Raw genomic sequence first — 144,179 nt, 5'->3', positions numbered from 1 at the left:
ATGGGGAGGGGGGATATGGGGGAGGGGGGATATGGGGGAGGCGCACCATGCCTGCTCTGACGAGGTCGTTCACCTTCTTGTGGCACTGGGTGCCTGTCCGTGGTGTCAGTGCCGCAGTGGTGACGGCCTCTGCCACTTCCCTCCACGGACGCCGGCTGTGGCGTGGGGCAACTCTGCGGCCGTGCCCGGGATACAGGGCGTCCCTCCTCTGCTCCACCGCGTCCAGGAGCGCCTCCACATCCCGTGACTCGAACCTCGGGGCTGAGCGGCCAGCCATCCAGTCGGGTGTTCCGGTCGGGTGGCGTGGAGCAGCGCCTCCTTATGAGCCGTCACGCCGTGCGGCGCGTATGACGCTGCACGGCGTGAACCACTGCGCAAGCGCGGATCCCGTTACGTCGCTGCTAGCCCATTTCGGGCCGGAGACTTTCGACCCATTTTTCCGACGTGACGCAAGTCGGATTTGCGCCGTGTTTTGCGCCGATCGGCGGACTTTCCGCCGATAACGGAGAATTTCGCCCAGTCTCTTTTCCCTTTTCCCTTCTCCAGCAAGTCAAGGCCCTATCTCTTTACAGTTTAAAAATCCAGCACAGAGATGGCAAGTTTCCATCGAGAGGGAACCATCGACTTCTGGGAAAGGCCGGAAATGTCCCAGCTCAGGTTTTTTTTTTGTGTGTATTTGTATGGTTGAAGATATTTGCTTAATGTCTGTGATTATGTTTGCCCCAATGTTTCATTCTTTTTTTGAGAAAAGAAAAATTGTCTCCGGCAATTTAGTTGTACAGGGCTTCAAATCTCAAGACTACCATATAGATATATCTGCTGCAGCCAAGGACTCGCAAACAACAAACTCTCAACTTTTTGTGACTGGAAGCTTGTGTCCAGTGATGTACCACAGGGATTGATGCTGTGTCCCTTGCTATTTGTAGTGTGCATTAATTATCTAGATGTGAAACAGTAGGTATGCTCATAGTAAATTTGTAGATGACACAAAAATTGGCGGTGTGGTAAGTAGTGAGGAGGAAAGCCTTAAATTACATGATGATAAAGGTGGGCTGGTTTTATGGGCAGAAGAGTGGGAAATGGAATTTAACCCTAAGAAGTATGAGGTGGTGCATTTTTGGAGGACTAACAAGGCAAGGGAATACACGATGGAAGGTAGGACACGAGGAAGTAGAGGACCAGAGGGACCTTGGTGTGCATGTCCATAAAATCCCTGAAGGCAGCAGGACAGTTAGATAAGGTGGTTAAGACGGCATATGGGATACTTTATTAGCCAAGACATAGAATATAAGAGCACGAAGGTTATGATGGGGCTGTATAAAATGCTTGTCAGGCCACAGCTAGAGTACCGTGCGCAGCTCTGGTCGCCACACTATAGGAAGGAAGTGACGCACTAGAGAGGGTGCAGAAGAGATTCACCAGAATGTTGCCTGGTCTGGAGCGTTTCGGCTATGAAGAGAGGCTGGATAAGTTGGGGTGGTTCTCCTTAGAGAGAAGAAGGCTGAGGAAGGGACCTCGTCGAGGTGTACAGAATTATGAGGGACATAATAGGGTGGATAGGAAGAAACCTTCCTCCTTAGTAGAGGGGTCAATAACCAGGGGACATAGATTGAATATAAGGGGAAGAATATTTAGAAAGGATTTAAGGAAAATCTTCTTCACCCAGAGGGTAGTGGGAATCTGGAACTCACTGCCTGAAAGGGTGATAGAGGTAGGAAGTCTCACAACATTGAAGAAGCATTTAGATGAGGAGTTGAAATGCCACAGCATACAAGGGAATGGACCAAGTGCTAGAAAATGGGAATAGAATAGATAGGTGCTTGATGGTCGGTGCAGGCACGATGGGCTGTAAAACTATGACTATGACTGTCAAATTGTTTGCACTGAGCAATACTGATAAAGAGAACATTGGTGACCGACCACTAAATCATCTGATCTGATCAAGAAGTGCTGTAGCATAATAATTGAGGGCCACAGCCAGTTCTCTGATGCGCCAGAGGAGCACGCTTACATACCAAACAGTAGCAACACCAAAATGGCATGCTTGAAACATAGGCTGCCGAGACTGATACTGGAAAGTATCACTGAAAGTACATTTGGGTCTATAAATTCCTGCTGGATAGGTTGTACTTGGATCATCTGGAGCATATCAGCTGCTCCCCCTTTCTAGACTCGCTGTGCTCTTTCTTTCTCCAGCAGATAGATTACCTAAAGTGGATTTCTATTGGGAACCCCATCCTGTAAATCTTCTGAGGTACTGCCTCGGCCATTCTCTTGATGTGCAATATTTTCTCAGGGTCATTCGGAAGCTCGGAGAAGGTTTTCTGAATATCTTGGTGAAAACTTAAATGTCCCAATATCTGCCGCGTTTGGTCAGATTTTCCCACAAGTAATTTGAGTTGAACATTGTCCCTGGAAGTATTACATCCCCATTGATGAATGGACCCTGCCAATCAGTTCAACAGTGGTTCAAATTTCCAATGACAGAAGCTACGGAATTCAACACCAGTGGCGTCCTTTCTTTGAGCCATTTATTTTCATGCGACTGCCACCGACGATGGTGGACACTTCAACACACTCTGAAGCAGAACTGCACTTATACAGGGATATATCTGATGTAGAATCCCAAAGTACATTGACCCCCATGAGATGTCTCTGGCTGTATGGAGGCATAATTGCTCCTCTGTGTCCTTCACCCAACCCAGGGATCTCAGGCTCCGGATGGGGACAGTTTCAATCCAGCCCTTCTGACGAGGAATTGTCAGGATGTGGCGACACATCCGTTTAAACCCTGCCCGATTTTAACTCTCCATTGACTTCAATGGGGATAAATCTGGTGCTGGACTGGATGACACCATATCAATTTGCCCCGATGCTCCCAAATCGCACCCCCACCCCCCAACTTTTAAAATTGGTCTCAGGAGTGCAAGGTTGAATTGTGGAATTATCCCCAGACTCCTTAATCACCCAGATCAATAAAACTGAAAATAGGCATTACAACAAAAGCATGAATTTATATTGCGCCCCTCGGCCATACGAACATCTCAGGGCACATCATCAATGATGTTCTGGAATGGAGGCGTTCTGGAATACAAACTTAATCGATACATTTTTAAAATCTAATTCTAAATGGCAGCTGGATCCAAACGAAATGAAGTTGGCCAGGGCACTGGTAACAGAGTTCGAGGGTAATTATTTCTGAAGGCAGGAGGAAAATCTCAAATGGAAGCATTATTCTCTTTAGAAAAGCGTCTCATGCCTGCTTTCCCAGCTAATGAGCCATTCTCTTGACATTATTCTACAACTACTATTATGTAGGGCAGCTGGAGCATATTCCTGCAAACTGGCTAAGTATATTTTTACCAATGACGTTCTTTCCTCTTGTGTTTAAAGTCAATTCTTTGAAATTTGTTCACGGGATGTGGGTGTTGCTGACCAGACCAGCATTTATTGGCCATCCCAAGTTGCCCTTGAGAAGGTGTTGGTGAGCTGCCTTCTTGAAGCACGGTAGTCATTGAGGTGAAGGTGCACCCACTGTGCTGTTAGGGAGGTGTTATGTGTCAGATAACACCACTGGCTGGTGCAATGTCATGGGCGGAATTCTCCACTCCCGCGCCGAAGTGCCCACGCTGTCGTGAACGCCGTCGAGGTTCACAACGGCGCGAAACGGCCCCGATCCCGACCGATTCAGGGCCCGATAATGGGCTAGGAGCGGGGCCGTGTCATCTACACGCGCCAGGCCTTGTCGCCGCGTAAAGGTGGCGCCGCATACATGACGCGGCCGGCGCCGCATAACTGGCAACACCCGCGCATGTGCGGGATTGGCCGGCGCCAACCCGCGCATGTGTGGTTGCCGTCCTCTCCGGGTCTGCCCCGCAAGAAGATGGCAGACGGATCTTGCGGGGCCGCGAAAGGAAGGAGGTCCTCCTTCAGAGAGGACGGCCCGACGATTGGTGGGCACCGATCGTGGGCCACCCCTCATTTGAGGTACCCCCGGGTGCAGGATCCCCCCTCCCCCCCCGGCAGGCCGCCCTCCCCAGCATTCTCACATTGTTCCCGACGGCAGCGACCAGGTGTGGACGGCGCCGGGGGGAACCTGCCATTTTGGCCTGGCCGCTCGGCTCATCCGGGCCTGAGAATAACAGGGGTGCCAGAGAATCACCATTTTGGGTGTCTCCGGCGATTCTCCGGCCCGCGGAACCCGACGGGGCCGTTCCCGCCGCTTGGGAGAATCGCGGGAGGGGGTCGGACCGGCGTCGCGGGAAATTTTGGCGGCCCAGGCGATTCTCCCAACCGGCGCGGGAGTGGAGAATCTCGCCCCATGTGTTTCGCAATTACGTCATCGGAACGTTTCACAGGCTTTTGAAGAGTTCATCATTGTACCCTTTTTGAGCAGCATTTTGTAAATGGACCTCTTGCACCATGTTATACGGACTCGACGTGTGCCAACTCTGATTCTTTCTCTTTGCGGCTATAACAAAGAATATAATAGGAGGGAATTCTGGTATTTTGACCCAGTGACAGTGAAGGAACGAGGATATATTTCCAAGTCGGGGTGGTGAGTGACTTGGAGGGGAACCTCCAGGTGGTGGGGTTCCCAGGTATCTGCAGCTGCTGTCCTTCTGGATGGTATTGGTCGTGGGTTTGGAAGGTGCTGTCTAAGGAACCTTGGTGAGTTACTGCAGTGCATCTTGTAGATAATACACACGGCTGTCACTGTGCATTGGTGGTGGAGGAAGTGAATGCTTGTGGAAGGGGGAGAAATCAAGTGGCTGCTGTGTTCTGGATGGCGTCGAGCTTCTTGATTGTTGTTGGAGCTGCGCTCATCCAGTCAGTCCTTCCTTCTGGAGGATTCAAGCAAATGCGCCATTTTATCCTTTGTAGCGGTTTTGCTTCAGCCTTCGCCAGTTGTTCTGCTCAGTACTTTTCTTCTTGATCGCCTTGGGTCGGGGCAAATTTTAGGTGGCGCTTGGATCTCATTGAAGATTCTGTCCTTGTGCAATTTCTTACGCAGAACCTATCCTGCACTCCTGTGCTGATTGTTTGAAAAGCTGAGGTGAAATGATGGAGTTGGTGGTTGTGATGGGCATTGGGGAAGAGTTTCTGATCATATTCATGACTGCAAGCAGTGATTTGTGGAGTCAACGGTATGTTATTACTTAGACCAGTTGAGAATGCAAAGACCAGAAGCATTCTCACTGCCTCTGGGACATTTATTGCACAACTGTGGCACACTGACAGCAAATAATGTTCCATGGAACAAATGGAGAAATTTGTGGCATCTTCCCTGTTCCCTGTTCGTGACCTGAAAACAACTCAACATTTATGAAGCCATAGACACAACCACTCCGTGAAAACAGGTCATTCTTGGCCACATGGGAATCAATTACGAGCTGGTCATTTCTAATATTCCAGAACAGAAGTAGTCTGTAAGTTGTGATGCCACAAATGCGCATGAGAATTGTTTCAGTATAATAAAGTCTTAACAGAGAAAGATTAAAAGTTGCATTTGAGGTAAAAAAGCAATAACTGAAGGAACCTGGAATTATTTTTGGGGGGTGGAGTATTGGTGTAAAAATACGATTATGTAGCTTGATTTTTAATAATCATCTTTATTATTGTCACAGGTAGGCTTACATTAACACTGCAATGAAGTTACTGTGAAAAGCCCTCAGTCGCTACATTCCGGCGCCTGTTCAGGTACACAGAGGGGGAATTAAGACCTGGACTAGTGAATAATAATAATCTTAATTAGTTTCATAAGCAGGCACACTGCAATGAAGTTACTGTGAAAAGCCCCTTCCGCCACCATTACACGCCTGTTCGGGTACACTGAGGGAGAATTCAGAATGTCCAATACACCTAACAGCACGTCTTTCGGGACTTGTGGGTGGAAACCGGAGCACCCGGAGGAAACCCATGCTGACACAGGAAGAATGTGCAGACTCCGCACAGACAGCGACCCAAGCTGGGAATCGAACCTGGGACCCTGGCGCTGTGAAGCAACAATGCTAACCACTGTGCTACTGTATCACCCATTTGTTGCATGAATTGAAGGATATTACGGTTTTAACTGCTGTGTTATTATATTTAAAGATAGGTTGCGATGAAACTTGTGCAAAGCTCCAACCCTCCCCCCACCCTCCAACACATTGGCATAAACAGACAGAATATTAGTCATGAAAGGCGCACAGATCACATTACAGCAGGTGGCTATGAAGCAAGCATTACAGGAATGTTACTCGGAAACAGTGAACGAAGTAAAATCATTAATCAGATCAGTAATGCTCGTTCAACCAATGCCCTTCCCTATCCTCCGCTTGTTCAGCAGAGGCACTAGCTTCAGCACACACTGTACCTTCTCAGGAGGAACTGCATAAGATAGGATGAATTACTGAAGCATCTTTTTAATTTTCTGGTAATCTTATGGGTAAGATTGACTAATTCTGAGTCCTTTACCACCAAAAATAACATTGTGAGTGCCGATTGAAATGAAGAAAAGTTTCTAAAATGTCTGTCTAAAAATGCCTTTTTCCCCCACTTTTTACATTTCTCCTCTTGGCATCGGTGCACTGGTCTGGCACGTTGCCTTGCCAATGCCAAACTTGAGTGGCACGGCTTTGGTCTATCTTTTCTCCCCTCGCCACCAGATGGATAATAAATCTACGAGTTAATCTGCTGAGCATGCCACCGGGGCATGAGTGATGACAGCCTCGCCACCTGACCAAGCATTACAACTGGAAATGCCCTGACTACCCAGAAGGAACAAAAACTGTAAAGGTGGGGAAATAAGAACATTGGTCCACACTGGTCGTGTGTACCTTAAAATGGCACACCAGCATAAAACTGGGAAAGAAGACTGCTGGGCCGATCTGTTTGTTTCTTATTGGGTAGTTGGGTGTCACATGTCCAGTACCATGTGTCTCTTTCAGCTCTGCAGTCTGCAGTTGGCTTTTTGGACAGCCCTTGCACTAAAATTGAAAAATCGTCATCCTAACTCAACATTACGTGGCTGTCTCACCAGACTTTATGTGCTGCGAGTCAGGTTGTAAAATAAAACTGGTGTTACAACAGGAATCTAAGTATCCTTGGGTCTCCCTTGCACAGTGTTCATGTGTTATAGCTACATGGCTGCCGACAGGATTCCTCGAACTGTAGATCATAGAATCCCTACAGTGCAGAAGGAGGCCAATTTAGCGTGGGCAATCCACCTAACCTGTACTCTTTGGACTGTGGGAGGAAACCGGAGCACCCGGAGGAAACGCAGGCACGGGGAGAGCGTGCAAACTCCACACAGTCACCCAAGGCCAGTATTGGACCCAGGTCCCTGGTGCCTTGAGGCAGCAGTGTTAATCACTCTGACACCGTTTCCGTGTCGACGGAAAGATTATTCAATAACATTGTCAGAATGCTGTACCGGAATATTAATTTCTGCCTTGACTCGGCCGGCACTCAGTTGCTAAACACGTGGCCATCTCTTTTATGAAAATCTTGTTACACAGTAGCTAAAAGGGAGATGACAGGGATTTGTACTGAGACAATTCATGAGATGGGAAACTTGATGCATGATCGTTTCTGAGAGGATCAACACAGCATCTGCCTAAAGACAAAAAGGCACCCTTGGATGTCGAAGACACACCAATCACGCAAGAATCGCCGATTGCATTTTGCCTCTCGCTAAATTCTCTCTCCTCCTGTCACCTCCCTGGGGTCAGGGATGGTAGCGCCCTTTCCTCCCGCTTTACACTTTGCACAAATGCCATACATGGGTGTGATTTCTTGCCCAAGGATTGCCATGTTTGTTTAAAGAGCAACAGAGGTCGCACTTGTTCAAATTTCCAAATCTTTCAGCATATCGGAATATTCCAGCGTGAGTAATAAATCAGCTGCTCTAGTTACAGCAGAAATCTGTCAGAGAAAAGCTGCAATTTCGTTATTTCAGAGCAGTCAATCAAAAAGTTGGAACAGATCTAGGAGTATTAAACAGATGAGGCTGTTCACCATCTCAGGCCTCCGCTTCCATTCATTTAAGTCATGGCTGACCTTCGCGTCAAGTCCACCTTCCAGCCTTTGCTCCATCGTCCCACGGAACACTTTCGCAAGTCAGCCGTGCCTCAGATGGTAGCAGTCTTGCCCCTGTGTCTCAAGTTACTGAGTTCAAGTCCCGCTCCAGTGTTTTCATGGGAAAATCAAGGCTAATACTCCAGTGCAACACTGAGGGAGTGCTGCACTGTCAGAGGGACTGTCATTTTAATAAGATGCTAAACTGAGGCCCCACCTGCCTCTTCGTGTGAACTGTTTTGAAGGAGAGCAGGAGAATTATCCCACGGACAATATCTACTCCTCAATCAACATGACTTGGACAAATAAAGTGGTCACTATCACATTGCTGTTTGTGGGAGCTTGCCGTGCAAGAATCAACTGCTGCATTTCTGAACTGAAACAAAAAATATGTTTCTTACCTTGTTTTCTATAAAAATACTTCAGTGAGGGGGAAACAGATATTCGACTAGGTGAAGCAGTTAGAGATGTGAAGCCATGGGAAGGAATCCCCAGGAATGCATCTAACCAGAGCTGGCAACTCAAGCAGGTAAGTCCCCGCTGTCATTAATGTAGGAAATTGTTATATATTATTTATTATATTTGTTGCTGTAATCTTATTTAAAATCATGTGGATATGGCCGGCGTTGGACTGGGGTGGGCACAGTAAGAAGTCTGACAACACCAGGTTAAAGTCCAACAGGTTTATTTGGAATCACTAGCTTTCGGAGCGCAGCTCCTTCATCAGGTGAGTGCTCATCTGATGAAGGAGCTACGCTCCAAAAGCTAGTGATTCCAAATAAATCTGTTGGACTTTAATGTGGTGTTGTCAGACTTCTTATTAAAAAGCCTGGGTTCAAATACATACAGACAGTATGTCTGCTAAAGCTGTGATTAAGGAGTTATATAGGTGAGCTAATCATTGCTTTTAACCATTTATTTGTTTACAGAGAGATGGTTAATGGAATATTGTTTATGTTTTTGGTGATTCTCTGGGGTTTAGATAATTAATAAAGAGTGGTGTTTAATCCGAGCTAAGCAGATCATGGGACATCTTAGTGGTATACAGATGATATAATTAATGGGAGGAGTCAGCTCTGTGTGTAGTTTTGTTAGTTTTGCCATAGGATTTTAGTCTGACAAGACAGTGTCTGCACCAAGAACAGCAGGTAACTTTATTTATGAGTGGATTTTGAACTTTATTGAGTTGCGAGGCTGGAATATATGTAGTAAAGGTGTAGAGCGTAAGTTAAAGTTTTTCCTTTAATTTAAGAACTGTTTAACTGTTAATTCTAAAGATATTTCTTTGTTGCTAATGTGGTCAATCTTGTGCTTAAATTAAAGTTTGCTTTAATGTAAAAGATACCGATTGGTCAGAGTCATCACTCCCGGGGTGAAGTATCCTTTCCTCACTGTTCTGCAAATTGCAAATTGTTTGGGGTTTCTTGTCCGGGATCTGAACAAACATTGTGGTCTGGTCCAGAATCCTAACACTGCGCCCATTTCAATTACTTGGATTCCACCATGTTGTAATTTCATCAGCAGCTTCCATTTACTGAGGATTTTACCCCGTAATGAACAGATTTTCAAAGTTCACCATGAGAAATATGTGATTTGTGTGCAAGTTATGAACTCTTGGTGAATTTTGCAGGTGCCTTTGTCACTGCGGAGAAAGCTTCTCTTTCATTATTCAACACATTGTATGCCATGTGCTCCGATGTACTCCAGTGACAATTCCAATGAGCCACCTTGCAATCTTAGCAAGGTAACTATTCCTAGCCCAGTGTCTGCATTAGAAGTGACAGCAATCACCTTCACTGCCCTTCAGCTTGTGGTTAACATTTAGGCCCGGTCCGTGGCTGTGTATGCGCATGGCGATGACCTGAAGCGGTTGCACCGTACAACATAGCGCCGGCCGTGTGTGGACACGATCCGCCATCCACAGGTCACCCCCTGGCCACCCCCACCTGTCCCCCCAGCCCTCGCAGAAGCTCCCTCCCCCCCCCCCAACCCACCCGGTATGGCTCCCGGCTGAGTGTGGCCGCGTTGGACACAGTCCGCAGTCGCCACACCGGATTACCGACCGCTCAGACCACACGTCAACCACGCAGTCGGGAACTTGGTCATCAGGGATGGAGCAGTGCGGGAAGGCCTTCCGGTGATGCGCCCACGCCATTCCAACAGCGTGCACCACGCAACGCGATAACGCCACTTCCGTGGGGGGGGCGGAGCATGGCTGACAGGCGTCAAACCGGCGCCGGTCCCGATTTCGGCATCGGAATGGATTCTCCGCCCGATCGCTGATTACGATATCGGCGTCGGACAACGGAGAATCCTGCACTTAATCTTTTAGCACACTCTTTTACTTGTTAGACAGTTTGTTTCCTTTTTCAATACTGCTTCCACTAATTCTCTACAGGGATAAAATGATTTTCATCCACAGGTGTTTTAAAGAAACCGTGACAGCGTTGTTAACATATTTGTGGTGGGCCACTCTGTGTGAACCATCCCTTGGGGCGACTTGGGAACCTCATTCCAGCAGCTTGTGCCACATTTGCTGCAGAGGGCGATGGGGGACTGAGCAGGCCCATGATTCATTGGCCTCTGTTTTCTCTGGACACCCGCCTCAGTCAGCTGAATGTTTCATTTCCGCTTGCCCCTTCCAAGCAGTCAGCCTCCAGAGGTCGCGGCCGCCAGCAACTGTCTACCAGTTCTCAGTGTCAATGTCCACAGTGTCAATGCCCTTCAGGTCTCACCTGCAGGTGTCCTTGTAGCAGAGGAACGGAAGGCCAGGCGGTCATTACCCACTGGTCAATTAACCAGACAAAAGATCTTTGAGTGTTTGGTCGCCATCCACCCAATGAACATGGCTGAGCCAGCATAGGTAAGGCTGGCTTCGGAACGAGTGTATGCTGTTCAAATATCGTCCAAAGTTAAAATCGCCCCTTCATAGAATCATAGAATTTACAGTGCAGAAGGAGGCCATTCGGTCCATCGTGTCTGCACAGGCCCTTGGAAAGAGCACCCTACTTGGGCAGCATGGTAGCACAAGTGGTTAGCACTGTGGATTCACAACGCCAGGGTCCCAGGTTCGATTCCCCGCTGGGTCACTGTCTGTGTGAAGTCTGCACGTTCTCCCCGTGTCTGCGTGGGTTTCCTCCGGGTGCTCCAGTTTCCTTCCACAGTCCAAAAACGTGCAGGTTAGGTAGATTGGCCATGATAAATTGCCCTTAGTGACCAAAAAGGTTAGGAGGGGTTACGGGGATAGGGTAGAAGTGAGGGCTTCAGTGGGCCGGTGCAGACTCAATGGGTCGGATGGCCTCCTTCTGCATTGTATGTTCTAGGTTCTATGTTCTATGTACTTAAGCCCACACCTCCACCGTAACCCCACCTACCCTTTTTGGACACTAAGGGGCAATTTAGCAAGGCCAACCCACCTAACCTGCACATCTTTAGACTAAGGGAGGCAACCGGAGAACCTGGAGGAAACCCACGCAGGCACGGGAAGAACGTGCAGACTCCGCACAGACAGTGCCCCAAACCAGGAATCAAACCTGGGACTCTGGAGCTGTGAAGCAACAGTGCTAACCACTGTGCTGCCGTGCCGCCTGTCGGTGTCTTATCAAGTCCTGAGGGGCCTCATAACCAATGGTTTGCGCTTTTGGGCTACAGATGAATAAAGCATCCAGTTAGCACACCAAGGTGCCATTAACAGTACGTGACCAAACAATCTGTTTTCATTGGTGAGAGTTTAGGGAGAAATATTGGCCAAGCTACCCGGATAACTCGCCATCGCAAATCCCACAGAGATGTAAAGTGAAGCACTGATCCTCGTTTAAAAATTCCCCAAAATGGGTAGAACCTGCAGACGAGTGCGTTGAGGGCGGGGGAACAATTATAGGGCCATTGGCTGAGGTGACTGTTGCAGGGTGTGTCGCCCACATTACGCAGAAGTTGCAAGTTCTGCCCGGGATGCTGTTCGTCTCTCCATCACTATAATTACTAAAGTCTGAATCAGTCGAAACGCGAGACCACACCAATTATTTCCACATGGCGAGAGAGAACAAAAACAGGTAGCCAGCTGGACCCCTAACGGCTTGTAATTACTGGCTCAATTAATATTTTGACATCCTGCTAATCCTGATCAATGGAAGGGAATCTGTGGAATCCAGAGGGCGTTTGTGGCATGGCAAAAGTTACTGCAGATTATCGAAAAGAGGTCAAGTTCTTCAAAGCTTTCTTCTCCGAACCAGCTCTTTTGCTAATCAGTGACGGGCTCTGGAGGAGGACAACCCTGATGCTCCATTCACCAAAAAGAGCTGCGTCATGAGACGTTCACTCCCGCTGACTGACCCTCATTCGCTGCATTGTGTGTAACTTTTAAGTGTAAGTTGGATGCCACAGCTGGATCACCACTGTGTAACAAGCTGTTTCACCGATGTCTGCTCTGGTAGGGAAAACAAAATAACCACAAGTAGGCTTCAATGAAGTTACTGTGAAAAGCCCCTCGTCGCCACATTCCGGCGCCTGTCCGGGGAGGCCGGTACGGGAATTGAACCCGCGCTGCTGGCATTGTTCTTCATTCCAAGCCAGCTGTTTAGCCCACTGTGCTAAACCAGCCCCTACCATACCTGCCTCTCTTGCACCGTGCTCTCAGGTGTTTTCTGCTGCAGTCACTTGAATGTGATCAGCTCTGTCAGAGTAGCGCTAGTACCCGAGGAATAGGCCATTCGGCCCCTCAAGCCTGCACTCCCATTCAATAAAAAGGTGACTTAATCCGATTGCGGCCTCAACTCCAACATTCCTGCCTGCCGCCCTCACCCCCGGCAGTCGCCCCGCCCCACAAAATCCCTTGAACTCCCTTGTCAATTAAAACAATCGATCAGACCCCGCCTTGAATAGATACCATGAACCAACCTCCACTCTCCTCTGGAGAACAGAATTCCACAGACTGGCAACGCACTGAGAAAAAAGGAAAATGTCTCCTCACCTCAGTCTTAAATGGAGGGTCTCTAACTTTTAATCTATGTCAGCTGGTTCTAGATGCACCCACCCCCCCCACCCCCCACCCCACCCCCCACCTCCCCGGCAAGGGGAAAACATCCAAGGGTAGCATTCCCCAGATTTAGCATTTTTCAGAATCCAGGGACGAAAAGCATCCTTACCAGTAGATTCGTAAGCCATCGCAAGTCCCCCATTTGGGGGGAAAATAAAGAAACAATTGAAAGGGAAGGAGGGGAGGAGGAGGGCGGGGTGGTTTGTTTAGAGTGCATGTACGTTTTACTTTCTCCCTGGCACCCGGAGGAAACCCACGCAGACACGGGGAGAACGTGCAGACTCCGCACAGGGAGTGACCCAGCGTGGAATCGAACCTGGGACCCTGGCGCTGTGAAGCCACAGTGCTAGCCACTTGTGCTGCCGTGCTGCCCATAGCACAAGTGGATAGCACTGTGGCTTCACAGCGCCAGGGTCCCAGGTTCGATTCCACGCTGGGTCACTGTCTGTGCGGAGTCTGCACGTTCTCCCCATGTCTGCGTGGGTTTCCTCCGGGTGCTCCGGTTTCCTCCCACAATCCAAAGACGTGCAGGTTAGGTGGATTGCCCATGATAAATTGCACTTAGTGTCCAAAAAAAAAGGTCAGATAGGGTTATTGGGTTACGGGGATAGGGTGGAAGTGAGGGCTTAAGTGGGTCGGTGCAGACTCGATGGGCCGAATTGCCTCCTTCTGCACTGTATGTTCTATGTTCTCTGTTCTTGAGTTTGAATCCAGTGTGGCTAAGCATATGTCGCCATCCCTCGCACAGCCTCTGCTGTTCAAATGCCATTAGTGCCATATGTGGCAATATAATGTCGGCTCAGGCCTACAGGAACTTGCTTGGGAAGGCTGCAGTGCAGGACTTGCTGTGATCAGTCACACGGGAGGCCAGAAGCCTGCATCAGGCAGCCATAAACCTGCGGGAGGTTTCCAGAGTGCTGAACACACTGGGATGGAAGTGATTAGGATGCAGACATCGGCGAGATAGAGGACATTCAGGAATAATAGGAATAGGAAGAACAAATGGCCTATCAAACACACCCCCGTCTGACCTCCTTGTCGTTTATCTGGGAACGATGAAAGGCCTGTGCAATTTTTTTTCCCCCACTAATGATTTCCTCAGTAATCAGGGAGCGGAAGTTGTTGAGTGCGGTGTGATTAGTTGTGAGGGATTTGTTGATCCTTTGGCTCTCATGCCCCGGACTGACAAATGCATCTGTAATTCTGAAAGCAGCTGGTACCCTAGCTCACTGTAGCCGCTGCAGCGGGGCGCTGTGTCACATAGAATCGAGGGCTTAGGCAGGTATTGGTTTCAATCTGCTCAGAACCTGTCCTGAAATGAGTCAAGCCTCAGGCTGGAGGGTGATAGGCCGGGCCTCAAACGCAAAGGGCTGGATTCTCCGCTGCCGGGATTCCCTGTTTGCGCCGGCAGCGCCACCCACGCCCGGGGGTGTCCCGACGGAATGGGAAACCCCATTGGCCGGCTGGCGGGATGGAGAATCCCGCCCAAAGTGTTTTGCTTTTCTTCAAAGCAAGCGTGTGGCAGGAAGGGCAGTTGCTACAATTTCTGCCCCTTTATTTTCTCGCCTCGCTCCGAAGGACAAATTATTTTATTCATCCAGAGGGTGTGGGCATCGCTGGGCTGGGCCAGCATTGCCCTTCAACTGAGGCTAAGATTCGATCATATTGCTGTGAGTCTGGAGTCACATATAGGCCAGACCAGGTGAGTACGACAGACTTCCTTCCCTAAAGGACATTAGTGAACCATTGACTCATTTGGACCTTTTGAAGGGAGCTGACCTCGTCTTCAAGGTGCTACGACATTTGGTGGTATTGGCGATGCAGCGAGGGAGAGCATTTCTGATGTAGCTCAGTGCAGTCTGCTAACATCCGGACATGTGGAAGCAGACAGAATCTGTGGCTGTAGCCCCATTTATCTGTCCTGGTGCAATCCTTGCAAAGCAATATTTCTGAATATATTATGGTGGGCTTTACTCCTTCCAATGTTCTTCTCGTATTTCTGGGCAATCAGGTGAATGACTGCATTGTCCAGAAATTCGATAGCCCTCCACCATTTCCTATGAGCACCTAAGCCTTCAAAAAATCTGAGTAGCAATCGTGCAAACTTTATAGGAGATAAGTCCACCAAAAAATTCAAATCGGCTTCCAGGTACCAATTCGATCAATTCGATATGCAAATAGGGCTAAACCTGGTGTCTGTTTGGGATCCTGTGGGGGAAATAGGGCTTCACCGAATATACCGGTCACCGATGTTCGGGAAAATTGGGCCTACATGTCCTGACTGCTGCATGTCTCCAAAGGTAAAAAATACAAAGCAGAACGTGGAGCTGGGACAGAAATTAGTGCTCCCCTCCCAACCACACATTCAAACTGTCCGATCACCACTGTGGCCCCATGCGCACCACGCCCTCACTCCTCCAATTGCTGCTTCTATCTGCAACCCCCCTGCTCCCTGATTCACTACCTCAAATCCCCGTTCTAATCAATGTGCCCCTGGTCACCCCTGACACATCCTTTTCCTCTTATGATCTGTCTAAAAGTTGTCATTGGTAGCCCCTGGCGATGGCCAATAGATGTGCACAATTTGTTGGTCTTATTTAAACGAGGCCTGAGGCCCAATTCGGGAGAGCATTAGGCCGTCTCACTCATCAACAAGAGCAGTGTCAACATATTTATATGTCTGCATATCCAAACCCAAAGCATTTAAAATAAACTATATTGTTATCAATTGCGATACCTTGTGCATTAATTCAACCTTATGGGCTCCTTTTCCTGTGAAAGGTTGGAGTCATATCTGACTTTGAAGTCAGCTTCCAACTACACATCTGTGCCAACTTTGCCCCGTCTCAGCTTATCTACTGCTTAAATCCTCATCCATTCCTCCATTACTTCCAGACGTGACAATTTCTATGCAATCCTGGCTGGTCTCCCACCCTCTACCTTCTATAAACGTGGAGTCATCCCAAGGTTTGCTGCCTGTGTCTCACCTCACAGCAAGTCCCGTTCTCCTATCAGCCCAGGGCTGGCTGGCCTACATTGGCCCCTGGTTAGGCAACATCTTGGGCGGGATTCTCCCGAATCCTCCGTTGGCCCAACGCCGGCGTATGAAGATTGCGTGAACCCACTCCGGAGCGGGCCAACCGGAAGTTGCGGAATCCACCACGCTTCCGTGGGCTAGGCTGGCGCCGGAGGGGTTGGCGCCGCGTCAACCAGCGGCGAAGGGCCAGCGTGGTCCCGCGCATGTGCAGGGGGGTGTCTTCTCTGCGCTGACCATGACGGAGCCCTACAGAGGTCGGCGCGGAAGGAAGGAGTGCCCCCACGGCACAGGCCCACCCGCAGATCGGTGGGCCCTGATCGCAGGCCAGCCCACCGTGGGGCCCCCATCCAGGGCCGGATCCCCCCCACTCCCCCCGAGGAACGCACCAGCCGGCCTACCAGCCAGGTCCCGCCGTGTGGGACCAAGTCCACTTCACGCCGACGGGACTGGCTGAAAACGGAGAATTGCAGGGGGGGGGGGGCCGCTGCCAACGGCCCAAGACCAACGCGGTGTGATCCCCGCCCCCGCCCGAAAACCGGCGCCGGAGAATACGGCAGCCGGTGTCGGAGCGGCGGGGCGGGATTCACGCCACCCCCCCCCCGGGGATTCTCCGACCCGGTGGGGGTTCGGAGAATCCTGCCCCTTGATTTTAAAATTCGCATCCTTGTTTTCAAATCCCTCCATGGCTTCACTCCTCCCTCTTTCTGTAACCTCAGCCAGCCCCAGAGCCCTGCAAGATCACAGGACCACAGAATCCCAATAATGCAGAAGGAGGCCATTCGGCCCATCGAGTCTGCACCAACCCTCAGAAAGAGCATCCTACCCAGGCCCACTCCCCCACCATAACCACCTAAATTGTACATCCCTGGACACAATGGGCAATTTAGCATGACCGATCCACCTAACCTGCACATCTTTGGACCGTGGGAGGAAACCGGAGCATCCGGAGGAAACCCACGCAGACACGGCAGAAGGTGCAAACTCCGCACAGTCACCCAAGGCTGGAAACAAACACGGGTCTCTGTCGCTATGAGGCAGCAGTGCTAACCACTGTGCCGCCCCATATCTGCACTCCTCTAACTCTGGACTCTTGAGCAACCCCATTGTTCATCACTCCACTATTGATGGCTGCACCTTCAGTTGACCCAAGCTCTGGAATGCTTTCCTCCAACTCTCTGCCTCTCCGCCGCGCTTTGTTCCTCGAAGCTACTCCTCACAGCCTATCTCCTTGACCAAATATTTTGTCATCTGACTGAGCTCTGTGTCACATTTTGTGCTATAATTTACTGGTGAAGTAACTTGGAACGTTTCATTACGTAAAGGCACGAAATAAAGTGAAGTTATTACTTTTGATCCTCTGAAACACCGCAGGAACTCAATCAGGCTCCTTAGGCAGCAACTTCCAAACCCATGACCGCCACCACCCAGAAGGACAACGGCAGCAGACGCATGGGAACACCACCATGGGGAGGTTCCCCTCCAGGTCACTCGCCATCCTGACTTGAAAATATATCCTTGTTCCTTCACTATCACTGGGTCAAAATCCTGGAACTCCCTCCCTAACAGCACTGTGGGTATATCTACACCTCAGAGACTGCAGCGCAAGAAGCCTATTTGTCACCATCTTCTAACATGGCAACTGGGGAACTGGGGATGGGCAATAAATGATGGTCTAGCCAGCGATGCCTTCTATTCAAGGATGGAGATGAGATCAGTAATGTCCATGATATCTTACACAAACTACGTTATCCTGCCAACCTCTGACCCGATAGTCGTGGTTGGGTGAAAGTCCTGGAGCTCTCTGAGAACCGTGGCTGCAATGAGTGCAGTGACTGAAGAAAAGGAGCAATGACCACCCCCCCACCGCCCCCCCCCCACCCCACCCCCCCCCCCCATCCAACCTCACCACCACCACCCCTCATGAGGGCAACGAGGGTTGGGTAATAAATGCCAACACCCCCATACCAACAATGAATTTTTAAAAAATGATAAGATCAGAAATAATAGGAATACAGCACGACAACATTCCGACATTATTGGTAAAGAACCTGCTCCTGGCCACCAAATCAGGAATACATTCCGGTCGGCAGCAATTGGATAGTGGGCGAATCCTGCCAAAAAGGTGTGCCTTAAGCGATGCGGCATGAACAGTCAAAATCAGGGACAATGCCTTAAAAGACGGGGAAGTTGGTCGAACAAAAGTGCAGCATAATCTTGTGATGAGACGAAGAGAGGGAAGATGTGGAGAATATCTGAGAGAGCGCTACAAATAAAAACAGAAATTGTTGGAAAGATCTCAGCAGCTCAGGCAGTGGGGAGAGAAACAAGAGCTAATGATTCCTGTCATAGATTCATAGAATTTACAGTGAAGAAGGAGGCCATTCGGCCCATCGAGTCTGCACCGGCTCTTGGAAAGAGCACCCTACCCAAGGTCGACACCTCCACCCTATCCCCATAACCCAGCAACCCCACCCTACACTAAGGGCAATTTTGGATACTAAGGGCAATTTATCATGGCCAATCCACCTAACCTGCACATCTTTGGACTGTGGGAGGAAACCGGAGCACCCGGAGGAAACCCACGCACACACGGGGAGGATGTGCAGACTCCGCACAGACAGTGACCCAAGCCGGAATCGAACCTGGGACCCTGGAGCTGTGAAGCAATTGTGCTATCCACAATGCTACCGTGCTGCCCTGTCGATGGCCCTTCATCAGGACTGGAAGAAGTTAGCGATTTAATAGTCCTTAATTAGTGACCCAAGCCGGGAATCGAACCTGGGACCCTGCTGGAGATGTGAAGCAACTGTGCTAACCACTGTGCCACCATGCCGCCCTGGCGCCATACCCAATCCCATTGGTCTCTCAACAGGTGGAATGGTTGAAAATTGCCCTAAGTTAACCATGGCCTGCAACACGTTCTCCAACATTTTCTGTTTCCACTTCCGATTTCCAGCATCCACGGTATTTTGGTGTCGTTGGACAATTTGCTGGGACCTCACACGCTCAGTGTTCAGTCTGAGGCTAAACTAACATTTGGGAACATCCTTACATATCTTTACAAACCTCATGAAAGCATTTCTGTCAGCACTAGAAGGAGGACCTTAATCGTGCAGCTTGCACAGGGTTGTACTGCAAATGCATAACCCTCTTGTTCCAATTCTGGCGGAAGCATTTCAAAACCAGGTCATCGTTAGACAATATCCTTGAAGCAATTCATTTGTTCCAATAAGGATATTTTATTTTGAGATTCCAAATATTACAACCAGGTGAAACGGGGGGAAGTTTAACAGCTGACCTGATTTTTAAAACAAGAAATGCATAGAGAAGTGCAACGACTACGAATCCTGGGTCTTGTTTGAATCCTGAATTATACAGCTGTTACCCCCTGGTGAAGTGGGGAAGGTATTTCATCTCCCTCCTGTCCCCTCGCCCGCCCAACATAATCGCCAGTGAATGGTATTCAGATTCCTCGCAAACATATTGCAATCCTTAAAAATGAAGGCCACAACCTTTCCAATGCAACTGTCTGAACTTCCTGCTTCTTGTTCAGCGAAAGGGTTAAGATTTCAAATCTGTTTTATATCATTAGACGAGGAGACCCCATTTTTTTTCTCCTCAGGGTTTCAAAACACGTTGGCTGAAGAATGCTTTGAAACGTGCTAGCATTTTATTGGGATTTTCCTTTATTTTCCGGCAGTTGCACAGTTTTTAGCATATTCTCCACCCCCCCCCCCCCCCCCAACCCCCCACCCCCCATCCCTCCCCAACCCATTCTGTCAATCTGCGTTTCAAAAAGACTTGATGGCTACACCAGTGCCTGGACACTTCTGAATTATTTAAATATCTGCATTCAGCTTTACCTTTGATAGAAGATAAAAGAAGAGTGGGAGAATAATAACTGCGAAGATCGGGGCTTTCTTTTTAAAGTGGGGGTGGTGGTCAAGAAGATATGTTTTATGATGCAATTTTAATTAACTGGCTGACACAGTAGGCCTGAACCTCCCCAATCAGATGCTGCTAAATTCCCCCTCTGATCTGATGCGTCTCAAATGTTTTTGACGAGAACGTGGTCGGTTCTGCTGTAGACTTAGGCCAGGCGTTTTTTTTTTCCCATTCTCCTCTCGGTCCTTTCCTCTCTCATCTTCCTTTTGCTCATATTCAGCCTCCAGGATCTCCAGTAGGTTTTTTTTCCCCCCAATAACCTGCAAGTGTAAAGTTGTACCCGACGGTAAATTGCCACCTGTGCACGGGGAGGTTAATCCCTTTGTGTGCAGAGATTCGAACAAGGTGCCTGCCACGGTGCCTCAGGCCTGCGTTCGAGTTCAGCTCGGCAGCTGTGCGGTGTTGAGTCCAGGATGGCCCTGGTTACAGAACTGAGAGTGGATCAGGAAATAAACACAACTGTCTTTCATTTAATCCTCTCCTTAGAGAGGAAGGAGAATTCCATGTCTAATTACTTCAAGGGTCACCGTATCTAACTGTGTCAAAAAGCCTGACACATTATACCCATAAGCTTCAAAAAGGTGGTGGGAGCAGGGCGGGGGGGGAGAGGGGGGGAGGTTGTGGAGGGAACAAGGGCAAGAACTGACTTTTGCGGTAGTGTTCAATTTAAACCTTCCACTCTTTATTCTGTTTCTCAATCGTATTCTTTCTCCAGGATGTAAATTGTGATTGCACTCCCAAAGCTTTCGTTGAGCACCTTTTAAAAAAAAACATTTTGAGGTACTTGACATTTGATGTGTAGAACTGCGGTTTATCGGATTATCAAGTGATCGTTCTTAATCTGTTGGCAGCCCGCTAGCTTTCAGCATGGTTCAGGTCCCACACCAGGGTTTGCGCACAAGAAAATCAGGAGGTCGCTCCAGTGCAGGCCAAGGATGCAATGTTAAGCCAAGGTCTGCCTGGTCTGGTGGCTATAAAAGCCCCCATTTTGAAAAATTAGCATTGGAGTTTAGCCCCAGTCTGTCGTGCAACTTATCCCTCAAACAACATCGCAAAAACCGATGACCTGGTCATTATTGCATTAACTGTCTGTGGGAGCTTGCTGTGCGCACATTGGCTGCAGTATTTCATGCATTATAACGATAGCTACACTCCAAAAGTACTTCATTGACTGCAAACTGATTTAGGACATTAAGGTCAGTCGTGAAAAGCACTCTCTACGGAGGCCTTTCTTTCTAGGTTTCAAATCAGATTCTACTAATCGGCAGCAATCTACATTTCAAAATCAAAGTGGAACCGTTGCCAAATTTGTATTTATTTAAAAGAAAAGAATCTCTGGGAAGTGCCGGTGGATATTAACATTATTACAAGTGATAATAAAAATGAGGTAGTACAGCTATTAAATGGCTGTGACTGTGCCCTTGTGATGTCTTGTACTTGATGCTAACTAGCAGCACTCAGGCGCTTTCCAGTGAAGCAGCTTCAGCACAATTCCGCGGTGCTTTTTCCTTTTGAAGCTGACAGGGCAGAGGACCCAGGTTTGGAGGACCTGTGCAGGAGAGGTGGAATGCAGAGCGAGAAGCTGAGGAAAAGCGGCAGCGCCCACAACTTCACAGGCTCTTTTGTCTTTGCCATGCCTGCGGCAGGTTATCCTCTTTGACATTGACACATGGAGCCGTTAATCCTGCTCTATGAACAACTGATGGAAGCAGCAGCGATCTAACCCACCAATGGTTCGCTGTCTAGTGTTCTTGTTTTTCAACCCCGTGCAACATTAGGGAATGTTTTTGATCAAGGATTCGCTGCTTATTTCAGCAAGATTATCAGCATTATTGCAACAAAATGCCCATTCATGTGCCAGAGGTGCACTTGACCAGAACTGCAAGGTGCCTAAAAAATTTTTTTTTAAATTTAGAGTACCCAATTATTTCCTTTTCCCAATTAAGGGGCAATTTAGCATAGCCAATCCACCTAATTTGCACATCTTTGGGTTGCGGGGGTGAAACCCACGCAGACATGGGGAGAATGGGCAAACTCCACACGGACAGTGACCCAGGGCCGGGATTCGAACTCGGGTCCTCAACGCCGCAGTCCCAGTGCTGTCCACTGCGCCACATGCCACCCTAGGTGTCTAAAATTCTAATGCTCATCTCTTTCTCTACCTTGTTTCCATGGCCCCTTTGAGAACTTTATCAAGGAGACTTGTATATGTGAGTGCGGATTTGTGCTCGCATGTGCATATTTGAGTGTTTCTACATCTGCACGGATGTCTCACCGGGTCATGGATTCATAGAATGAGATGCAGGCCATTTCCCCCGTCATGTGTCTGCCAGCTCTTTGAAATAACTATCTATTCGCTTCATCGTCGTCACTCTAAAAGCCCTGTCACTTTCTCCCTCGTCTCACACACACACACTGCCACTGGTTCAAGAAGGCGACTCACCACCACCTGCTGAAGGGAAGTTAAGGATGGGCATTAAACGCTGGCCTTGCCAGGAACTCCCACATCATGAGTGACAAAACACAAAAACACAAAATAGACCTGCTTCATGAGTGACAAAACACAAAATAGACCCACGACCCTGCCCTTTCTCCATAGCTCTACAATTCCTTCGTCCAGAAGCGCGTGTGTATGTACACATGCATGTTTAAGTGTGTAACTCATTCACAAAATGTTCAAAGACAAGGAAAGCCAAATATCAGCATTTTAAAGGGCCATGCCTTGGTCTGAAATGATTTCCCTTGGCTTATTTATTAAAATCTATGCTTTAGAAACATAGGACAGTGTTCTCCAGTCCCCCAGCCATGTCATTCACTGGAGGATGAGCCAAACACATGAGTCCTTTGGATCATTATTTTTTAAAGTGCACTACTCTCTTTAACTGTATTTTTCATGAGTGTGTGTGTGGGGGGGGTGTATGTGTGTGGGTGTGAGTAATGCAGATTTAGACTTTTGGAGTGAATTCACAAATGAATAATCTCATTATTTAAACCCATAAATGCTTGCTAATAGTTATTAAGCTTGAAAATGCACATATCTTCCTGTTCAAAAGCGCACTGATTGCAGACAGTAAGGGAAGAGAATTGAGGTTCCAATCCTCTCTCAGCCCTATCTATTACATCTGCTTCCTTCTATTCTGGGCAATCTGATCCTGCAAGACAGAGGACGAAATGACAGTGATTGTGCGGCACTGTGTCTGTATGATGTGCATGCCATAGTTGAACAGCTGTAAGAATATGGAGGTGGTGAAAGTATGGAGGTGGTGAGACTATCTTTAAGAGCAGAAGGCTGGCTGCACCCCATGTTATTCGCCCGACATTGCTTTGCCAAACCAGAGCACAGAGGCAGCCAACAGTGTGGGAGATGCTCAGTCCTATACTATGTAGCATCACATTTACCTCTTGTTCACCTCCGACAAACCACAATCCCCATATCTGAAAATTGGGCTATGTCAATAAGCCCATTAAACTACCAGCATATCAATCTTAAAGTTTGTTTCTTTATTTCAATTAAATGAAATCTAAGTAACATGTTGGAAGTGTTCGAGATCATTCAAGGAATCTGATTTGCAGGGATAGTGTGCACTTTTACATGTTGTGAGCATAGTCACAGAATTTATCATAGAATTTACAGTGCAGAAGGAGGCCATTCGGCCCATCGAGTCTGCACCGGCTCTTGGAAAGAGAACCATACCCAAGGTCCACACCTCCACCCTATCCCCATAACCCAGTAACCCTACCCAACACTTAAGGGCAATTCTGGACACTAAGGGCAATTTTAGCATGGCCAATCCACCTAACCTGCACATCTTTGGACTGTGGGAGGAAACCGGAGCACCCGGAGGAAACCCACGCACACACGGGGAGGATGTGCAGACTCCGCACAGACAGTGACCCAATGCCGGAATTAAACCTGGGACCCTGGAGCTGTGAAGCAATTGTGCTGCCCTTGATCTGGAGCTATGGATGGTGATGATAGAGGCTCCCACTTTCCATCACATGGCTGAGCAGGAATCTCTCCCCACTCTTACTGCCTGCCACTGGTGTGTATTGGAAGGACTTGCTGGTCGATAATCAACCTGTTTGGCCACATTATGAACACACCTTCCTTGACAATCAACTGCGGAGGTACCACTGGAACCTGGTGCTATTGGCTCAGAGACAGGGACAGCTACCCACCGCACCAGAAGGCCCCCTAACTAACAAGTAATCTATTCAAAATGAACGACCCAGCCCATCTGTATGCAACTGATGCTCCAAGAACTAGTTTTCTGTCCTTGACCAATTTCAAAAGTTCTTGCTAAATCTGTCCCTAATAGCGGGGTCCCTGCACAATGTGAATGTGGCACTGATACATTCAGACCATTCAGGTCCCAGTGTCAATGCCTGTTCCATTAACTGGTCTCAGTTATAGTAGCTTGGCAGGAGTTACTGATTTATTTTTATCCACTCTTAGGATGTGAGTGCCACTGGAAAGGCCTGCATGCATTGTCAATCGTTGATGGCTCCTGAACCGTTGCTGTCCATGTGGTGTAGGTGCACCCGGAGTGGGCGGCACAGCAGCACAGTGGTTAGCACTGTCGCTTCACATCTCCAGCAGGGTCCCCAGGTTCGATTCCCGGCTTGGGTCACTGTCTGTGCGGAGTCTGCACGTTCTCCCCGTGTCTGCGTGGGTTTCCTCCGGGTGCTCCGGTTCCTCCCACAGCCCAAAGATGTGCAGGTTAGGTGGATTGGCCATGCTAAAACTGCCCTTAGTGTCCAAAAAGAGGGCAGGTGGGGTTACTGGGTTACAGGGTTAGGCCTAAGTAGGGTGCTCTTTCCAAGGACCAGTGCAGGCTCAATGGGCCGAATGGCCTCCTTCTGCACTGTAAATTCTATGTGTGCTATTTTTTCTGTCGTAGTTTTGTACAACTGAGTGGCTTGCTGGGCCATTCAGAGCGCACTTAAGAGCCAACTATATTGCTGTCAATCTGGAGTAACATGTGGGCCAGACCAGGTAAAGACAGCAGATTTCCATCCTTAAAGGACATTCAAGAACCAAATCGATTTTCACAACACCTTCATGATTATTATTAGTGAGGCCTGTATTTTATCCCAGATTTATTAATTAATTGAAATTAAATTCCCCCAGATGCCATGGCGACCTTTGAACTCATGTCTCTATGACATTAGTCCAGGCCTCTAGATTACTAATCCAGTAACTTTACCGCTATGCTAGCATCGTCTATGTTGAACGTACTGCCACAATGCACTGTCAGCCTAACAGTGCATTGAAGGGGAAGCCATATAAGTAGATACGGGAGGAAGGATTAGAAAGATATGGGTCTGGATTCTCCGGTCCACCAGCCGCGTGATCCTGGGCGGCGCACTCTTGCCGGCAGCGGGATCTTCCGTTCCCACCACCTGCCAATGGGATTCCCCATTGTGCCCACCCCACACCACCAGGAAACTCACGGGCGTGGGTGCGCTGCTGGCGCAATGAAGAAACCTGCCGGCGAAGAATCTCGCTGATGGTGATTGCGTTCAATAACAATTAGAGCAGCGTGGGGGGGGAGGGGGTGGGGGGGGGGGCGGTCTCATGTGGTGCATAAACAGCAGCGCAGACATGTTGGGCCGAATGGCCTGTTTTTGTGTTGTATATTCTATGTAATTCTGTTTGACGAGATGCTCGAGGGCTCTGGTTTCTCACTGAATCGGACCACAGCATAAATCCTTAACTTGGGGAGCGATTGGGAGAAAATGGCGGCGGTAAGTCATACATTGATGATGCCAGAGGACCTCATGACTATTGGCAGCGCAAGTTTGGATACTTTCTCCACCACGCTAGGGACACATAACTTTTCAAAGTTGGTTTATTGCTTTTTAATGTACAATGTCGTGTTGGATGACACAACAGGACATTAAGTCACAGCTGCTTACTTTGTGTCTCGGTTTCCCAATCGGCATTATTTTGATGTCAGGTATTCTGGGTAAGTGTCAATTTGTTATTCCCCATGGGGACACCTGTAAAACACTCATAACTGATTAGAATTAGCCGACCATTTGAAGATGAGACCATGGAAGCAAGTAATGGTGAGCGAGTATAGGAAAATACAGGGAGAGCTATTTCACAATAGCTGGTGTGGGAGGGTCGGGATTCACTGCATTTTAACAACTGACTTCTGAGTATTAACAGATCCTCTCGATCAAGATGATCGCAAGGCTGCTACAGAAGGGTAGAGAGCCAAACGGTACCGAGTTAAAACGATTGGCAAAAGATTCAGAGGTGAGCTGGGAGGGAAAAGGAAAGAATTGCATTTAGCTTGCATTTTCCAAAACCACCAGCTGTCCCAAGGTACTTTACAGCCAATTCGGCACCTTTTGATGTGCATTTACTGGTGTAATGTAGGAAACACAAAGGCTAATCTGTTTGCAGTGAATTCCCACCAGCAAAAATGTGATGCAGGCCAGGTAACCTGTTTTTTTTTGGTGATGTTGAATAAAGGATAAGTTTTGGCCAGGACATCAGGGGTAAATCTCCTGCACTTCTTCAAAATGGAGGCATGCGATCTTCTAGTGCCTCGGATTAGCATCCCGTCCAAAAGATGGCACCTCCAGTTGTGTGGCACTCCCTCAGCGCTGCACTCGAGTGCCAGCCTTGATTTCTGCGCTCAAGCCCTGGCATGGGACTTGAGTCGCGAGTTTTGGGATTCAAGAGTGGTACCAAGTGGTACAGAGCCACGGAGCTAACACAAGCCCTTTGACGCTGCAAGTGTTTAGGATCTGGATTGCACTGTTTAAGAATGTGGGGGAGGAGAATTCAACCGTGGCCTCCTGTAGGGAACTGGATAATTATCTGAAGAGAAAATAAATCACAGACCTACGGGGGGAAAGGTAGAGGAGTGGGACGAGCTGAATTCCTCTCGCATTAGAGAGGGGATAACAATTATTCAAGCTTCGAACCAATGGGGAAACTGTTCCAACTTTGAGAAAGGGCTACACGTGTCTGATGGCATGTGTTGTCTCCAATTATCGGATAAGCTGTTAATTGGGAGCAATTGACATAATTGTTGCAGCTGTTTCTTCCTCAATGCCAGGGTTGCCTCTTGACCTGACGTACGGCTTTGACTGGATTTGACCAATTCAAATAAGGGAAAGGGGGCAATCAGGAAGTTCAGGATATTAAAGAACGATTTAAACGGTGCTCTCTTTGCGAGAATTTGTAATCACTTTCTATTTTGATCGACTTCCTGCTTCGGCAGCCAGTTTCGGCACAGCAAGCTCCCACAGACAACAATGTTCCGCCCCCACACTCTTCTTTGAAATAGTGCCAGGCAGCTGGTTTATGATGCGGAGCGAGGCCAACAGCGGGGGTTCAATTCCCGTACCATCTGAGATTATTTATGAAGGCCCCGCCATCTCAAACTTGCCCCTCGTCTGAGGTGTGGTGGGTTAAATCACCACCAGTCAGCTCCTCCCTCTCAAAGGGGAAAGCAGCCTATGGTCATCTGGGACTATGGCCACTTTACTTACTTTAGTGCCAGAGGATCTTTTACTTCCACCTGAGAGGACAGATGGAACCTTACAGTATCTCATCTGAAAGCCATCACCAATAACAATGCAGCATACCATCAGCACTGTACTGGGAATGCTAGCCTAATATATCTGATCAAGGCCCACTGTGCCATTTGAGCCTACCACCTTCTGATTCAGAGGTTACCAAGCTGACACTTATGTGAAATTATTACTACATTAATTTTAACCTTGTCTTCTCCACAATCTATAGAAATCTAAGTGGAAAATACATTTTTTTAAAACCTCCATTTCTCCTCCATCTGTGAGAGTGGAAAGATATGTTTTACTTTTTAAGATCATGTACGGAATTTGGGTGTCGCTGGTTCAGCTGGCATTTATTGCCCATCCCTAGTTGCCCTTCAGAAGGTGGTGGCGAGTTGCCTTCTTGAACCGCTGCAGTCCTTCAGGTGTAGGTACACCCACTGTGCTGTTAGGGAGGGAATTCCAGGATGTTGCCCTAACAACAGTGAAGGAACGGCGATATATTTCAAAGTTGGGTGGTGAGTGTCTTGGAGGGGAACCTCCAGGTGGTGGGGTTCACAGGTATCTGCTGCTCCTGTCCTTCTAGATGGTGGTGGTCGTGGGTTTGGGAGGTGCTGTCTAAGGAACCTTGGTGAGTTACTGCAGTGCATCTTGTAGATGGTACACACGGCTGCTACTGTTCGTCGGTGGTGGAGGGTTTGAATGTCTGTGGAAGGGGGAGCAATCAAGCGGGGCTGCTTTGTCCCAAATGGTGTTGAGCTTCTTGAGTGTTGTTGGAGCTGCACTCATCCAGGCAAGTGGAGAGTATTCCATTACACTCCTGACTTGTGCCTTGTCGATGGTGGACAGGCTTTGGGGAGTCAGGAGGTGAGTTACTCGCCGCAGGATTCCTAGCCTTTGACCTGCCCTGGTAGCCACAGTATTAATATGGCTAGTCCAGATCAGTTTCAAATCAATTATAACCCCCAGCATGTTGATTGTGCGGAACTCAGCGATGGTAATGCCATTGAATGTCAAGGGTTGGTGGCTAGATCCTATCTTGTAGAAGATAGTCATTGCCTGGCACTTGTGTGGCACAAATGTAACTTGCCACTTGTCAGCCCAAGCCTGGATATTGTCCAGGTCTTGCTGCATTTGAACAGTGACTTCTTCATTATCTTGCACATAATGATGAACATAGTAATATGAAATGTAACATGAGGCTACTGGAAATCGGGATTGAGTGATTATATTAAAAAAGTATGTAAAGGGGTGGATCTCTGGCTGTCTTGACCAGGTTTTGTGTTAAAACCCCCATGAGACCCACGTGGATGACCCGATTATTCTCCCCATGAACCTCGCCGAATACAAGCTCCCCCGTTGAGGGACAGAGGCCCATTAGCGGGATAGTTAACTCAGGACATTAACAGTCGGCCAAGGCAGGGACCAAACTACAGGGTAGTCCCGGCTGGGACTGGGGCAGTTACTTGTACATACTTTACTCTGGTAATAAACCATTCGTTTTGACTCTCCTTTCCGGACTCCTCTCTGACTACGGAATTGGCGACGAGGGTAAAGCAGAACAACAGTTGGGGCTGCTAACCATTTGGAGCATTGTCACCCCCCTTCATGAACGAATAAGGTTTGCACCATTTTGAAAATGCAGCTCTTTGACACATTTGAAGCTGGTGTAGAGGACTGGACTCAGTACGCGTAGTGTGTGCACTATTTGTTTAAGGCAAACGCCATCGTCGGGGATGATCGGCAGACGGTAATTCTTCTGACCGCCTGTGGGCCCCCCACTTTCAGTGTCATAAAAAGCCTGCATTGCCAGACTCCAAGACATTCAAAGAGCTAGTGGCGTCGTGGCAAGCCACTATGACCCAAGCCGTTAGTTGTCGTACAGAGGTACCGATTCAATACAGCAGGGAGGACCTCAGGGAAATCCGCTACCAGGCTTTTGGCACAGTTCTGTGACTATGGGCCATCCCTACCTGAGATGCTGCAGGACCGGCTTGCTTGCGGAGTAAATAATTCCTGGTCACCACCGCCTCGATAAACGACTGGATGCGGGAAACCCTGTGTAGCGCACAAAGACTCCGTGAGACGAATAGAGTGAAGTCGATGAGGCTTTATTAAGCGTGTCTGTTCCCCCGCCACTCGATAGTAAACTGGCCTGCGGGGGAAGACTCCGGCTTCTTATACTCCGCCTTCAGGGCGGAGCTAGAGGTCAACGGCCAACCAGGACCCGGGATCTGTCAGCCAATGACATTAGGGCTTCCAGTCCCACATGACCCCCAATACATACTACCACACCCTGTACTGCCGAAACTACGCCATCCATCTTATACGGGGGCCAGCAAGGGAAGATACCCGAAGAATTACAGGGCTTTGAAGCCAAAATGTTGGATATCATCATCGAAGATGGCATTCTTCTGTGGGGGGGGTTCACGTCTTGGTCCCACGTCAGGATAGAGACGCCATCCTTCGGAATCAGCGCAAAGGATACCAGGGGTGTTGAAAATGGAGATGCTGGCCCACAGTTATGTGTGGTGGCCAGGCCTGGAGGACACGATTGGACAATTGACCCAGCAGTGAACCACATGCCAGGAAGAGCAGAACTTCCCGCCTGCTGCCCGCTACATTTGTGGGAAAGGCCAGGCCCGCCTTGTGTGCGCCTGCATGCCGATTTCACCTGAACTCTCCAGGGGTCAATGTATCTACTCATAGTTGACGCCTATTCCAAGTCAATCGGATGTCGTTCACCACATCGGAGGCTACGGTTGAGAAGCTCCGGCTCTCCTTTAGCAGCCACGACATTCCGGAGGTGTTGGTCTCAGACAATGGCACCACCATCACCAGCGATGGGTTTGAGCGCTTTAGGCAGGCAAACAGGGTGCGGCACATCTGCCTGGCCCCCAGTCACCCTTCCTCGAATGGGCTGACCGAGCGAGCGGTGCAGTTCTTCAAAAGGGATCTGAGAAAGCAGAACACAGGGTCCGTGGAGACGCGACTGGCAAGAGTTTTGTTCAGTTATCGTAGCGCCGGCAGAACTGTTGATGGGCAGGCAACTCAGGACCCGCCTCAGCCTCACGTTCCCCGATATTGGCGAGAAAGTACGACAGGGTCTGAACCTGCAGAGCCGGAGCCAAGGCAGGTGGAAGTGGACCAGGAGCTTTAAACCAGGGGTCGCAGTTTACGTCTGTAACTTCGGGTACTGTGCCCGATGGACTCCAGGGGCAGTGGTACGACAAACCAGACCAGTTTTGTACCAGATGCAGACACGAGAGCGGATGGTGCGGAAGCACCTTGATCACCTCGGGAGCACGGAACCAGTTTGCTAAGCTACGCCCTACCGGAGGAACTGTCTTCAAGCACATGGAGGCCCCAGGGGGGCATCACCCCCTGGAGGACCCGACACCGAGATGCAAGAAATGGTCGACGCTGATTCAGAAATGGAGACCCAGGCATCTAAGATGTCCGACAGTGACCTGGCCAGGGATCAATCACCAGTGTTGCTACCCCCCGCCCCCCAGGCGGTCATTGAGAAAGCGACGTTCCCCAACACGATATACACCCCCCGACCCAACCCCGCAGCCACTTGAGGTGCAGGTACAGGCAAAGAAGAGCAGACATCCTCCTGCTCCACCTTTTGTGGAGGAACTTACGGACGCCGGGGGGGAGAGATGTTATAACCGGCACAGGGACGACCAGTTTAACCTCCCCATGAGCCTCGTGAAGTATGAGCTCCCCCACTGAGGGGCAGAGGCCCATCAACGGGATATTTAGGATAGTTAACTCAGGATATTAACAGCCGGCCCAGGGAGGAACTGAGTTGCAGAGTAGTCCCAGCTGAGACTGGGACTGTTACTTGTCTGCACTTTACTTTGGTAACAAACCATTTATTTAAACTCTCCTTTCCGGACGCCTCTGTGATGACTGCATTGTGTTTGTTGACTGTCGTGTATCAGACTGTGAGACACGCAGCACCTTCAAACCAAACCATTGGAAAACTGCTGACTAATGAAAGAAAATACAAAACCTAGTTAAATGTGCAGGTTGACTGATGATTGGGTTTGGAAAATGTCTGTAACCACAAGAATTTATTAATATGATCCATATCTTAAAGAGAGCGCACATTTCCAAATGTGGTTTGTGGTTCCTAGTCTATCCAGTTGTTAGGATTGTTTGCTCTTCAAAGACTTTGCATTGTGAGAACATAGGATTTAGGAGCAGAAGTATGCCATTCGGCCCATCGAGCCTGCTCCGCCATCCAATAAGATCGCAGCTAATCTGGTCGTGTTCTCAACTCCACTATCATGCCTGCCCCACCTAACCCTTGACTCCCTTGTCAATCAAAGACCTGTCTAACTCTGCCTTGAATATATTAATTGACCCAACCTTCCTTGCTCTCTGCGGAAGAGAATTCCACACACGAATGACCCTCTGAGAGAAAAAAATGTCTCCTCGTTCGAGGTTCACTGTCTCACTTGAATAATTTTCTTCTGTCCCTGTGGAAAATGGTTGAAGCTTGCACCTTGCGCAATATTGGAAGGAAAGCCACGTTGCGGTATCAGAAACTACGGGTGGGGATTTTCTGTCGCGCCCCCCCCCAAAGCCAATAGACCTTTAAATGGTCCGTCAAATGTTCCGTCTGCCCGTGATGATTCCCAGAGGGGGCAGGGCCGGAGGTTTTACCCCTTCATGTTCAATGGGGGGGTCACCTCACAAGTGAGCAGGTTTACTGAGAAATAATACGCATTGCAAGTTGCTCGCGTTGGCGGTTTTGTCTTCAGGAATGCATCCATGTTGCCAAGAATAAAGTGGGGAAGGTTGAAGAGCTCTGAGTGGCAGGTATCAGTTGTGGTGCCAGGGAGAGTGGGGAACTGTGAATCAGGAAGATTCACTGCCACATGTGGAAAAACATAATTCATGTGTTGACAATATGAATGGTCTGACAATCCTGTCCTGTCAAACAACCCTTGCTCTTAGTGTATTTATAGCACAGCCAAACACAGTTCATCCAGTTCACCTAATCATCTGACAACATATATATTTTCCATAAGCGGAATGCATGGTTCCCTGATTTACAGAAATAGACCACTGCCATTTGAATGTAGTTATTTATAAACACACCCACGCACACCCACATAAAATTACAGAGAATGGAAAAGAATGTACAGCATAGAAACTGGCTATTAGACCCAACCAGCCCATGTTGGTATTAATGTTTCACACAAGCCTCCTCCCCCCTCTCTTCATCTAACCTGATTAATATATAGTCTCCTATTCCTTTCCCCCTTTTGTGTTTATCTAGATTCCCTGAAATATGTATATTGATATATATGAAACATTTACAGTAAAACGTTTACTTCACTGTGTTGAGTGCTGAGTACCAAACTAATATTTAAGGTTTTTTTATGCTTACACAGGATGTGGGTGTTGCTGGCTAGGTCAGCATTTATCGCCCATCCCTAAGTCCTCGTAATGAAGTGCCTCGAGAGGTTGGTCATGAAGTACATCAACTCCTTACTCCCAGGATGCATGGATTCACTGCAATTCGCATACCACCGCAACCGGGCCACAGCAGATGCCATCTCCTTGGGGCCACTGCTGTTTGTCATTTTTATAAATGATCTGGAGGAGGGTGTAGAAGGATGGGTGAGTAAATTTGCAGATGACACTAAAGTCGGTGGAGTTGTGGACAGTGCGGAAGGATGTTACAAGTTACAGAGGGACATCGGTAAGCTGCAGTGCTGGGCTGAGAGGTGGCAAATGGAGTTTAATGCAGAAAAGTGTGAGGTGATTCATTTTGGAAGGAATAACAGGAAGACAGAGTACTGGGCTAATGGTAAGATTCTTGGCAGTGTGGATGAGCAGAGAGATCTTGGTGTCCATGTACATAGATCCCTGAAAGTTGCCGCTCAGTTTGAGAGGGTTGTTAAGAAGGCGTACGGTGTGTTAGCTTTCATTGGTAGAGGGATTGAGTTTCGGAGCCATGAGGTCATGTGCAGCTGTACAAAACTCTGGTGTTTGGAGTATTGCATGCAATTCTGGTCGCCGCATTATAGGAAGGATGTGGAAGCATTGGAAAGGGTGCAGAGGAGATTTACCAGAATGTTGCCTGGTATGGAGGGAAGATCTTATGAGGAAAAACTGAGGGACTTGAGGCTGTTTTCGTTAGAGAGAAGGTAGTTAAGAGGGGACTTAATTGAGGCATACAAGATGATCAGAGGATTGGATAGGGTGGACAGTGAGAGCCTTTTTCCTCGGATGGTGATGTCTAGCATGAGGGGACATAGCTTTAAATTGAGGGGTGATAGATATAAGACAGGTGTCAGAGGTAGGTTCTTTACTCAGAGAGTAGTAAGGGTGTGGAATGCCCTGCCTGCAACAGTAGTGGACACGCCAACACTAAGGGTATTCAAATGGTCATTGGATAGACATATGGACGATAAGGGAATAGTGTAGATGGGCTTTAGAGTGGTTTCACAGGTCAGCGCAACATCGAGGGCCGAAGGGCCTGTACTGCGCTGGAATGTTCTATGTTCTATGTTCTACACTCATCCCTGGAGCATCTCGACAATAAGGACTCCTACATCAGACTCCTATTTATTGACTACAGCTCCACCTTCAACACCATGATCCCAGCCATGCTCGTATCAAATCTCCAAAACCTAGGACTTGGCTCCTCACTCTGTAACTGGATCCTCGACTTTCTGACCCATAGACCACAATCAGTGAGAACAAACAACAACACCATCTCCACAATATTCCTCAATACTGGGGCCCCACAAGGCTGTGTACTTAGCCCCCTACTATACTCCCTATGCACACGTGACTGCGTGGCAAAATTTGGTTCCAACTCCATCTCCAATTGTGCTGACGACACGACCATAGTGGGTCGGATCTCGAACAACGATGAATCAGAATACAGGAGGGAGATAGAGAACCTAGTGGAGTGGTGTAGCAACAACAACCTCGCCATCAATGCCAGCAAAACTAAAGAGCTGGTCATTGACTTCAGGAAGCAAATTATCGTACACTCCCCTGTCTCCATCAACGGGACCGAGGTGGAGATGGTTGACAGCTTCAAATTCTTAGGTGTGCACATCACCAACAATCTGTCCTGGTGCACCTACGTCGACGCTACCACCAAGAAAGCACAACAGGGCCTATATCTCCTCCGGAAACTAAGGAAATTCAGCATGTCCATACTGACTGTTACCAACTTTTACAGATGTACTATAGAAAGCATCCTATCAGGCTGCATCACAGCCTGGTATGGCAACTGCTCAGCCCAAGATCGCAAGAAACTACAGAGAGTCGTAAACACCGCCCAGTTCATCACACAAACCTGTCTCCCATCCATTGACTCCATCTACACCTCCCGCTGCCTGGGGAAAGCGGGCAGCATAATCAAAGAGCCCTCCCACCCGGCTTACTCACTTTTCCAATTTTTTCCATCGGGCAGCAGAGACAAAAGTCCGAGAACACACACAAACAGATTCAAAAATAGCTTCTTCTCTGCTATTACCAGACTCCTAAATGACCCTCTTATGGACTGATCTGATTAATACTACACTCCTGTATGCTTCACTCAATGCCGGTGTCTATGTATTTACACTGTGTACCTTGTGTTTCCCTATTACATATTTCCTTTTCTTTTCATGTACTAAATGATCTGTTTGAGCTGCTCGCCGTAAAATACTTTTCACTGTACCTCGGTACACGTGACAATAAACAAATCCAATCCAACCTTGAGAAGATGATGCTGAGCCACCTTCTTGAACCGCTGCAGTCCGTGTGTTGTAGGTACACCCACAGTGCTGTTAGGGAATTCCAGGATCTTGACCCAGTGACAGTGAAGAAACAGTGACATAGTTCCAAGTCAGGATGGTGAGTGGCTTGGAGGGGAAGCTGCAGGTGGTGGTATTCGCAAGTATCTGCTGCCCTTGTCCTTCTCGGTGGTAGAGGTTACAGCTTTGGAAGGTGCCGAAGAATCCTAAGTGAGTTGCTGCAGTGAATCGTGGAGATGGTACACACTGCTGCCGCTGTGCATCAGTGTTGAAGAAAGTGAATGTTTAAGGCGGTGGATGGGGTGCCGATCAAGTGAGCTTCTTTTTCCTAATGGTGTCGAGCTTCTTGAGTGTTGGCGGAGCTGCACTTATCCAGGCAAGTGGACAGTGTTCCATTACACTCCTGACTTGTGCCTTGTAAGATGGTGGCCAGGCTCTAGGGAGTCAGAAGATGAGTTACTCATTGCAGAATTCCCAGCCTCTGACTCAGTAAGTAAGTAAAGTCGCCAGAGTTCCAATGACTATGGGTTACTTTCCCCATTGAGGGGGGAGAGCTGACTGGTGGTGATTTAACCTGAGGATCACCACACCTCAGACGAGGGGCAAGCTTGAGAAGGCGGGGCCTTCATAAATAACCTCAGCCGGGAATTGAACCCGCGCTGTTGACCTCATTCTGCATCACAAACCAGCCAGTTTACTGACTTGACTGAACTGACAGACCAGGGGTGGGATTCTCCGATCCCCCGCTGGGTCGGAGAATAGCCGGGGGCTGGTGTGAATCCCGCCCCCGCCGGTTGCCAAATTCTCCGGCACCGGATATTTGGCGGGGGCGGGAATAGCACCGCGCCGGTCGGCGCCCCCCCCCGGCGATTCTCCGGCCTGCGCTGGGCCTAGGTCCCGCTGCTGGAACGCCAGTCCCGCCGGCGAGAATCAAACCACCTCTCTTACCAGCGGGTCCAGGCGGCGCGGGCGGGCGGGCTCCGGGGTCCTGGGGGGGGGGGGGCGCAGGGCGATCTGGCCCCGGGGGTGGCCTGGCCCGCAATCGGGGCCCACTGATACGCGGGCGGGTCTGTGCCGTGGGGGCACTCCTTTCCCTCCGCCTCGGCCACAGCCGTCACCATGGCCGACGCGGATGAGACACCCCCTCTGCGCATGCGTGGGGATGACGTCAGCAGCCGCTGACGCTCCCGCGCATGCGCGGACTTCTGCCGGCCGGAGAAGTCCTTTCGGCCCCGGCTGGCGTGGCACCAAAGGCCTTTCCCGCCGGCCGCTGGCGCGCCCCTAAAGGTGATGGTTTGGCCCCTAAAGGTGCGGAGAAATCCCACTTTGGGGCGGCCCGATGCCGGAGTGGTTCCCGCCACTCCATCCCGCCAGGAACCCCCGTCCCGCCGAATGGGGAAAATCCCGCCCCTGGTCTTGTAGCCACAGCATTTAAATGGCTGGTCCTGTTCAGTTTATGGTCAAGGGCGATGGTTCCATTCTTTCTTGTTGTAAAGAACTGATCACAGGTGTTTGGTTCACTGCGGTATGTCCCAAGCTGCATTGCTCTTGCAAGGCATTACTTTGTACAAGCACAGCGACAGAGGAATGAGTTATTTCTTGTATGTTGATGTGCCATATATCGGTTGCAGTATTTTTTTTTCAGAGCTGAACATGAACGGTACCTTTCAAAGATTGCGCTGCAATCCCAATTGCCCACTTTATTGTGTCCAGCGCAACTCCACGCATTGTGGTGCTCATCATGGCTCAGTAGGCAGTACTCTTAACTCTGAGGTAGAAGGCTTTTGGCTCAAGAGTCACTTAACTCACTTAATTGCCGTTCTGTGAATGTGTCGCAAAATCATGCAGTGCCTTTTGGACGAGATGTTAAACTGAAGCCCAATCTGGTGTTTCGGGGCGGGTGGGGGGGGGGGGGGGGGGATTAAGTGTTGGGGGGGGGGGGGAGAATGTAAAATAGCTCTATTTTAAAGGAGGGGAGTTAGCTTCAGTGTCCTGGACAAGATTTAGCCCTCAATCAACATCACTGGAAAAACAGGATTATCTAGTCATTATCACCCCTCTGCCTGTGGGAGCTTGTTGTGTACATTGACAGGGCGGGATTCTCCAATAATAGGGCTACGTACACACGCCCGCGAAAATACTCGCGCGAGTCACTCTGGACTTACCTGGAGAAAGTCCAGGGTGGTCCTGCGATTTGCAGGGGCCTAACAGGGCCCCGGAGTGCTCCTCGCAGCTCCGGCTGCCGATAGGGGGCCCTGCACTTCCGATCGGGGGGCAGCGCACGCGCGTGGTGGCCTGTGTCGGCCGCCCCCCCGCGACATGGCCGACCCACACCAAAAAGATAGGCCCCTCCCAGATCGCGAGCCGTTGGATCGGTGGGCCCCGATCGATAGCCTGGCCGTCCTGGAGGCCCCCCTGGTGAATGATCCTCCCGCCCCCCCTCCAGGGCGGCCGTGGACTGAGTCCGCAGCTGCCATGCCGAGTGTCCACCGGGTGGAACCGTGAGAGAACCACGCCGGCAGGAACTCAGCCACCTGCACTTGGAGAATCGCCGCGGGGGCCTCTTTCAATGGCCCCCGACCGGCGCCGCGGGGACCAGAGAATCGCGGGAGCAGCATCGGACCCAATCTCGGGTTTGACGCCCATTCTCTGCCCCCGTGCCGAGTGTGATTTCGGCGCAGAAACTCCCAAAATCCGCCCAATGTTGCAATTTGATCACAACAGTGACGGCACTTCAGAAGTACATTCTTGACTTTAAGTCACTTTGGGATTAGGTTTTGAAAGGTACTGTATAAATGCCCATCTTTCACACTTAAAGAACTACTTTATAGTGATATTGGTTCTGTTAGCACTGATACATTTGGAGCTGTACCAAGGCCATTCTGGTAAGGGTTCGATCCTGTGTTAAAGCTGACCTCTGGCATAGGGCAGATACAAACAATGGGCATTATCCTAATGATATCAGCACCCACTCTTGAAAGGTGATCAATTGGCTCACATCCTTCCATCTGCGGTGATGATGGGAATACGGCCTCAGAAATTTGGTGAGGTCAGAGGAGGATCATCGGCTGCACTTATTTTGAAGGCTGAAGTCAATTCTGGAAAGGCCACAACTCTGCCACAAGGTCCATACATGAATCCCTTGCTGATGGGGCAGGATGATCTCTGCTGGTGCCTTTTCTGCAGGGCTGGCATCTCCTTAGAATATTCCGAAACCATCGCCATGGTGGCGAGCCCCGGCCTATGGCTGGTGTTGCCATTTGTATTGATCATCAGCTAGATATCCCACTTGATTGATGTTGAGAGTTTCCATGTCTCTTTGGACAGCATCCTTGTATCAGGACCGGCTGTGGTCTCTTGGCCCAGGCTACCTCCCCATTTAGTATATCTCTGGGGATGGGGGCATCATCCATCCTGTGCTCTTCCCCAAGCCAATGAAACATGTTACTTTTGGTTGATTAGCACATTGAAACACCAGCATTCACAAATAAGAGCAAGAAAAAGTCTGAGGTAAACGAACGATGTTAAAATTAATGGTAACTTTTTTTGTGCGATTTTCTTTTGCCAATTACTTAAACAGAGGTGTTAATCCAATTATTTTATGTAAATATCACACAGCACAACTTCACTCGATTCTTACACTTGACTTGAAAGTCTTGCAGATGGTGATAACTTGCTCTTTTGGGGGAAACGATTGCCATTATTTTATAGGTTGGGTAATGTTTCCCAGCTCATTTTTTGTCATTTGATCAGCTGAGTGCTGAAAATTTACAATAGATGAATATTTATCGGTCCACTGACGTTCTGTCAGATGAATAAATATGATTTGAAGCGTTGGGTGTTAATTCGCAAACATCTTCTGTTATGGACCAGGGTTTAGAGAACCCCAAAGTGTATCATGGAGTTCACCTGGCCCACAACTTTTACTAGATTGTGGTATGGGGAGCACACGGCCCACTCTACAGGTGTGGCACAGCAGAAATGGAAAAGTATTTTTTAAAGCAAAACAATGTTTATTCTATGAACTCAAGTTAACCTTTTATAAAACATACAGTGAACATCTTGGCAACCATTAATTCAAATACAACCCCCAAAGAATACAACGCTAAGTAATCCTTAATAACTTCCTAAACAACATCCAGAAGACAAAAGAAACACCTTTTAACAGAAGCACATTAGGTTTACATTCACTACTGAGAACATTTATAATTCTGAATTCACCAAATGATCAAGAGATAGTCTTTTGATGGCAGAGAGATCAACAGTTCACCTGCTCGGTCTGACTTCAGCTCCAACACTGAAAACGAAACTAAAACACACCCTGCAGCAACTAGCCTAAAATGAAAGTGAAAAGCCCAGCTCCACCCACTCTCTGACGTCACTGCAGTAGTAAACACCCATTTCTTAAAGGTACTCTCACTACAGATATTTATATACACACCCATTTATAAACACCCATTTCGTAAAGATATTCTCACATGACACGTCCCCGTTGGAAACATTTCCTCCATCTTCCGAGTTGCTTCACAATAGTTTCTTCTGGACCAGGCCAGTTGATTGGCAACTTTGCCATGAGATTCTAAGATCCGTGTGTGTGTAAAAATCCAACGGGAATTGAATCCTTCACTTACCTGGCGACGCCGTAGCATGCAATGGGGAAAAGCAGCCTGGGGCATCACCTGTGACTCACTTGCCCCAATTCAGATTCAGCCCCCACTCCAGAGGCCTAGGCCGCGATTCAACCACCGCCTTACACCCGGCAGGGATCTGGGCGTGCCGGTTAAATTGCAGAAAAGGCGCCAGGCACAAATCAGTTTGCTATCTAACCGGCCTGCTCCCAATGACAAGTTCTAAATATGGTGAGCATGCCAGTAACCCTCATTTGCGTTAATTTCCATCTCGTCAGCAAGATTGAAGTTGAATGCAGCGGCCCCCCGGGAATGAACCGGCTCCCCAGCGAGAACGGGCGTCACTCAGTACTCCTTTTCAAAAACGTGACGCTGGCCCAATGGCTGCTCTGGGGAACTGGGGCGGTGAGGAGACATTCCCATTTTCCAGCATGCAGCTCAAGGGCGCCAGAGCTGCTGTCCCAGTGCTCTGGGGGCTGGGGGGGGGGGGGGGGGGGGGGGGGAGACGACCCATCAGTGGTGTTTGGTTTGATCAGGGGGCTGAAGCATTCCAGGTAGGGGGTCGCCCTGGGCCTTGGGTGGGGGTAAGGGACATTTCATCTGTGACACCTTCAAGCCATCTTTTAATATTGTGGATACCTATAACAGGGGCAACTGCAGCTGTCCTACCAAACACTTCCAGGACAGAGCCCTGTTCCTGGTTATATGCTGACGGTCACTTTAACTCCCTTTGACTGTGAGCAGCCTCCAGCTTCACAGCCGAAGTCAATTGCTATTGAGGAATTGGCCTTGTTAGTTGTGAGAGCGCTTCACAGCTCTCAAGTGGCTGCAGGTTGTCTTTGCTGCTCACAGCTAATGGTGGCTACAAATGCCTGATGGGGATGTGTTCGTTTGCTGCCACCTCTTCTGCTTCTGTGGCCTGGAGTAAGGAAAGGGAGGATGTAAGAAGACCTGCTGGCAGCACTGGAGAAGGGGAAGAGGAGCTCTTTCTCTCTTCTGGGGTGCTGTACGTTGGTCAGACTTTCTGGTGAGAATTTCCACTGTTGAGAGTCTCCTGCTGGGATCTGCGGGAGGGGGAGAGAGAGCTGGACTGATCACAATGCAACTGTAGCTGCCTGGAGGCTGTGTATTTGTTTGCTGCCACCTCTTTTGCTTCTGTAACCTGGCGGGAGGAAAGGGAGGATGAACGATGACCTGCTATCAGCACTGGAGAAGGGAAAGTGTTTGCTCTTTCTCACTGTGGCATGCTCTACATCTGTTGATTTTCCGGTGTGACGTTTCACTGTTGAGAGTCTACTGCTGGGATCTGCGGGTGGGGGAGGGAGAGGTGGATTGATCCGAACGAGCAACTTGATGAAGGTGTTGAAGAAATGCATTTGCAGATTGCTGGTGACTTTATTGTGTTGTTTCATGCCCGGAGGCCTTGTATTTGTTTGCTGCCATCTCTTTTGCTTCTGTGGCCTGGAGTGAGGAAAGGGAGGATGCAAGATGACCAGCTACCAGCGTTGGAGGAGGGGAAGGGGGTGCACTTTTTCTCTTCTGGCATACTCTTCGTTGGTGTGACTTTCCACTGTTGAGAGCCTACTGCTGGGAACTGCAGGAGGGGGAGAGAGAGGTGGATTGATCCGAATGAACAACCCGATGAAGGTGTTGAAGAAATGTTTTTGCAGATTGCTGGCGACATTATTGTGCTGTTGACTGTTTAATGTTTAAATTGTGTTTGGTTTTCTTTGTATAAATGAACTGTTGTTGCTTTGTGTTTGGACTGATATTCTTGTGTGTGTATGAGACAGTGCCTTTTCCTTATTGGTTACTGGTTGATGTTATACAAGGACTGTTTAGTTTTCGTCTTTTTGTACGAAGGTCCTGTTTAAGAAACAATATATTCTCAAGTGGCTTCTCGTAGGTACACATGCCATGTCTCAGATTATATATATTGCATGGCATGTTAATTTTAATATTGCAGTTTGAAGCCCGCTGATTTTCCTTGACCTCTAGAAGCGTCAGCACCACAGAGGCAGCAGCCAACAATCAAACACTCAAGACCTGGGCTTCAGCACTGGGGATATCCTCACCACCAAAGGGTGAGTGTGTGAATCAGGGGAGGGCACCTGAGCACCGTCTCCCTATTGTTCCCGGATGGGGTCCGGGGGCTAGGGGCTCCTGCTGTGGTCGCAGGTGAATGTGCAGAGCGCGGTTCTCCAGCACAACTGGCTCGCTGGATGGTACCATGAGAGGAGGCGGGACACGCAAGGGTGGGGGAGGCTTGTGGGATTTGACGGTCCCAGGGCGGAAGCCCAAACTGATTATCAGCCTCCCACCTTCTCCAATTCTTTACAGATGTAACAATATGGCTGGTTATCTCCGTCCCACAGAGGCTGCCCTCATGGTGTTGGTGGCAGTCCAGGCAGCCAGACGCAGGAGAAGGCAGCAGCGTCGATGTAGGCTAAAAGCGGCACCCCATGTTCAGGGGGCCACGCGCACGCTGAAGACCCAACGGCTCATCAGGCCAAGGAGGAACCCAGAGGGGGGCTGCCGGTGACAGCCCGTGGAGTACAGGCATCGTTGGTCTTTTGAAGAGGTGACAGACAATTGCTAGTATACCCGTTACCTTGAGCGCGCCGGGGCATCAGGGAGTTCCCCCCATTAACAGGAAGGGGTTCCACTCCCTGAATGTTCAACTCAAGAGTGACCAGTGCCTCCCGATCATTCGCGTGGAAGCACAATTCCCAGGAAGAGTGCATGACAGCGACATCCTGGAACACTTGGAGATTCCCGGCATCTTTAAGGATCACCGCATTATGACAGGTTGGATCTTGGGGGATACAGGGTACCCGCTGATGTTCCTGGCTGAGGCCAGTGCGGAGGCCAGAGACCGAGGCGGTGATCCGATATAACAAGGCCCATGCTGCCACCCGTGCGGACTGCACCGTTTTGTGGTGGTCTGCTGTGCCCTCTACAACCTGGCACAGCAGTGAGGTGACCTGCTAGAGGAGGAGGGACATGCAGCCTCACCTGATGAGGAGGAGGAGGTGGACTAGGATGGGATGAAGGATGAGCCTGGGTGGGACCTGCAGGTGGAGCCGGATGATGGAGGACATGCTTGGAGGACCAGGCAGGCCCTGAAACTTCCCGATTCTCATAGGACAAGGCTTTGGCTGCCAGCTCAACCCCTCCCCCTCAATCCCTCCTTCACCTCTATTCCCCTCCTTCCCTCCTTCACCTCCATTCCCCTCCACTCCCCTCCTTCCCTCCTTCCCTCTTCCCCTCCATTCCCCTCCTTCCCCTCCATTCCCTCCCATTCCCATCCATTCCCTTCCATTCCCCTCCTTCCCTCCTTCCCCTCCATTCCCCTCCTTCCTCTCCATTCCCCTCCTTCCCCTCCATTCCCCTCCTTCCCCTCCATTCCCCTCCTTCCCCTCCATTCCTCTCCTTCCCTCCTTCACCTCCATTCCCCTCCATTCCTCTCCTACCATCCTTCACCTCCATTCCCCTTCTTCCCTCTTTCCCCTCCATTCCCCTCTTTCCCCTCCATTCTCCTTCTTCCCTCCTCCCCCCCAATCCCATCCTTCCCCCCTCCCCCCCATTTCCCTCCTCTCCCCCCCCCCCAACCTGCAATCCCCCCACCCACGACTACCCTGTTGCACCCTCCCACGGGCTGTGTAACACCACTCCAGAGCGATGGGCCTGTGTGGGCACTGACAGCGGGTTAATGTAAAAAGCAGGTGGGTGGTGATCACTCGCTGCGAGGTAAGCTCTGGTGCTCCTCAGTCTCTGCCCAAGTCTGACTCCTGTCTTTCTGCTGACTGCGCCTCACACCCAACCTCTGCGTGGGGTCTGTATCGGGACATTTGATCTTGGACCACTGTGCCCGGGACGTTGGGGTGGGGGTGTGTGGAAGCGGAGGGCAACAGGGGATGGGTGTACAGGCTTCAATTTCCCCTAGCTACTGACAATGTCCCGTGGAGGGCCTGGAGCCCGAGGGTGCTCACCGGTTTGTGCACCAGAAGCCTGTCCACTAACGTCACCCACGGAGGTGTGTGTCTCTGCGCTACTTAACGGTGGGGTGACAGCTGTGACGCCTCGATGGTGGTCTCCCCGGAGCTCTCCACTGAGGTGGTCTCTTGGGTCTTGGGTGGTGGATGGGTGGTATGGGGGGGTATGACTTCAGATGGCCCGGCCCCACCAGATGGAGATCCTGCAATCCAATGGACATGTAGTCAGTGAAAGGGATGGATCATTTTGTCTGATATGAGGCAGGTCATCAGGGTAAAGGGGCAATGGATCCTCACCTCTGTGACGCCGGCCAACCTCGCTGTTGGTGACTGCTCTCGCCTCGGACAACCCCGCAATCTCCAGGGTTCATTACTCATAGGGGGTGAGGAGTCAAATCTCTGGTATTCTGACCCCCCATCTTGATTAAAAATCTATCTCAGCCTTGAACGTAACCCTATCTCAGCCTCTAAAGCCCTCTGCGGTAAAGAATTCCAGATTCACTACCCTCTGAGCAAAGAGATTCCTCCTCATCGCTGCCTGAACTGGGCAACCCCTCACCCTGAGATGCTGCCACAACGGGAACCAACCTCTCAGCATCTACCCTCTTAAGGGTGTATTATTTAGTTGGCTAAGATGGAACTACTGTTGTATCTGTAAAATCTCAGATATTTCGACCAGTGTATTAATCAAACGTTTTACATCAATGTCTTTCTCAACGAGGCAAACAAAGGACAACACAAGTATAATGTTCAGCCAATTTTATTTAACACAATAATATTAACCCTTAAGTTATCCCAATGTCATTCACAAAACAGGTTCCAAGATTCATGATACTACCCGTGCCAATGAATCGTGTTGAGCCGAGTCTCTTGTTCCTCAAGGTTGTCGTTGCGAAGGTGGATCTCGCTGGCTGCTTCCTTCTGTCTCTAGTCAGTCTTCCGAATCGCCATGGTCGCCTCCACATCGAGTCTTCACTGGGGTGTGTCTTGGCGGTCTACCTTTATTCCCCCTCCCTTCGCACCTTTCCAGAACCTTCTCTGGCCCTCGGTTAATAGGTCTGGGGATGGGGTCCCAAAACCCAATGGACTTGATGATGAAAATGAAAAATGAATGAAAATGAAAATGGCTTATTGTCACAAGTATGCTTACAATGAAGTTACTGTGAAAAGCCCCTAGTCGCCACATTCTGGCGCCTGTTCGGGGAGGCTGGTACGGGATGACCGCTTGCCGGGACACCCGATACCCGCCCCGAGGTGTCCATCTCCGGTGGTGTTGTTTGCCCGTAGCCGGTTACCATATAAGGTAATGGCGGGAACACTGGGCGCCAGAAAGTCTGGCTCCATCTGGGCAACCCGTAACAAATCGGGTAGAAGAATTGGCAAGTCATGTTGCAGCTGTATAGCACCTTAGTTAGGCCACACTTGGAGTATAGTGTTCAATTCTGGTCGCCACACTACCAGAAGGATGTGGAGGCTTTAGAGAGGGTGCAGAAGAGATTTACCAGAATGTTGCCTGGTATGGAGGGCATTAGCTAGGAGGAGCGGTTGAATAAACTCGGTTTGTTCTCACTGGAACGAAGGAGGTTGAGGGGCGACCTGATAGAGGTCTACAAAATTATGAGGGGCATAGACAGAGTGGATAGTCAGAGGATTTTCCCCGGGGTAGAGGGGTCAATTACTAGGGGGCATAGGTTTAAGGTGAGAGGGGCAAGGTTTAGAGGAGATGTACGAGGCAAGTATTTTACACAGAGTGTAGTGGGTGCCTGGAACTCGCTACCGGAGGAGGTGGTGGAAGCAGGGACGATAGTGACATTTAAGGGACATCGTGACAAATACATGAATAGAATGGGAATATAGAACATAGAACATAGAACAATACAGTGCAGTACAGGCCCTTCGGCCCACGATGTTGCCCCGAAACAAAAGCCATCTAACCTACACTATGCCATTATCATCCATATGTTTATCCAATAAACGTTTAAATGCCCTCAATGTTGGCAAGTTCACTACTGTAGCAGGTAGGGCATTCCACGGCCTCACTACTCTTTGCGTAAAGAACCTACCTCTGACCTCTGTCCTATATCTATTACCCCTCAGTTTAAAGTTATGTCCCTTCGTGCTAGCCATTTCCATCCGCGGGAGAAGGCTCTCACTGTCCACCCTATCCAACCCCCTGATCATTTTGTATGCCTCTATTAAGTCTCCTCTTAACCTTCTTCTCTCCAACGAAAACAACCTCAAGTCCATCAGCCTTTCCTCATAAGATTTTCCCTCCACACCAGGCAACATCCTGGTAAATCTCCTCTGCACCCGCTCCAAAGCCTCCACGTCCTTCCTATAATGCGGTGACCAGAACTGTACGCAATACTCCAAATGCGGCCGTACCAGAGTTCTGTACAGCTGCAACATGACCTCCCGACTCCGGAACTCAATCCCTCTACCAATAAAGGCCAACACGCCATAGGCCTTCTTCACAACCCTATCAACCTGGGTGGCAACTTTCAGGGATCTATGTACATGGACACCTAGATCCCTCTGTTCATCCACACTTTCAAGAACTTTACCATTAGCCAAATATTCCGCATTCCTGTTATTCCTTCCAAAGTGAATCACCTCACACTTCTCTACATTAAACTCCATTTGCCACCTCTCAGCCCAGCTCTGCAGCTTATCTATATCCCTCGGTAACCTGCTACATCCTTCCACACTATCGACAACACCACCGACTTTAGTCTGCAAATTTACTCACCCACCCTTCTGCGCCTTCCTCTAGGTCATTGATAAAAATGACAAACAGCAACGGCCCCAGAACAGATCCTTGTGGTACTCCACTTGTGACTGTACTCCATTCTGAACATTTCCCATCAACCACCACCCTCTGTCTTCTTTCAGCTAGCCAATTTCTGATCCACATCTCTAAATCACCCTCAATCCCCAGCCTCCGTATTTTCTGCAATAGCCTACCATGGGGAACCTTATCAAACGCTTTGCTGAAATCCATATACACCACATCAACTGCTCTACCCTCATCTACCTGTTCAGTCACCTTCTCAAAGAACTCAATAAGGTTTGTGAGGCATGACCTACCCTTCACAAAGCCATGCTGACTATCCCTGATCATATTATTCCTATCTAGATGATTATAAATCTTGTCTCTTATAATCCCCTCCAAGACTTTACCCACTACAGACGTGAGGCTCACCGGTCTATAGTTGCCGGGGTTGTCTCTGCTCCCCTTTTTGAACAAAGGGACCACATTTGCTGTCCTCCAGTCCTCCGGCACTATTCCTGTAGCCAATGATGACATAAAAATCAAAGCCAAAGGTTCAGCAATCTCTTCCCTGGCCTCCCAGAGAATCCTAGGATAAATCCCATCAGGTCCCGGGGACTTATCTATTTTAAGCCTGTCCAGAATTGCCAACACCTCTTCCCTACGTACCTCAATGCCATCTATTCTATTAGCCTGGGGCTCAGCATTCTCCTCCACAACATTATCTTTTTCCTGAGTGAATACTGACGAAAAATATTCATTTAGTATCTCGCCTATCTCTTCAGACTCCACACACAATTTCCCATCCCTGTCCTTGACTGGTCCTACTCTTTCCCTAGTCATTCGCTTATTCCTGACATACCTATAGAAATCTTTTGGGTTTTCCTTGATCCTTCCTGCCAAATACTTCTCATGTCCCCTCCTTGCTCGTCCTAGCTCTCTCTTTAGATCCTTCCTCGCTACCTTGTAACTATCCATCGCCCCAACTGAAACTTCACACCTCATCTTCACATAGGCCTCCTTCTTCCTCTTAACAAGAGATTCCACTTCCTTGGTAAACCACGGTTCCCTCGCTCGACGCCTTCCTCCCTGCCTGACCGGTACATACTTATAAAGAACACGCAGTAGCTGATCCTTGAACAAGCCCCACTTATCCAGTGTGCCCAACACTTGCAGCCTACTTCTCCACCTTATCCCCCCCAAGTCACGTCTAATGGCATCATAATTTCCCTTCCCCCAGCTATAACTCTTGCCCTGCGGTGTATACTTATCCCTTTCCATCATTAACGTAAACGTCACTGAATTGTGGTCACTGTCCCCAAAGTGCTCTCCTACCTCCAAATCCAACACCTGGCCTGGTTCATTACCCAAAACCAAATCCAACGTGGCCTCGCCTCTTGTTGGCCTGTCAACATATTGTTTCAGGAAACCCTCCTGCACACACTGTGCAAAAAACGACCCATCTATTGTACTCGAACTATATCTTTTCCAGTCAATATTTGGAAAGTTAAAGTCTCCCATAATAACTACCCTGTTACTTTCGCTCTTATCCAGAATCATCTTCGCCATCCTTTCCTCTACATCCCTAGAACTATTAGGAGGCCTATAAAAAACTCCCAACAGGGTGACCTCTCCTTTCCTGTTTCTAACTTCAGCCCATACTACCTCGGAAGAAGAGTCCCCATCTAGCATCCTCTCCGCCACCGTAATACTGCTCTTGACTAGCAGCGCCACACCTCCTCCTCTTTTGCCTCCTTCTCTGAGCTTACTAAAACACCTAAACCCCGGAACCTGCAACATCCATTCCTGTCCCTGCTCTATCCATGTCTCCGAAATGGCCACAACATCGAAGTCCCAGGTACCAACCCATGCTGCCAGTTCCCCTACCTTGTTTCGTAGACTCCTGGCATTGAAGTAGACACACTTCAAACCATCTACCTGAACACTGGCCCCCCTCCTGCGACGTCAAATCTGTGCTCCTGACCTCTATACTCTCATTCTCCCTTACCCTAAAACTACAATCCAGGTTCCCATGCCCCTGCTGCATTAGTTTAAACCCCTATATAGGGATACGGACCCAGGAAGTGTAGAAGATTGTAGTTTAGTCGGGCAGCATGGTCGGCACGGGCTTGGAGGGCCGAAGGGCCTGTTCCTATGCTGTACATTTCTTTGTTCTTTGTTTGTTCTTTGATGTATATGAAGGGAGCCGATTACCTCCTGATGGGTGAATGACAAGGCAGGCCCAGACATTTTCTGTCAATGTGTCTGCGTTTAGCAGACTGAGCTAAATAGCTGCTTTTGTAAAGCAGAACAAGGCAGCAGCGTGGGTTCAATTCCCATACCAGCCTCCCTGAACAGGTGCTGGAATGTGGCAACTAGGGGTGTTTCACAGTAACGTCATTGAAGCCTACTTGTGACAATAAGTGATTATTATTATTTTAGTGTATTTGGATTTTTGGTCAAGTTCGAATTCCCGTCGGCCTGCCTGGAGTAGATTGCAGTTTGATTTAAAATGTACAATTCTTAATTTAGTGTCCAATTTTATCAGGTCTAAAATCCAGACCATTCCAGATCACCACACTGCTCGTAAATTTGAGTCTCCTTGTCTTTATTTAAGAATGTGCCACCTCTGTAATAAAATGCAATAGTTTGGACTGCAGTAGATATGAGTCAGGTACAAGGTTCTTTATGTGCACATACTCGTTACAATCTCGATAGGGATCAATAACTTTTAAAAAGAAATTTGAATTCTCAGTGACTAATTGAAAAGATCACACAAGATTCAGGTTTCAGGGGCGAAATTCTCCCCAAACGGCGCGATGTCCGCCGACTGGCGCCCAAAAGGGCGCCAATCAGACGGGCATCGCGCCGCCCCAAAGGTGCGGAATGCTCCGCATCTTTGGGGGACGAGCCCCAACATTGAGGGGCTAGGCCAGCGCCGGAGGGATTTCCGCCCCGCCAGGTGGCGGAAACGGCCTTTGTTGCCCCGCCAGCTGGCACGGAAATGACATGTCGGGGCGGCGCATGCGCGGGAGCGTCAGCGGCCGCTGACAGTTTCCCGCGCTTGCGCAGTGGGGAGAGTGTCTTCCGCCTCCGCCATGGTGGAGACCGTGGCGGAGGCGGAAGGGAAAGAGTGCCCCCACGGCACAGGCCCGCCCGCGGATCGGTGGGCCCCGATCGCGGGCCAGGCCACCGTGGGGGCACCCCCCGAGGTCAGATCGCCCCGCGCCCCCCCCAGGACCCCGGAGCCAGCCCACGCCGCCTTGTCCCGCCAGTAAATAGGTACTCTAATTTACGCCGGCGGGACAGGCAATTTATCGGCGGGACTTTGGTGCATCCGGGCCGGAGAATCGAGCGGGGGGCCCGCCAACCGGCGTGGCCCATTTCCAGCCCCCGCCGAATATCCGGTACCGGAGACTTCGGCAACCGGCGGGGGCGGGATTCACGGCGGCCAACGGCCATTCTCCGACCCGCTGGGGGGTCGGAGAATGACGCCCCAGGTCTTTTACTGCAACAAACTAAAAGCAACATGAATTATGCACTTTTTTTGTTCGCAAATCACACTTTAAACGACAGAACAGAACTTTCCCCTTTTAACATTTAAAAAGATCAGGATTTGAGCCAGCGAGGTTGGATGCTAAGTTTCGGGGATGGGAGGAGTGAGGGATGAATGAAATGAAGGACGTGTTTCTAGATGGGCGGTTTGTAGGTTTGGAGGAGTTGAGGGAGAAGTTTGGGATCCAGCGGAGGGAGGTTTTTAGTTTCATGCAGGTGCGGGATTTCACGAAGAAGGTTTCCCCGACTTTTCTGGTGGTACCGTCCTCCTCGCTGTTGGAGGAGGCGCTGTTGGTGATGGGACGAGAGGAAAAGGGGATGTGGAAGCATTGGAAAGGGTGCAGAGGAGATTTACCAGAATGTTGCCTGGTATGGAGGGAAGATCTTATGAGGGAAGGCTGAGGGACTTGAGGCTGTTTTTGTTGGAGAGAAGAAGGTTAAGAGGTGACTTAATTGAGGCATACAAGATGATCAGAGGATTGAATAGGTTGGACACTGAGAGCCTTTTTCCTCGGATGGTGATGTCTAGCACGAGGGGACATAGCTTTAAATTGAGGGGAGATAGATATAGGACAGATGTCAGAGGTAGGTTCTTTACTCAGAGAGTAGTATGGGCGTGGAATGCCCTGCATGCAACAGTATTGGACTCACCAACACTAAGGGCATTCAAATGGTCATTTGATAGACATATGGACGATAAGGGAATAGTGTAGATGGGCTTTAGAGTGGTTTCACAGGTCGGCACAACATCGAGGGCCGAAGGGCCTGTACTGCGCTGTAATGTTCTATGCTCTATATGTTATCTTGGCGATCTACGGGAGGATTTTGGAGGAAAATAGGGCGTCTCTGGAGGAGGTTAAAGCCAAGTGGGAGTAGGAGCTGGGAATGGCGTCGGAGCAGGGGGTGTGTGTGAGGTGCTGCAAAGGGTGAATGCCTCAACCTCATGCAGGTGGCTGGGGTTGATACAGTTAAAGGTGGTACATAGAGCGCACCGGGTGAGGTTGAGGATGAGCCGGTTGTTTGAGGGGATGGAGGACATTTGTGAACAGTGTGGGAGGGGTCCGGCCAATCACGTACATATCTTCTGATCCTGCCCAAAATTGGGAAATTTGGGTAGTCATTCTTCAGCATCATGTCACCGATCTTGCACGTAGATTTGGAGCCCAGTCCCCAGATGTTTTATCCTTCGCCTCGCTGATTGCTCGCAAGTGACCCTGTTGGGCTGGAGGTCAGCTTCTCCACCCTATGGCTGGGGATCTGTTGGAGTTCCTGTTTTTGGAGAAGGCCAAATTTGATTTGAGTGGGGCGAGTGAGGCGTTCCACATGCAGGGGCATAGGTTGGCCTGGAGAATTGGTGGTGGGGTATGAGAAGTCAAGGCTAGAGGGCCCAAAATACAAACAATGAGGATGAAGCCCCAGAGAACAGAGACAAGCCTTTTAAACAGTCCACCTCATCACTCAGCCACTCCTGTGGCCACCTTAGATTTAGATTTATTGTCACGAGGACCGAGGTACAGTGAGAAGTATTGTACTGCATACAGTCCAGGCAGATAACTCCTTACATTGATACACGGAAGATACGATAAATGCACAATGTAAATACATAAACATAGACATCGGGTGAAGCATACGAAATATCGTGCTCCAACTGTAGAGAACATGCATAGAAAAATCAGCTCAGTTTATAAGAGAGTCATTCAGGAGTCTGGTAACTGCGGGGAAGAAGCTGTTTATGAGTCTGTTGGTGTGTGTTCTCAAACTTTTGAATCTTCTGTCTGATGAAAGAGGTTGGAAGAGAGAATAGCCCAGGTGGGAGGGGTCTTTGCTAATGCTGCCTGCTTTCCCAAGGCAGCGGGAGGTTCAGACAGTCATTGGATGTTCGATCAGCTTCTGGACTTGGTGGGTCCGACTCCAGCCCACACCCACCCCTCCACCAAGCAAAAGTTGGGTCTGAAGGGGCACTTTCTACCGAGGCGGGGTCTGCCAAATCAGGTAACTTACGACATCAGCGACCCGTCTCAAAGACGGAAATCCGTGTCTAACCGTTTATCCACTGTCAGCACAGGTGCTTCTGCTGTTGTCTACAAGTGTCTTGAACCTGCCTCCCAATGCAAAAGGCCTGGGCCTCCCTTACCACTGCCCCCCCCCCCCCCCCCGCCACACACTCTCCCCCCCCCCCACCCAAACAACAGCCTGGGCCCGCCCGCCTCCAACTTTAACCCTCAGCCACCAAACCATCCAGGCCTGGATTCAGAACAGGCCTCATGATCAGTTCTCCATTTAACCGTATATTAAAGACAGTCCTGAAATAACAATCTTACAAAACCTCGCATTTTGTAACATAATGACTTTTAATCCACCTATAATTCTGCTTGAGACCCAGTGAATAATTCTCTTTTTACACCCTACTGTCATCACAAAAGCCTGCCGTGATCTTCCTACAATAACGTTTCAGGTCTACTTTCAACTGTCATTAGCACTGTTTTCATTTTATTGCAGCTAACGCGATATATAAAAGTAAGAGATGAATAGATGGTAAGGAGCAAGTACTGCGCCACAATTCAATCTCAAGAGTTCAGATGACATCTATAAACCATAAAAAACAAAGTTCAAGTGATTTATGGATGTAATTTGAATTGCTGGACTAAATTACAGCTGCATTACTCATTCGCAACCATCCAGAATTCTATATGTCCCTATATTGTCCCTTTATGTTTTGTAATGCATTAGGTCAAACTACTTTGAATTCCATTCACTTCTTTGCCAATTGCCAGCATTATTACCTCGATTATGCCTCACTTTGGGAACTAGAGCAGTGTCAAAATCAATCACAATTTGGGCCCCAGTAGCTTTGTCACAAACTAGATTAAAAACAGAAGAAAAGAAATCGGTGGAACACAAAGGTTTATGTCCCATTTGCCCAGGCGCAAGTTTTAGTTCAGATGCACGTTTCCCACATGCACTATGTGCAATTCTGCCCTGCTCCTGTGTGAGGTGCATATGTGGTTAATTGTTTATTAAACATCATCAGATGCATGAAAACGTACAACTAGTTCATAGAAAAGAAATTTGCTCCTGTACAAATCAGATCTGAGCCGGGAGCTTTTGCACTACGAGCCATTATTGTAGAATCATGGGATATTATAGCACAGAAGAAGGCCATTCAGTCCATTGCAGCTGTACTAGCTCTCTGAAAGGGCCACCGAATTGTCCCAGCACTGCCCGCCCATCCCTGTTCCTTCCCCATAGCCTTGCAAAATGTTATTTTTAACTGGAGATGCAGAGCCCTTTGAAAAGTTGATATTGAATCTGCTTCCACTGCTCTTTCAGACTGTGCATTCCATTCCAGGTTATAACAGCTTGCTCACTTCTCCTCATATCGCCTCAACCGCTTTGGATGTGATTCAGCCACCGCGCAGCGCCCGACGCGGAGCGAGGCGCCATGGCTGAATTCCGGGAGAGCCCCAAACCGATCGTGAGTCACCCGACTCGCTCTACCCAGCGTGATCTGAATCTCGCCCTCACTAGGCGAGAGCCAGATCTGCATATTTAAATGAGCCATTAGGCTCATTTAAATACCTGAACGTCGCTTTCACCCGGCGTCCGGGGGTCAGCGGCCGCGCCTGGGCGGCCTCAACCGGGTGGTGTTTAGCACTGGTTTCCACAGGCACCTCAGGAGTCTCGCAGACCATTAGAGACTCCTGTATGGTCGGGGACAGGGCAGGGTAGTACCATGACACTCCCCTTGGCACCTGGACACCTTGGTACAGCCAAGGGAGGGGATTGGGGGAGGGGGAAAGGGGTGAAATGAATGGTTGAAGAATGTGAGGGAAATGGTGGCGAAGTGGTGATATCTCTGGCTTAATAATCCTCGGACTCTCTGGGGACGTCAGCTTAAATCCAGCCACAGCCGTTGGTCGAATTAAGATTCAACTAACAAATCTGGCATTGAATTGGTGGCCATGAAACAATCATCGTTCGTTGTAAAAAAAAACAATTTTCTTCACTAATTTTCTTTAGACCTTCGCCTGGTCTCGCCGACATGTGACTACAGATCCAATGTAGTTAACTGCTCTCTGAAGTAAACTTGCAAGCCACTCAGTTCATGGGGGGGCAATTAGGGATGCCGAGCACCGAATGCTGGCCAACCCAAGTCCCATCAAAGAATTGAAAAAAATATTTGAGGATGTAGTCGCACCAACCTTCCAGATGAAATGTTCAAACTTTCTGAGAGTTCCTTCCTGGGAATCTTACAGCGAATCGCATCTTTGACGATATATTTACAGATATATTCATCGGTTAAGAATTGTACAAAACAATGAATGGCGGCTTGCATTTATATAAGGCCAGTATAGTAAAACTTCCCGAGTCACTTCACAGGGGCGTGCACACAAACAATGACACACTAAAATGTTATTGAGGTGGACAACCAAACGTTTAGTCAAACCGATAGACTTTGAGGGTCAATTTAAAGAGGGTGAAAGATAAGTGGAGGGATTTAGTGAGGAAATTTCAATGGTTAAGACCTGGACTAGTGAATAATAATAATCTTAATTAGTTTCATCAGCCGGCTTACATTAACACTGCAATGAAGTTACTGTGAAAAGACCCTTCCGCCACCATTACACGCCTGTTCGGGTACACTGAGGGAGAATTCAGAATGTCTAATTCACCTAACACGCCCGTCTTTCGGGACTTGTGGGAGGAAACCGGAGCACCCGGAGGAAACCCATGCAGACACGGGGAGAACATGCAGAGTCCGCACAGACAGTAACCCAAGCAGGGAATCGATCCTGTGACCCTGGCGCTGTGAAGCAACAGTGCTAACCACCGTGCTAGCCTGCCACCCACGTGTTTTGCGATGCAATAAATGGTGTGCAAGTTGCCAGAATGGTACATATGTGTGTGTAGGTAGAGCGTTATCAGCTGAACCTCGATTTGTTCTATATATATCATAAGTCATACATATTTATATGTATACAATAAATGTATTATATATATATAATATATACACACACATATATATATATATATTAATGTGTTTTATATATATTATCTATATGTACAAAGTGGCATTGTGCAACTACACAAAAGTGGTACCTTTGTGGCCAGGAGATGGCAGACAAGGCAGCCACTGATTTTGGGAACTTTTGTTGAGATTCCGAATCCTACTGTACATATTGTGCAATACTGGCCACGATTTGTCTGCCTGCAACAGTTTCACCTATTGATTTACAAACTTGTTTTACACTTTCAAGAATTAATTTGGTGTTCCAATTAGGAATATATCTTTCTCGGCACGTCTCGCCAGACGCTGCAATGTACCTGTCATTGCACATCACCGCGGAAAATTTTTCGAATGATCCTCTGGAGGATGCAGGGGAAAGAGTGTAGCATCTTTCCTTATTCGTATGAGGCCTGGATGTGAGTGTGAGATTACAGGCTGTCCCTGGGCCTGAGTGGCTGTTGTTTTCTCTCCGGGGATTTGATGTTGTTGGTGGCCTGTCGTTGGGAGCTGTACATTTCTCTAGTAATAATGCTCCACAGGTTTGTATGCACTCATCAGGAATGTGTATTCAGTAGCTGCTGTACCCCCCCCCCTCCCCCCTCCAAAGAACCAACTGATTTAGAAAAAATGCTGTTTTACATTGGGGGGCATGGTAGCACAGTGGTTAGCACTGGCACTGGTTCTTCACAGCTCTTGGATCCCAGGTTCGATTCCCGGCTTGGGTCACAGTCTGTGCGGAGTCTGCATGTTCTCCCCGTGTCTGCGTGGGTTTCCTCCGGGTGCTCCGGTTCCCTCCCACGGTCTAGAGATGTGCAGGTTAGGTGGGTTGGCTAAATTGCCCCCTTAGTGCCCAAAAAGGTTAGGTAGGGTTACTGGGTTACGGGGATAGGGTGGAGGTGTGGGCTTTGGTGGGGTGCTCTTTCCACGGGCCAGTGCAAACTCGACGGGCCGAATGGCCTCCTTCTTCACTGTAAATTCCAAGAGTCTACATTTGCAATAATGTGACAGTTTAGGATAAGGTACTTCACGTTGGTCTCTAGTGTTGAATAATGAGGTGTTAAACTGACCCATTTAGAGGGACAATTAACAGATTAGCATCTGCAGAAATGAAAATGGGACCAATTAATCTGCTGCACTTTGTGTATAAAGTGCAAATTATCCTTATTATTATACATGTGATGGAACTGGATCCCACAGCACTGATTGAGAGGGGAATTCGTTCTTCCCAGAATCCGTACATATCAGATTGTCTAGTCCGCGGATAAAATATGCACTTGGAGAGGGATTCACGCTGTCAGCAGCATTAGAAAAACAGAATCATAATTAATGCTGCATAGCTTTCTAATCGCAATTCTGTTTTTCCCGTACGTACGTTTTAAAGAAAGCAAAAGAGAAACCCAGAAAATTCCGGAAATGTGCAATTAGCCAGGCTGGCTAGAGGAGGGGAAAGAAAGGTTGATGCACACCGGCCCAACATACAAACTGCTGCATCCAGGGTGGAGAAGTCCTTGCTTTGGGGCGACGCGGTGGTTAACACTGCTGCCTCACGGGGCCGAGGACCCGGGTTCGAACCCGGCCTCGGGTCACTATCCGTGTGAAGTTTGCACATTCGCCCTGTGCCTGCGTGGGTCTCACCCCCACAACCCCAAAGATGTGCAGGGTAGGTGGATTGGCCACGCTAAATCGTCCCTTAATTGGGGAATGAAATGAATTGGGTACTTTAAATTTATTTAAAAAAAAGAAACCCCTGCTGCAGGAATGACCAAAAGAGGCAGCGAGGGGAAGCATTCAAATTCGCACAATACTTTGATCAGAAAGATGAGGCATTAGGATTAATAACTTGGAAATGTTAAAAGCATTAGAAGGAAATGTGAAATACTATGCACTGTCAAAGATTATCCAAGTCAATTATTAAACAAAGCAGGGTGGCATTGTAGCCACCTAAATTGGCCAACTCCCGATTTAAAATGGCGAATGGCAAAGGCTGATGGGAAAGTCAGCCAACATAGACAGAAACCAGCAGCTGCAGGTTTGCTGTGTATTTACCTCTGCAAAGGCCAGACAACATCGAGACCAGCGACCATCTGCATAACAAAGTAGCAGCCATCTGCATACTGATGAGCAATCCCCGGGAACAATAAGTAACATTTTGGACACACAAAGCAAAGCCAGACTCCTCGGCGCCAGCAGGAGCCAACACAAAGGAGGTGAACGAGCACCTCAAGACCGCCCATCGATCAGGGACCCGCTCCAGTATTGGAGAAAATCGAACCAAGCGATTGGGACGAAGCCCAATCACTTGGGACCAGGTACAGGTTCCGCCCCGAAAGGCGGGAAGCCCCTGTGGACTATAAGAGTTGAGCCCCAAGTTCAAATCGCTCTCTCTTCACTCTCTTCACCTCTGCGTCCTGCCCGGGTCACCCAGCAACACGAACCAACATTGACCGTGACCGGTGCAGTGATCGGCGAAGCCCGTAAGTCTTAATTCAACGCTCGCTACGAGATAGGCGCTCCTAGCTACCAATCCGTAACAACTTCGAATCCCGCAGGTTCAGAACCCGAACGAAAGGCCATTTGTTCCCCTGACCTGGTGGGCCAGTCCGAAGTTAAGTATAGGCCTGTTAGTTGTAGAAGTAGCTTAGACGTAGAATTTGTGCATGAGTAGCGATTACTGTGTATAATAAATGTGCTTTGACTTGAATCTTACTAATCGGTGTAATGGGTTGTTGATCATTACTCGGACTTGAACCTTGTGGCGGTATCATAAAGATACCTGGCGACTCGAGAGCAAAGGTAATAAAACAGAGCAATTGAACCAAGGAGAAAATCAGCAACAGCATGCGGCACAGTGGTTAGCACTGGGACTGCAGCGCTGAGGACCCGAGTTCGAATCCCGGCCCTGGGTCACTGTCCGTGTGGAGTTTGCACATTTCCCCCTTGTCTGCGTGGGTTTCACCCCCACGACTCAAAGATGTGCATGGTGGGTGGATTGGCCACGCTAAATTGCCCCTTAATTGGAAAAAAATAATTGGGTACTCCAAATTTAAATTGTAAAACAATTATTATGAAACAAAGCATTGAGGCGACCGAAGTGGTGAGTCCGAACAAGGCTCCAAAATGGAGGAGGGCGGGGGTGACAGTGAATGGAAGAGTCCAACAGGGCTTCCTCTATACGGTGAAAATTTCTGGAACTTAATTGGAGGAATTACTGACCAGAGTGGTGGAAACCATCATCTTTAGCCGGGAACGGGGAACTTGTTACCATGAGGGGTAGTTCAGCCTAATCGCATGGATGGGGTGGGTAGGTCAACACATCAGGCAGAAAGGAAGAGAAGGCAATGCCAGTAGGGTGACGTGGAGATGCCAGTGTTGGGCAGGGGTGGGCACAGTGAGAAGTCTTACAACACCAGGTTAAAGCCCAACAGGTTTGTTTGGAATCACTAGTTTTCGGAGCGTAGCTCCTTCCTCAGGTGAGTCAATAGAGTGAGATGAAATAAAGTGGCTGGAGGATTGTGTTCAGCATAAAGAAGGGCATGGATCAGATGGGCTGAATGGCCTCTTTCAAAATACCATGTGATTCTAATGCAATGAAGGAAAGTTCGCTATTAATTCGCCTTCCTTGTGGCAACTTTACCAAAGCATTTTCATCTGATTCCGAGTTAAAATTTTGATTCCCTCATCACTACAGGCCTGAGAGAGTGGGTTTACCTGCAATATTAATTTATCTTTCTCGTTTCATTTTCAGCAGTTTCTGTTTTTATTTAAAGATTTCCTGCGTTCAAATTGTCGTTTCACCTTCATGAAGGGCTTGTACTGGGGAAAATGACATCTTTTAATGGGAAACAGAACAACATCTGGTTTCTCCACAGCCATTATTAAAACACATTCTCAGCCATGATTCATGGCCACATATTACATATTATTAATTAGCGTGTCATTAATTATGGAGGAAAAATGGACATCCTTCTGCATTTTGTCAAGAGGAATTTTAGTTTCTGGTGATTAGAGTATGTTATCTTAAGGAATACGTATTATAGACTTGATGATCTAGAAACTGTTGCTATCACTAATTCATCCTGTTACAGTTATGAAGTTCATAAGATTGTTATGTTTTGGGCCTGTCTTTGATTTAAGGTAAAAATGAAAGGGGTCACGTGACCTGTTCTGAAGCCTGTTTAACAGCAAGCCTAGGTGGTTCGATTGTCAGAGATTAAAGATTGCTTTACCGGGAAGAAAGGGGAGGTGTTTACACTCGGAGACAATGGCAGCAGCCTGCAGTTCTAACAGTGGATGGACTGTGAGTCTCCAAAGTCCCGGAGAAATGTTGAGAATGTTCTGGTTGTAAAAGTGTTGTGCTTTAAACTGTCTATTTACTTGCAAGGTTAAAGAAAGTTGGGGCATCAAGGGTAGAGCTAATTAGCATTTGCACAAGGCCCATGCGATTCACATTGCCATGGAGTTGGGCTTTCTGAGGGGAAGGGTCTAAGATATCCCTGAAAACACACAGACCAGGTTAGTCTGCCAGGATCCAGGAGAGGGAGAGGAACCAAAGGCACCAGAACGCTCCAGCTCACCATGCAGGGATGCTGGTAGAAGCTCACATTTGGATTGACGGACTGAATTCACGGGGAGTTAAAACGGAGCTGGAAAATTTGCCTCACTGATGCTCGAGGAAGAAGCTATGAAACTTTCTGTAAAAGCGAGTTTAGAGACTAAAAGTTCCCAGGCTGAGAAAGGACAGAAGAAAACCCTTGGAAGCTAAGCATTACCTTGGACTGTCTAAGGTATATCTGTGTATAATTGACAGTGTGAGGTATACATGTGTATATATTGACAGTGTGAGGTATACATGTGTATATATTGACAGTGTGAGGTATACATGTGTATATATTGACAGTGTGAGGTATACATGTGTATAATTGACAGTGTGAGGTATACATGTGTATATATTGACAGTGTATGGTATACATGTGTATATATTGACAGTGTGAGGTATACATGTGTATATATTGACAGTTTACGGTATACATGTGTATATATTGACAGTGTACGGTATACATGTGTATATATTGACAGTGTACGGTATACATGTATATATATTGACAGTGTGAGGTATACAGGTGTATATATTGACAGTGTGAGGTATACATACGTATATATTGCTAGTGTGAGGTATACATATGTATATATTGACTGTGTGAGGTATACATGTGTATATATTGACAGTGTGAGGTATACATACGTATATATTGATAGTGTGAGGTATACATGTGTATATATTGACAGTGTGAGGTATACAGGTGTATATATTGACGGTGTACTGTATACATGTGTATATATTGACTGTGAGGTATACAGGTGTATATATTGACAGCGTACGGTATACATGTATATATATTGACAGTGTGAGGTATACAGGTGTATATATTGACTGTGTGAGGTATACGGGTGCATATATTGACAGTGTACGGTATACATGTGTATGTATTGACAGTGTGAGGTATACATGTGTATATATTGACAGTGTACAGTATACATGTGTATATATTGACGACTGTGTGAGGTATACATGTGTATATATTGACTGTGTGAGGTATACAGGTGTATATATTGACAGTGTACGGTATACATGTGTATGTATTGACAGTGTAAGGTATACATGTGTATATATTGACAGTGTACGGTATACATGTGTATATATTGACTGTGTGAGGTATACATGTGTATATATTGACAGTGTACAGTATACATGTGTATATATTGACTGTGTGAGGCATATATGTGTATATATTGACAGTGTACGGCATGCATGTGTATATATTGACAATGTACGGTATACATGTGTATATATTGACTGTGTGAGGTATACAGGTGTATATATTGACAGTGTGAGGTATACATGTGAAGTGTGTTTTCAGTTGCGCTAAAAGAAAAATGGAATATTCTGTTTTGTGGTTTGTTACAACCGCTCCCCAGGTGAGTTTCCCCAAATTTTTTAACCTGGACAAGATTCCTCAATTTGTTCCCCTCCGTCTCTTCTGTCGGAACTACCCTGACACAAGCCCACAGTTTGTTAAAACCCCAGATGAGTGCTGCAATTTGTTAATGTCATGTTTTCATGCTTTCTGACACCTCCAACATTAGTAGACACACACACACATACCTGGGGCAGCTTTTCAACTGGCTTCTATCTCAGTCTTTGCATATTTCAGGAAGGAAAATCCACAAATCCATCTGGGACATTATACACAGGATATTTATTGATGAGATGATACTCATCTCCCATTATCTTCCATTGTCTCCACCAGAGATGGCAATAGGTTTAAGTCCTCTTGTCTGGAAACTGGCTGGTTTCATTGTCTCTCTCTCAGAACATCACGCACCAACAATTTAGCCAGTGACTGCCTTTACATCTTCAGCCATGTTTGGCTTGTATGTCCATTTAAAAAGAAAACCTCACAGGTCTTATTTAAAATCCAATATTCCCGGACATAAGCCAGTGCTTTTCACTCCTTATTAGAATCCCTACAGTGCAGATGGAGGCCATTTGACCCATCGAGTCTGCACCCACACTCTGAAAGAGCACCCCACCGAAGCCCACTCCCCTACTCTATCCCGGTAACCCCACTTAACCTGCACATGTTTGGACACTAAGGGGCAATTTTAGCATGGCCAAGCCACCTGCTCAGCTTTGGGCCATGGGAGGAAACAGGAGGAAATCCACACAGACACGAGGAGAATGTGCAAATTCCACAAAGACAGTCACCCAAGGCCAGAATTGAACCTGGGTCCCTGGCGCTGTGAGGCAGCAATGCTAACCACTGTGCCACCATTTAAAGAAGAAGTTGGCTACAAAGATATTATTTAGTCAATGGTGTTTTTAGTCTTGTGTTACAGTCACAGTATTAAAGCATGATATCTTGTTAGAACATACAACATAGAACATAGAACATACAGTGCAGAAGGAAGCCATTCAGCCCATCGAATCTGCACCGACCCACTTACGCCCTCACTTCCACCCTATCCCCGTAACCCATTAACCCATCCAAACCTTTTTGATCAATAAGGGCAATTTATCATGGCCAATCCACCTAACCTGCACGTCTTTGGACTGTTGTGCCATCCTTTCAGCTGTTAATTGGAATTTTTTATTTTTAAAGTTATATGTTTCTATGGAAATAGTAACAATCCCTCTGCTTGAACAAAGAAAGGTACAGCACAGGAACAGGCCCTTTGGCCCTCCAAGCCTGCGCCGACCATGCTGCCCATCTAACCTAAAACCTTTCACACTTCTGGAGCCTGTATCTCTCTATTCCCATCCTATTCTTGTATTTGTCAAGGTGCCCCTTAAAAGTCACTGTCATGCCTGCTTCCACCACCTCCTCCGGCAGCGAGTTCCAGGCACCCACCACCCTCAGTGTAAAAAACCTCCCTCTAAACTTTGCCCCTCGCACCTTCATCCTATGTCCCCCAGTAATTGACTCTTCCACCTTGGGAAAAAGCTTCTGACAATCCACTCTGTACATGCCCTTCATAATTTTGTAGACTTCTATTAGGTCGCCCCTCAACCTCTGTCGAGTTGAGTACAAACTTTTAATAAATGTCCTGAACTCCAAGACGCAGTGTTTTAATTGAGTCCATAAGTTTTGTCACAGTAAAGTGGTACACTGTCTGAAATTGCAACATTAGAATTGATTTTTCATTTCAAGGGAAGTGCATCGACATTTTCCTCAGCGGAGTGGAACATTTTGATCAGATTTGTCCAGGGGATTTGATTTATGGTCATTTCTAAATTTTGCACCATCTCAGCATTCAAAAACAGTATTACGTCTCTTCTCATAAAATTCCAAGTTGCTGTCCTCAAGATGAGGCTAGCGGCTTGAATGAATTACCATTTTCACATCAAACGTCGTCTTCCTTTTCGTAGACCGTCAAGGTGGGAGCTACCAGTGATGGAGGGTGTGGGAACAAGGAGAGAGCGAGCGATCTCCAAATCGGGTGATCAACCAGGATTGTGGAGGTCCAGTGATGCCTCATTCAAATAAATCCACCGAGCGTCCGACCCAAACTTGACCAGATCGATCACCTGGACAGGACAGGTGCAAGAGATCAGTGAGAGGAGTCTATATCTACTGATCTCTGAGGACTTATTTATTTATTATTTTGGGGATATAGGATTTACTGCCTCAGTCATCATTTCTCTTGAGAAGGTAGTAGTTGATGTGTTAGGCAGGTTGGTTCGATGTGGACTGCATTCGATTCAGGGAAGTTAGAAACAGACGTCTAACACAGGATAAGATCCAACACTGTTTTATTCAACTAGATGAACTGCTGTACATTTTCAGCTGTGGGTTGACACTATACTGATCTGACTAGTGACCTTGTAGTAGCCTGACCAGACTTACTAGCTACCTAGCATGGTGTTTGTGCTTGCTAGTTCATGGACACTGACTATCTCAGTAGCTGGGTCCAGAGAGAGTGGGAAACCTAGTGCCCTCTGACTTTATAGTGGTAGTGTCCTGTCTGGTGATTGGCTGTGCACTTACTGGTCATCCTATGTGTCAAACATTGCCTGTCTGCATCTCATTATATACATGAGTAGATAGTAAGACAGTAGTGAGCTGCCCACCTTGAACCACTGTAGATCACGTGGTCAGGGCGCACTCACAGTGCTGTTATGGAGGGCGTTCCAGATTTGTACTCAGCTACAGTGAAGGAACAACGATATAGTTCCAAGTCAGGATGGTGTGCGGTTTGGAGGGAAGCTTTCAGGTGGTGATGTTCCCATGCACCTGCTGCCCTTCTTCATGCTTGGGGGTAGAGTTCACTTTGGAAGATGCTGTTGAAGAAGCTTTAGTGAGTTGCTGCTGTGCATCTTGTACTTGGTAACACACTGCTGCAACTGTGCGTCCCAGTAGTAAGTTCTCATTCCCTCATTGGAGGTTTGGGACAGGACTTCCTGAATCAACAATTCATAGAACATAGAGTGCAGAAGGAGGACATTCGGCCCATCAAGTCTGCACCGACCCACTTAAGCCCTCACTTCCACCCTATCCCCGTAACCCAATAACCCCTCCTAACCTTTTTTGGTCACGAAGGGCAATTTATCCAATTCACCTAACCTGCACGTCTTTGGACTGTGGGAGGAAACCGGAGCAACCGGAGGAAGCCCACGCAGACACGAGGAGAACGTTCAGACTCCGCACAGACAGTGACCCAGCAGGGAATCGAACCTGGGACAATGGCGCTGTGAAGCCACAGTCCTAATCACTTGTGTTACCGTGCTGCCCAAATTCTTATGTACCCATATCAGGGGCTGGTTTAGCACACTAGGCTAAATCGCTGGCTTTTAAAGCAGACCAAGGCAGGCCAGCAGCACGGTTCAATTCCCGTACCAGCCTCCCCGAACAGGTGCCGGAATGTGGCGACTAGGGGCTTTTCACAGTAACTTCATTGAAGCCTACTTGTGCCAATAAGCGATTTTCATTCATTTCATTTCATTCACACGCCTAGTGGAATTCTCACCAGAAAGCAGGATTTCACTGTCAACATCCAGTGGAATGAGAGCAGCACTATAGCCCGAGAAGAGAAGGAAGGTTTTACAGTTCTACAGCATCTTTCATGACCTGAGCATGTGCCAGAGTTCCAGTGAAGTACTTCCGAATTGTCGTCAGTGTTGTAATGTAAGAAACACAGGGGCCATTTTGTGCATGTGAAGCTCCCACAAAACAGCGATGCAAAAATTGTGCAGATAATCTGCTTTCAACTGAGAGATAAATATTGGCCTGCCTCTCGTCAGATTACCTAGTGATCTTTCACATTCTCCTGAGGGAACAGGGAATCCCTTTGCCTTATCCGAAAGACAAACCTGGGACCATGGTGCTGCGAAGCCACAATGCTACCATGCTGCCCAAATTCTTATGTATCCATATCAGTCACCTGTTGTGGCACCTTGTCGGGATGCTCCATTTCGCCGGCTGGTCAATGGGGTTTCCCATTGTGGTGCAGCCCCGCGCCGTCGGGAAACCCCCGGGCTGCCGGCAAAACGGAGAATCCCAACGGCGGACAATTCAGGCCGAAATCTGTGACACTGCAGCGCTCCCTCAGTACGGCACTGGAGCGTCAGCCTGGGATTTTATGCTCAGGTATCTGGATTGGGATTCAAACTCGAAATCACAACCTCTTCATCAGAAGTAAGTGCTTCCAACTGAATGAGATTTGATTCCCATGGGGCAAAAAGAGAAATAAAAAATGACTCTAGGGTGTGCAAAATTATGAGGGGAAGCGGTAGGGTGGACAGTATAAAATTGTTTCCCTTGGTGGAAAATTTGAGAACCAGGGACATAGATTCAAGGTAAGTGGCAAGAGGTGCAGAGGGGACATGAGGAAGAACTTTTATATGCAGAGGGTAGCGGGAGTCTGGAATTCAGCTGCCCGAGATGGTGGTGGAGTCAGAGACCCTAAACTGCAGCATCATTTTGTTACCGCGTTTAGGCTGAACATAACTTTTTTCTTAGTTCCCACTCTCCACGAGCATGATGCAGAGCAATGGAATGTTTTTGCACTTGGGGACATAAATATCAGCTAGATGGCAATGAAGTCCGTGATGTTATGGATGTGTGTGTGAGAAGCCTGCCAACGCCAGCCTATTACATGTGAGGATGCTAGTTTAAACCTGCCGGACTAGCGAGCATGGCTCGACAGAATGGTCAGTCTCAGAAGGAAAATCAACATGGATCACTCACTCTGACAGTGCAATCAGTGTCTCAGGCATCCTCGTGCACAATCGCACTCTGGTAGATTGAAAATGTGGAGGACTGTAATGACATGAGAGTGAGGAACCTGTACATTTCCTGAATGCTCTTCAGTATTTACAAGGGTACCATTGAATGCTGTGTCAATAATGAGTGAGCCACGCCTTTCCCAAATGTCAAAGCAATGCTAGATGTTAACATGGGAGGCTTCCGATGAAGGCAAAGTCATGAGTGCTTGTCAATGATCACAAGATGGTCTGTGCTTACAACGGTGACCTAACTCACTGGTTCACTTCCATGCTGTAGAGTGATGTCCTCCTGGGGCTCAGTATCAAGATGAGGCCTCACTATTAATCGTGCAAGAGAGATGGCATGTGGAGAGAGGCTGGTGTCCACATTTATATCTGTCTTCAGACCTGTAACTGATGGTTTTACTCCTTGAACCACCATGCTAAGCTCCTGGCATACTGCCTTGAGCGCAATGATGTTTGCAGTAGCGTTCTTGCCCCTTGAATGCTGCCATATGGCCAGTGAAATGTTGGCCAATGGTTCAAAGGACAGCATCATGCCTTGACCAGATACTACCTAGGTTGCTTAGCTGTCCAAAGAATGGGGACATTGTAACGCATGAATGTGACTATTCATTCTGAGATGGATGACCTTCGTTGAGATGCTGAGGATGATAAAGGAGGTCTTAAAGCCTAGCCTGCGTTGAAGGGACAGGAGAAATGTGCTTGTATCAGCTAGTCTTAACATTATTTGTCCTGGAACTTGTCACTATGAGGGTCTTACGGACACCTCGTCAGTGCCATGCTCACGCACTGGCCTCTTCCTGCGCCCTTTTCAAAACCATCCAAGGAGACATGGACGTCCTCCATATCTCCATGTGGTAACTCACATCCGCCACCTTTGCAGCGTTAGGTTGTGTAGGGCGCAGCAAACCATGTTGGTGCAGGACACCCTGTGTGGAGAGTGCTTGAGAGCTCCGTCTGATCAGTCCCAACATCTGAAATGTATCTTCAACATGCCAATAGTCTGCCCTCATAAGGACTTTGTTGCAGAGTGTGCCATGGCATACCTCTTCTCAGATGTACTATGTGAACGACGACGAGCGTCATTTGCCATGTCTTTTTGGAGTACCCCTTATCACTGAGAACCCAACCAGATAATGTATTGAGGGCCCTCAAGGATCTGTGGCACTGCGAGAAATTCAAGATGGAAGAATCGTGTAAACGCCCGAGAAAGCTTGCAGAAACATGCATTACCTGCTTTTGGCGATCACAGATCAGCTGCATGTTTGGGGAGTGGACCCTTTCTTATTGATAAATCTTGATGTTTGCTCTTAAGGCCACAACTGTGCCATTGATGGTACCCTGAACTTGTAGGAAGCCGGAGATTGCTGCAAATCACGCAGCTAGGACAGCCGGGCTAGCTTCATCCATGGTGAACTGCACGTAATTGGGTGCTTCATTGAAAAGGGCATCGGTCACCTCCTTTATACATTTATGAATGGACGATTGTGAGATTCTGCAGAGGTCTCCAGTGTAGCCATGGAATGATCTACTGGCAAAAAAGTTGAGTGCAAAAATTACCTTTAGCTTGAACGGCATTGAATGGCCTCCCACTTCATGCAGAGTGAGATCCTCACGGAGGATGTGGCAGATATTAGCCACCACATCACTTGACAAGCAAAGGCATTTGCGGCATGACTCTTGCTCAGCTCCATGCATGATAGGCAGATTCTGTAGACCCTTGGTCGTATCAAATTCCTCCTTCGATTTTGTCCCTCCTTGGCAGCATCTGGGGCCCCCTTAACCCTTGTTCCGCAGGGTGATGCTCTTCCCTGAGCTCTGCCATATGGCGACGATCCTTCTCCTCACTCGCAACAAACATGGTTAGCACGGTTGCTTTACAGCTCCAGGGTCCCAGGTTTGATTCCCGGTTTGGGTCACTGTCTGTGTGGAGTCTGCACGTTCTCCCCGTGTCTACGTGGGTTTCCTCCGGGTGCTCTGGTTTCCTCCCACAGTCCAAAGATGTACAGGTTAGGTGGATTGGCCATGATAAATTGCCCTTAGTATCCAAAAAGGTTGGGTGGGGTTACTGGGTTACGGGGATAGGGTTGGGGCGTGGGCTTGAGTTGGGTGCTCTTTCCAAGAGCTGGTGCAGACTCGATGGGCCAAGTGGCCTCCTTCTGCACTGTAAATTCTATGATATCAAGAAGGCAGTGTTGCCTGTAGCCTGCATTTTGCACCCCTCCTTATATGTGTGGACAAATAGAATAGAGACATAATTGGATCTTACCCTGGAATGCTCTCCGTCCCGAGGTCTTCCCTCACACGGCATCCCCAGGATATCCCTTGCAGCTGAAGCAGATCTGGAGGCGCACAGTTGACTGAACTTCCCCCTCTGACATGACCTGCACATTAACAAAGAGACTTTGATCGGGGTGAACACAGCGACGCGCTCTCACCCTCAGACCTGCCGCCTTTAGCCTAGACGCTAGCCCGGCCTCGCATCAATTTCATGACTGCAAGCGATGTGCCTGTAAGGCATGCCAATTCAAAGGACAATGTGGAGCCTGGTCAAGGGCTTGTTGCTTGTGTGCGGCAACCTTGTCGCCTTAGTCGTTTAATTCTCCATCACTCGTTACATTCCTCAGTGATGGACAAGGGGGCAGTCCGACCAAATCCCAAACTGGTGGTTAAGGCTGAAAAACTCAACTCATTTAAAAGGGGGCTGGGTCTGCACCTGAGATGTTGCCACCTGCAAGGCTGCAGACCGGGAGCTGACTTGTGGAATTAAAATGAGCGTCTCACTTCTTTTATTCTCTCTTTTTTAAATTGGTACAGACTACGGCCAGCTGAATGGCCTGTTCTGTAACGTTTCCATGAATCTCGATGTTTCCCCAAGCCTTAACACATTCTCACATGAATGCACTCCATCAGTTAAGGTGCCAAACTCCTTCAATTGGCACATGTTAACAGATCTCAGCTGAGCCATCATCGTCATGTTTTGAATCGGTAATCGTTGGGCTGCCCCTTCAGTTGGCCCCAAATTGCAGTCTTTGACTCCCCCCTTACACCTTCCGCCCCCTCCCCAGGCAATTACTCCTCGCTGTTGATCATCATGGTGATGTTGCATTTTCTGTGGGCTATCAGCCTTCAATCTCCCACTCTTACCCTCCAAGTACCTCCTATCCTCCTCTATCCTCACTGCAATGCGTTCCCCTTCCTCCAATCACTCTCCTGCTTCCCCCATCCCCATCACGCCGGAACCAATTTTTATTTATGTTGATACTTCTGTCCTCCCCCTGAACCATTTAATGTTGACGTCCCCACGCCCATTGTCAACCTGACCCCTCCCCTTCCTGAGGCCACATGCACTGTGGCTTTCAGGGACCCACCCCATCACACCACCTGACTTCACAACTTCCACTTTACAGGATGCAGCTGTCTCCCCTGGCCATGTCCGTGCCTTCTGCCCTCCAGTACAACCCCCAGGACCAACATCTGTAACCATCTGACTGCACCCTGCGCAGCGTTCTGTGCCCAACCATCACTGCCCAGAGAGACAGTCCCCCTCCCAGGACCATGACCATGACAAGCATGCCCAGCAGAACCCTCTAGCATGGCCCACTCAGCCCCAGGACTGTCTTCTGAATTTGCCCCTGACAGTGCAGCCTCAGCCCCAGGGCTGTCTTCTGAATCTGCCCCCGACAGTACGGCCTCAGCCCCATGATTATGTCACACTAATAGCCTGTGTACTTTTAACAACCCCCACCTGTCAAGTCACATGTCTGTGTTCCACTCTTCCCTTCCTTGCCCCACTCATTCCCCCCTCCAGTAATGCCTCTGCCTTCTTGCCTTCCCTCCCTTGTTTTACACACTGTGCCCTCTCCCCCCTCCACCCCACCATTCCAGTCATGCCTCTGTATATCCCCGTCCACACTGGTATTGCCTCCCACACACAGGCCTTGGCGCAGCTTCTGAGAAGCACTGAGATCTCGCAGCGCCGCTGTTAAAGATAGGCAAAAGAAGCTTCTACGTACCTCGAGGATTGCTGGTGAAGTGAAGGTGGCCAGATGCACGCTATCAGCATGAAATAGACCATTCTAATTGCCCACTGGCGAGGCATTTAAATTTGGAGGGGGAACTTGATTCCGGCGAATTACATTTTTAGTGACAAAAAGGGATGCAAATATGGGGCGTCATTCTCCGCCGGCGGGAGTCTCCATTTTGCCGGCGCCCGGGGGTTTCCCGACGGCGTGGGGCTGCCCCACAATAGGAAACCCCATTGACCGGCCAGTGTTACGGAGACTCCCGTCGGCCGGTCGGGGCAGAAATGTGGCGGGGCGGGTAGGAGAATTTCGCCCATGGTTCCTGACATAAATCAATGGGAATGTCTTTAAACTCGCCATGAAAGTTGCAAGAAAGAAATTCCAAACTGTTTTCCCGCTGGTGGGAAATTTTGTACCCTCGCCCATTAAGAGTCCCACCACAGGCAGGAATGGAAGGTTCTGTCCAATGTGAATGGGTTATTAACCCCGTCCAGTTTATTCTATTGATCAAATCATTGCTCCTAATGTCGCTTCAGGGCCAAGTCTGTAATTTGGCATGTTTTGTTACAGTAGCAATTGATCCAAACCCTTTTGAACATATGTGTTGAGCCAATGATTGTTATGTTTACTATGTTCTGTATGCGCCTACCAATAATTGCAAAGCTCTTTCTTAGGCTCACCTTGGCAAATGGACCCATCACCTCACAACTATCACAACCCCTCGCACCTTTGTTCTGAAACTTTAAAGGGCCTCTACTGCTGCAATATGTCCTTATTGGTTTGCAGCACAGCATCATTGGAAAGGAAGTGTGTCATGCAATCCACATTTAGTTGCACTTTTGTTTTTAGCTGAGCACGCACACACAACTCTGCAGCTCTGGTACCTTCAAGCTCTCTGCCTCTGGATACATGTCTCCATGTGCTGAGGCTTTCACAGTCCCTTAAGAGTGATTGGTGCCTTTCTATTGTAACACGCACAACATCTACCATATCCAATAGCGAGTTCCCATCACAATTACAGACAGTTTAATCGTGCCTTCACATTGTCAGTCTCCTTTGTTCAAATTAAAACAAATTGAGATGCTTGAGGCATTTTCTCACAGCTCTGGGCTCTATTCGTGTTGCCTGCCTTTTTCAACGCCCCTATGCAATTAGTGGTTAGGATATTGTCAAGCAATGATTTTATCAGCTAGAATCGCCGTGGAGTTTCTCCTCATCTCCTGTCATCGTTTGGATTGGATGAAAGCGCTGAGAAATTCATTCCTCTTGGGGTTCTGCTCCTCTTCTGCCAATGTTTTGGCCAGAGCTCGGGAGAACACCTGTGGAATTTCCCACTGTTTTCTCCTGTGGTTCTGTGTAACTGTTGACCTCTCCGGGTGGCCTGACTGCATTGATACAACACCATTGAAGTAATGAAACATCTCAAGTTGCTTCAGCATCAACTAAACATTATTGATATGGTTTCCACCAATCTCCTGTTGACGGTATGATGGGAGAATAAGAAAGCCGTCTTGAAATTCTACTCCCATGAACATTATTCCTCTCAGAAAGCATGGTTGGAATATTGGAACGTGTTATGTAATGGCCTGATGTGAGTGTCCTCATTAGGTGGCTGACCTGGTACGAGGAGGTCACTGGCTACTAAAGCTTTAAAGCTATTCCCATCCCTATGGGATACAGGTTTCCGAACAAGAGCCTGTAATTTTGATGGTGGTTACACTCAATCTATTGTTGTAGCTTCCCTGGTCTGTTAGATCATTGTGCGTTCGGAGCACTCATTACTTCTTTGGCTCAGTGGTAGCACTCTGACCTCTGAGTCAGAGGGCCATGACTCACGTCTCACCCCAGGGCCCGACACCTCTACTCAGTACTGAGGGAGTGCCGAACTGTTGGAGGTGCCATCTTCCAGGTGAGGCGGCAAACTGAGGTTCGGTCTGAACACGAGATGGGTGTAACAAAAATAATAATCCCACAGTACTAATTTGGAGAACAATGGAATAGTTTGCCCTGGAGTCCTGGCCGATATTTGAAATGAAATGAAAGTCGCCATAGTCCCTGAGGACTAGAGGCAGCTTTCCCCTTTTGAGAGAGGGTTGACTTGGTGGCGATTTAATCCGAGGGTCGCCACACCGCAGGCGAGGAGCAATGTTGAGAAGGCGAAGCCTTCATTGATCACCTCAGCCGGTACAGGAATTGGACACACGCTGTTGGCGTTGCTCTGCATCACGAACCAACCATCCATCCAACTGAGCTAACCAACCCCTTCAACAGTACTAAAAGAAAAACAGATTGTCTGCCCATCACAACATTTGCCTTTTATGGGATCTTGCTGTGTGAAAATTGGCCGCTGCGGTTTCCTACAACACAACAGTGACTACGCTTCAAAAAGGACACCTCATTGTCTGCACAGCACTTTGGCAACATCCTGCAGTTCTGAAAACGCTATATATATGCAAATCTTTTTTCTACGTTTGGAGCGACAGATTCTTCTGTTTTTAAGCGCCACAAGAACAGAGCGTGGGACTTTCCGGCGGCGGAGGCGGTTCGCCATTGGCCGCCGGTGCGATCTTCCGGTCCCGCCGATGTTTATGTTGTTTCGCATGGCTCAACCGTCCCGCCGCAGGGCCAGCATGAAGGGCCAGAAACAGCTGCTCAGAAAGGAAATAATGATATTCTGAGTGAGCCTTTTTACAGGGATGGGAATGGAGAGGGGAGGCGCGGAATAATGTGGTGGAGGCGGTGGCATGGGCAATCCCATTTTTTAAATTTCTCTATTACCTCTATTCTGAAAGATGTATGAACTAGGAACAGGTATTTCAAGTGGCCCTCCAAAGGAGAGTAATTGGGGGTCATTTAGGATTAAAAATATTCAATTTGGTATTCATGTCTAAACCTAGTGTCAATCTCATTGCGTATCATTACAACAGCTGAATATGATCATGTGTTTAGTGCAGCAAGTGCAGAAACAGGAGCTTTCTCAGTGAACTAACTTGCAGAGCATCTCCAAGCCAGCAGCTAGATCAATTAAAAAGATATCATGCAAAAGAAATGAATCGCAGTGTGACATTCTCTCTTCCAACGACTGAGAAATTTGATATATTCAGCCAAGATTTACTGATGCAATCTGCAAAAGCTACTTCAACAGATCCCTCATCAGATAGTTATACTTTAACAGGATACTGAAAAATATTACTGTTTTATTGAGTGTAGCCAATCTGGGGTATGCCAGCAATGAAAATGAAATTTATTGACGACCTCAGTCTTTGCTTCAACTTGGTGATGGTCATGTATACGCCCAGCAGGTTTGTTAAACTGCTAATATCAATTGGCAAAGAACCTGTGCACTTGGTCGCTATTGTCCTCTCAAAGCACAACACACCAAACTGCTTAAACTTTCCCCAATGTTCCTGTGAAAGAAGTGAAGGATAGAAAGTTTTACAGCAGCACAGCGAGTTGAACTCATTGCAAAACCAGCACAAAGAAACGCTTGTGATTATAAACTGCTCAGTAGCTTATCAACTTCTCTCTTCTTCAATAACTCTCTTGAAAGGTTTCATAAACATGAACGTGTTGCCAACTAGGCACAAAATATATAATCATCTTGAAGCTATACTTCCTCGGAAGACGTCACATTTACAATGTGGATGTGTAGGAGATCATCCAATTTCAAAATGCCATAAAGCTCGAATTTAGGGAAATTTCATTTTAATATTATAGAATCATTTACAGTGTAGAAGGAAGCCATTCGGCCCATCCAGTCTGCACTAGCCCTTGGAAAGAGCACCCCAATCAAGCCTGCACCTCCACCCTCTCCCTGTAACCCAGCAACCTAACCTAACCTTTTTGGAAACTAAGAGCAATTTATCATGGCCAATCCACCTAACCTGCACATCTTTGGACTGTGGAAGGAAACCGGAGCACCCGGAGGAAACCCACGCAGACATGGGGAGGACGTGCAGACTCCGCACAGAGAGTGACCCAAGCCGGGAATCGAACCTGGGACCCTGGAGCTGTGAAGCAACAGTGCTAACCACTGTGCTACCGTGACGCCCACAAGGGGATCGATATCGTGGCGCTGGCTCAGATCAACCCAATTCCTGGTCCAGAAAATGGCGGCACTTTGAATTTCATTCTAACCTTCCCTCTAAAGAGAGGAAGATTTGCATTTCTGTAGCATCTTTCAAGAACACAGGCATCTCACAGAGAACTTCCCAACCATTAGTGCTTTTGAAGTATGTGCACTGTTTTAATCTTGGACACATGGGGCGGGATTCTCTGACCCCCCACTGGGTCGGAGAATCGCCGGGGGCGGCGTGAATCCCGCCCCGCCGCTCCGATGCCGGCTGCCGAATTCTCCGGCACCGGTTTTCGGGCAGCGCCGGGGATCACGCCGCGCCGGTCGGGGGCCATTGGCAGTGGCCCCGCCCTGCCAATTCTCCGGGTCCCGATGGGCCGAGCGGCCACCCATTTTCGGCCAGTCCCACTGGCGTAAAATGGACATCGTCCATACCGACAGGACCTGGCCTGTCGGCCGTCTAGCCTCGGGAGGGCACCGGGGGGGGATCCTGCCCCGGGGGGGGGGGGGGGGGGGGGGGGGGGGGGGCCCACGGTGGCCTGGCCCGTGATCGGGGCCCACCAATCTGTGGGTGGGCCTGTGCCAGGGGGGCATTCTTTCCCTCTGCGCCGGCCTCTGTAAGGCTCTGCCATGGCCGGTGCGGAGAAGAAACCCCCTGCGCATGCGAAGGAAACACGCCGGCGGTTCTGCACATGCGCCAACTCGCGCCGGCCCTTCGGCGCCGGTTGGCACGCCGCCAACCCCTCCGGCGCCGGCCTAGCCCCGGAAGTGCGGAGTGGTTCGTGCCGCTCTTGGCGCCAGTACGGGCCGCCCTGCCAATTGCAGGAGAATCACGCCCATGACAACTGATTGGTCAACAGCAAGCTCTGGCAACAGCACTATAATAATGACCAGGTAACTTCTTCCATCGGGCAGGAGATACAGATGTCTGAGAACAAGCACTAACACATTCAAAAACAGTTTCTTCCCTGCTGTTACCAGGCTCCTAAACGACCCTCTTATGGACTGATCTGATCTCTTCACACATCTTCTCTACTGAGTAGCACTACTTCCTGTATGCTTCACCCAATGCCCGTGTCTATGTCTTTACATTGTGTAATTTATGCTTGCCCTATGTATTTTCTTTTCATGTATGGAATGATCTGTCTGAATTGTACGCAGAACAATACTTTTCACTGTACCGTGGTACACATGACAATAAACAAATCCAATCCATTCTAATAACTTGCTATTTTTCTGAGCGATGTTGGCCAGGATAACATGGTAGAGCTCCTCTCTTAGTTTGCTCTAAATGTATACCTTTGGAAAGTGCTACATAAAGCCTATCTTCGAAATAGTGCCCTGGGATCTATCACATCAATTTGAGAGGACAACTGGGTCCTAGGTTTAAAGCCACATCCAAATGCCCGTGGCTCCAATGGGGCAGCACTCCCTCGGTATGCACTGGAATATCAGCCTCGATTTTGTATTTCTGCCTCCAGCATGGGATCTGAAGCCATAACATTCTGATTCAGAAGTGAGAAGGCTTCCAACTCAGCCACAGGCAACCAAACATGCTTAGGAAATGGGGAGGCGATGGTATTATCACTGGGTTAGTAATCCAGAGACTCCGGGTAGTCCTCTGGGGACCTGCCGGGTTCGAATCCCATCACGGCAGATTTTCAAGAAAAATCTGGAATTAACAGTCTAATGATGACCAGGAAACCATTGCCGATTGTTGTCAAAATCCATCCGGTTCACTAATGTCCTTTAGGGAAGGAAATCTGCCATCCTTACCTGGTCTGGCCGACATGTGACTCCAGACTTGCAGCAATGTTGTTGACTCTTAAAAATGCCTCTGAAATGGGCCAGCATCAAATTGTTTGAAGACTCTCAAAGTCCCTAACAGCATTGTGGGTGTTGCTCCTGCAGCTCACCACTAACGTTTCAGGCAATGGGCAATAAATGCTGGCCTAGCTAGCGGCGCCCTCATCCCATGAATGAGTTAAAAAATAAAGGCTTAGGAAAGGATTATAAACAAAAAGAGTTGAAAATAACATTTGGTACGGTTTAGGGAAAGAGCAGAGAAATGGCTCTTTTCTGCAAATCATCCACAATAAATTGGCCAATTGCTCAATGATTCTACTTGGTAACAAATGGCACAGGTCGCAAGCGATGACCAGTAGTGTGATGTTCTTTGTGTTGCTAAATTCAGGATGGTTGGCGTAGTGTTCGCAAAGACCACAAAATAGCTTTAACTTGAAAAAGCTATAAATTTATTAACACTACTAATTTGGATTCAACACTTACTCCTATATAATACACAATTGATAATTTACATATAATCTACACGCATCTACTACTAATATCTACACTATTACATTAACTATGATCTGCTCTCACTCACACTATCTTTCCTTCAGTCTGTACTCCAGCTATCTAGTTCACTTCTCTCCCCTAAGGCTTAGCATCAATGTCTCATATAATTGTGCATGTAGCTCTCCTCGTGGTTGATTTAAACATTTCATTAACTCCTGCAATTCTTACACTTATGATAATGTCACCAGTAGTAGGCATATCACAGTTTATCCCGATATGGTTTGTTTGTGAATGGGCATCAATTGCTCACTTAAGGGCCTCACATGGTGACGGGACAGGCAGGCTGTCCTTGGCCTTTCCCACCACGGAATTAATTGGAGTGGAAGCAGGAAAAAGGTGAGGTCCTGCTGTCACCCTCTCCACTGATTAAATTGTCACCAAACCCGCTGTGGGGAGGGGGGCACTTAAATTCGGCCCAACTGGGTGTTTCTCCTTTTGGGGGAAGAATTAAGCCTAAAGGCCGCCAATCTAAGATGCTCGCTAAGAAATAAATCCCGAATCCAGAAGAAATCTCTTGACCCAGCGAGTGGAGAGAATGCGAGACGTGCTACCACAGGGAGTGGTTGAAATAAATTGTACAGTGAGATTTAAGTTGATAACTACAAGAGAGAGGAGGTGTAGGAGGCCTGTGCTGATCGGAATATACGAAATAGGAGCATAAAAACATGCAAACTAAAAAGCACTGAAGCTTTATAAATCACTGATTATTCCTCTGAATTATGTCCACGTCTGGGCACCATACTTCAGGAAGGATGTTAAGACTTTGGAGATGGTGTGGAGGTGATTTATTAGAATGGCAGCAGAGCTGGCAGCATGGTAGCATAGTGGTTAGCCCAATTGCTTCACAGCTCCAGGGTCCCAGGTTCGATTCCCGGCTTGGGTCACTGTCTGTGCGGAGTCTGCACGTTCTCCCCGTGTGTGCGTGGGTTTCCTCCGGGTGCTCCGGTTTGCTCCCACAGTTCAAAGATGTGCAGGTTAGGTGGATTGGCCATGCTAAATTGCCCTTAGTGTCCAAAATTTCCCTTAGTGATGGTTGAGTGGGGTTATTGGGTTATGGAGGTAGGGTGGTGTGGGCTTGGGTAGGGTGCTCTTTCCAAGAGCCGGTGCAGACTCGATGGGCCGAATGGTCTCCTTCTGCACTGTAAATTCTATCTATGAATAGCTGAGGGGCTTTAATCGTGCAGAGAAACTTAGATCATTCAGATGGGTTAGAGGTGTTAAGAATCACAAAGGGTTTTAATAGATTTAAAAAGGAGAATTTACTTCCGGTGACAGAAGCGGAGGCAACCAAAGGACACAGTGTTAAGAATAATTAGCAAAGTGGGGGGCTGGCACTACCGAGCCTAAGTGAGTACTACTGGGCCGCCAATATCTCAATGGTGAGTAAGTGGATGGGGGAAGAGGAGGGAGCGGTGTGGAAGAAATTGGAGAGGGCGTCCTGTAGGGGGACTAGCCTACAAGCTATGGTGACGGCCCCATTGCTGTTCTCACCGAAGAAATACACCACAAGCCCGGTGGTGGTGGCGACTTTGAAAATTTGGGGACAGTGGAGACGGCATAGGGGAAAGACGGGAGCCTTGGTGGGGTCCCCGATAAGAAACAACCATAGGTTTGCCCCGGGGAGAATGAATGGGGGATTTGGAATATGGCAAAGAGCAGGACTAACGCAACTGAAAGATCTGTTTGTGGTTGGGAAGTTCGCAAGTCTGGGAGCGCTGACCGAGAAATATGGGTTGCCCCAAGGGAATGCATTCCGGTATATGCAACTGAGGGCTTTTGCGAGGCAGCAGGTGAGGGAATTCCCGCAGCTCCCGACGCATGAGGTGCAGGACAGAGTAATCTCAAAGACATGAGTGGGGGACGGTAAGGTGTCAGATATATATAGGGAAATGAGGGACGAGGGGGAGATTATGGTAGATGAGCTGAAAGGGAAATGGGAAGAAGAGCTGGGGGAGGAGATTGAGGAGGGGCTGTGGGCGGATGCCCTAAGTAGGGTAGACTCATCGTCCTCGTATGCCAGGCTAAGCCTGATTCAATTTAAGGTGTTACACAGGGCGCATATGACTGGAGCACAGCTCAGTAAATTTTTTGGGGTAGAGGATAGGTGTGCGAGATGCTCGAGAAGCCCAGCGAATCACACCCACATGTTCTGGTCATGTCCGGCACTACAGGGGTTCTGGGTGGGGGTGACAAAGGTGCTTTCGAAAGTAGTGGGGGTCCAGGTCGAACCAAGCTGGGGGTTGGCTATATTTGGGGTTGCACAAGAGCCGGGAGTGCAGGAGCCGAGAGAGGCCGATGTTTTGGCCTTTGCGTCCCTAGTAGCCCAGCGCAGGATACTGTTGATGTGGAAGGAAGCCAAGCCCCCAGGGGTGGAGACCAGGATAAATGACATGGCAGGGTTTATAAAGCTGGAACGGATTAAGTTCGTCCTAAGGGGATCGGCTCAAGGGTTCACCAGGCGGTGGCAACCGTTCGTCGAATACCTCACAGAAAGATAGAGGGAATGGAAAAGAAGAAGGCAGCAGCAGCAGCCCGGGGGGGGGGGGGGGGGGGGGGGGGAGGAACCAGAAGGAGTCTCAGGGTTATTAATATATATGTATAATATGTATAGGTCGTTGCTATAAATAATTGTATATTGGATTGTTAAACCATATTTTTGGAGAGTGTTTATCTGAGACAAGGCAGTTGCCATTTAGTTTTAGTTTTCATTTTTGTTATATATTATTTATTCTTTGTTTATAAAACAGGTCATTGTTATTTATACTGTTATATTATTGTGTAAAGGATACACAATGTACTGTGATGGTTGACCAAAAATTTTCAATAAAATATTCTTAAAAATAAAAGAATAATTAGCAAAAAGAACCAGAGGAGAGGCTTTTATTGTAAAGAGATTGCAACCTGGAATGCGCTGCCTGAAAGGGAGGTGGAGGCAGATTCTTTTTTTTTTTTTATAAATGTTTTATTGAAAATTTTTTCCCAAACAACAATTTTTCCCCTCTTACAAAGCAAACGCAACAATAACAATACAGAAATTTTAAACAATACACAAGTAACAAAACCCCCTTTATCTTTGACCTAAACTAAACCCCCCCCCCCCCCCCCCTCCCCCTGGGTTGCTGCTGCTGGTCATCTGTCTTCCCTCTAACGTTCCCCTCGGTAGTCGAGAAATGGCTGCCACCGCCTGGTGAACCCTTGAGCCGATCCTCTCAGGGCAAACTTTATCTGCTCCAGTTTAATGAACCCCGCCATATCATTTACCCAGGCCTCCAGTCCGGGGGGTTTCGCCTCCTTCCACATGAGTAGGATCCTGCGCCGGGCTACTAGGGACGCAAAGGCCACAACGTCGGCCTCTTTCGCCTCCTGCACTCCCGGCTCTTCTGCAACTCCAAATAGAGCTAACCCCCAGCCTGGTTTGACCCGGGCCTTCACCACCCGCGAAATCACTCCCGTCACTCCCTTCCAATACCCTTCCAGTGCCGGGCATGCCCAAAACATATGTGCGTGGTTTGCCGGGCTCCCACCACACCTCCCACATTTGTCCTCCACTCCAAAGAACCTGCTCAATCTTGCTCCCGTTATGTGTGCTCTATGTAGCACCTTAAATTGAATCAGGCTAAGCCTGGCGCATGAGGAAGAGGAATTTACCCTGCTTAGGGCATCAGCCCACATACCCTCCTCTATCTCCTCCCCTAGTTCTTCTTCCCACTTTCCTTTTAGTTCGCCCACCGACTCCTCCCCCTCTTCCCTCATCTCTCGGTAAATCTCTGACACCTTGCCCTCTCCGACCCACACCCCTGAAAGCACCCTGTCCTGTATCCCCTGTGTCGGGAGCAACGGAAATTCCCTCACCTGTTGTCTAGTAAATGCCCTCACCTGCATATATCTCAAGAAATTTCCCCGGGGCAACTTATACTTTTCCTCCAATGCTCCCAAGCTCGCAAAAGTCCCATCTATAAATAAATCTCCCACCCTCCTAATTCCCAACTGGAACCAGCTCTGAAATCCTCCATCCATTCTTCCTGGGGCGAACCTATGGTTGTTCCTGATTGGGGACCCCACCAGGGCTCCCCGCACCCCTCTCTGTCGCCTCCACTGTCCCCAGATATTCAATGTTGCCGCCACCACCGGGTTCGTGGTAAACTTTTTAGGTGAGATCGGTAGCGGCGCCGTCACCAGCGCCTCTAAACTCGTCCCTTTACAGGACTTTCTCTCCAGTCTTTCCCACGCCGCTCCCTCACCCTCCATCATCCATTTACGTATCATTGCCACATTGGCGGCCCAATAGTAATCGCCCAAGTTCGGTAGTGCCAATCCTCCTCTGTCCCTACTACGCTGAAGGAACCCCCTCCTTACTCTCGGAACTTTCCCTGCCCACACGAAGCTCGTGATGCTCCTGTCTATTTTATTAAAAAAGGTCTTAGTGATTAGTATAGGGAGACATTGAAATACAAATAAGAACCTCGGGAGGACCATCATCTTAATTGCTTGCACCCTGCCCGCCAGCGATAGAGGCTGCATGTCCCACCTCTTGAAGTCCTCCTCCATTTGTTCTACCAACCGTGTCAGATTAAGTCTGTGCAAGGTTCCCCAGCTCCTAGCGATCTGAATCCCCAGGTATCGGAAGTTTCTTTCCACTTTCCTTAGAGGCAAGCCTTCTATCTCTCTACTCTGGTCCCCTGGATGTATCACAAATAATTCACTCTTCCCCATGTTTAGCCTATACCCCGAGAAATCCCCGAACCCCCTCAAAATTCGCATAACCTCGATCATTCCCCCCGCTGGGTCCGACACGTATAACAATAGGTCATCCGCATATAACGAGACTCGGTGTTCTTCTCCCCCTCTAATCACCCCTCTCCATTTCCTGGAGTCTCTCAACGCCATGGCCAGAGGTTCAATTGCCAACGCGAACAACAATGGAGACAGCGGGCATCCCTGTCTTGTTCCCCTATATAGTCGGAAATACTCCGATCTATGTCGACCTGTAACTACGCTTGCCGTTGGAGCCCCATAAAGAAGTCTAACCCAGCTAATAAACCCGTTCCCAAACCCAAACCTCCTTAACACTTCCCATAAATACTCCCACTCCACCCTATCAAATGCCTTCTCTGCGTCCATTGCCGCCACTATCTCTGCCTCCCCCTCCACTGGGGGCATCATTATCACCCCTAATAGTCGTCGCACGTTAACATTCAGTTGTCTCCCTTTTACGAACCCTGTCTGGTCTTCGTGCACCACCCCCGGGACACAGTCCTCTATCCTCGATGCCAGTACCTTTGCCAACAATTTGGCGTCCACGTTCAACAATGAAATGGGTCTATAGGACCCGCACTGCAACGGATCTTTATCCCTCTTCAAAATTAACGATATCGTCGCCTCCGACATCGTCGGGGGTAGAGTCCCCCCTTTCCTGGCCTCATTGAACGTCCTCACCATCAACGGGGCCAACAAGTCCACATATTTTCTGTAATACTCCACCGGGAACCCGTCTGGTCCTGGGGCCTTCCCTGCTTGCATGCTTCCCAGTCACTTAATAACCTCGTCCACCCCAATCGGTGCCCCCAGGCCTACCACCCCCCGCTCCTCCACTTTCGGGAACCTCAATTGGTCCAGGAACTGCCGCATCCCCTCCTCTCCCTCTGGGGGTTGAGACCTATACAGTTCCTCATAGAAGGTCTTGAACACCTCATTTATCTTTCCTGCCCTTCGCACCGTGTCTCCCCTTTCGTCTCTAATTCCTCCTATCTCCCTCGCTGCTGCCCTCTTTCGCAATTGATGAGCCAACAGGCGACTCGCCTTTTCCCCATATTCATACCTCCTCCCCTGTGCCTTCCTCCACAGTACCTCCGCCTTTCTGGTGGTCAGAAGGTCAAATTCCGTCTGGAGTCGTCTCCTCTCCCTGTACAATTCCTCCTCCGGGGTCTCTGCAAATTCCCTATCCACCCTTAAAATCTCCCCCAGTAATCTTTCCCTTTCCTTGGCCTCTGTTTTCCTTTTGTGGGCCCCAATGGAGATCAGCTCTCCTCTGACCACCACTTTTAGTGCTTCCCATACCACTCCCACAGGGACCTCGCCGTCGTCATTGACCTCCAGATATCTCTCAATACACCCCCGCACTCTTGCACACACTCCCTCATCCGCCATCAGTCCCACATCTAATCGCCAGAGTGTTCTCTGCTCCCTTTCCTCTCCTAATTCCAGGTCCACCCAATGTGGGGCATGATCCGAAACCGCTATGGCTGAGTACTCAGCTTCTTCCACCCTAGAGATCAACGACCTTCCCAAAACAAAAAAATCTATCCGGGAGTACACTTTATGGACATGGGAGAAGAAGGAAAACTCCCTAGCCCTAGGTCTAAGAAATCGCCATGGATCCACTCCCCCCATTTGGTCCATAAACCCCTTAAGTACCTTGGCCGCTGCCGGCCTTCTTCCGGTCCTTGAGCTGGATCTATCTAGCCCCGGGTCCAGCACCGTATTAAAGTCCCCTCCTAAAATCAAGTTTCCTACCTCCAGGTCCGGTATACGCCCCAGCATCCGTCTCATAAATCCCGCATCGTCCCAGTTTGGGGCATACACGTTAACCAACACGACCTCCATTCCCTCCAGCCTGCCACTCACCATTACATATCTACCTCCGCTATCTGCTACGATGTTCTTTGCTTCAAATGCGACCTGTTTACCCACCAAAATGGCCACCCCTCTATTCTTTGCGTCCAGTCCTGAGTGGAACACCTGTCCCACCCATCCTTTCCTTAGCCTAACTTGGTCCGCCACCTTTAGGTGCGTCTCTTGGAGCATAACCACGTCTGCCCTTAGTCCTTTCAAATGCGCGAGCACTCTGGCCCTTTTTATCGGTCCGTTCAGGCCTCTCACGTTCCACGTGATCAGCCTCACTAGGGGGCTACCTGCCCCCCTCCCGTGTCGACTAGCCATTACCTTCTCTAGGCCAGTCCCATATCCCGCCTCCGCGCTCCCGCTCGCTCCCCCAGCGTCGCACACCATCCCCGCCCACCCACTCTTTAGCCATTTCCTTTTGGATTTCCGCAGCAGCAACCCAGTTGTTCCCCCCCCCTCCCCCTCCCTCCCCCCCCTCCCCGCTAGATCTCTTTCTAGCATGATTGCTCCCCCCATATTACTTCCGTAAGTCAGCTGACTTCAACTGACCCCGGCTACTCCTGCTCACTCCTCGACCCCCCCCATGTGGGGTGGAGGCAGATTCAATAATAACTTTCAAAAGGAAACTGGTTAAATGCTTGACATGGAAGAAATTGCAGGACTTTAGGGAACAAAGAGGAGAGGGGGAATGAAAATCTTTCAAAGAGCTTGCACAGGCCCAGTGGCCTGAATGACTTTTGTCTGTCTGTAAGGGCCTAAAGGAAAAAAAATATCCCACAGATGACCTGAAACCTGAAAGCATTGGTCGCAGTGTTTATGGGCCTACCTACCTACGTAGCACCCTTTTATTCAAGAGTACGGAGAACGAGAACGAGATTCGAAATAATGGGCAAAAGGAATGGGGGTGCAGTGAAGGGATATATGGGTGTTTATAAACTACAAATACACAGTAAAGGGTGTAAGTTAAGAGCTGCCTCCATGCTTGCCTGTGCACACTGCTCTGTCCAATATTAGACTCACCCCGAGGTGGGGATTGTCGGGTTAATCACCCAGGGGTAACACGGACTGCAACTGGATGCAGCTGTACTTGAAAGTAGATTCCAAACTTTGGTGTTGGTTCAATACGCTTTATTGAACTTGTTAAGCAGTGCACACAGTTCGCTGTGGGTTTGACACTCTACTAATCTAAGCGTGCTTACTGTAACTAACTAGACCAGACTAGCTCTGAGCCATGTGTAGAAGGTGCTAACTGATAAATATACCCTGACTGGCGCTACAGTTGTCACCAGTGGAAAGAGGCAGAGTGCTGATGCCTTGTGTGTTTTAAAGTGGGAGACCACTTTCTCAATTTCTGCCTGGTGATTGGTTGTGTTCTGTCCTGTGTGTTGATTGGCTGTACTGGGTGTCTGTCACTGCCTGGCTGTATCTCATTATGTGCATGAGTGCATATCATGACAAGGGTCATGTGTTCTCACCCGTCACTGTGTGGGTGGTACTTGTATTCAGCCCCATGTTAACCCTACATGTGCCAGACCCTTATACTGCAACGGCCTTCTCTACCGTCTCCCGAAATTGCATTATGAGGCCCACGTCAGCGTCTTTCCCCCACATTGCGCATGCAAACTGCTTCAATCTCATTGGCCAGTGCCTTTACCCGCTACTTGGTTGTCATGAGCTGAGCAGCGTAGCAGCCTGTAGGGGGCGATGACATCCGAGGTCTGACCTGGCGTCTCGTCACTCTCGCTTGCGCTGACATTGCCTGATGTATTCATCACAGGCCCCGGACGAATACTTAATCCATTAAGAAACCATCAGGTTCGTTCACGGGCTCTACTGCTTGAGGAGGTCTGCTGAGGGACACGGGTGTCAGAGTGGTTCTGTCTTACATGGCATGCTGCAAGTCTTCAGACCACAGTGCAACACAACACTGCCCATCTGGGGACCTTGCACGCATATATTACGGCAGCAGCAGCTTTATTAAATATCGATTTGAATCACAGCCTTTAATCAAATCTGAGAGGAGTCTTTTTTTCTCCTTTCTTGTGAGCCGCGGCACGTGCTTTCAGGACGAGAGAGAGAGAGAAATACAGGAACAAGCAGTTTAGCAGTTAAATCAGCAGCCATTCTTATCAACAGTAATGAGGCTTTTGTGATAATCGGGTGATGAAATGTAAATGGGCAATAATGAGGGCAATTACATCCACTGGGGAACTATCAAAGAAGCCTCTCTCTGCACAGATATATAGGCTTGCTCGATGGAGCTGTTCCTGTTGTCATTGCTCATCAGTGCTCTGCTATGAATGCATTGGGGAGAGCAAGAGAGAATTAATTTTATTATTTCGAAAAGAAACAGCAGAGCTTTCAACAAGACAAGGTTGCTGACAGCGGTCAGTGAAAGATAGCCTGTTTTATAATCCACCTCAGATTGTTATCCCAGCCCTACTAAAGGCCCCGGGATGATTTGATCCTCCGTGATATTTGGATATTGCCTCATCATGCTAACAAGATTAAGCAAAGCTTCTGTCTGTTAGTTCCACTGGAAATTTGTTGGGTGACCAGCATTAGCTTTCATCTGGAGAATGGGCCAGTTGCCAGGTAACAGGCACGGCTTCGGCTAAGTCTGAATAACGCAGGCACGCATTGCAAATGAGCCTCGACTATGCTCTGACCAGGAAGCATTCAATTTACTTTATTACCCAAGACCCTTCAGGAATTCTTTATCTCTTCCCCCTTTCACGATCCAACCAAGAGGGAAAAAAAGTTAACTTCGCAGCCAGAGCAACTGCAGGTGTTTGAGGGGAGTGTTGTGTTCTGATGTGTATCAGCTGGTGGTCCAGTCACACACTCGCCTTCAGGTTAAAACTGGCGTGGGTTGTTGGGTAAGTTCGCACGATTTGGACGGGGTCAGATTTCTGAGTCATGCTACCCGGGAAATGGCGCCGATGGCTTCAATCGCAAATGGAGAGAGGATGGCCAGACGCCCGGTTTTGTACCGGATGGTCCATTTTTCCAGCCAGTCCGGCCATGTCCCAGGATCGGATGGCCTCACATTTCGACCCTTCGCCCACTTAGCTCAGCGAAGCATTGGCAGAGGTTAAATCAACCGGCGGGCATCGCCAAGGTGTCTGCTTTGGAAGGCCTCCAGTGTTGGCCATTGTAAATGGAGCATCTCTGGTGGGCTCTGAGATCTGTCACAATCAAGCCATGACAAGCCTCCAAACGTCAAGAATCCCTCACCACAGATGTGCAGCACAGAAAAGGTACAATGGCATCATCGCAACATCATCTCTTGTTGCCTGAAGGTAAATAGCCCACTTGCTGATTGGACACTAGTATCAACGATGATGTATAATTATACTGTGCTGTGATACTATTATGGGACACAGCCAGGGAGATGAGCTTTTCATGCCACTTTGACACTAATGTGAGCAGTTTTTATTACAACTGTCCCTGCAGAGTTGATTTGAATCCTAATTTGTATAGCGTACGAGGCTTTTAGATCTAAGGTTGAAAGCAAATGCTTCAAAAGCTAACAACCAATGCAGAAAGTAGATATTTTTTTATTTTTTATCAATGTATTTAGATTTTTGTCCCCACCAGTTTTGAGGGTCAGTGGGACAGGTACAGGTCAGGCTAGGTCTCAACAGAATTTTGACCAATGTCCTTGCTCGTGCTGTTGGGGAGGGCTTAAAGTAACTTAGCAAAGGCGTGGGGGCCAGAAGGTAACATTGGAAAGGAATATAGGAACAGGTGTAGGCCATTCAGCCCCTTGAACCTGTCCCGCCATTCAATGGGATCATGGCTGATCTGTGGCCTAACCCCTTTGACCCATATCCCTTAATATCTTTGCTGAACAAAAATCTATCTATCTCAGATTTAAAATTAACAACTGTTCCAGCTGCAACTTCTGTCTGTGGCAGGGAGTTTCAAACTTCGACCACCCTTTGAGTGAAGGCGTTCTTCCTAAAATCTCTCCTAAATGGTTGAGCCCTAATTTTAGAATCACCAACCGGTGGAAATAGTTGGGCCGGGATTCTCCGAAACCCCGGCCTGTTGACGCCGACGTAAACACCGGAGTGGTGCACACCAGCGTCAGCGGTCCTCCTGGCCCAGCGATTCAGCGGCCCTCATGGGGCCAGCACGACGTTGGAGTGCTGTATGCTGCTCCGGCGCCAGAAGGCGGCTCTGCACTGCCGCCGTTGGTCCGCACATGTGCGCAACAGCCATCATTGCATCTGCGCATGCACGCAACGGCTGTCTTCATGCACACACCGCGCAACATGGCGGAGCCCTACAGCGGAAGGAGGTAGGCCCCCTCCAGATCGCAGGCGCCCGCTGATCGGTCCCCCCCCACCAAGACAGCCACCGCGGCCGTGGGTCTGAGCTCCCGCCAGGTGGTACCATGGCGTCCCCCGACCGGCGCCGTGTCGACCGCGCGGGCGCGGTTGGCGGCGATTTTCGGAGAATCGCGTCCCGGCGTCGGAGTGGCGTGGCAGGAGTTTCCCTGGTCACCGGTGATTCTCCGACCCGGCGCGGGCACGGAGAATTCCAGCCTTTATCTTTATCTGCCCTGCCTTTCCCTGTTAATATTTTGAATACTCGGATCAAGTTCCAGCAAAAACAGGCCTAATTCGATAGATAGATTTTTGAACTGTATAGGAATAAAAGGTTACGGTGAGCGGGTGGGCAAGTGGAGTTGAGTCCACAAAAAGATCAGCCATGATCTTGGTGAATGGCGGGGCAGGCTCGAGGGGCCAGTTGACCTGTTCCTGCTCCTAGCTCTTACGTTCTTATTTGTGTGATCGCTTCTCATAACCCTGTATTCCAGGTATAATTTTTATAAACCTACACTGCACTCCCTCCAAGGCCAGAATATCCTAAGGTGTGGTGCCCTGTTCTCCAAGTGGGGTCCAATCAGAGTTTTGTATAGCTGCAGCATAACCCCTTTGTCTTTGTACTCCAATCCTCCAGATATAAAGGCTCGCATTCCATTGGCCTTTTTGATTATTTTCTGCACTTTCTCCTGGCATTTTAAGGATCTCTGCACCTGAACCCCTCAAGTCTCTTTGGACATTACCTGTACCTAACCTCTTTCCATTTAGAAAGTACTCTGCTCTATCCTTTTTTGGTCTAAAATGGATAACGTCATATTTGCTTACATTAAATGCCATCTGCTGCAATTTCGCCCATTCACCTAGTCTGTCAATATCTCCTTGCAATTTTATGCCATCATCTGGGCTGTCGACAATGCCGCGTAGCTATGTATCATCGGCAAATTTGGATACATGATTTTTTATGTCATCATCCAAGCCATTAATGAATAATGTGGACAATTGAGGCCCCAACACAGATCCCTGTGCTACACCACTGGTCACTTCCTGCCAATTAGAGTAATTACCCATTATCCCCACTCTCTGTCTCCTGCCACACAACCTATTTCCTAACCGTGTCAATGATTTGCCCTCAACTCTGTGCTTCCACCTTAGTTAATAATCTATTGTGTGGGGCTTTACCAATTATCTTCCGGAAGTTCATATAAATATCATCCATAGACATTCCCTTGTCCACTACCTTAGTCTCCTCCTCAAAAAATTCAATGAGGTTAGTCAGGCATGACCTTCCATTCGCGATTCCATGCTGGCTCTCCCTGATGGACAGAAACGTTTCGAGGTATTCAGCTACCCCCATCCCTCATTATAGACGCCAGCAATTTCCCCACCACAGATGTTTAGATAGCCGGTCTGTAATTCCCTGGTTTCCCCTTTTCACCCTTCTAAAAAAGTGGATTGACATGTGCAATTTTCCCTCCTGAATCGAGGGAACTCTGAAAGATCATAGTTGGGGCATCTACAATGTGCTCCCCTACTTCCTTTAACACTCTCGGGTGGAAACCATCAGGTCCTGGGTATTTCTCACTCTTTAGTTCCATTAATTTCCTAGTTACTGATGCAATACTTTCGTTAATTGGATTAAGTCCTTGTCCTCTATTGACTGTTAATTTTTTCGGGACTTCCAGCACATTTTCCTCCTTTTCAACTGTAACTACAGAGGCAAAGTAATTGTTCAACGTGTCTGCTATTTCCCCATTGTCAATGACAATATCTCCATTTTCAGCTTTTAGTGGGCCCACATTGCTCTTCACCTTCATATAACTAAAAAATGTCTTCTTATTGATTTTGATGGTGAATGAAAGATTTTGCACAATCTTCCAGCCATGCTGCGCCAGAAAAGCAGCTCGCTGTGGCCCAGCTTGGTCGGTGAAAGCCAGGAGACCCTGTTCCCAGGATCTACCTGGCTCGCAATGCCTCGCGAGATTCAACACACTGGTCGCCACAAACGGGGAGCAGATGGAACGGCACTCGTGGGGGGTCTCCAAGAGGATTGGAGGCCCCCAGCTGCATGCCCTTTGGGCAGGGCGGTACCCTGGCACTGCTGGTGCCACCTGGGCACCCTGGCATTGCCAGCCTTGCACCCTGGCAATGCCACTTGGGTGCCAGCCTGGCACTGCCACGGTGACCAGGTGGAACTGCAAAGGTGTCCAGGTGGCTCTGCCAACTGGCAGGGGCATTGCCAGGTTGGCAGTGCCAAGGTACCAAGCTGGCATTTATTGCATGTGCGCGATTGGGCTGGGTTTGCCCGGCTGGGGTATGACCTCCCATGTTGTGTTTGGGCTGGGTGTAGGTCGAGGTTTTTTTTTATGGGCTTCGGAAATCAGGACACCATTTTTAAATGGCATCCCGATCTCTTGCTACAACAGGGATTTCCGGCGAGTGGAGCTCCCTGTTGTAAAAAACCGGGGCTAAATGCGGCCACGGTTTAGGCCTAATTTAGCCCTCTTATTCAACGCGAGTCGTATTGAATAGCCATGTGTTTCTCAGTACTGCGAGTGCCGGGAAACACGCGGCTAAACACGCTCGCTCGGGAACTTTGTTCCCTTTTGGGAATATTGAGCCCATTTTAGGAGAGACAGATAGCGCTCGAGTAAGAAATGTCACATTATTTGATGGGGACATGTCTGAGAGGGAATGTTATAAGGCTTTAATTTGATTTACATTGCACGTGTGTAAATGCACAAAGCGTGGTAAATAATGAACCACAGGTGCGGATAGCCACATGGGAATTTGATGATGTGGCAATAACGGAGACCTGTCTAAAAAATGGGTACTAAATATTCCTGGGAGCAAGATGTTCAGGAAAGAGCGGGAAGGAAAGAGTGGAGGAGAGGTGGCAGTATTGATTAAGGATCATATTACAGTGCAGGAAAGAGGTGATCAGGAGGGGTCAAGGACAGAATCTATTTGGTTAGAAGTAAGAAACATTTGAGGTGTGTTCTACAGGCCATCAAATAATGATAAAAATACAGAGGAGCAAAGTTGCACCGACTACCGCATTAGCCACTTCTTTTGAGACTCTCAGATGAAATCCATTGGGACCCAGAGACTTGTCAGCCCACAGCTCCATCAGCCTGCTCAGTACCGCTCCCCTAGTGATTATATTTTCACCAAGTTCCCCTCTCCCTGCCACCTCTTGATCCAACTATTGCTGGAATATGTTTTTGTGCCCTCTGTAGTGAAAACTAAAATGTACCGCAGAACAAAGAAATCATGGGCGGAATTCTCCGTCGGCGGAATCCCTCACCATGTTTGTTGTCTCGTTAACGAAAATCTGAAGTTACCATTTCTCTGAGCACAAAACACTTTTAACACTAACAAAACCTTGCACTCAAATTATTGAATTTTATCTTTGAAATCAATGGCATTTCTCTTTAAGTAAATTATCCACTGCAGATCAAATTGACATTTCTACAGTGTAAAACAAGTGTTTTCTATTCATATTTGGCATTGTGCCCCCAAAATAGATATTTGTTACAGAACTCTATTTTGCACCAATTTGCTCCGTCATTTAATTTAATGATAATATAAGCGTTATATTAAATGAATATGTAACATTTTCCTGGTCAATGTGTCACGTTTGAATAGTACAAGCATTGCTTCAGTGTTAAAACGCAGTTTAGTTAAATGGCCTGTTCATGCTACCAAGGTTTGATCTTGAAGCTGAAAAGGAATATTTCGCACCTTGAGCAGGATGGTTTCCTCTTTGCCATGTCTGCAGCAGAGAACGAAGTACAGATGAACTCTGACCTGTCCCCCAAATCTAATTTTTAATTGTAAAATGGGGCAAAGCTGCGAGGAAAGCTTGAGGAAGCAACCGGCCTTTCAAAGCTCGTCGGTTTTGTACATTTGCATGCTGAAAATAAAACAAGGTATGATGTGAACTGGTTATGAAACTGGATGTGCATCGACTTTTGCTCGTTAAGGGGATATGCCGTAAAGGCGGGGGGGGAGAGAGAGAGTGGGGGGGGGGTGTAAATGGAGCTGAGGTAATGGATTCCTTGTGGCAATCAGAACGAGTCCTGGAGATCACGTTAATCCGGATTTACATTGTAATGTACGGGACAATCTCCACCCTAGCTAGAAACAGGTCCGGCTCTTCCTAGGAGGCAAGGCAGCATATTTACAATCACCTCGTGAGCTAGAAACCTGTTCCACAGGTCCACAGGAGAAAGAAGTATAAATAATTTGTCTACGCACGCACAACCAGGTCCCTTCATTATTTCATAAACCTCTAGGTGTGGGCATAATTTACACCTATGTTTTTATTGGAGGCAATAAACCTGGCTTGCCAGAAAAGGAGAGGCAGTGGATGATTTCAAACTTGAGGGAAATAGCCTTACAGTAATGGAGCAAGGGCGAATGGGACTGATTAGGTTGCTCTACAGAGAGCCCGTATGAACGGGCGGCACGGTAGCACAGTGGTTAGCACTGTTGCTTCACAGCGCCAGGGTCCCAGGTTCCATTCCCGGCTTGGGTCACTGTTTGTAATGAGTCTGCACGTTCTCCCCGTGTCTGCGTGGGTCTCCTCCGCGTGCTCCGGTTTCCTCCCACGAGTCCCAAAAGCCGTGCTCGTTAGTTGAATTGGACATTCTGGATTCTCCCTCTGTGTACCCAAACCAGGTGCCCGAGTGTGGCAACGAAGGGCTTTTCACAGTAACTTCATTGCAGTGTTAATGTAGGCCTACTTGTGACATGAATAATGATGATTATTATTATTACTTGAACTAACAAGGAGATGCGCTTACACTTTATCATTCTGGCTTTGAACTGCACGTTTGCTTGTTGTGGAGGGATATAAGACAAATTGTTGTCCATTCACATCCAAATATTCCGAATCAAGTTCTTAAAAGTATTCACATTTTTTACTCACTTCCTGTCCTATTTTCTTTGGCTTTTTTTAATGCTGATCAGGATCAAGAATTTCCCTGGTTTCAAAGGGAAACTTTCCACTTCGAGTGTCCCTGTGTCAACTTGAAGCATATTCCCAGGTCAGGTCATAGTAATGGTATGGGTCAAATTGAAAGTAAAACTACTTCTTTGTCTCCACAGTCTGTCTTTATCCTAACCATAGAAGTCCACCCAGTATGAACGATTGCCAATGTTTCCATTTTCCACAGAAACTAGCCTTGTGGCCTTTCTGAATGGCGTTGCCAATTACAATTAGGGGAAATTATAGGCGGTTTTACGTTTACGAAAAGCTGAGCTGAACCTCCAGGATTCACTTAGATTCTAAAGAGCTGGAGGAAGGTAGACTCCATCGGTGATGATAGGATTTATCTACGAATGACTGGTTTGCACGTCGGCTCCGATTGGTCGCGCCACTGCCAGGGAGAAAACAAAAAGGAACCATAAACTCCCCAGATAACCTGGGTCCTTGTCAACCAATCAGCACCTTCTTTTCTCCTGTAGTGTAAAATGCGATCATTTGAAATTTGGCATTCTTGTGTTTTTCCTTTCAGTGGTAATGTGCGGGTGATGGCAAGTTTCCCCAGAATTAATAGCGGAAATAAGGAATGCAATGTCATGTTCCTGTTTATAGAATACCAGAAGTCGTATTTCTGTCCTACACAGCAACATCCAATTCAGACAATGCGGCACAGGGTTTTATTGGTAAATAAACTATTAAAATGAATTATGCTTTCAAGAAGGTGTGAATTTCTTTAAATCCTACTTTTGCCCAGGATCTGCACAGACACGTGAACACAGAACTTTGCAAACAGCTATTTCCACTCAGAGCCCGTAAAACTCCTCCACAGACACAATCTGCCATAATTATACCTTGCAGATACAAACAAGCATTTCTTTGAACCATTCTTGACATTAGTGAATACACTTGATAATATAGGTCAGGTTTAATAATAACAATAATCTTTATTGTCACAAGTAGGCTTACATTAACTCTGCAATGAAGTTACTGTGAAAGCCCCTAGTCGCCACATTCCAGCGCCATTGTAAATCTGCGACTGAACAAAGCCATGAAATGGGCACCCACAGTGTCAAGGCATTTCCAAGATATTTATTAAACAAATGCTTCTTATTACTTGGCACTGTGTTCATGGATGTAATGAGGAAACTAAATCAAATGACACACTTCTGGGATGTTAGTTTTGGATGTCCTAACAATTTATTATAATAATAATCTTTATTAGTGTCACAAGTCGGCTTATATTAACACTGCAATAAAGTTACTGTGAAAAGCCCCTTGTCGCCACATTCCGGCGCCTGTTCGGGTACACAGAGGGAGAATTCAGAATGTCCAATTCACCTAACAAGCACGTCTTTCGGGACTTGTGGGAGGAAACCGGAGCACCCGGAGGAAACCCACGCAGACACGGGGAGAACGTGCAGACTCCGCACAGACAGTGACAGAAGCGGGAATAGAACCTGGGACCCTGGCGCTGTGAAGGAACTGTGCTAACCACTGTACTACTGTGCCGCCCTGTCATTATTACCTGGTCTGGCCAGCACCTGACACTCACCACCTCAAGGTGGTTGAGGGGCGGCATGCTGGCACAGTGGTTAGCACTCTTGCCTCACAGCCCTGGGACCTTGGTTCGATTCCGACCATGGGCGACTGTCTGTGTGGAGTTTGTACCTTCTCCCTGTGCCTGCATGGGTTTCCTCCGGGTGCTCTGGTTTCCTCCCACAGCCCAAAGACGTGCAGATTAGGTGGATTGGCCATACTAAATTATCCCTTAGATGTCCAGAGATGTGTAGGTTAGGTTATGGGGTTGCAGAGATGGGCCAAGGGGAGTGGGACTGGGCGGAGACTTCTTTCAGAGGGTCGGCGAAGATTTGATGGGCCAAATGGCCTCCTTCTGCCCCGTAGGGATTCTTCTATGACCCCTAATCGCACACATAGGACAATTAGGGACGGACAACAAATGCTGGCCCACGTCCCATGGTCGAATAATTTAAAAAATAAACAAACATTCAAGGTTTCAAACCGCAGTTAAGGAAGCTGCGCGTACATTAGGAACGATGGCAGGAGAGATGGGGATCGGAGAGAAGGGTGTTTGTAACGACAGAATTTCTGGGAGGCTGCTCAGGGACAATCTCCTCTTTCTGGCAGCTGATTTTACATTAGAAATTTATATCCGATCAGAATCATGACAAAACAAAATTGATTTGAACTGGGATCGATGGAGTTCATTGCTGCATCTCCAATTGATATTCCGAGGATTTGTGCTCGATATCGTCGGGTGGAATTTTCCACCAATGGCTGGAAGAATAGGGCATTACACTGGTGGATATCGCATATATTATTCATGTAATTAAATAACAGAAATAATTACCTCATAAAGCTTAAGTTCCTTTTAAATTAAAAAGGCAGTGTCGATAAGATTAAAGTTCAATAAAATTCATGGAATTTGTACCACTCATACCAAGGCATCAGAATCAGTGCCACGTCAGGGAATATCATGTCTGTACATCTGTGACTTTTCATCACAGACTGACATGGGTTCTTCAATCTGAACACAAAGGACAACACAGAGCTAGGAGGCGTTTCAAACTGAAAAACAAGGTCGGATGGTTTGGGAGGGGCAGGGGGATGTGTTTGGGACAGGTGGAGTGTAAGAAAGTAAAAGATCTGAATCCCGCCACCGACCACGCACATCAGGGTGGGATAGGAACAGGTTGCTGACTTCAATATGAGCCCGTGTGTGCCTCATGTATGACTGTCATTTTAAAGTTAACCTTGGCTGACTCCCTCACCAGGGACAGTATTTCTGGATCCAGGTGGAAAGTATTCCAATTCTCTTAGCTCCTGGATCCAGCTTAGCTGCTTCACCGTACCCCACCCTCTTCCTTCCAGCACGTAGTCCTTACCCGGATCACCTGCTGTACCGGTGATGCGACCATCAATTCACACGAGACGATTAATAGAAGTGAACAGTGGTTTTAATAAGCTAGATCTATGCCTGCCTGCGACTGCTCTGTACTGAGTGCTGCCTACAGGCTGCAGCTCTATATACCTCCCCCGAGGGGGCAGAGCCATAGGCGGAGCCCACAAGGGCATCAACATAATGCAATACAATACAGTGGTGAATTGTAGCAGCAATACGTTCATCACATCCGGCCTCTGGGATGTTTCCCATCTCTATACTGGAATCTTCCTGTCTTCCTCATGCCACTGCCCCACTGCTCCATAAGCTCCAAACTTTGATCTCTCCTCCTCCTCCTCCTCCTCCTCCCCCTACTCCTCATCCTCATCCTCCTCCACTCCACCCTCCCCCTCCAAGCCACACAAGCCCAGACCACCTCCCTCTACTTCCCCAGCTACTATTTGCGACACGATTGCGGCCTAGTGCAGAAGGTCTATATACCCGGCTAATCAGTCTCTCAATCTGGTCCCCCCGACAGCCAATCAGGCTCTCGATCTGGTCCCCCCGACAGCCAATCAGGCTCTCAATCTGGTCCCCCCGACAGCCAATCAGGCTCTCAATCTGGTCCCCCCTGACAGCCAATCAGACTCTCAATCTGGTTCCCCCCCGACAGCCAATCAGACTCTCAATCTGGTCCCCCCGACAGCCAATCAGGCTCTCAATCTGGTCCCCCCGACAGCCAATCAGACTCTCAATCTGACAGCCAATCAGACTCTCAATCTGGTCCCCCCGACAGCCAATCAGGCTCTCAATCTGGTCCCCCCGACAGCCAATCAGACTCTCAATCTGACAGCCAATCAGACTCTCAATCTGGCTGGTGGCAGGGAGAAAATAAAGGCAAAAAAAGTGGCAATCAAAATTCATTAGGACCCGTGGGAAAGCCATTGTTCATGCTTTTCTGACTTCAAACCAGCAACCCCAAAACCACCCCAACACACCCAGCCCCAGCACCCATTCTGCCACATTCGAGTTAATCCAACCCTGAATGACTATCACAATTGTAATTACCCACAAAGCGACAGAGAAGCAGTACATTGTAAAATCACTTAATCAGATACACGTTATGCTTTAATCCTGCGTAATACACACTTGAAGACAAAGGTGTAGAAAACTATAGCTTAATCCAGCATTGAAGGAGTAGAACAACATTTAAAATTCCTTGCTATAACAGAACACAAATACTCCAGCCTTCTCACTTAATTTCTCTCCTGTGATTCTCTTTCTTGAGGGCTGTTTGCCAAGCGTCACTAGTTGGTGAAAGAGGGGTGATCCAGGCAACACACTATTGTTTAGTGTCAGTTGTTAGCGCTCCATGATTAGTAACAGGAGGAGTGACACAGTCTGCACAAATTGGACAATGTTGCTTTCTTTCCCTGCTGATATTGAGTCCCTTTGTAACCAATTAGCCCCCAGCTGAAGACCAGCAATGCTCGCCCAACAGAGCACCGGGAAGTAGGATCCAATCTGTGGTGGCCTCTGGACCTAAACAGAAACTTCTGGCGGAAGACAAGCACTCAATCACTTGCATCCACAGGCTACCGTGGGGATCGCAAAATAGTGGAAAATTCTCCACTTGTTGGAATCACTGGGTCCTGGAGGTGATTGAATTCTGGATGATGTGGGATTTGCCAGTTAACCATTGAAAGGGCTGCACCTGGCCCATTCAGTGAAGTTCCTGTATCTTTTGGACCTTTCCTTAAGCCAAAATGTGAGTAATGGCTCCTGCTGCAGTTTGAGGGGATGATTGCCAAGACCAGGGGATGTGAGGTGAATCGGGCGAGGGATTCTCAGCATTCCGAAACTCATAGAGACAGTCAAAGTGGTAATTGCGTAGAGTTGTACAGCAGTATATATGGGAAGAGCTAAGATCACATCCGGAATACTCCAGCCGTTACGATTCACTTTTCCCACCGGCAGTGCATTCCTGGTGGCTTTAATGGGAAATCCCATTGACAAGCGGCGGGAGTAGGGAATCCCACCTCCAGCAAAATGAGCGCCATCAAGAAACACGTGACCGGGGGACTGGACAATCTCGCCCTGCAACTTGGCAAGTCGCTGCCAATTCAACAAGGATTTAAAAAACAACTAATATTCCTTAGTTGTGCCAAAAGGATTACTTTTAAATTTAACATTCAGTTGCTTGGAATTGCTGCAACATTGTCTAGCGGGGTGGGTGGAGGGGGATTATTTGATTCTGCCCTGAGTGTCATCTTGCCCTTAATTTTTACCAATTTATGGCCTCCACCGTAGCTTTGGAAAATCTTTGTGGTTTTGGCCATTTCAAACTCACCTAACGTTGCTCATTGTCCTGCCATTGACATTGTAACTTTAGCACTGCCCCTCAATCTCTGCTTCTCTTAACTCTCTCTCTCACTCTCTCTCTCGCGCTCTCCACCCAAACCATCGCCTGTACCTTACAGCATACAATGTCACAGTGGTATTGGCAAAGATCAGGGAGCAGTTCATCTTCCAGTTTGAGGAATGGAAGGGAATGACACAGGACTGTGGGGCGACAGAAAAAAGGAATAATAATCAATAGGGAAATATAAGTACTCCATGAGTTACAACTCAGGAGATTGGATGATACGTGATCTAATATGGAATTGGTCGAAACATATTAAAGAAGATCGAAAATGCTCAGTGGAAACTGTGGTTGGTTATGAATGAAGTGCATTAAAGCAGGGGGCAAGTGACCAGTGTTCTTAGGCTTTTATTGCACCAAGGGTCTGCTTTACACGATATTTGTAAATAATCTCAACGAGTGCAACAGTATGAGACCTTCTAGCCAATCTGTTTAGTTTCCTACATTTCTTTCGGTAATGGGTTGGATCGATAATGGTGATAATCCCACAACATTAAAGCTTCAATTCAACACTTACGAAGCCAGTGAATTGCTGTTTTGCTTCCTTCACCTAGTGATGCACAAGGCAGACCTTTTATCTGTTCCCATAGCAAGGTTTTTCCTGCAACGGGTGGCTAGCCTGTCGCCAGAGGCTTATAGCTTGAGGGTCGCCAACCAGCATCAAACGTGGCTGACCAGGAGTCCCACCTACTCTTACCACCTGCCAGTGGCATGTGTTGGAAGGATTTACAGGTTGATACACAAGCTATTTGGCCATCAAGTCCTGGGGTGAGACTCGAATCTGAAGCTTCCAGCTCAGACGCACGGATGATACCCGTTTTACACTAAAGGGTCTACAAGCTAGTGAATGCTGTATAAATAATTGAAACAATACCATTGAATCGGTTTCTAAATGTTGTTCAATATGGAAAATGAGGAATCTATACTCCTTAAATTACAGGGCTTCATGACTTTAGCTAGGAGGTTGCTGAACCATTTGGATAATGGAGGGTTGAGGTTAGATCTCCAGCACTGCCATAATTTGGTTGACACCAATCAGACAATCTAGGCCGTACCCACGTTTTCCCCCAGAAACATAATCGTCCATCCTATTTGATTTCTTTACTGTATTGTAATGCATTACAGGACTAGTAATCCAGAGTTTGGATCTGGGTAGAGCTCAAATCCCACCACGCCAACTGGGGAATTTAAATTCAATTAAATAAATGTCTAGAATCAATTGTTATCCTCAGTAATGGCTACCATGAAACTTTTGGATTGTCAGAAAAACTCCTGGTTCACTGATATCATTTAGGGGTGGCACAGTGCCTCACAGCGCCAGGGACCCGGGTTCAATTCCGGCCTCGGGTGACTGGCTGTGTGGAGTTCTCCCCGTGTCTGCGTAGGTTTCCTCCGGGTGCTCTGGTTTCCTCCCATAGTTCAAAAGATGTGCAGGTTAGGTGGGTTTATGGGGTTACAGGGTTGGGGGAGCAGGGGGTGGGCCTAGGTAGGGTGCTTTATCAGAGGGTTGGTGCAGACTCAGTGAGCCAAAAGGCCTCCTTCTGCTCTTTAGGGGTCCTATGGTGCAATGGATGGAAATCTGCCAGGTGACTCCAGGTCCACAGCAATGTGGTTGACTGTTAAAATAACCGAGCTAGCCACTCACTTGTGTTCAAGGAGATGATGCAGGCAATTAGAGGTGGGCAATAAATGTGGCCTTGTGAAGAGATCCTGGGAAAGAATAAAGAAAATTAAAGGGGAAAAAAAACATAGAACCATAGAATCCCTACAGTGATTGAGACAGAACTGACCCTTCGAAAGAGCATTCTATCTAGGCCCATGCCCTCGCCTAATCCCCTAACCCCATTGACCATGACACTAAGGGGCAATTTAACACAGCCAATCCACCTAATCGGCACATGTTTGGACTGTGGGAGGAAACCAGAGCACCCGGAGGAAACCCATATAGACACAGGGAGAACGTACAAACTCCATACAGCCAGTCACCCAAGGCCAAAATTGAACCAGGGTCGCTGGCGTTGTGAGGCAGCAGTGCTAGTTATTGGACCACTCTGCCGCCCCGCTCACTCATTGGTTAGGTCAGCATTTATTGTCCATCCCTAATTGTCCTTGAGAAGATGGAGGCAAACCTCCTTCTTGATCTGCTGCAGTTGAAGCGGTGAACCCCCAGTGTTGTTAGGACAGGATTTCCTGAGTCTTGACCCAGTGAGGATGGCGTGTGATTTGGAGGGGAACTTGCAGGCAGTTGTGTTCCCCATACATTTACTGCATACGCATGTTCCCATGCATATATCCTAGAGGGTAGTATGTTCTGAGACTGAACCCATAATGCAGCCAATCACCTTCCCGCGACCTTCCATCCAGGTCTCGAAGAGTGACCGATGCAACACTGAGCTAACTATTTGAGGCACAGTTTCATACACTACCTGAAGATCTAAGTTTTATTGCAAGAGGACCAATCTAGACATCCCACTCAAAAATAAGTTGGGAGGGGGGGATAGGATATTGTGCACATGGCACCATTTCTAGTTGTGCAGGCGACATTGATTCACCACATCAGCGGTCTGTCTTCAATAATAGTAATGAGAAATGCAGTATGGGTAGCAGCCGACAGTGATGCCTACCCCGGTGAATTGCTGTACATCTGGGCTGCGCTGTTGGAAGCGGCACTACGCAAAACAAACATTTCCCTCAAGACGTTGGCACACGATCGATGGAGTGAGTACGGGTTCGCTCATTATTAATTTAATTTAAAGATAGCACACTATAAGCTGGAAACAGCCACTGATATTGAATGCAACGCCTGAATTCTTGGAAGGTTACAGAGCGGCAAAACCAGAAGTGCGATGTAGCACACAGCCCCCAGTCATCTGTCACAGAGGGAAAACCAGCCATTCAGGTGGCGTGGCTGATGTCCACGGTAATGTTGAAGGCATGAAGAAGAGTCACTAAGCTCATTACAATCAGCATAATAGGCCGTCGGAATGAAAACAACCAACTCTTCTGTCGAGCAAAGAATGCCTGGTGTGTATGCAGCCGTCAAACAAAATTGTGCTTCCTCCTCAGCCACAGTACATCATCCAGGAATTGTGTGCAGCTGCACTGGTGCTGGACAAAGATGATGGGAGCAACACTGATAGTTACGTACAAACTCTGTGAAATAAAAGCCGGAGTCAGCCATTTGGCATTTCGAGTCTGCTCCATCATCCAATAAGATCAGGGTGGAACTCCACGGCCAGGATTCCCCGACCCCCGTCGGGTCAGAGAATCCCTGGGGGGAGGCGCGAATCCCACCCCGCCACCCCGACAGCAGCTGCCCTATTCTCCGGCGCCGTTTTTCGGGCAGCAGCAGGATTCCCGCCGCGCCCCCCCCCCCCCCCCCCCCCCGTTGACAGCGCCACCACCCCCCCACGGCTAACCTCCGGGCCCCGCTGGTCCGAGCGGCTGTCCAGTTTTGGTGTGAATTACTCACCTCACGCACGGCGGGACCTGGCAGGGGGCGGTCCTCAGGGGGGCGCGGTGGGATCCGGCCCATGGGGGGCCCCTACGGTGGCCTGGCCCACGATCGGGCCTACCGATTTGCGGGCGGGCTTGTTCCGTGGAGGGGACTTCTTTCCTCCACGCCAGGTCCCTGCAGGGCTCTGCCATATTGCCGAGGGGCGGGCGCGGAGAAGAGAAACCTCACACATGCGCGGAAATACGCGGCCAGTCTGCGCATGCGTGGAAATAGGCCGGCCGTTCCGCGCATGTGCGATCTCGGCCGGCCCTTCGTCGCTGGCTGGAATGGTGCCAACCCCTCCGGCGTCCACCTAGCCCCCGAACGTTTGGAGAATTCCTTACTTTCGGGGGCTGTTGGTGCCGGAGTGGTTGGCGCCGGTTTTCCCGCCGGCGTGGGGACTTAGTCCCCAGAAGGGAGAATCCCACCCCACATTCCTGTCCTATCCCCCACTTCCTTTTTCTTTCCTTGGATCGCCACCTTGAGGCGGTGAAGAGGCTTGAACGTTCCATTGACCCCGAGTGCAATGCCGTTGGGAATGCTAAGCTGCTGGCAGGGTCACCCATGATAGTAAGGTCGGAGGGGGAGAACGAGACAGAGCACAATCCTAAACAAGTCCTCAACGGCAGATCAGGTGGCAGATACTCGTGGGGTACCAACGGCTGCAATGGCAGATAAAGGCTGCAGCGGTAGGGAACCCCAGTCATCGAGGTTCCCTTGCCACTGGACACTACCCTCTGTCTTAGACCATGGGTCGGACAATCGCTGGGGGGCCGCGTGAATCCCGCCCTGCTGCCCCGACGCCGGCTGCCGGATTCTCCAGCGCCGGTTTTTCGGCAGGGGCGCTGGTCGGCGTCCGTTGGCAGTGGCCCCGCCGGTGATTCTCCGCTCCACGATGGGCTGAGTGGCCGCCCGTCTTCGGCCAGTCCTGCCGGCGTAAATCAAACAAGGTCCTTACTGGCGGGACCTGGCTCTGGGGAGGGGGCACGGGGGGATCTGGCCCCGGGGGGGTGGGGGAGGGGTGCGGGGTATCTGGCCCCGGGTGGGGGGGGCCCCCCACGGTGGCCTGGCCCGCGATTGGGGCCCACCGATCTGCGGGCGGGCCTGTGCCATGGGGCAGACCGCTGTAACGGACCGCCATGGCCGGCATGGAAAAGAACCCCCTGCGCATGTGCTGGGATCATGCCAGAACACGTTGGCGCTCCCGCGCATGCGCCAACTCACGCCGGCCGGCGGAGGCTCTTCGGCACCGGTTGGCATGGCGCCAACCCTGCCAGCCTAGCCCCTGAAGGTGCAGCCCGATGCCGGACTGGTTCATACCACTCCTCAGTGCCGGTACGGCACGCCCCGCCGGTTCACGGAGAATCCCAGCCCGTGTGTCTGATGAGGTCAGTCCATAAGAGGGTCATTTAGGAGTCTGATAACAGCGAGGAAGAAGCTGTTTTTGGGTCTGTTCGTGCGTGTTCTCAGACTTTTGTCTCTCCTGCCCGATGGAGGAAGTTGAAAGAGTGAGTAAGTCAGGTGGGAGGGGTCTTTGATTATGTTGCCCGCTTTTCCCAGGCAGTGGGAAGTAGTAGATGGAGTAAATGTATGAGAGGCAGGTTCGTGTGATGGACTGGGCGGTGTTCACGACTCTCTGAAGTTTCTTTCGATCCTGGGCCGAGCAGTTGCCATGCCAGGCTGTGATGCAGCCAGATAGGATGCTTTCTATGGTGCATCTGTAAAAGTTGGTCAGGGTTAATGTGGACATGCCGAATTTCCTTAGTTTCCCGAGGAAGTATAGGCGCTGTTGTGCTGTCTTGGTGGTAGTGTCGACATGGGTGAACCAGGTCAGATTTTTGGAGCTGTGCACCCCTCTGCTAACCATCTCCACCTTGGCCCCGTTGATGCTGACAGGGATGTGTACAGTACTTTGCTTCCTGAAGTCAATGACCAGCTCTTTAGTTGTGCTGGCATTGAGGGAGAGATTGTTATCGCTGCACCACTCCACTAGGTTCTCTATCTCCCTCCTGTATTCTGACTCGTCTTCATTCGAGATCCGGCCCACTATGGTCGTATCGTCAGCAAACTTGTAGATGGAGTTGGAACCAAATTTTGCCACGCAGTCGTGTGTGCACAGGGAGTAGAGGAGGGGGCTAAGTACACAGCCTTGCGGGGCCCCGGTATCGAGGACTATTGTGGAGGAGGTGTTGTTGTTTATTCTTACTGGTTGTGGTCTGTGGTCAGAAAATCGAGGATCGAGTTGCAGAGTGGGGAGCCAAGTCCTAGGTTTTGGAGCTTTGATATGAGCTTGGCTAGGATTATGGTGTTGAAGGCGGAGCTGTAGTCAATAAATAGGAGTCTGATGTCGGAGTCCTTGTTGTCGAGATGTTCTAGGGATGAGTGTAGGGCCAGGGAAATGGCATCTGCTGTGGACCTGTTGCGACGGTATGCGAATTGCAGTGGATCAAGGCATTCTGGGAGTATGGAGGTGATGCGCTTCATGATCAACCTCTCGAAGCACTTCATTACGACAGATGTCAGGGCCACCGGACGGTAGTTATTGAGGCACGTTGCCTGGTTCTTCTTTTGCACCGGTATGGTGGTGGTCTTCTTGAAGCAGGTGGGGACCTCGGAGTGGAGTAGGGACAGGTTAAAGATGTCCGCGAACACCTCTGCCAGCTGGTCCACGGAGGCTCTGAGTGCACAACCAGGGATCCCGTCCGGGCCCTTGCCTTCCGAGGGTTCACTTTCAGGAAGGCCGATCTGACTTTGGAGGCTGTGATGGTGGGTATGAGTGAGTTATGGGCTGCTGGGGCACTCGACAGCGGATTGTTGGTTACCTGCTCGAACCGAGCATAGAATGCATTGAGTTCATCGGGGTCATTTGGTGTCAGCTGTGAGTTAATAATTGACACAGGGGTTTCAAAGTCAAAAGTTTTTCCACCGAACTCTTCCCTTTCAAAATCTGAAACTTCTCTTGAAAGTAGTGACAAAACTGTTGATCAGCGCAGCCAGATGCGACTGAATATGGCTTACCTGTCTATTGACAGTTCCCTTACTAACACTGTTTTCTTCAATGTGTCGTAGCTGTGTGGGGAACATGTAGCAGTTTTGGCTTTGTACTCACACCTGCCAAACTTTCAACGACTTTCGGAAAGCATCTATTTCTTCACAGTGCCAAAAGCAATCAGCATCCTTCCCTTGCAATTTGAGGTTCAGTTCATTTAGAATTGAAAAGATGTCTGGAAGGTAAGACATAGTTAGCATCTAACTCTCATTTGCTAGTACTTCTTGACATATAACACACACGGCTTTGCATCCTGATTTGCACTGGCGCAATTAACAAAGCCATACCTCAAGAAATCATCTTTATACTGCGTTGTTCACGATATCTGTTTCTTCTTTGTCGGCTGTTCATCAGAGGCCCTGGAGCCCTACAGACAGCTAACACTAACACTGCTTTGTCCTGCCATGAACATTCCTGAGCAGCTAACACTAACACTGCTTTGACCTGCGTGGGCTATGCCGAGCAGCTCACACTGGCATTGATGTGTCCTGCTGTGGACTCTCCTGGGCAGCTCACACTAGCACTACTTTGACCTGCTGTGGACTCTCCTGATCAGCTCACACTAGCACTAGTTTGACCTGCTATGGACTCTCCTGAGCAGCTCACACTAGCACTAGTTTGACCTGCTATGGACTCTCCTGAGCAGCTCACACTAGCACTAGTTTGACCTGCTATGGACTCTCCTGCGCAGCTCACACTAGCACTACTTTGACCTGCTGTGGACTCTCCTGCGCAGCTCACACTAGTGTTGCTTTGTCCTACCACGGACTCTCCTGAGCAGCTTTGTACAGTAATTCAGTTGTGAGATCCGAGTCCCATGACATGCAAAGTCGGTTCCCAATGAGATTCAGCGGGGAGGACGGCCTGATATTAACCTGCCATGACAGTTAGGACTGTAAGTTTCCATCATCATTTCCCTCCGTTGGGGTTGTTTTCATTCCGGCATTCTCTCCGCCTCCATCCGCTGGGAACCCCATTGCCAACAGGAGGGGAAATTCCACTCTTTGTGTCTTTCTTCTCAGTACAAGACATAAGTAACATACGTGAATCGGGGGATAATGGAAACTAATGTCATTGTAACCAGCAGAGGAAAAGTACTGGAGAAAATTAAGGAACCGAAATACGACAAATTCTCAAAAGCAGATGACCTACATTCTAAGGTTGTGAAAGATTTCGTGAACATGGATAATTAAGACATTGGTTACAATTTTACAACATTTCCTAGATTCTACAATGGCTCCTGCTCTTGGAAGTTCGCAAATGTAATCCTGCTCTTTGAGAAAGGAGGGAGAGAGAAAATAAGTATAGGCTGTTTAGGCAGCTATGAGTTGTCAGGGAAGTGTTCGAATCAATCATTACTGAACATCAGTAAGTGGGATATTGGCACAGCTTGATAGTACCGTCAACAATGGGCGCGATTCAACCAAAACATTTCTATTGGCGTGATTCTCCGGCCTCGTTACGCTTTCGCTCAAGCATAACGCAGCTGGTAAATAGCGAGAGGCCAAAAACGAGAACCGTTCCAGGTGCCAAACAGTTTGTGATGCAACCGGCCCGCTCCTGTAGGCGAAATCAGGATCTCACCATAGCGAGGCGAGAAACCAAGTATCAATACCTCAGTCCCATTTCCATACAACTATTATTTATTTTTTAACTTTCGAGTACCCAATTCATTTTTTCCAATTAAGGGGCAATTTAGCGTGTTCAATCCACCTACCCTGCACATCTTTGGGTTGTGGGGGCGAAACCCACGCAAACACGGGGAGAATGTGCAAACTCCACACGGACAGTGGCCCAGAGCCGGGATCGAACCTGGGACCTCGGCGCCGTGAGACTGCAGTGCTAACCACTGCGCCACTGTGCTGCCCTATTTCCATACAATTATGAGAGCCAACCCATATCCAACGGCCTCCTGTCATCGAGTGGCCTTCCCAGCATGTGGTCACGCTAGGGCCGATTAGTACTCCTGCTGAATACGTGAATCTGGCAGAAGGGCTTCTGTGGGGAGCCAAGGAGGTGAGTAGCCATCTTTGTTCACAGGCAAAGAGCCCGGTGGTGCTGGGCTTGCCATCCCAGAGCTTGGTGGGGGGTTCAAGACCCTTGGCTGGGGCTGGGGGACCCTCCTCAGGCGTGGGCCACCATGGGAGGCTGGGAGGGGTTGCTGGGGTCAACCGGAGAACCACTCGCAGAACCACCATGCCAACATCTGGGTCATGTTTACCCATCCCTGGGGCAACTCTTGTCCCTACCTGTCTGCCCCACTGACCACCCATAACCCACCAACTACCGAGGCCTCTGGTTGTGCGGCTGAAGGCTATCGCGAATAAAGAATTGACAATCGTGGGTAAGTGAGCACTTCACACAACCCAAGTGTATTACCATGGGTGGGCGGGCCATGTAGCATGAGGGAGTCATTGTCTAGCATCCCAATCACACCTTGATGCATGGACGCTGTGCTTGAACACTGCGGGAGATAACACCACACCCGCAGCAGCCAACATCCGAACTCCTAGGGGATGAGTCACAGCTCCGGGGGCATGACCACGGCCGGAGGTTGGGTGGGTGCCACGGGGAGGGGGAGATGCCTGGAGAGTCTGGGCAAGGGTTCGGAGGTCAGCCCGCATTGCGGAAGAACGTGACAGAGGCATCATACTGGTTGTGCACAAAGGTGTTGATGGTGTTTGACAATTCTCCACCCTCCCGATGGTGCTTCCGTCTGCTCACCCCCACCCTCATCCCCCTCCCCTCCCCCCAGTGCCCTCAGTGATCCTCGATGTGCTTTGCCCTCCTAGCTCTACCACTACATCTAGGTGGCTCCCCAGGATGCACATCAGAGCAGAAGGAGGCCATTCGGCCCATTGAGTCTGCACCGGCACTTGAAAAAATCACCCCGCTTAAGCCCACGCCTCCACAGTATACCCGTATCCCAGTAACGCTACCTAACCCTTTTGGACACTGTGGTATTATAGGTATTACAGTACCTGATAGGCTAAAGCACCATTGGTGGAAACTGTATGCTTTCTATTGGCTAGAGTGTATAATAGCTCCGTCCTGATAGGCGGGATATAAGAGCCCGTGCTGCCCCAGCAGCCCTCATTCTGTACCTGAGCTGCTGGGGGAAACATCTAGCTTATTAAAGCCTCCAGTTGGACTACAACCTCGCTTTAGCGGTCATTGATCGCGCATCAATTTAATAAGCTAGAATTTTAAGAAGAAAGGTTGGAGCTCCGAATCAAGCTGGAGTGTCTGCAACTCAGCCCCCACGCGGCGAACTCAGCGGCAATCTTCAAGCACTGGCTGGCGTGCTTTAAAGGGTATCTCGAGACGGCCGAAAACGCACCCACGGGAGAGCAGAAACTGCACGTCCTGCACTCAAGGGTGAGCCCGGAGATTTACACCCTCATCGAGGAAGCGGAAGACTTCGATGTAGCAATTGAGCTGCGAAAAGGACACTATATTCGCCCGGTAAACCCGGCACCTGCTTACAACAAGGCAACAAATCCCTGGGGAAATCGCTGGAGGAATTCTATCACGCACACCCCTGGGGTTGGGAAGAAGCTGCGGCTGCCTGCAAGTTTCGGCGAGTGAACACACGGAACTCTTAGTCAGGGACGCTTTCGTGGCAGGTATGCTTTCGTCACAAATCCGCCAGCGCCTGTTAGAGAAGGACACCCTGGGTCTCAGGGAGGCATGGGCCCTTGCAGGTTCCCTGGATGTGGCCTCCAGGAACGCCCGCGCCTACGTTCCCGACAGCGGGTAGCCCCCTGGGCAGAGTGGAACCCCGCCGCGGCCGAACCCGAGACTTTCCACCTTTCCTCACCTGCGCTGCAAGGCGGCCTGGCAACCCCGAGGGGCCCCGCTCCTACTTTTGCAGGCAGGCCAAGCACCCCCACCAGCGCTGCCCGGCCCGCGCATCCACCTGCAAGGGCTGCGGCAAAAAGGGCCATTTCGTGGGGGTATGTCAGGCCCGAGCGGTGGCCGCGGTCTCAAGCGGCGAATGCAGAGCGCAACCACAAACTTCTCCATGGGCCCCATGCGGCCAGCGGGCGCCGCCACCTCCATATCCCAGGGCCACGTGCGGACCCCGGGCGCCGCCATCTTGTTCCGCGGACGCCACATTGGAGGGATGGGCCCCGCCATTTTGTGCACCCCGGCCATGTGCGACCAATGGGAGACGCCATCTTGGATGAACCCCCAGGACCCCAGCTCGGCCGACCACACACTGCCCGAACAGAACTCTCAACTACTGCGATTGGCCTCGGTGACTCTCGATCAGTCTCGGCCTCGAACACTCCCAACCGCTACGACAACTGTTTTCATCAACGGGCATGAGACGTCCTGCCTAATCGACTCTGGGAGCACGGAGAGCTTCATACACCCCGACACGGTAAGGCGCTGTTCCCTCCTCATCCACCCTGTTAATCAAAAAATCTCACTAGCCTCCGGTTCCCACTCAGTGGAGATAAAGGGGTTTTGATTAGCAAACCTCACAGTCCAGGGAAGGGAGTTCAAAAATTTCCGTCTCTACGTCCTTCCCCACCTCTGCGCGGCTACACTCCTGGGTTTAGACTTCCAGTGTAACCTTCAAAGTCTGACCTTCCAATTCGGCGGCCCTATACCCCCCCTTACTGTCTGCGGCCTCGCGACCCTTAAGGTCGATCCGCCTTCCCTGTTTGCGAACCTCACCCCGGATTGCAAACCCATCGCCATCAGAAGCAGCCGCTACAGTGCCCAGGACCGGATCTTTACTAGATCAGAGGTCCAAAGGCAACTGAGGGAAGGGGTCATTGAAGCCAGTAACAGACCCTGGAGAGCTCAAGTAGTGGTGGTAAAGACCGGGGAGAAGCATAGGATGATCATCGACTACAGCCAGACCATCAACAGGTTTACGCAGCTGGACGCGTACCCTCTCCCTCGCATATCCGACCTGGTAAACAGGATCGCGCATTATAAGGTCTTCTCTGCGGTGGATCTCAAGTCCGCCTACCACCAGCTCCCCATCCGCACTAGTGACTGCAAATACACTGCCTTCGAGGCAGACGGGCGGCTCTATCATTTCTTAAGGGTTCCCTTTGGTGTCACCAATGGGGCCTCGGTCTTCCAGCGTGAGATGGACCGAATGGTTGACCGGTACGGTTTACGGGCAACATTCCCGTATCTCGATAATGTCACCACCTGTGGCCACGACCAGCAGGACCACGACACCAACCTCCGAAAATTTCTCTAGACCGCTAAAATCCTTAACCTAACATACAATAAGAATAAATGCGTGTTTAGCACCGAGCGTCTAGCCATTCTTGGCTACGTAGTGCGAAATTGATTTATCGGCCCCGACCCTGAACGCATGCGTCCCCTTATGGAGTTCTCCCTCCCTCAATGCTCCAAGGCCCTGAAATGCTGCCTCGGGTTTTTTAGCTACTATGCCCAGTGGGTCCCCAACTATGCGGACAAGGCCCGTCCCCTGATCCAATCCACAACTTTTCCCCTGTCGATAGAGGCCCGCCAGGCCTTCAGCCGCATCAAAGCAGACATTGCAAAGGCCACGATGCACGCCATCGACGAGTCCCTCCCCTTCCAGGTCGAGAGCGATGCATCCGATGTAGCTCTGGCGGCCACACACAACCAAGCGGACAGACCCGTGGCCTGCTTCTCCCGTACACTCCATGCTTCCGAAATCCGCCACTCCTCAGTCGAAAAGGAAACCCAGGCCATAGTAGAAGCTGTGCGACATTGGAGGCATTACCTGGCCGGCAGGAGATTCACTCTCCTCACTGACCAACGATCAGTTGCTTTCATATTCGATAATGCACAGCGGGGCAAGATAAAAAACGACAAGATCTTGTGGTGGAGGATCGAACTCTCCACCTACAACTACGAGATCTTGTATCGTCCCGGGAAGCTAAACGAGCCTCCTGACGCCCTGTCCTATGGCACATGTGCCACCGCACAAGTGGACCGCCTCCGAGCCCTCCACGAGGACCTCTGCCATCCGGGGGTCACTCGCTTTTTCTATTTCGTCAGGACCCGCAACCTGACCTACTCCATCGAGGAGGTCAGGACAGCCACCAGGGACTGCCAAATCTGCGCGGAGTGCAAACCGCACTTCTACAGGCCAGAGAAAGCGCACCTGATAAAGGCTTCCCATCCCTTTGAACGCCTCAGCATGGACTTCAAAGGCCCCCTCCCCTCCCCCGACCGCAATATGTACTTCCTGAACGTGATTGATGAGTATTCCCGGTTCCCATTCGCCATCCCCTGCCCCGACATGACCGCCACCACCGTCATCAAGGCCCTCCATAGCATCTTTGCACTATTCGGGTTCCCCGCTTACATACACAGTGATAGGGGGTCCTCCTTTATGAGCGACGAACTGCGTCAATTCCTGCTCAGCAAGGGCATCGCCTCGAGCAGGACGACCAGTTACAACCCCCGGGGAAACGGACAGGTAGAGAGGGAGAACGGAACGGTCTGGAAGACCATCCTACTGGCCCTACGGCCCAGGAACCTCCCAGTCTCCCGCTGGCAAAAGGTCTTCCCGGATGCCCTCCACTCCATCTGGTCACTACTTTGTACGACCACAAATCAGACACCTCACGAACATCTCCTTGTCTTCCCTAGGAAGTCCTCCTCTGGGACCTCGCTCCCAACCTGCCTTGCAGCACCCGGACCCATCCTGCTCCGAAAACACGTGCGGGCGCACAAGTCGGACCCGTTGGTCGAGAGGGGCCATCTGCTCCATGCTAACCCCCAGTACGCCTATGTGGCGTACCCCTATGGCCGACAAGATACGGTCTCCCTATGGGACCTGACACCCGCCGGAACTCCACGCACATCCCAGCCACCAGTCCCACCCTCCCCCCCACCGCAGCACTGATGTGTTGGGTGTTCTGGAACACAAACAGGTCACCAACACTGGAAGTGGTGCAACTCTATTTTATTATAAGGTTAACTATATTAACATACTTGAGCTGTGGGTAAAAGCAATACCAGCTTTAACTGTTGACCCTTGCCTAGTCCTAACCAGGTGATGCACTCAGCACATGGTGAATGTCTGTGTTTCAGGCTGTGAGCTCTGTGCTCCGAGCTGGCTGCTACTAGAATGAGCGGGAACTCTCCTGTCCCCTGTCTTTATAGTGCGTGTGCTCTCACTGGTGATTGGCTGCGGTGTTGTGTATGCTGATTGGTCCCACTGCATGTCCATCAGTGTGTGTGTGTGTGTCTGCACCATAATATACTGGTGTATATTATGACATCCCCTCTTTTATATAAAGAACATGTGCCTGCGTGACAATAAATATTGTGTAGTGAATTTACCTGACTATGCGTGTGTGTGTTATTTACATGACTATGTACATGAGGCTAATCTATTTACACGGGAAGGTGCATGGTGCAGAGAAATAGGGTGACACACCAACAACGAAATGAACATTATATACAAACTACTGGAACGATGAAACAGGATAACAGAACAGATCAAAGAGTCGAACATCGTAAAACTCATAAGTCAAGTCTCTGAGATGGGCGACGAATTCTGGTTGACCGTCTCAAGGGTGGGTCAGGAGCCACCGGCTGAGGAACGGGCTGGGCCACGGCGGAGTGAGGAGGATGCAGAGTATTCGGAATCTCCACATAGTCCAGGTTGGGGACAACAGGAGGGCGTGGCACCAGTGGAGGATCACGTAGCGAGCGTGGAACGAGACGAAGGGCATGCCGATTGCGGCGGCGAATGGAACCATCTGGCAGACAAACCAGGAACGAGCGGGGAGACTCCTGCCGAAGAACCACAGCAGTTGCAGACCAGCCACCCTCCGGAAGATGGATGTGGACGTTGTCATCCGGCGCCAGAGCAGGGAGATCAGTCGCCCGAGCGTCATGCACCGCCTTGTGTTGTGCACGAGACTGTTGCATCCGCTGAAGAACCGGAACGTGGTCGAGGTCTGGGACATGAATGGACGGCACCGTGGTCCTGAGGGTGCGACCCATGAGCAGCTGGGCTGACGACAGGCCTGTGGAGAGTGGGGCCGAACGATAGGCCAGCAAGGCGAGGTAGAAGTCGAATCCTGCATCGGCAGCCTTGCAGAGGAGCCGTTTGACACTGTGGACGCCCTTTTCCGCTTTGCCATTGGATTGGGGGTGCAGGAGACTGGATGTCACATGCACAAAGTTGTACCTCCTGGCAAAGTTAGACCATTCCTGGCTCGCAAAGCAGGGGCCATTGTCCGACATCCCAGTGAGTGGGATGCCAGGACGAGCAAAGGTGTCCTTACAGGCACGGATGACCGCCGATGATGTGATGTCGTGCAGGCCTACGACCTCTGGGTAGTTTGAAAAATAGTCTACAATCAGAACATAGTTCCTGCCGAGCGCATGGAACAGGTCAACGCGAGGTTGGGGATGAACTTCCCCAGGAAGTTGACCATGCCCCAAAATCGGAGGACCGCCTTCTTATCTGCTGGCTTCAGCATGGCCGTGATGGCTGCCACCTTGTCCGCCTCCAGCCGCACACCCAACCGGGAGATATGGTCCCCTAGGAACTTGAGTTCCGTCTGGCCGAAGGAACATTTGGCTCTGTTGAGGCGAAGGCCTTGGTCCCGTATTCGTTTGAAAACGCGCTGGAGGCGACTGATATGCTCCTGCGGGGTGGTGGATCAAATAATGATGTCGTCAACATAGACGCGCATACCCTCAATGCCCTCCATCATTTGCTCCATGATCCGGTGGAATACGTCTGATGTCGATATAATCCCAAACGGCATCCTGTTGTAACAGTATCTGCCAAACGGGGTATTAAAGGTACACAGCTTTCTGCTGGACCTGTCCAGTTGAATTTCCCAGAATCCTTTCGAGGTGCCAAGTTTGGTGAAGATGTTGGCCCGAGACATCTCGCACGTGATCTCCTCGTGCTTAGGGATAGGGTAATGCTCCCTCATTATGTTGCGATTCAGATCCTTTGGGTCAATGCAGATCCGGAGCTCGCTGGAAGGCTTCTTTAAGCACACCATGAAACTGACCCAGTCGGTTGGTTCCGTCACTCTGGAAAGCACTCCTTGGTCCTGGAGGTCCTGCAGCTGCTGCTTGAGGCGGTCCTTGAGGGGTGCTGGGACTCTGCGAGGTGCATGAACCACAGGCGTGGCGTCTTGTTTGAGCAGGAGTTTGTAAGTGTATGGAAGCGTGCCCATGCCTTCGAAAATGTCGCGGTGCTGGTCGATGATGGCATTGAGTTGAGCCCTGAAGTCCGCATCCTGGAAGGCAGACGTGTCCTCTGGAGAGAGAGAGTGTACTCGTTGAACGAGTTTTAGGAGTTTGCACGCCTGCAATGCTTAGTTTCTGATTGGCTGAAATAACCTGGTTGACGTATCCCAATTTGACTAACAGCATGAACCAATCAGTGTCACTCGCTGAAGCGTAGGTGGCTCCTTCAGCCAATCGATTTTCTCTCCCATGCCCTACTCTTTGAAGATTTGATCCCTGAGGTAAGGGGCGGGTTTCTCCGTTTCTGCGGCTGAGTGACTACTTGAATGGAGAAGCCTTGGGAGGTTCACGTCAGGACAATCGGCGCGAACCCCTCACCGATTGCGGTACCAGTGAGGCGATAGCACCGACGTCGCGTGGAACGCCCGCGGATCATGCCAGAGAATGGCCGGGTCCTGGGCCACGCATGCTGAGGACCTGCGCCGGCCTTGCGCATAACATAATCCGCAAACCGTGACCCCCACAGCCCACCCCCTGGCCACCCCCCACCAGTCCCCCCCAGCCCTAGCAAGCACTCCCCTGGCCCATGGCACGGATGCCAGCTGAGTGTGACGGCGCTGGTCCGAGTCCCAGCCGGCACTCCGGCTCAGGCCACACGTGTCTCGCGCCGTCGGGAACTCTGCCCATCGGGGGCAGAGCATCGTGGGTGGGCCAACCGATGAGGCGCTAATGGCCTTGCGACTGCGCGCGGCATGCGTCACGATGATGTTGGTTTGGAGGGGTGGAGAATCGGCAACCCGCGTCAAACCGGCGCTGGCCGCGATTCTGGCATTGGTTTGCCAGTTTGCTACCAGGTCATAAAAAAATGGATTTCACATCATAAACAGTTTTGGGTCCGCCTCACAGGTATTGTGCACCTGGAACCCAAATGAGAAGAACCAAATTAAAAAGCAGCCAGGCTCCCGAAATTCAGGCACAGCTTCATCCCGAGGCGACCTGCAGATAGTTTAGTGTCCGTCATTTCACCTGTCACTGGCAACATCTGACTGCTGGAAATCATCTCTTTGCCCTCAGTAATACATTCGGAGACATTTCAGCAGGTTACGACCAGGCCAAAGTCATGGCTTTATCAATTGAGACATTGCTCCTTCTCTGTGCCCCTCCCTTGCCCAGTGCTCCAGCCCAGCTGCAACGGCAGCCTGCTCTCTGTCACTGCAATGCGAACATATGCCTGCTCGAAATCTCCAGAGGAACCCCAACAAAAGGGGTAGGCAACATCTTACTGAAAGCTGGATCCAGCACAGGGATGTTTTAAGCACTCCATTGTATTAAATATGAATGAGTATTTATTGTTGAGCGCAGTGTGAGAGGATACATGATGTTGTCGATTAGCCACATGATTAAACAGATGACACGGTATGGCTGCTAAGGTAAATAAAGCAAACCTTCTGTTACTCGCTCCCTCGGGGCCTGAGAAACATTTCGCTTGGTAACTTTGCCTTGTCGAAGCCAATTGACTGAAAGAAAAGTGATGACAGAATGGGAACTCGGGGGATTCTATGCGAGGTGCATGTGAATGTTGTTCTTTTCCCACTTGAAACTCCCGTACTTTGCCTGTCATGCCAGGTCTAACATTAAGCAAGGAACTTTAGTTATGTTTTGACTGTAATGCCGTATCTTGCTGGTCTTTCTGAATTTCAGCGGAGAAATAAGTTTGTTTGTCAGTTTTGATAACTAGCCTGGTGCATGTGAAGTCCTGTTCCCACTTGTAACTAGCAAACACCTGTTTGCACTTGTTTTAAAACCATAATTAAAATGTTCACGCCTTTGTAACATGTGGCTCACCAATTAAGTGTTATTGAATGCTTCCCGTTTAAACATTTGTGCAAAACTCATTGATTTGATCAACCAAAAAAAACATAGCGCCAGAAAAAAGTTTGTTAATATGGAGTTAATCGACCGATAGATTACAGTGACTTTTGTCATAAGGGGGCAGACTTTTTTCCACTTCTAGCCTATTGGTGGTGTTAAGGGCCAGGGTTTAGAAAACTCCAAAGTATATTATGGAATTCACCTGACCTATAACTTTGTTGAATTTGGCTGGGATGAGCACAAGAGCCTGCCTTTCAGGTATTATTCAACAGACTTCTTAGGTGCTTTTAATAAAAAACAAGTGTTATTCTGAGAATTTAGTTAACATTAACACAGACAGCAAGAACTTTTATTAATTACAAACACAAAGACCCCACACAGCGACAGTAATCTATGTATAACCCTCAATGAATTCCCCCTTAACTGTTCCAATTCAACAACAAAATCCATGTCAAACCAGAACCCCCTTTTCAAAGGTGTGGCCCAGAACCCGGCATTCTCACTGGTTTAAGACTTGTTATTGATACTCTGTTCCCCTTTTCAAACTACAGATTTGAATTCCTTCCAGGAAGCAATTATCTCTTTTAAGTTACCAAGTCGTCTGGAAACAGCTTTTAAAATGAAGATTAGAGAAAAACACTTCTTTCAACCTGTGCGGTTCAAACCAGTCCAAAGCTCAAAGCGAAAGTAAAATCTCACAGAGCCACACCCCAGCTCCACCCACACAAATGAAATCACTGAAGCCATGTGATAAGACAAAAATCTTTCTGAAAGGGACACTCCCATGACAGTGGGAGTCCAAATCTTATGAAAAGATGCTTCTGCTTTGTTTGATTTATTTCTCCACTGAACCAACCCGTAAAATAATTTTCCACTTTGTGGGACACACTTGCGCACTCGGGTTACTTGAACTGGACTGGGCCGCCATTAACTTTCTGCGGAGGGTTTGGTTCATTACTGCTGCGCAAAAGCAGCAACTTCGTATAGTTTCATGACATTTATGCAGAGTAATAGCAAGTACCCTTAGTCTGTCAGCGCAACAAAATAACAGTTAGTTTGACCATGAGTAGCAGGACCAGAATTAGCAGGATGGGCTGAATTCTCCAGTCAGATATTCCCAGTAAGTGGATAGCTCTCAGTGTTAACACTGCTCGGTGGGCAGATGTGCACTCTGTGGATACAGTGAGGAGGCTGCTCATCGCTCTGATGTGCACTTCACCCTGTATCTTTCTTACCTTCTTAGTTCAATGAAATGGCTCCCAAAAATGCTGCACAAAAATAAGGAGCAATAATCACAAATGAAAAAAGCCTCATCTCCCAGGCACTCTAAATATTCCCAGAGGAAACTTGATGAGTTGACAGTCACACAAAAACAAATAGAAGGAAAGTAAAGCAGGGTGGCACAGCGGTTAGCACTGCTGTCTCAGAGCGCAGGGGCCCGGGTTCAATTCCGGCCTTGGGTGACTGTCTGCGTGGGTTTCCTCCGGGTGCTCCAGTTTCCACCCACAGTCCAAAGGTGTGCAGGTTAGGTGGAGTTACGGGGTGGGAAAATGAACCTAGGTAGGGTGCACTTTCAGACTTGATAGGCCGATTGGCCTCCTTCTACACTGTAGGGATTCTATAGAAATACTGCTGAATTAGGGTAGGTGTTTATTTTCATATTTTGCATCAAATTTGGTGCCTTTACTGGACGAATGGCATAAAACGTGCAACTCACTAAGCACAGAACAACATTGACAGATTTGCAAGAAATTTGGGTCTGATCTCTCAATGTAGCGTTTGTCTGGCAGCAGTGCAACACAGTTCTACTGAGTCAACCCTGTAAAATTGACCCGCAAACATCTTAGAATGTCACCACTTTACTCATCTATGTGTTCGGTCATTTCTAGACATAGGCCAGAATGGTTCGTCGCTAAACTACAGCATCCCTGATTCCATTTTAAGCTCTGACATGCATTGAGGCAGGACTTCCACCCCTCACTCGGGAGGAAGCTTCGCCTTGGGGAGTTGCCAGCACATCAGATTGGCCGGCAGCTCTCCAGTCCCTCCCAGCACAGCACTGCAGTGGCTGGGAACTGCCAGGTACCCAGAACTGGCAACCAGGCAACATGGTGGTGCAGTGGGTTAGCACTGCTGCCTCACAGCGCCGAGGACCCGTGGTCGATCCCAGCCCTGGGTCGCTGTCCGTGTGGAGTTTGCATATTCTCCCCGTGTTTGTGTAGGTTTCACCCCCACAACCCAAATGAAGTCCAGGGTAGGTGAATTGGCCACGCTAAATTGCCCCTTAAATTGGAAAAAAATTATTGGTTACTTTTAAAAAAAGACCTGTGAACTGAAGGACAAGGTAAATGACAGAGGTCCCGGGGGGGATGGGGGGGGGAGATGCCGGGGGGTCAGGGTGTTGGGGGATAGGGTGGATGTGAGGGGAGGGAAGTCCGGAGGTCACTGAGTCTTAGGGGGGGGGGGGCATGTCCCAAGTCAGAAGGGGGCGTCTAATGGAGGTGCATCACCCATTCTCGCCCGAGATCCAGCTATCTTGATTTATGTGTTTCCCCCACCCCCGAGCTGTCATCTGCCCACCAGCCTAAAAATTGAGGCTGAGCAGAAAATGGCCCCCTAAATGACCATTCGGTGGCCATTTTAAGTGGGGCAGGGGTGGGTTTCCTGTCCTGTCCAAGGCCCTGTCCACCCCAGTGTACAATCCCGACCAGATCGGGGCAGGCAGGATCCTGGGTGTAATCTAATTCCATTCAATTTCACACTCCCCCAATACCAGCCCTCCTTCTCCCCGTCTTGGAACCCACCGAGGTAGTGGGGGGACGGGGGATGATTTGATTGTGGCCATACCTCCACCTTCCTGCCTGTCCCCCTTAGTGGGCTCCTTGTCAATCAAAAACCTGTCTAACTCAGCCTTGAACACATTCAATGACCCAGCCTCCACTCTGTGGGGTAGAGAACTCCAAAGTCAAACCACCCTTGAGGAATAGAAAATCCTCCTCATCCACTTTTTAAATGGGCAACCCCTTATTTTTAAATGGTGTCCCCTAGTTCTAGTCTCTCCCACACCAGGAAACACCATCCCAGCTCCCACCCCGTTATGTCCCATCCCAGAATCTTAGGTGTTTCAATAAGATCACCTCCCATTCTTCAAAACGCCGATGAGTATAGGCCTAACCTGCTCAAACGTTCCTCATAAGACAACTCCTTTCTCCTAGGATTCAGCCGAGTGAATCTTCTCTCAACTGCATTCTGTGCAAGTATCTCTTTCCTTAAGTAAGGACACCGAACCGGTGCACAGCCGAGGTTTCACTCAGGTCCTGTACAGCTGTAGCTAGACGTCTGTATTCTTATATTCTATTTCCCTTGCAAAGAAGGCCAACATTCTACTTGCTTTCTTGATTAGTGTCTGAAAGCAGTGTTCAGGAGGGGGGCCTGTCAATCTTCAATAATCCAGATTTAAATGCTGGGGTTCTTCAACAAACAATAAGCCCCTTAGCATCAGTTCTGTGTAGGCACTCAAGAGTAAATTAGTACTCGAAGTGGGATCACTTTGCATCAATTATGTTCACTGTTAAGGGAGTAAATGAGGATTGCGGGCATTCTTGGCTCCCGTCACAAAATCTGGAGAAACCTTTGCTCCCGCACAATCAGTGATGAAGGTGTGTTGAAACCTACCCTCCCAATTCGACAGGAGTTTGGCGAGGAACCTCGCTTAGATAAAGCCTGAAGTGTGCCCCAAGTGTTTTCAGACAGGACAGGCATTGGCTTTTCTCTTGAATTCTTGATTGGCTGCATGCAGTGAATTGTTGGTGGGGAAGTGCCACTGACAAACTGAGTGACCAGGAGCTTTGTCGTGAATATAGCCCAGGCTTGACTGAACACCCTGCGATCATTGTGTAAGAAGCGCACTTCTCATTCTTCGCATCGCAAAGATTAATTAAGGACAAAATGTCTTTCCCGCAGAAAGAAAGTTGAAAGCAATGAAGATGAGTTAAAATAGTCATTAGTACACAAAGCTTCAATCATCACTTCCCCGCACCTCGTAAAATATTCAACTTATCCACCCCATCCAGGTTAACATTGGCCAGGGCAAACTTGTAAATTCCCCATTTACTGAGTGCAGCTGCTTATGGTTAGACTCTTTCGTAATTTAGCCAGTCCTTCCATCTGCAAGGTCCCAGGCCAGTCAGGTAACCAATCTGCCTTTGAATCCGTCTCTGAGGAAACTGGCCTAATTAGTATTTGAATTTACTGCCTTCAGTTTTATTGACTTGTCCCACTTCTTCGATAATTAACTAATGAGTAAAGTAATGAGCTATGTCAGTCAGTCACGCTGTTCAATTAAAGTTGGGAATCAATTATTGAAAATAGTTGCAGATAGTTCCTATGTCAGGAGGTGTGCGTGCATATTTAATATGGAAGCAATTATGCCCCAGTGTTCCATAAAGGCAAATACTGGTGAGTGCAAGAGGACAAACTGAGAACTGTGATGAGAATGAGCAGCAACGCATTCAATTCTCTGCATTTACGAGATGCAAAACATTGTTACTAATCCAAATAAGTAGCCAATTGAGAAAAGGAGATTGCATGGCCTCTGAAAGCTTTCATTTATCGGACTCTAAATTGACCTTGTTGTTCTGTTTTATCTTTACGTTTGATATTTAATAATATCGTTATGCATTTCTGGCTGGCACTCCATTGAGCCCTGAAAGCTGATTCGTTTTGAAGTGCTAAATCAAGTTGCGAATGTACAACGGCTGCAAGCTTTCCCCTGCTGCGTTTTTAGGTTCCCGTGCATTTCTGACGGAACGCCCACGGTCCTTTTCCCGTGTTGAGGCGTGAGATGAGGACACAGGCCCCTCACGCTTTCAGATGAAACTCCTCTCTGTCTGGAGTCTTTGGTCTGTTTATTTTAAACAGATTAGCAATGGCTGCTGAAATAGCTGAGCAAAGAGATTCAAATGGGCAGTGTTGAGCGTTTCTTAGCCAATATCAAACGAGCCTCAACAATTTAGGCCCTTTGGACAATACGGTTTGGAATAAGATGACAGAGACTTCATTTTCTCTCTACTTCTAAAAATTTGATGGGTCTAATCAGCCCCGTTGTTGGATATCAAGTTCTCTATAGCTATCGCTGTTCCAACACTGTAGCTGAGTGTAGCTTGCTGCAGATAATACATTCACATTAATTAGAAGTCTTTGTTATCTGTTACTTGTCTTCCGATGACTGATGGAAGATTAATGACAAACAGCAAATTCGTGCCCCCCCCCTCCCACTCACCATTCCCCAACCCTGCAAAGCCTAATGTTCTCTCTGACTCAAATGCCCTTTAAAAAACAGATTACTAAAGCGCCGTGCAACGTGTGGATATGTCATCTCTGCTTCTTTATGTGACACGCACTTTATTGGCCCATAAGAAAATGTAAAAGACCTGAACTCTAATGGCCATAAAACTGATAAATAATTACTGCATTAAACATGCCTATATTTAACTTAATTATTAATTAATTTAAAGAGAGGGAGAGGTTATAAAACTACTAATTAAACTATTCTGTAAAACTGAAGTGGATGATTGAGAATGTCTGAGGAATTACCAAATGATAAATCCCCAAATGGTTTTGTTGCTATCATCATTCTATTAATACACAGTATGCCAGCGATCCCGGCTGCAGTGCCACTCACAGTTAAGAGGATGTGACAAGCATGTAAAATACCAAGAATGAAGAACATAAAATTCAAAATGACAACAGCCTTGGAGATGATGTAAGTGTAGTCTGCCCATATGACAGATATCTACTTTAGCTCAGTGTTATTTCCAGAAGCCCCTTAATGCTCTTGGATATTATTGTCTTATTCATATTGTCAGCTATTGTAGCTTACCTCCGTATTTTTTTAATTATCACAACCAATGAAGCAGGGAGCAGAGCCTAAAATTGCATCATCTACATGCATTACTACAATTTCTTGTGCAAATAGGACTTTTGCAGCTACTTATCCCAGACTAGAGTAATCAAGATTAATCTCCATACTTATGACACGCACTGTTCTCCAAAGAACACACAGAACAATTGCTCAGGGCAAGCTTCATTAGCAAATCTGATAAAATTTGTAAAACTGATTATATTTCAAAACTTAGCAGCGGTATTAAATGTAATTTGGGAGCTTTCATTAAGGCAATTTGACTTGTAGCGAAAAATCAGCACTGTAATCTTGTGAAAGATGAATACCCTAAACAGAGGGATTTTGGCAGATCAATTACTGCGTAGGCTTTCCAGAAAGAAATACTTAAAGGCTGCGAAAAATCTGAAATTTAGATTTGTACTTTGGGCGGGATGCTCATTGCCACCTGAACAGAAATACTCTGTCCTGCTTCAAGCGCAAGTAAGTGATCTGGACAAATGCGTATAGAAATGCACTGAGAAAAAAATTGACTTTGTACATCCTTTCTGTGTCTGCATGGGTTTCTTCCGGGTGCTCTGGTTTCCTCCCACAATCCAAAGATGTGTTGGTTAGGTGGTTTGGGCATGCTAAATTTGCCCCTTAGTATCCAGGGATTTGCAAGTTATGGGGTTACAGGAATAAGGCGGGGTAGATAGGGGAGTGGACATGGGTAGAGTGTTCTTTCAAAGGATTGGTGTAGACTCGATGGGCCGAATGGACTGCACTGTCGGAATTCTATGAAACCTCAGAATCCAATCTGTATGGTCAACTTCCTCGAGGACCCTGTCATCAGAGCTAACATGATAGGCTCATAGGAATTAGGTGCAGAAGTCGGCAATTCAGCCCTTCGAGCCTGCTCTGCCATTCAATAAGGTCATGGCTGATCTCTCCCTGGTCTCAAATCCACTTTGCTACCTGTTCCCCATATCCCTTTAACCCATTTTGTATCAGAAATATATCTAACTTCTTCTTGGAAGCATTTAATGTGTCAGATTCCACCACACTATTGGGCAGTGAGTTCCACAAATTCACCACCCTCTGCGAGAAGTAGTTCCTCCTCATCTCGGTTCTAAATCTACCGCCTCCCAACCTATATCCATGACCTCTCGCTCTAGATTGCTCCACAAGGGGAAACATTTGGTCTACATTTATTTTATTCATCCCTTTTAGTATTTTATATACCTTGATTGGAACCCCTCTCATCCTTTTAAACTCCAGCAAGTATAAGTCCAAACTGTTTAATCTCTCCTCATGATGTTGTTAAGATACATCTGTTTGTTGACTCAAATGTCGATGTATAATTTGTCAGTGGGAATGGAAGTATTGAAACTTGACTCATTTTGGAAAAGAGACATCAGCTGGATTCTCCGCTGACGGGATTCTCTGTTGCGTCGGCAGCGCACCCACGTCCGGGGATTTCCTGATGGCGTGGGGCTGCCCACAATGGGAAAACCCCATTGGCCAGCTGGCGAGACGGAGAATCCCGCTGCCGACGGGAGCGCACAGCACCAGAAAACTGGTGCGGCGGGACGGAGAATCCCACCCCAGAAGTGCGTTTGAAAGCTGCAAAATTGGCTGTCAGCATAAACCAGGCATTATCATGAACAGGAGGGAGAATATTCTTTCTCTCAGCTTTCACGTACCAATTTTCCAAACTGGAGCAGAAAATAGTGGAACGTCAAGTCGACTCGATGACACCAATCGGTGATGCCAAAGTGAAACGAGCGTGACACAGGGGGCAATCGAGATGGATGAGAAAATAGTTTATGTTCAAATCTAAGGTCAACGGCATACCGTGTAATAAAGTACACTGCACAAATCTAAAAACAAAATGGTTCAGTTCTGATCGAGTGGCAATAATTAAAGCTTTGGCTTCACACATATCTTTTAACCTTCAACTTGATGGATTACGCTGCCGATGATTTATCATTTAAAAGCAAAATACTGCAGGTGCTGCAAACCTGAAGTAAAAAACAGAAAATGCTGGATAAACTCAGCAGGTCTGGCAGCCTCTGTGGAGAGAGAATCAGAGTTAACGAGAAGAACGTATGACCCTTCTACAGTGCTGATAGTTTCAACCAAGTCAGGATCCAGCACGTCAGCATCCACCAAGCTACCTGGGCTAGTGAGGCGCCTATGAGCGACGGCTCTCTGTGGTTCTCTCTGCATGCGGGGCAGGCCCTGCCACTCCTTCCTCTTGCTGGTTCTTGTTATGCATTATAGTTGGTGTTTGTTATGTCGGGGCAGTGTCCCTTTAAGAGGTGAGTCAAGTGAGCACTGCTGCCACCTTCAGTCAGGTGCACAGGCTTTAGGCCCAATCTTGTATTTAAGCTTTGAGATTCCACAGCGCAAAATAAGTAAAAACCTAAAATGAGGGGCTATGTCCCATTATGGGTCAATGCAAAGCGAGGAAAGCTGGGTCAATGTTCAGAAATGGGGATTGGAGATCTGAGGGTGAACATTGGTTATCAAATATTGCACAGAGCCGGTTTCTCCCAGGCACTGCCGAGGAAGGGGGGTATCGTGTGGGGAACACGGGCGAATGGGGGTCGCAAGGTGTGGGGGGGGGGGGGGAGGCCGGAGTATTGCATGTGGGGAGAGGGTGCGGTTACATGGGGCAGGGTGGGTGTTGCATGGGGAGTGTTGTGTGGGAAAAGTAGGAGTTGCATTGTGGGGTCGGGTGTTGCGTGGGGGAGGGAGTTGCACGGGGAGAGTGGGTGTTGCGTTGTGGGGGGGGTGTTGTGTGGTGCGAAGTGAGTGTTGCATGGGGGGGGGGTTCGCGTGGGGGAATGGGTGTTGCATGCGGGGGTGGGTGTTGCATGGGGGAGTGTTGCGCGGGGAGAGTGGGTGTTGCATTGTGGGGGTGAGTGGTGTGAGGTGAGTGTTGCGTGCGGGGGTGGGTGTTGCTTGGGAGGGTTTGCGTGGGGAGAGTGGGTGTTGCGTGGGGGAGTGTTGCGCGGGGAGAGCGGGTGTTGCGTGGGGGAGTGTTGCGCGGGGAGAGTGGGTGTTGCGTTGTGGGGGTGAGTGGTGCGAGGTGAGTGTTGCATGCGGGGTTGTGTGTTGCTTGGGGGGGGTTTGCGTGGGGAGAGTGGGTCTTGCGTGGGGGAGTGTAGCATGGGGAGAGTGGGTGTTGCTTGGGGGGGGGTTTGCTTGGGGAGAGGGGGTGTTGCGTGGGGGAGTGTTGCTCGGGGAGAGTGGGCGTTGTATTGTGGGGGTGGGTGGTGCGAGGTGAGTGTTGTGTGCGGGGGTGGGTGTTGCATAGTGGTGTGGGTGCTGTGTGGCGGGGGGGGTGTTGCATGGGGGCTGGGTGTTCTGTTTTTACTTTTTTGTATCGGGCAGACCTTTATAAATGGCTTCCCGACCATTAAAAAAGCTAAGCTGCTGGCTGGCTGGGCTAGGTCAGTGCCTGCCCGTCTAGCCTGATGGTGTGAGACATGGCCCTTGGATTCTGTTTCCCCGCAGATCCTCATGATGTGGCGGAGCAGGCCACTGTGGGGGCCGGCGGCTTCGGCGCCACTTTTCCCGCCTGTTGTGGCTCTCTGCATTGGAATAGGAAACTTTCACTTCTTGTGTCAGCAGCACCTGTTCTGTCTTGCTGGAACAGTGAAATGTCCAATATGGTATAGAACTAGTCAGAGTTAAACAATCTGAGGTGTAAAGGTTGAATAAGATCCTGGACTGGTGACTGACCTGAGCACCATCATGGATGAAGAGGTTTTGCACAGTTTTATCTTTTGAGTAGTTTTGTGAAGGTTGTTTACTTTTCTCAGGCTAGGGTAGAGAACAAGAACGTAAGATGGAGGAGCAGAAATAGGCCATTCAGCCCATTGAGTCTGCTCTGCCATGCAATGAGATCATGACTGATTTGAAATGATCATCCTCAATTCCACTTTCCCTCCACAGCCCCATAACCCTTGATTCCCTAACTGATTAAAAATCTATCCACCTCAGCCTTGAACATAACTAACTACCCAGCCTCTACAGCTCTCTGTGGCAAAGAGTTCCACAGATTCACTACCCTGTGACAGAAGAAATACCTCCTCATCTCTGTTTTAATTGGGTGACCCCTTACTCTGAGATTATGCCCTCTGGTCCTAGATTCTCCCACAAGAGGAAACATCTTCTCAGCATCTACCCTGTCAAGATATTAACTGGAAACACTACAGTTCGAGTACTTTAGAAGGGTCCGTTTTTGTCCAATGTGTGCAGGAGGGTTTCCTGACACAGTATGTAGATAGGCCAATGAGAGGCGAGGCCATATTGGATTTGGTACTGGGTAATGAAGCAGGACAGGTGTTAGATTTGGAGGTAGGTGAGCACTTTGTTGATAGTGACCACAATTTGATTACGTTTACTTTAGCGATGGAAAGGGATAGGCATATACCGCAGGGTAAGAGTTATATCTGGGGGAAAGGCAATTAAGATGCGATGAGGCAAGACTTAGGATGCATCGGATGGGGAGGGAAACTGCAGGGGATGGGCACAGTTGAAATGTGGAGCTTTTTCAAGGAACAGCTACTGCGTGTCCTTGATAAGTATGTACCTGTCAGGCAGGGAGGAAGTGGTCGAGCGAGGGAACCGTGGTTTACTAAAGTAGTTGAATCACTTGTCAAGAGGAAGGAGGATTATGTAAAGATTAACATAGAATTTACAGTGCAGAAGGAGGCCATTCGGCCCATCGAGACTGCACCGGCTCTTGGAAAGAGCACCCTACCTAAGTTCAACACCTCCACCCGATCCCCACAACCCAGTAACCCCACCCAACACTAAGGGCAATTTTGGACACGAAGGGCAATTTATCATGGCCAATCCACCTAACCTGCACATCTTTGGACTGTGGGAGGAAACCGGAGCACCTGGAGGAAACCCACGCACACACGGGGAGGATATGCAGACTCTGCACAGACAGTGACCCAAGCCGGAATTGAACCTGGGACCCTGGAGCTGTGAAGCAATTGTGCTATCCACAATGCTACCGTGCTGATGAGACGTGAAGGTTCAGTTAGGACGCTCGAGAGTTACAAGTTAGCTAGGAAGGACCTAAAGAGAGAGCTAAGAAGAGCCAGGAGGGGATATGAGAAGTCTTTGGCAGGTAGGATCAAGGATAACCCTAAAGCTTTCTATAGATATGTCAGGAATAAAAGAATGACCAGGGTAAGAGTAGGGCCAGTCAAGGACAGTAGTGAGAAGTTGTGTGTGGAGTCCGAGGAGATAGGAGAGGTGCTAAATGCATATTTTTCGTCAGTATTCACACAGGAAAAAGACAATGTTGTCGAGGAGAATACAGAGATACAGGCTACTAGACTAGAAGGGCTGTAGGTTCATAAGGAGGAGGTGTTAGCAATTCTGGAAAGTTTGAAAATAGATAAGTCCCCTGGGCCGGATGGGATTTATCCTAGGATTCTCTGGGAAGCTGGGGAGGAGATTGCTGAGCCTTTGGTTTTGATCTTTATGTCATCATTGTCTACAGGAATAGTGCCAGAAGACTGGAGGATAGCAAATGTTGTCCCCTTGTTCAAGAAAGGGAGTAGAGACAACCCCAGTAACTATAGACCAGTGAGCCTTCTGTTGTGGGCAAAGTCTTGGAAAGGTTTTTAAGAGATAGGATGTATAATCATCTGGAAAGGAATAATTTGATTAGATATAGTCAACACAGTTTTGTGAAGGGCAGGTCGTGCCTCATAAACCTTATTGAGTTCTTTGAGAAGGTGACCAAATAGATGGATGAGGGTAAAGCAGTTGATGTGGTGTACATGGATTTCAGTAAAGCATTTGATAAGGTTTCCCACGGTTGGCTATTGCAGAAAATACGGAGGCATGGGATTCAGGGTGATTTAGCAGTTTGGATCAGAAATTGGCTAGCTGGAAGAAGACAAAGGGTGGTGGTTGATGGGAAATGTTCAGCCTGGAGTTCAGGTACTAGTGGTGTACACCAAGGATCTGTTTTGGGGCCACTGCTGTTTGTCATTTTTATAAATGACCTGGAGGAGGGCATAGAAGGATGGCTGAGTAAATTTGCAGATGACACTAAAGTCGGTGGAGTTGTGGACAGTGCAGAAGGGTGTTACAAGTTACAGAGGGACATAGATAAGCTGCAGAGCTGGGCTGAGAGGTGGCAAATGGAGTTTAATGCAGAAAAGTGTGAGGTGATTCATTTTGGAAGGAATAACAGGAAGACAGAGTACTGGGCTAATGGTAAGATTCTTGGCAATGTGGATGAGCAGAGAGATCTCGGTGTCCATGTACATAGATCCCTGAAAGTTGCCACCCAGGTTGAGAGGGTTGTTAAGAAAGCGTACGGTGTGTTAGTTTTTATTGGTAGAGGGATTGAGTTTCGGAGCCATGAGGTCATGTTGCAGCTGTACAAAACTCTGGTGCGGCCACATTTGGAGTATTGCGTGCAATTCTGGTCGCCGCATTATAGGAAGGATGTGGAAGCATTGGAAAGGGTGCAGAGGAGATTTACCAGGATGTTACCTGGTATGGAGGGAAGATCTTATGAGGGAAGGCTGAGGGACATGAGGCTGTTTTCGTTCGAGAGAAGAAGGTTAAGAGGTGACTAAATTGAGGCATACAAGATGATCAGAGGTTTAGATAGGGTGGACAGTGAGAGCCTTTTTCCTCGGATGGTGATGTCTAGCACAAGGGGACATAGCTTTAAATTGAGGGGAGATAGATATAGGACAGATGTCAGAGGTAGGTTCTTTACTCAGAGAGTAGTAAGGGCGTGGAATGCCCTGCCTGCAACAGCAGTGGACTCGCCAACATTAAGGGCATTTAAATGGTCATTGGATAGACATATGGACGATAAAGGAATAGTGTAGATGGTCTTTAGAGTGGTTACACAGGTCGGCGCAACATCGAGGGCCGAAGGGCCTGTACTGCGCTGTAATGTTCTATGTTCTATGTTCTAAGCCCTCTTGAGAATCCTGTATGTCTCAATTCGTCTCTCAGTCCTCTAAACTCCAATGAGCACACGCCCGACCAACTCAACCTCTCCTCATAAGAAAATCCCTCCATACCCGGGCTCAACCGAGCGAACCTTCTCTGGATTGCCTCCACTGCCAGTACATCTTTCCTTATATAAGGGGACCAAACTGTTCACAGTATTCCAGGTGTGGTCTAACTCGTGCCTTGTATAGTTTTAGCAAGACTCCACTATTTTTATACTCCATTCTTTTTGAAATGAAGGTTGACATTCCATTTGTCTTCCCTATTACCTGCAGAACTTGTCTGCTGGCTTTTTGTGATTTATGCACGAGGGACCCCCAATTCCCTCTAAGCTTTCTGCAGTCTTCCCCCATTTAAATTCCATTCAGATCCTTTATTCTTCCTAACAAAGTGCATTTTCCTACATTATATTGGTCTAAAAGCCTTTTCTCATTCCATACTGGCCGGGATTCTCCAATCCCCCAGTCCTGTGTTCTCGGCAGCACACCATTCACTGGAGGCAGGATTCTCTCTTCCCGCTGCTTGTCAACGGGACATGGGGCAATTTAACATGGCTAACCCACCGAACCCGCACATCTCTGGACTGTGGGAGGAAACCGGAGCACCCGGAGGAAACCCACACAGACATGGGGAGAAAATGCAAACTCCACACAAACAGTCACCCAAGGCTGGATTCTACCCGGTTCCTGGGCGCCTTGGTGTTAGCAGTGCTAACCACTGTGCCAACATCGAATGTATGTGTTGACCTTATTAATATATGTTAAAGAGAAGAAATAAACAATGTCATATCATAAAACAGGGCGTTATGTTTTCCAATAAACATTTTCTTTCTATACATGCAAAATAAGTATAGAATCATAGGAAATACAGGTCCAGAAAAGACTGCAGATCATTTCAGCAATCCAAAAACCAATGCCCTCCTCAATCACCCGCTCACTGAAATGTCCGTTCAATTCTTCCTTAAATTTTCCCAGACCAGCCACCTCCACATCTCCTTGGGCAGTCCATCGCAGACCTTCAGCAGAAAGTTTCCACACGATTTATGCATCCTTTCTCTCCTGCTTCATAGCCCCTGTAAGCCCTGTTTTCCTCTTGCTCAACGTAATTACAGTCAGCCTGAAAGGCAGGTAAAACCCCCGTGCACATCAATAATAGGACTGCAATTATGTGGAGAAGAATAATTGAAAGGTTGGAGCAAATGCTTGGGATTTTCATATCCGCTTTAAGCACTTGTACTTCTCGTTTACAGTTGATTACAGGAGAAATGTGGAATTGTGTCAGATCTGTGGAATATACAGTATGTACTTCTCTGTACCCAGTGTTAGCTGATGATATTCTTGTGCGGCACGAATGCTGATCTTCATCTGTCTATTTTATATCATCTGTGCTGCGTATTTAGTCTTCCATAAATTTTTTTTAAAAAAATTTAGAGTACCCAATTCATCTTTTCCAATTAAGGGGCAATTTAGCATGGCCAATCCACCTAACCTGCACCTCTTTGAGTTGTGGGGGTGAAACCCACACAAACACGGGGAGAATGTGCAAACTCCACACGGACAGTGACCCAGAGCCGGGATCGAACCTGGGACCTTGGCGGTGTGAGGCAGCAGTGCTAACCACTGCGCCACCGTGCTGCCCCTTAGCCTTCCATAAAAAAGTGAATGTCAGCCCCTCTGCATAGCAATTTATTTTGCTGTGCTGTATCATGTCCCTCAAAACAAGGGGAATAATTAACTATAAAAAAGCTGGTGAACCGCCCAGATGATTATATTTTCTCCAGGACCCGTTGCCAGAATCGCAAGCTCTTCTTTGGAGACCTGCTGGCAGAATGATTGGTGTGAACAAAACTCTGGCTTGTTAGTGGAAGACTACCCTTATTCTTCCAAATCTTGCCCTATTACATGCAGCAATGGTTGACGGGTTGAAATCACCCCTTATTTTCCATTGTGATTCAAAGCTGCTGCCTCAGGATTGCTGGCTCCGTCTTGGGATGACACCATGAGCACAGACTGTCATCAACGGCCTCTTTTATTAACCCAACTACAAAGTTAGAATCGCTTCATGTTTTGTTGTTTACAAATCAAAGTGCACAGCGCCGATTAATGCTATACTATTCAGAATTAACATGATTTTGCTTTTGTCAGCCTGTGGCAAAATTGGATTCAGGCCTCTATAAATTAAACTAGCATAAATGCTTCACTGACAGTAATCAGAATCTGCGCGATAACGTGCGCACATGCGACTCACAAGCTACGTCATGGTCTGCACCTGCAATGGAAATATAAATCTGTTGCACCTTAATCATCTGTGCAAAATTACCATGTATCAAGTGTATAATTTAAAGCATAGTAGATAGTGCAAATAGAGCGATAGCTTGAATTGACAAACTGTCCTTCAGTCTTTTGTATTTTCATCTCATTGGATCTGTCCAGATAACTCAAAGGAGATTTGGCTTGGCCTGTTGCATTTCGGAAATGAATAGATGCCTGAAAGTATTAACTGATTTCATGTTCTTTTTCCAGGAAAATTGTGAACCTTCAGTTTCATGAGAGGAGAATCTTTTTGTAAATTAAACGTTTGCGGTTTTGATTATTAATACGTATTTTTATGCAATTATTCAAGATGATGAGTAGCTGCATATTATTAAGATCCTGTGAGAGTTCATTAATGTTTAAAGAGAAATCTGAGCATCCAGTAACTGAAAAAAAAACCTTTGTCAAAGGATTATGCATTTTTAAACAAAAACAAACTCTAATATAAGGGTGGCACGATGGCACAGTGGTTCATACTGCTGCCTCACAGTGCCAGGAATATGGGTTCAATTCCAGCCTTGGTAACTGGGTGGAGCTTGCACTTTCTCCCCGTGTCTGCATGGGTTTCCTCCGGGTGCTCCGGTTTCCTCCCACAGTCCAAAGCTGGGCAGGTTAGGTGGATTGGTCATGATAAAATTGCATGTGAGGATCCAAAAGATGTGCAGGTTTATGGGGGTGTGGGGTATAGAGCGAGGGGAGTGGGTGCTCTTTCAGAGGGTTGGTGCAGACCCGATGGGCCGAATAGCCTCCTTCAGCATTGTAGGAATTCTTTGGTACATAACAAGAAATTAGACAAATCGATCAGCACTTAATGAAGGTTAATGCAATAAACTCTGTTATACTATATACTCCCTCCCAGAAGTTCCCTCCTATATCCTGAGAATCTTGAAGGTTCATTCACTTCTTCTGGGACCATCCCAGAAGTAGGCCACAGCCCTCCAGAATTCACTTTGATTTCTCACTAGTGTCCCAGCTATTCTCCAAGGTACAGGATTTATGGGAATCCTTCCATGAGCTTTTGGCTAAGCAACTCTCCAAATTCTTTTGAAAGACCTCAGGACTGAGGACTGAACATCTGAGGATCCTGGGATTATGTTCATTGGAGTTTAGGAGGTTGAGGGGATATCTAATAGAAACTTACAAGATAATGAATGGCTTACATAGGGTGGACGTAGGGAAGTTGTTCCCATTAGCAGGGGAGATTAGGACCCGGGGGCACAGCCTTAGAATAAATTGGAGTCCCTTTGGAACAGAGATGAGGAGAAATATCTTCAGCCAAAGAGTGGCGGGTCTGTGGAATTCATTGCCACAGAGGGCGGTGGAGGCCAGGATGTTGAGTGTCTTTAAGACAGAAGTTGATAAATTCTTGATTTCTCGAGGAATTAAGGGCTATGGAGAGAGAGCGGGTAAATGGAGTTGAAATCAGCCATGATTGAATGGTGGAGTGGACTCGATGGGCCGAATGGCCTTACTTCCGCTCCTATGTCTTATGGTCTTATGGACTGTGGAGTCTTCAGCTCCGACTTCTGGCTTTGGACATGCATCGATTGCTTTTTCCGTGTCTGCTTCCGCAACTCCGGTCCAGCTTTTTCCAAGCTAACTGTTCAAGCTGGCTGCTTTCTACCACAAAGCTGATGGCTTTTCACTGTGAGGGCCACTCAAGGTTTCTTCCTCAAACCTCAAGCCGGGCAATTCTTCTGGCTTATTTTCCCGTCGCAAACTCCAACCGCATCCCGAGCCTCCACCCACATATCGTGCGATGTCACGACCAGGTGGGAAGGGATGAACTGGCTCCCCTCTATTCAGCCTTCTCAGATGGCCAGATCAAAGGTTTAAGTTTATTTTTCATGGGAATATGCCTTTTCCTAATCTAAGTGTATTAAACAATTTAAATTATGAGCAAGAAGGAGCCAATCATACAAGGTTTCTGAGTCAAAAAAAGAGCAAATTTATTCACCACTAAACCTGAAAAAAATATGCAATGGCCCATCAGAAATAAAGGAAGTTAGTATCCAATTTAAAAAAAGAATATGTATGGTTAGCGTCCTTTGATTCTCCCCATGTTAAAATACTCCAGGCGCAAAACAACCAAAGCCTGTATTCTTTGGGCACTTCACAAGACTGCTGGAGAGAGAGAGAGAGTGATACAAAACACAAGTTGAGAATTGCTGGCATATTTTTCTTGATGCCCTCCCTACGATGAAGCCAGCTCGAGGGTGCTCGTCAGGGACTAATCATGCTATGAAGATTCTTTACCGATAGGCATTGGTAATGCAACTGAGGTATTTCAAGTGCTGTTCATTCAAGGAAGCATTTCTAATTGCACAATGCCAATTAACTTGGCCAATTGGCTCTGTAACACAATTAAATTGACAGCATTTCGGGTAATCCTGGTATCCAGGTATAGGGAGCATTTTGTCTGAAAGGGGACCCACCTACATCCGTCAGATTTTGTGACGTGAAAGAGGATTTGACTCCCACTACTCTTCTACAAGAAAACTCTTGCTCAATGCATTGTGCACAATCTCTCATTTTGATTGGCTCGCATGAGGAGACTGACACTCTAGCCCTGCTACTTGTCCGAAACGGTTTGTCCCTGTTCACACTGCTGCATGCGACTCGGTACAAAATATTCCTCCATATCTTTTTATTGAAACAGTAAAAAATTTATACAAACACTAATTTTGCGTTGGAGAAAAGGGTACCCTCCCCTCAGTACCAATGTACGGGGAGGCGGGGTAGGATACTCTGATTATTAAAACAGTTCACAACACAGTTGTACAAAAAACAAACGGCGCAAGCACTAAACTTTGCACGGGAAAGACCAGATACCCTCTCCTCTGTACTAACAGAAGGGAAAGGAAGGGGAGAGAGGGGGAGAGAGCGGAAAGGAGGGTGGTGCGGAGGGAGGGAGTCAGGGTGTTGGTGGAGGGGGGGCCAATAGGGCACTGCCTGAACTATCTATGGAGGCAGAATAGCAAAAGAACCTTCGATTATGATGTGCCAGATTCCGGGAGTCCCCCAGAGGGGGTGAGGGGCGACACAGTGTCAGGCACAAGTGAGCCCTGCACCCCACCGCAGAGAGCCTCATGAGCACTCTCCGCTCCCGACAGTGGGCAGCTGACAGCCTTCGAACAGTCACCCTTCAGGCCCGGATCCTCCACCACACTGATTGCGGCCAAAATAGTCCCCCAAACAAATTTCAAGAATTACTATCAATGCTTTGGTTCATGCCAGGAATTTAGGAATTTCTATATAAGCTGGAACACATATCCATCTATAACTCTGAAATCGTGCTTTCTTTCATGAAAGAGGCTATTTAGTAGGTGAGATGATGGTCATGGACCTGATCATTAACCCTTTTTCTTTCTAAGCAGATGCTACCTGACCTGCTGAATGTGTTTTAGCATTCTGCATTCGTACTCATATTCAATGTGCTGAGTGGAATTCAGGGTTTCTCACTGGTAGAGTCAATAACGGTTCACGATCGGTGATATTAAGGTGCAGCATATATCTGCAAACAGGGGACTTGTCCTACCCCATAACTGCCGGGTCAACTTATCGTAAGTATTTTTTTTGGCACACCGTGGGAGAAACAGTGAAATCTCGGCTGGAGTTCTGGGCGCCTGTTAGCCACTGTCAAGACCCGAATACTGCCACCATTTAATTCAAGAGGGTGTGTGGAGGTCAACTGCTAGAAACCTACTAGTGAGAAGGATTAAGGAATTGGGTTGGGTTTTAGGTACCCAAATTGGCTGCTCTGTCGGAAACCTCAGTGTGATAATGCCTTGTCGGCGATACATCACCACGCCAGCTTCCCAGGTTACCGAAGGTGAGCAGGCGGGAAAATGGGCAGGTGCTTGCAATTTTCAAATTTACAAACAACCGTTCAGCTTATTAACAACCCAATTGTCCGCAGTATTTCAGTGCCTGCTGCATATTCTGGACGTTGGACATGGAAAACTCTTGGCAATCTTTTACCGCAGCCATAACCAAATGGCAAAAGGGAGGCAGATAAGGCCTGCCCCTGGGACCATGACCAGCAGATTCTGCTGGGGAAGGTGGCAACGCCTGTATGATTTTTTTTAGTGTCACGTTATTTGTCTTTTCCGCATCTTCAATAAAAGTACAGACCGAGATTATCCGATTTGGCCTGCCGCGAGAATCGTCACGGGCGGGGCAGAAAAGGTTGACGGTCCAGCGAAAGGCCTGTTGACTCCAGGTGGGAGTTGCTGGTTCCATGGAGTGTGGTTCTGAGCACATGACTGATTCTGAGCACATGGGCCTTCACAGCTCTAGCGTGAGTGACTCCCTCTTCGCGGCAGTGCACCTCTGTCGCATGGCGTCCCAGTCCGTCTACAACGCCGATTGGGCGCGGAGCCCGAATTTGCTCCCATCGTTTGCCTCCTTCCCGCTGTCCAGCCACCAATTGACCATACGACAACACGTGAATGGGAACACTGAGATGGCAGGGAGGGCAGGAGCGAGTGGACCCCATCAGTTTACATTCCATCTCCCTCACACCACCCGAGAAATCCAGTCCACTAAAATATTTCCACCACACTGTTAGTGCAAGGGAGAAAGATGACAGAAAGGCATAGGAAATGGTTCCATTTCTACACAGTTGACCAACCATTGATGACAATTGGGCCTGCATCACAGCTGATGTAGCAGCATTTACTGATGGCAGGGCCCCACTTTATCCACTGTTCCCTACAGTATTACAAGATCAAAGCCATTAGTTTGGAAAGTAAGCCTTTTACCTGTTTGTCTTCTTTTGCTTTGATCTTTTATTTCCAAAGCCATTCCTCTCATTGTCGTCCTCGTCACTGATAAATGTTTTTGGACTTTGATATCAAAAACATTGGCGTTGGTGGAACAGCTGATATTTATTGAAGTGCTATTCATTCCAGGGAATGTTCATAATAGTGTGATGCCATTTAAGCTGGCCAATTGGCTCTGGAACTCAGTAAAATTGACAGCAAAATGGTAATCCTGGTATCCAGGTACAGGGAGCATTTTGTTTGAAAGGAATCCACCTACACCCATCAGATTTTGTGACGTGAAGAAGGATTTGACTCCCACTATTCTCCGGCAAGCAAACTCTGCTCAACGCAATGTGCACAATCTCTCGTTTCTATTGACCCTGATGGGGAGACTGGCACCTTCACCCTGCTTCAAGTCCAACAATGATCTTTCCCTGTAATCTGCCGGTCTCTATTAAACATTATGTTAGCTGCAGCTCAGTTGGTAGTGTCCCTGCCTCTGGGTCAGAAGATTGTCGTTTTAAATCCCAATCCAGAGACTAAGGTCGGGAATTTTCGGTCCTGAAATTTCCGCCCAAAGTCAACAGACTTTTGGCTGGTCCGTCAAATTTTCCCGCCCACCCGCGACGATTCCTGCCATGGGGAGGGCTGGAAAATCCCGGCATTGGCCCCAAAATTTTAGGCTACCACTTCTTCAGTGCAGTACTGAGGGAGTGCTGCACTGGCAGAGTTGCTGTTTTAGGATAAAACATTAAAATGAGGCCCTATCTGCCCTCCAGGTGAATGTAACAGGTACAATGGGACTATCTTTGAGAAGGGAAAGGGTTCATGGCCAATATTTACCCCTCGGTCACCATAACAAAAAAAACAGGTCATCTTGTTATTACCATGCTGATGTTCATGTGCAGTTGGCTGTTGTGGTTCCGACTGAGAGGTACTCAATTTTTGATGCTCAAATGAGAGAAATAAGGTAGCGTCCTCAGATCTGATGGCCTATCAATAGCGATGGTGGTGGTATATTAATCCTCATTTGAAATTGGGGTAAAATTATTTTGGAGATTGATGGAACTGAAAGCGTTCACTATAGCTAAAAACAATGAAGCTAGGAGTCGAAAGTGAAGTCAAGCAGAACCATTTTACACGCAGTAGAGACGTGGGATAAATACTTGGGAAGGCCATTGACAGAGATATTTGAAACGGATTCAAGGGGCAATGGGATGTGTACCCATGCAAAGAAGGGATGGGAGAATACGCAGCCTGAAATTCACCAGGCCTATTAATAATAGTAATTGCTTATTGCCACAAGTAGGCTTCAATGAAGTTACTGTGAAAAGCCCCTAGTCACCACGTTCCGCCGCCTGTTCAGGGAGGCCGGTACGGGAATTGAAACTGCGCTGCTGGCATTGTTCGGCATTATAACCCAGCTGTTTAGCCCACTGTGCTAAACCAGCCCTATTTAACTTGACCTTACATGCTTCTGTAGGGTCGGCATGGCAGACCCAATCCAAGCCTCAGGGTGTTGAAGCATTTATTGATTGCAGAGCCCTGCAGTACAAAATGTTCATTGCGGTATTACAAGAGTGCGAGATCCGAGCCATTAATTTTTGCAGTGAGCCTTTTCTCAGCCAAAAGTACTTCATGAGGATTGGCTGACAGCCCAGTAGTCCATTAGTCTGCTAAAACACCTGAGCCCCAGAACAAACATTGCTTGATTGACAGCTTTGGCACTGTGATCACTGCTGTGAATTGCACAACATTCATTTACACAACGTTAAGAGGTTTTAAGAGTTTACAACTTCAGTGATTGAAATCTCAAAGTGATTGGATGATTGCCACTTATATTGTCGTAAAATGACTTAATATAGTAGAAAATTACGAATGAACGAATGTGTGTTTTCAAGCTACTTTACACATCCTATTGTCACTACATTGGTTCTACAGAGTGTATTGTGGGTCAGTGGACATGCATGTGTCACAGTTTGGCTTAGGGGTCATGAGGAGCCATAGGAGGGTAGGTGGAAAGACATTGCTTTGCATGGGGGAATGGGGAGCCATGGGGGATGAGTGCAGGGGCATACGTTTGCATTGGGGAGGCATTCCTAGGCATGGTGGCATGAAGTAGTGGGTGGGGGCCTGGATGGGGCAAGGTGTGGGTGTGTGTGTGTCTGAGGAGGGGGGTGAGAGGGTGTGAGGGGTGAGGGTCCTTCTGTTTTTATTTAAACCGAGACAATATGCTGCAGTCTGGAGTCAGGCCATTCAAACATCCGCCCTCTGTATCCTGCAATTTAATCCGGATTTGTAGCCCCCCCCCCCCCCCCGAAAAATGGAAATCCCATCCTTGCGGGCACTTTGCCCCAAAGCGGGCAGGCTGAATGTTGTTTAAACGAGCCGAATGTTTTTCCAACACCGCTACCTGCCTTGAAGATGAAAATCCAGGCCTTGATTTACCCAAGTTCTGGTGAAACCTATAACCATCCTGCTCCCATCAACAGGAGGTGGCTGAAACATACAAGCAACTTCAAATGCATGGTGAAAAGGTGGGTCGGGTTCCCTCACAAGGGGATGGGCCTGTTGGGCCTAATATCTTTTCTCTTCTTCAAAACATTACGTCCTTATCACCATTAAAATGTTATGTTTTCTGGGTTCATGGTGCCGTTCTTTCACATTGATATCAGTGGGAAAGGAAATCTTTGAAGGAAGGAGCAGTGGTGCAATAATCACTTTGGCTTCTGTGGAAATACAGTCGGGTAAGGATCAAGTGAGACTTCGCAGTTACTTTCTAAATTCAAAGAATTTATTTGACATGCAACACACCAGTTTTTTCTAACCAGAAAGGAAGTAATGCTTTATTTATACAATCTTTTTCTTATGGGTACAGCCCAGGGCCAAGAATTGACCAAGATCTCTGTCTTTAGAAATTTGGGAGGTTCCTCCCCAGCACCACCTTGTCTCGAAGTTCTGAAAACCCTTGTAAAATGGGGTCCTTCTTTCCAATCTGCTGCTTCATCAGCATAGGTTAAATGTGTTGATGTAAACACACCAAAAGTAAATCACTGATCTGTTCCCAGGCCTCGCTTGTTTGTCCCTGCAAAAGTCAACATTGTTTCTTACTCAGGATATCATAGAAACATAGAATTTACAGTGCAGAAGGAGGCCATTCAGCCCATCGAGTCTGCACCGGCCCTTGGAAAGATCACCCTACTTAAGCCCTACTTCGAGCCTAACAAGGCCCCATACAGTCTTGCCGACACATCAGGACTTAGAAAATAGGAACAGGGGTAGGGCAGGTGGCCCATCATTCAATATGTTTATGCCCCATTTACTCAATTTTCCTGCCCTATGCACCTATCCCCCGATCCACTTGGTGTTCCCAATCTATCCAGTGACTCACCGTCCACAGCTCTCTGGAGCAGTGAGTTCCAAAGATTCACAACCCGCTGAATGAAGAGGTTTTCCCCCACCTCAGCCCCATAGGGCCGACCCCTTATTATGAGACATGGCCCTGGCTCCGAACTTTCCGAAACAAGCTGTCAGCTGCCTGTGACATGCCCTCTAAGAGTTTGATACGGTTCAATGCAAACCACTCCCATTTTCCTGAATTCCAAGGGTTAAACACGTTTCATTTACCAAAAGTCCTGGGCAATTTGGATTTGGGCAAGCTGTCAATTGTTCGCTCTTTCACCAAGAAATTAGGGCTGTCACGTCCTACAAAACAAGTATTAAAAGTCCAGAATGTAAATTACAAAAATCTTTCCTGTGACCATGGTGAAGAAAACGAACTTGGTAGCATCAAGAGGCTATAGGGGAGACGGTGGTGTAGTGGTAATGTCACTGGACTTGTAATAATCCTGGGTAATGATTGGGAGGCATGAGTTCAAATCCCACCACGGCAGCCGGTGGAATTAAAATTCAATTAATAAAAGAATCAGGCCTTGAAAGCTGGCCTCAGTAATGGTGATCATGGAAGTATCATAGATTGTAAAAATCCATTTGGTCAAAGAAGAAAATCTGAAGTTCTTATCTGATGTAGTTCACTGCTACAGACCCAAAGTAATGTGGTTGAGTCTTAACTGTGACATTATAGAAATGTACAGCATGTGAAGAGTTAATGGTATGTCAAGCCTCGCCACTAGAGGGAGCTAAGGAACAGTACTATAAATTGCACTGGCTCTTAAGCTAAGGCGAGGAGTTTAGACTGGAGCTGAAGAAGATAAGAATCATAGTGTATTTCAGAGTTAGTTAAAATACAGTAGTTATAATTAATGGATAAAGGTAGTGTTGGTGAGTGTAGTTTAATTCTTACATGTATGTTTGCTATTTAGAATAACTCAAATTTAGTAGTGTTAATAAAAATTAGTTTAGTTCTTCAAAAGAGCTTTGTGTGTCTTTGTGATCACTACGGCTTCCATCCTGGAAATCCCTCACAAAGATCACCACATTAACTGCCCTCTGAAATGGTCTAGCAAGATATCCAGGGCAGAATTCTCCACGTCCTTCCCGCAGGTGGAGCCTTCTGGTCCTGCTGAAGGGTCCACTGCCTCCATGGGTTGTCCAACGGTGGCACAGGCGAGGGATGTAAATCGACATTGACTTTGGAAAAAGCGCCACGGTGGAGGTGAGCGAGTGGGGTCAATTGAAGGGGTGGTTGCCCTCAGATTCAAGGGCAAGGGCAATTAGGATTGGGCAACAAATGCTGGCCTTGCCCACATCTCATGAAAGAATGAAAAAGCATCTGTGATCCATATTTTGCCGCTGATTCGCTGATGTACACATTGGTCCCAGTAGTGGCCTGAAGAGGTTGTGACTTATTTAGTCTCCAGCGGTGTCATGCTCATGGTTGAGTTGGGGCCGTAGGACTGCATCCAGCGACCTTGGACGTCCACGGTTTGCGCCCACGGAGCGAAACCAACAGCCGCCAACGTTAAAATAAGAATCACTCTTTTTCTTCATTGAGCACCAGGGGGAACCAGCATTTTGGGTTTTCAGAGAGATTCGGATGTTGGGCTTTATTGCACTGCATCTACCCCGCAGGTAATTCCATTAGGACAAAGCAGCTGAGAAGTACGACAGATAGAATGTAACTTCCCATCCTATTTAAATTATCACATGTAATAATGAACAAGATATGATTGACAAACTGAGTGCAAAAAGGGACTGACATACCATCAGGGGAACTTGTCTCAAAAGTGAGACCAATTAGATTTTAATTAGAAAGGGACCCTGTAGAGATTGTAGGAAGCATGGAAATGAAAAGACAGATTAGCTAATGTTAAGACAAATTCACACCTCATCAGTGTTAAATCATCTCAAACTAGTTTAATAACATGATGCTTCTAAGTACAGTCCAGATTTGAATGCCACTTGCAGACTAGAAAGACCCTATTTAATTCCGCCATGTCGATGTGTTCACTTCTACGGCGAAGCCAGTCACATTTTTAAACGCAAGCAATGGTCTAAATCATCCGGTCCCACTCGCTGTGGGAATCGTCCTCACACCGTAAGGTGCAATTTAAACACATGTCGTTATTGTTGTAAAATGTATTTAATTTCTTCAGCGTCACCGTGCCTACTTTGAAAGGGTCTCGATGTTGCATTGACCACCTTGGTACTTTATTGAAAACGCGTGGGCTGTAGCAACTGCAGTAGAAAACTCTTTTAATTCTGCTGCTGACTGTAAGAAAGATGGACAGCGACTGCCTGCAGATCCCAGTCATCAGCAGTTGAGGATCCATCAGGAAATTTTTGTGTTCCAGCAATCAGGAGGACAAGCTGGGAAAACCTCTGTGGAAATTTGAATAATTAATTCCCAGGTTAGGTAAAAAAAGATTGGTCAGCCATACCTATCACGAATGTGCTATGCTTAACATGTTTATCATAGACAATGAATGATCTCTCCCTCATATCTGTTCAAGTGCATCCCACCAATGTCTTAATTATGGAGATGCAGGATCTCTGCACTATTAACCTTCACCTGATAATGCTCCTTCAGCCATGTCCTCTCATGAATTCGCCTAATTTAAAGCTTTCACATGGTCTGGAATTGCGGTCCCTTGCAGCCACATCCAGCATGGTCTACAGGTTGATACCCACAGTCCATGTTTCCTGATGTTAGTTTGTCCACTTCTAGCTTTCCAGCTAGTGAGGTCAGCTACAGAGGACAGCCCTCTGAATCTGAGACCTCTAACCTCCTCTGAAGACGAATCACTGCCTATCCTGGGGATAGGCCTCCTTCAGTCAACCCTCTCAGTCTTCTCTTTTCCAGAAAAAAAGTCCCAAAATGCACCATAGTATCATTTGTTTTCCTCTTCCAATCTTTTCATGTTCTCTAAAATGGGGTTGATCGCGTGGTCCCAAATGTCTTGGTCATTTTCTGCTACAAAGAGTGGTCACAACAGCACAGAAACCAGCTTTGGGCTCGGATACAACACTGGAAACAGCAAAGCCCTTTTTGAGCTCTGCCCCATCTCCTCTCCATGGGGAAGGGAGACAGGCAGGATTTTCACAAGCTGAGTCTTTGCCTCGCCCAAATGTTTTCAAACATGCGGGCACAATTTCCAGCACAGATCACTGGGCAGTCATCAGAACTGTGAGTCCTCACATGACATTTCCGCCCCCCCACCCCCCCCCCCCCACCCCCCCACCCCCCGATGTGTGCCCCAGAGAAACCGAGGGGCAAACTGCATCAACCCAACCAATTCCCTGATTGAACTCAGCTTTCTGCACACAATGGAGGTCGTATTTGGGATCTCCTGGTCTCTATGGCTTCATGCCTGCACCAATCAAAGTCTTTCACTCCCTAGCCTTCAGTGAGACTGATATAATTCTAATGACTTTACAGAAACTGATTTTATTTTTCTGACATCAGATTAAAAACAAATGAACCTTGGTCGTAGCCACAGGCAGCCCCGGCAATATTCTGTGTGTGTGCATCGCTTTTCATCAATTACATGTTATTTAAATTTTAACATAATCTAAATTGCTAATTATCATTTGCTGAATTGGGTAGAGTAATAATTCTGTACATTCGCAGTGTTCTGATTGTTTTAATAGTCACAAGTAACATCAAAAAAAATGCAAGCTTGTTCCTTTTCACGCACTAACTTGTTTTTTTTAAATTCTACACAGTTGAAAAAAAAACTTGGTGAAAGAGATAGGTTTCTTCTTAAAAACGTGAAGGAGAAAAAGAAATTTAGGGAGGGAATTCAAGGCATTGGGGCGCAATGGAAACTAGGGACGCGGAAGTGATCAGAATTGGAGGAGCAGAGAGATCTTGGGAGAGTCTGTAAGTTGTAGAAGAGACGGAGAGGGGCATGGGCATGGAGGGAATTAAAATCCAATACAAGTGTTGCTGGACCAGGTTTCAGTGCTTTTTATTATTTGTTGACTGGACGTGAGCTTCACAGGCAAGGCCAGTGTTTATTGCCCATCCCTAATTACACTTGGGAACGTTGTGGTGAGCGGCCTTCCTGTACAGCTGCAGTCCACATGATGTAGGTGCACCCACTGTGCTGTTAGGGAGGCAGTTCCAGAATTTTGACCCAGCGTCAGTGAGAATTGAAATAAATTTCCCAGTCAGGATGGTGTGTGATTTGGAGGTGAACTTGCACTCACATTCTCTTGCTGCCTTTGTTGTTCCAGTGGTCGAGGGTTTGGAAGGTGCTGTTGAAAGACTCTTGGTGAGCTTCTGCAATGCATTATGTAGATGGTACATACTGCTGCCACTGTGCGTCTGCGGAGGAGGGAGTGAATGTTGAAGGTGGTGAATGGGGTGCCAATCAAGCTGGCTGCTTAGTCCGGGGTATTGAGCTTCTTGAGTCTTGTTGAAGCATCCGGTAAGTGAAGATTATTCCAACACATGCCTGTCTGGTGGACTTCAGATAGTGGACAGGTTTTGGAGAGTCAGGAGATGAGTTACTCATCACACAATTTGCAGCACCTGACATGTTCTTGAAGTCACAGTATTTATATGCCTAGTGCAGCTCACTTTCTGGTCAATGGAAATCCCCAGGATGTTGTCAGTGGGCGATTCAGTGATGGTAATATCATTGAATGCCAAGGGCAGAGGGTTGGATTTTCACTTGTTGGACATGGTCATTGCCTCGCACATAAGTGCCATGAATGTCACGTAACACTTATCAGTCCAAGCTACATGAAGGAATGGATTGTTTCAGCATCTGAGAAGTTGTGAATTGCCCTGAACACCTTTCAACTACCAGTGAACATCCGCGCTTATGACATTTTACAGGAGCAAAGGTCATTGATAAACAGCTGAAGTTGGTTGGAACCTGAGGAACTCCTACAACGATGTCCTGAGGCTGAAGTGAGTGACCTCCAACAACCACAGCCATCTTCCTTTGTGCTCGCTTTGAGTCCAGCCAGTGGAGAGGTTTCCCTCTGATCCCCATTGACTTCAATTTTGCTCGGGCTCCTTGATGCCACACTTGGTCAAATACATGCCTGGACGTCAGAGGCAGTCATTCTCACCTCAACTCTAGAATTCAGCTCTTTTACTCATGATTGGGCCAAGGCCCTACTGAGGTCTGGTGCCAGGTGGCCCTGGAGGAACTCAGACTTAGCATCCGTGTGCAGGTTATTGCTGTGTAAGTGCCACTTGATAACACGGTCAACAACAGCTTCCATCATTTTCTGATGATCAAGGAGGAGGTTGATGGGGCAGTCATTGGCCAGATGTGACGTGTCCTGTTTTCTATGGACAGGACATACCTGGGTAATTTTCCACACTGT

This window comes from Scyliorhinus torazame, chromosome 11 (assembly GCF_047496885.1).
Source record: "Scyliorhinus torazame isolate Kashiwa2021f chromosome 11, sScyTor2.1, whole genome shotgun sequence".
NCBI classification, from domain to species: domain Eukaryota; kingdom Metazoa; phylum Chordata; class Chondrichthyes; order Carcharhiniformes; family Scyliorhinidae; genus Scyliorhinus; species Scyliorhinus torazame.
Note: the sequence above shows the minus strand (reverse complement) of the source record.